The sequence below is a fragment of the Bos mutus genome, chromosome 10 (genome assembly GCF_027580195.1).
Source record: "Bos mutus isolate GX-2022 chromosome 10, NWIPB_WYAK_1.1, whole genome shotgun sequence".
In the NCBI taxonomy this organism is placed as follows: Eukaryota; Metazoa; Chordata; class Mammalia; order Artiodactyla; family Bovidae; genus Bos; species Bos mutus.
This window is the reverse complement of record NC_091626.1, coordinates 91,742,362-91,886,540: the sequence shown is the minus strand read 5'-3', so window position 1 is coordinate 91,886,540 and position 144,179 is coordinate 91,742,362.

Here is a 144,179-nt window from a genome sequence, read left to right as displayed (position 1 = left end):
TGACAGAGCATAGGAAGAGCCCCTTTTTGAAGACATGAACTTGACTGATGATCAATCCAGCATTGCAGTCATCAGGTCATAAACACAATCTAAACTTCATTGAGATTTTTTTTTTCTTTTTCTTAATTTTCTATCAAAATACAACTCTTACTGATCATAGTCTTAGAAATATCCCCACAATTAATCTGATGCCATTCCCTAAGCACTCAGCATTTCTGGCATGGCTTATTTTTATAAACTTCCTGATATGTTCAACAATGGGTTGTGTTCATCACTCAGTTGTGTCTGACTCTTTGCAGACCCCATGGACTGTAGCCAAACAGGCTCCTCTGTCAATGAGATTCTTGAGGCAAGAATACTGGAGTGGGTTGCCATTCCCTTTTACAGGGAATCTTCCCAACCCACGGATCAAACCCGGGTCTCCTGCATTGTAGGCTGATTTTTTACTGTCTGAGCCACCAGGGAAGCTCATTAGTAACAGTAGTTAGCATTTATTAAGTACCTATTATTTGCCAGACTCTGTGCTAAGTCATGTACATGCATTACATCATTGTAATCCTCAGAGCAACACCATGAGGTAGGTAATATTTTTACCCTCATTTATAAAGGAAGACATGTGAAGGTTCCACAGCCAATTAAGTAGTGGAGCTGACATATGTTCTAGTCTCTTTCCACTCCAGTTCATCTTCACTAAGGATCACAAACTCAGAAGTCTGTGGGAGGAAGCAGGAAACAGAAATGTGTGATGAACGTATATTCTAAACTGTGCTGTGCTGTGGCATAGTTACCGCCGGTTACATTATCCTTTGACATACAGCATTGGCCAAACAACCCCTTAAGGGGGAACAGCCATTAGTTATCAAATTCTCATCTTTTTCCTCTGTACAATAATAGTGTAGCATTATTAAAAACCAATTTAGCCATGTACTTCTTCTGAAATCTTCACTAGGCTCTGTATCATATTTAAGGTTAAATATTTGGGCAATTGCCCTGTACAAATTCCCTTCGCAGTGTGCTCTTAAATCATGTCATTCTCCTACCTACGTGGTCAGACATCCTATGGTCCAACCACAATAAGCATTTGACTTTCCCTAAGTAATTCTTTCTTTTGATGTTCTGTGTCTCTCCAGTTTCTGTTCCTTCTACCTAAAATACTCTTTCCTTATTCCCACCCAGATAATGCTTATTCGTCCTTTGCCATGCAAGTTGCACATAGCTAGAACCTTATAACTATTTCCAAATCATAAGAAAACACTCTGTGCTATTAATGCTAAACCAGCATGATGAGTCTTACTTCTAGCAGTGTAGACAATATTGTGAAGCAAATATACACCCTCTGAGTCTGTCCTTAAGAGGGAGCATTGTTTGAAGCAGTTTTATCTGAGGAGTTTTATCCAGATAAGTGTTTGAAGAATAAATAATTATGTTTTCAATCAATCTCATGTGTCATCTCACTATCTATTTGAAAGGAAAAAAAAGAAGCTTTTGATCCTTGTAATTTCCAGAGGGCAGTAATAAATCATTAGAGCAATGAGAATCTTCACTTATTCACCTACATTGCTTTTTGTGGTTCTGAGTACCACTGTGTGTATTTCTTCTTGATTTCTATGTGCAAGTTAGATTGAAAATGAAATTGTAAATATCTAAAAATGTGAAAAACAACATGATTCTTGTTTGGTCCTTTGTTTTCCTATGAGTTTGTTGAACAAAATATCATTACCTGTTTCCTTTCACAGAGTTCAAGTAAATTACTAACCTTTGTACATGGTTTTGAAGAATCCTGCTGTACGAATATAGTGCTTGCTCTAACATAAATCATAGTATATAGCATACATTAGAAAATCAATTGTTTATGAAAAATTAGGAAACTTGATTGTATTAAGACATACCAGCTTAGAAAAAATTCATCTACTGATCATGTATACATGTTGAAATGGGTTTAATAATGATAGATGGTGTGATCACTCACCTAGAGCCAGACATCCTGGAATGTGAAGTCAAATGGGCCTTAGGAAGCATCACTAGGAACAAAGCTAGTGGAGGTGATGGAATTCCAGTCGAGCTATTTCAAATCCTAAAAGATGATGCTGTTAAAGTGCTGCACTCAATATGTCAGCAAATTTGGAAAATTCAGCAGTGGCCACAGGACTGGAAAAGGTCAGTTTTATTCCAATCCCAAAGAAAGGCAATGCCAAAGAATGCTTAAACTACCACACAATTACACTCATCTCACATGCTAGTAAAGTAATGCTCAAAATTCTCCAAGTAAGGCTTCAGCAATATGTGAACCGTGAGCTTCCAGATGTTCAAGCTTGTTTTAGAAAAGGCAGAGGAACCAGAGATCAAATTGCCAACATGCACTGGGTCATCAGAAAAGCAAGTGAGTTCCAGAAACTTTAGTGTTCACTTTTTGTATTCCCCTCCTCTGAAAGATCACATTCTTTGGCTCTGTGTTGTCCATTGTGGAAAATAGTCACTACATATATAATATTTTTCCAGATTTTTGGTTAGTTATGGTGGGACCACAAGCTATCTCAATGGTTTCAAATTCCAGTTAGGATGAAGTCTCTAAGAATTCTAATAATTTAAAGATGTAATAATCCTGCGTCTAATAATCCTATTCTGATCTTCAACTTCTGACCTTTATGTGCTTTTGATGAGACTGAGAAGTTAAGAGACACATAACTGGGCATGAAACATCTCCTTTGTATATTTACTGTCATGGTGTCTTACCTCACTTTGGAATGTTGACCTATGTCTTAGAACCTCCGATAAAACTTTTGTTTTAGTATCCTGTAACATACACACACACATGCAAACACACTGCTCACAGTTTTTCTTATACATATGAAAATAACATATATGACTTGTTTTATATCCTATATTTGAATGGTTTTCACAGTGATTGCATATTGCTTTATTATATTAAATTTAATATAAAGTAAATATAATTTAAAAGTATGGTAATGTTTAATTTATGATGAAGTAAAGGAAAATAGGGCTTCTCTTGTGGCTCAGGTGGCAAAGAATCCACCTGCAATGCGGGAGACCTGGGTTCAGTCCCTGGTTTGGGAAGATTCCCTAGAGAAGGGAAAAGTTACCCATTCCAGTGTTCTGAGCTGGAGAATTCCATGGACTGTATAGTCCATGGGATTGCAAAGAGTCAGACATGACTGAGAGAATTTCACTTCATTTCAAAGGAAAAAAGATTACAACTTTGAAAAATGTTTTGTTGAAACACCTAATGATAAGACTACAGTTCAGTTCAGTCGTTCAGTTGTGTCTGACTCTTTGTGACCCCATGAATCGTAGCACACCACGCCTCCCTGTCCATCACCAACTCCCGGAGTTCACTCAGACTCACGTCCAACGAATCAGTGATGCCATCTAGCCATCTCATCCTCTGTCGTCCCCTTCTCCTCCTGCCCCCAATCCCTCCCAGCATCAGAGTCTTTTCCAGTGAGTCAACTCTTCGCATGAGGTGACCTAAGTACTGGAGTTTCAGCTTTAGCATCATTCCTTCCAAAGAAATCCCAGGGCTGATCTCCTTCAGAATGGACTGGTTGGATCTCCTTGCAGTCCAAGAGACTCTCAAGAGTCTTCTCCAACACCACAGTTCAAAAGCATCAATTCTTCGGCGCTCAGCCTTCTTCACAGTCCAACTCTCACATCCATACATGACCACAGGAAACACCATAGCCTTGACTAGACGAAACATTGTTGGCAAAGTAATGTCTCTGCTTTTGAATATGCTATCTAGGTTGGTCATAACTTTCCTTCCAAGGAGTAAGCGTCTTTTAATTTCATGGCTGCAGTCACCATCTGCAGTGATTTTGGAGCCCTGAAAAATAAAGTCTGACACTGTTTCCACTGTTTCCCCATCTATTTCCTATGAAGTGATGGGACCGGATGCCATGATTTTTGTTTTCTGAATGTTGAGCTTTAAGCCAACTTTTTGACTTACAGAGCATATAACACAGAAATGTATGTATAACTTCTAAATGTTTCAAATAATTAAGTATTAATGGTGGGTTAGTGGCTTAGTTTTATTTTCCTTATATTTATTTTGCTTTGTAATTTTAAAATTATTATATATTATTTTATAATCAGAAAATAGCAAAAGAACTAGTGGCATGATATAGACCTAGTTTAATCTCAAAATAACTAAAAATCTACTAGAATTATAGCTATGTATGACTGACAGCTCTGCTTTGCTTTATTGAAATTAACATTCAACACATACAACTCTTCTAAGGGATAAATCTTACAGTCACTTCTCCACAAGTTTGCATAGAAAAAGATTATGAAAAAGTCTCAGTCTTAGAACAATCTATATTTGGGAGTTCATGTTACTTAGTTTCTTTTTCCTTTCCCAGAGTTAGTGCTTTTAATACAAAAGTTCATGTTCTTTTCATTTTATCTCTACACGTTTACTTTTTCACAAATAAAATCTACACATCCTGCTACTGAATTGGGGAAACCTTACTGTGGGCAATGTAGTTAACTGCTTTAATGACTCTGTATTCATGACAGACTAATAATCCTACTCTGATCTTCAACTTCTGACCTTTATGTGCTTTTGATGAGACTGAGAAGTTACGAGACAGATTAAAATGAGTTAAAATTGGTAAAGAGAAAAACCATTGGCTTGTCATCATTTCATGCACACAAAATAGCCTCATTATACCCTGTAAAATAAGTGCTTCTATTCTACCTAGTCAAAGAAGATAAAAGAATATCCAGTAATTTCCTCTAAAAATGAAACATATTAACTATTGATAATAAAACATTGATCCAAGTGGTGGACATAGAAAGTAAGATTAAAGAAAATAAATTTTCCACATTATAAATTATCATCAATCCTATTACCAAAGATGGTGAAATGACCCTGGAAGTTAATTTTTTTATATAACCATGTTCTGAAATCTAGAAAAGATTATTAGAGTTTTATTTAAAATCTAACTGTTGAATCTTCTAGGATTTTCAGTTTGGTGTTTTTCATATACAAATATGTTAAATTATCTCACTTGAACTCAATCTCCTTCTCATCAGTCATTCAGTGGGCAATATAATTAACTGCTTTTTGAAGAAAATTACAGTGATTGCTTTCCATAACCCAGATAAGATAATCTTGAACACATAATACAGTGGTCTCTGCATCTTAGGTAGAATTTAGAACAATCCCTTACTATCATGAAAATGTATGGCTTTAATCAATGGTTTGAGCATTCTTTGGCATTGCCTTTCTTTGGGATTGGAATGAAAACTGACATTTTCCAGTCCTGTGGCCACTGCTGAGTTTTCCAAATTTGCTGGCATATTGAGTGCAGCACTTTCACAGCATCATCTTTCAGGATTTGGAACAGCTCAACTGGAATTCCATCACCTCCACTAGCTTTGTTCATAGTGATGCTTTCTAAGGCCCACTTGACTTCACATTGCAGGATGTCTGGCTCTAGGTCAGTGATCACACCATCGTGATTATCTGGGTCATGAAGATCTTTTTTTGTATAGTTCTTCTGTGTATTCTTGCCACCTCTTCTTAATATCTTCTGCTTCTGTTAGGTCCATACCATTTCTGTCCTTTATTGAGCCCATCTATGCATGAAATGTTCCTTGGTATCTCTGATTCTCTTGAAGAGATCTCTAGTCTTTCCCATTCTGTTGTTTTCCTCTATTTCTTTGCATTGATCGCTGAGGAAGCCTTTCTTATCTCTTGCTATTCTTTGGAACTCTGCATTTAGAATGTTATATCTTTCCTTTCCTCCTTTGCTTTTCACTTCTCTTCTTTTCACAGCTATTTGTAATGCTTCCCCAGACAGCCATTTTGCTTTTTTGCATTTCTTTTCCATGGGGATGGTCTTGATCCCTGTCTCCTGTACAATGTCACGAACCTCATTCCATAGTTCATCAGGCACTCTATCTATCAGATCTAGGACCTTAAATCTATTTCTCACTACCACTTTATAGTCATAAGGGATTTGATTCAGGTCATACCTGAATGGTCTAGTGGTTTTCCCTACTTTCTTCAATTTAAGTCTGAATTTGGCAATAAGGAGTTCATGATCTGAGCCACAGTCAACTCCTGGTCTTGTTTTTGTTGACTGTATGGAGCTCTCCATCTTTGGCTGCAAAGAATATAATCAATCTGATTTTGGTGTTAACCATCAGGTGATGTCCATGTGTAGAGTTTTCTCTTTTGTTGTTGGAAGAGGGTGTTTGTTATGACCAGTGCATTTTCTTGGCAAAACTCTATTAGTCTTTGCCTTGCTTCATTCCATATTCCAAGGCCAAATTGCCTGTTACTCCAGGTGTTTCTTGACTTCCTACTTTTGCATTCCAGTCCCTATAATGAAAAGGACATCTTTTTTGGGTGTTAGTTCTAAAAGGTCTTGCAGGTCTTCATAGAACCGTTCAACTTCAGCTTCTTCAGCGTTACTGGTTGGGGCATAGACTTGGATTACTGTGATATTGAATGGTTTGCCTTGGAAACGAACAGAGATCATTCTGTCATTTTTGAGATTGCATCCAAGTACTGCATTTTGGACTCTTTTGTTGACCATGATGGCCACTCCATTTCTTCTGAGGGATTCCTGCCCACACTAGTAGATATAATTGTCATCTGAGTTAAATTCACCCATTCCAGACCGTTTTAGTTCGCTGATTCCTAGAATGTCGACATTCACTCTTGCCATCTCTTGTTAGATCACTTCCAGTTTGCCTTGATTCATGGACCTGACATTCCAGGTTCCTATGAAATATTGCTCTTCACAGCATCGGACCTTGCTTCTATCACCAGTCACATCCACAGCTGGGTATTGTTTTTGCTTTGGCTCCATCCCTTCATTCTTTCTGGAGTTATTTCGCCACTGATCTCCAGTAGCATATTGGGCACCTACTGACCTGGGGAGTTCCTCTTTCAGTATCCTATCATTTTGCCTTTTCATACTGTTCATGGGGTTCTCAAGGCAAGAATACTGAAGTGGTTTGCCATTCTTTTCTCCAGTGGACCACATTCTGTTTTAGAAAAGGCAAAAGAACCAGAGATCAAATTGCGAACATCCACTGGATCATGGAAAAAGAAAAAGTGTTCCAGAAAAGCATCTATTTCTGCTTTATTGTTTATGCCAAAGCCTTTGACTGTGTGGATCACAATAAACTGTGGAAAATTCTGAAAAACATGGGAATACCAGACCACCTGACCTGCCTCTTGAGAAATCTGTATGCAGGTCAGGAAGCAACGGTTAGAACTGGACATGGAACAACAGACTGGTTCCAAATAGGAAAAGGAGTACATCAAGGCTGCATATTGTCACCATGTTTATTTAACTTATGTGCAGAGTACATCATGAGAAACGCTGGACTGGAAGAAACACAAGCTGGAATCAAGATTGCCGGGAGAAATATCAATAACCTCAGATATGCAGGTGACACCACCCTTATGGCAAAAAGTGAAGAGGAACTCAAAATCCTCTTGATGAAAGTGAAAGTGGAGAGTGAAAAAGTGGGCTTAAAGCTCAACATTCAGAAAACGAAGATCATGGCATCCGGTCCCATCAGTTCATGGGAAATAGATGGGGAAACAGTGTCAGACTTTATTTTTCTGGGCTCCAAAATCACTACAGATGGTGACTGCAGCCATGAAATTAAAAGACGCTTACTCCTTGGAAGGAAAGTTATGACCAACCTAGGTAACATATTCAAAAGCAGAGACATTACTTTGCCAACAAAGTTCTGTCTAGTCAAGGCTATGGTGTTTCCTGTGGCCATGTATGGATGTGAGAGTTGGACTGTGAAGAAGGCTGAGCACCGAAGAATTGATGCTTTTGAACTGTGGTGTTGGAGAAGACTCTTGAGAGTCCCTTGGACTGCAAGGAGATCCAACCAGTCCATTCTGAAGGAGATCAGCCCTGGGATTTCTTTGGAAGGAATGATGCTAAAGCTGAAGCTCCAGTACTTTGGCCACTTCATACAAAGAGTTGACTCATTGGAAAAGACTCTGATGCTGGGAGGGATTGGGGGCAGGAGGAGAAGGGGACGACAGAGGATGAGATGGCTGGATGGCATCACTGACTCGATGGAAGTGAGTCTGAGTGAACTCTGGGAGATGGTGATGGACAGGGAGGCGTGGTGTGCTGCGATTCATGGGGTTGCAAAGAGTCGGACACGACTGAGCAACTGAACTGAACTGAATCAATGGTTTCAAAGGCAGGAGTAAGGGTAATATCTTCTGTATTTTTCATTTCATTTTTAAAAAAGAAACTAGTAGGTATAAGAAGTGCCCTAGTCAGAAGGAGCTGGAAGCTGTGAGGCCTGGCTTTTTACTCACCACCTGGGCCAGTTCCTTTACCATCTGGGCTTCAGTTGTTTATGGTTTTTCTCTAAGACAGAGAAAATGGAAATATCCACCTGTTCCTACTGACTTTCAAATCTAAAAATGTAACAAAAAGATTTCAGTAAAGTATATAAGACTAAATAATCCATCGAGGCCTCCCAGGTGGCTCATTGGTAAAGAATCTGCCTGCAATGCAGGAGACATGGGTTTGAACTCTGGGTTGGGAAGATCCTCTGGAGAAGGGGTTGGCAACCCACTCCAGTATTCTGGCCTGGAGAATCCCATGGACAGAGGAGCCTGGCAGGCCACAGTACGTGGGGTCGCAAAAGAGTCAGACACGACTAAACAACAACAAATAAACCATTGTCTCTGTATTTTTTTCCTTCCAGAAAAAGAGCCCTGACATTTCATGGTCACATACAGTAGGAAAAATCACACAAGTTTTCTTCAATAACTGAAACTATTTACTCAATATAATTTGAAGAGTCATTAAAAATACCTTCTCACAAGCAGAATAATTTTTCTGAAGGTGTTCTGTTATTGTCATTTAGTTGCTAAGTTATATGCGACTCTTTTCTACCCCATGGACTGCAGCTAGCCAGGCTTCCCTGTCCTCCACTATCTCCTGGAGTTTCCTCAAATTTATGTCCATCGAGTCGGTGATGCTGTCTAATCATCTTAACCGCTTCTCCTTTGGCTTCAGTCTTTCCCAGCATCACCGTCTTTTCCAATGAGTTGGCTCTTCACATCAAGTGGCCAAAGTATTGGAGCTTCAGCATCAGTCCCTCCAATGAATATTCAGGGTTGATTTCCTTTAGGACTGACTGATTTGAACTCCTTGAAGTACAAGGGACTCTCAAGAATTTTCTCCAGCACAATTCGGTTCAGTTCAGTTCAGTTCATTTCAGTCGCTCAGTGGTGTCCTACTCTTTGCGACCCCATGGACTGCAGCACACCAGGCCTCCATGTCGGTCACCAACTCTCAGAGCTTACTCAAACTCATGCCCATTGAGTCAGTTATGCCATCCAAACATCTTATCCTCTGTCATCCCCTTCTCCTCCTGCCTTCAATCTTTCCCAGCATCAGGGTCTTTTCCAGTGAGTCAGCTCTTCACATCAGGTGGCCACAGTACTGGAGTTTCAGCATCAACATCAGTCCTTCCAATGAACACCCAGGACTGATTTTCTTTAAGATGGACTGATTGGATCTCCTTGCAGTCCAAGGGATTGTCAAGGGTCTTCTCCAACACCACAGTTCAAAAGCATCAATTCTTCGGCGCTCAGCCTTCCTTGTGGTCCAGCTCTCACAACCCTACATGACTACTGGAAAAACCATAGTTTTGACCATATGGACCTTTGTTGGCAAAGTGATGTCTCTGCTTTTTAGTATGCTCTGTATGATGTCTGAAAAGAACATTGATTTGATATCACTGAGTAGATGTCTGAAGTTAAGCAAGTCATTGAGTATCTCTGAATTTTTAATTTCTCCTTTTAAACAGGGATATGAGCATATATTTCCCTAGAAAGTTTTACTTTTAATTGAAATATAGGGTCTAAAGTAAAAATATTTTCTATAACCTGAGACATAGCATATCATGTTTTGATTCCATTTTTCCCAATAAAAATTACGGATTTCTTTACTCAAAATTAACTCCTGTAGATGATTTTACTTGGAGCTCATCCAAAGTTTTTTAATTATGTGAAAGTCACCTTATTTTGCCATGATTTTCATAGGTGAAGTTTCCTGAACTAAGTTTCACATACTTTAATCTTTTATTACTGTGTGTGATAAATTATTTGACACCACATGGATGTTATTTGGAAGATAGCATTTGCAACATTCTTGAAGATTAGAGTTGACATTTTATGGATTCTGAAAGGAATTGTATCATGTAAGTCCAAAATAATATTTATCATCTCTTACATGTAAAATGATATCCTATAGAAAATAATTAATTTGTAGAATGAGAAAAATACAGATTCCTTGTGTCTCATGGAAGATAAAAGATTTCCCTCACTTTACTAGATATTGCTGTTACAGGTCATATATACTTGTCATATGAGACATGTGATTTGGACCATAAAAAAGCTGAGTGCCAAAGAATTTATACTTTTGAACTGTGGTGCTGGAAAAGACTCTTGAGAGTCCATTGGACTGCAAGGAGATCCATCCAGTCCATCCTAAAGGAAATCAATTCTGAATATTCATTGGAAGGACCGATGCTGAAGCTGAAACTCCAATACTTTGGCCATCTGATGTGAACAACTGACTCATTTGAAAAGACCCTGATGCTGGGAAAGATTGAAGGTGGGAGGAGAAGGGGACAACAGAGGATGAGATGGCTGGATGTCATCACCGACTCAATGGACATGGAATTGAGTAAGCTCTGGGAGTTGGTGATGGGCAGGGAAGCCTGGCATGCTACAGTCCATGGGGTTACAAAGAATTGGACAAGACTGAGAGGCTGGACTGAACTGAACTGAACTGATCCTTGTCAACTGTTGAAAAGTTCAGGTAATTATCAGTGGCTCTTAACAGGTGCCATTTATTTGTCTCCATTTTATTCTAAGTGGAGATCATTTCATTAATTTCTCACTGACTCTGCTAGCTCCACTGCGCATATTTTTCATTGTATATTTGGAGTAAAATAATTTCTGAAGGAAAGTGGTTGAATTAAGGCTGCCCAATATTCTCAAAGCTCAGAGGTTAAAGCGTCTGCCTGGAATGTGGGAGACCTGGGTTCGATCCCTGGGTCGGGAAGATCCCCTGGAGAAGGAAATGGCAACCGACTCCAGTACTCTTGCCTGGAGAATCCCATGGAGGGAGGAGCCTGGTGGGCTACAGTCCATGGGGTCGCAAAGAGTCAGACACGACTGAGTGACTTCACTTCACTTCAGTATTCTCATTTGATGGAACTTCAAACTTTTAGATTTTTTTATACTTATTTGTTTAAAATGCAAACTTTATTTGCCAAAAAGATATTTGATAATTCATTTTCCACAACTAAACATATCATACATATATGCTCACTGCATGAGAGAGAATTTGTAATAACGGTAAAATAATATAAAGTGGGGCTTCCAGCTTTATGTTGCCAATTATGAGAATGAATCCTAGATGCCTTTCCATATTAAGCAATTGGGTAAGGACATACTGTGAATATCTTATATTTTCCTGAGCGTTAAAGAGAGATCTGAATAATTCAACCTAAAATTAAAAAAAAAAAAAAAAAACTTATTTTGAAATTTTATTTACATTGTTGTTCAGTCACTAAGTCATGTCCGACTCTGGGACTTTTTATTTATATATCTATTTTTTTATATGTCTACATCTATATGTATTATCTATATCTCTATGCACATGCACACACAGGAAAAAAAAAAAAACATAAAACTTCAATAACTTAGAACACGCACAGATTTACAGCTTCTGGGTTTTAAGGCCTTTTTTCCATGTAACCCCAGCTAGAAGGGAACTTCTAGTGATTGCACTCCATTGTTCTCCTAACAGCAATTGCATCCTGCCTGGGGCCAATTGGGCTTCCCAAATGGTGCAGTGTTGAAGAATCTGTCTGCCTATGCAAAGAAGAAAGAGATGTGGGTTCAATCCCTGGGTTGGGAAGATCCCTTGGAGGAGGAGGAAATGGCAACCTGGACCAGTATTCTTGGCTGGGAAATCCCATGGACAGAGGAGCCTAGTGGGCTACAGTCCATGGAATCACAGAGTCAGACATGACTTAGTGACTAAACAACAACAGGGCCAAATTTGCTTGCTTATTGCTCTTCAGCTGTGAGGGATAAATAAGATAATGCCTAGGTAATGTGTTTTCAAACCAATAACACATGACATAGCTTACAAGATGATGATGGTGATGATTTTTTGCCTATATTTTATGATTTCCTCTACCATTCATTCATATTCAGTTTTGTCATTTGACCTAATGTTCTTTATGCCCTTCCCTATTTCATTTTTTGGTCCTTCAGTATAGCATATAGTTTAAAATCATGTGTTGCATTTAATTTTCAGTTGTCTTTTGTCTATTTTTATCTATTTGCTCAGCCTTTGATATTTTCAAATAATGCAGATCCCAATGCCCCTTCTGAATATAATGCTTAATATTTTGTTTTTCTGATGTCTCTTACTTTAGACTCAGGTTATTCATCAGTAGCTTCCTGGATGGGGAAGATCCGCCGGACAAGGGATAGGCTACACACTCCAGTATTCTTGGGCTTCCCTGGTGGCTCAGCTGGTAAAGAATTGGCCTGCAGTGCAGGACAGCTGGGTTCGATCTCTGGGTTGGGAGGATTCCTTGGAGAAGGGAATGGCTACCCGCTCCAGTATTCTGGCCTGGAGAATTCCACGGACTGTGTAAGTCCATGGGGTTGCAAAGAGTTGGACATGACTGAGTGACTTTCACTTTCACTTTTATGATCTAGGTCGACTCTGAAACTTCTTCACAAAGCTTTTCCTCACCAACTTAGGTCACAGCAATCAATCTTTTTTCTGACATTCCATTGGAGATAGGGTAATTTTTATTCACATCGTATGATTCCTGGTCCAAAAAAGAGTTCAGGTTCAGCAAGAAGAGATGCCAAATGTCATTTCTCTTTGAATCTCCCACAGTGCCTGGCACAAGTCAAGTGCCTGGCATAGAGAAAGATGAATGCTTATCTACTGATAACTCTATGTAATACCTAGAGGCCAATTACAAGCTTTCAATAAACAGATTGTTTAAATAGTTTATATGTTCCACCCTTTCAGTCTTTTCTTTTTTAAACTTTCAGAAAGTTTCTAATGGAAAACCAATGTACAGATATCAAAAATAAAACACACCTTCTGTTTGGGTGATATACTAGACACGAATGTGATGTTAAGGTTTTCTTGTACCCTTGCCTCAGTGTCTATTTTGTTCTTGCTACAAATTCTACTCAGTATCACACTGTTCATAACCACATGTTTTTCTGCTCCAACCCATGTTTTCCGATGCCTGGGTGTGGATTAAATTGATCAAGTAACAAACTGGCTCACATGAAAAGATTTTCTTGGTATCATTTTATTTCAAAATTTTCCATCTTTTATGAGTAAGCACTCTTTCTGAAAAATAATCAATCTGGGTCATTTTATTCTTGCTGTTATGTTTTTCTTTTAATGAGGAACGTACAAAACCAGAAATTGTATTTCATATTCAAGAATCCCAGAGGCCTTCTACGCTGTATTGTATCTGGTCTCCTGTCGACTTTCTGATCCATTTCATGCTGTCACCCCCCCTCCCATTGCTAAACCAATAAATAATCCTTTTAAAATGCAAATATGGATATTTAAAATAATGGGATATCTTTCGTGAATAGAATTGCAAAATTTACAGGCAAATAAAAATTAAGGTTTGGAAATTGCATCAATAACTCTCTGTGATATTTTTTTAAACCAGAGTTGCAGGAATGAAGGACATGGTCCTATTGTTACGTAAGCACAGTTGGTGGTTTTTCTCAATTATCTGTAAAGATGAAATTTAGCCCTAGTGTGGACTGGTACAGACTATATCTAAGACTATATTGTCATGAGAGTGTAACCAGATGAAAAACAATTGAAACAATCTTTAAAATTTGCCGAGTAATTTGAGATCTTTTGTTATGGATAATTTTTAAAATACCATAAGTTTATCACAATTTTTAAAATAACAAATACTTAAACTAATTCATATTTCTCTAAAGCTTCAGGAGTTATTTTAATCAGTAATTCACTATAAACTATCTTTCATGTTCTTTGTCTGTCTTTACAGTAGACAAAGCTATCAGAAAAGTGGAGATCAATATATCACTGTTTTCTGGTATTTGCCTATCTTTAAGACAAGAAATTGCTATAGGAGACCAAACAAAAACCCCAATACAACCACAAATGTGCCAGACTAGTTTCTGTACAGAAAACAGTTTTGCTTTGCTATCAATGGATTTCTTGAGGTTAATCTTCTTTTCATAATGTTGTTACCAGAAGTAGCACCAGGATTACAAATTTTACTTGACATTATTATGATGGATGGATTACGAAGACATTGTAAATGATGTCAACATCTCAATAGCATTAAGAAGCCAAATTCAAATGTTTACTGCAGAAGATGTGTGGTATGTCTAGACATAACAAAGCAATAAAGAGTTGCAGAGAATAAAAATTAACTCAAACTCTAATTGCAAAAATTATGTATTAAATTAGAATAAATAACTATACTTAAAACTGAATTAAAGTGACAATGGAAATCTTGAAGCTATTTGGTTCTGATACATTTGAAATTGTTAATATAGAGGTAAAGGGTGAATAAGAATACTAAAAAGTTAGGTATTTAAATGTGTGCTCAGTCTTCAGTCCTGTCTGACTCTTTGTAACCCTTTGGACTGTAGCCCTCCAGGCTCCCTCTGCCCATGGAATTTTACAGGCAAGAATACTGGAGTGGGTGGCCATTTTCTGAGAAAATAAGATTAACCTTGATATCCAAAACCTTTACCCTGCGCCAATGTGCGAATGCTCAGTTGCTTCTGTCTTGTCTGACTCTCTGCGATGTTATGTAATATAACCTGCCAGGCTCCTCTATCCATGGAATTCTCCAGGCAAGAATACTGCAGTGGGTTGCCATTCCCTTCTCCAGTGGATATTACTGCAGTGGGTTGCCATTCCCTTCTCCAGTGGATATTCCTGACCCAGGGATCAAACCTGTATCTCTTGTGCCTCCTACATTGCAGGCAGATTCTTTACTCACTGAGCCATCAGAGAAGCCCAGCTATTTAAATACTACCCTGAAATGTATTACAATATTATTCATATTACCAAAAATTTATCTTGTTTGTAGTCTGTTCTAGAATACCCATTGAATAACAATAGTGATTTTATTTATATTTTTTTGGTTTTGGTGAAGGAGAATTGTCCTTAATCAATTTCAATGGGGCTTGGTTTTTAATTTCTTAGAAATTATCCTTTGCTTTAAGTATTAGATTCCTTTTTATAAATACTCTTGGTGGTTTGTTCTAATTGAAACCAAAGGGGTTTCCTGTGCCATCACACCAATTTAGAATAAAGTAATATCATTCACCAATTATACTATTTAAAGCAAAAATTAAATCTCCTGTTATTTAAGCTCAATTGAAATTTAAATAAATGTAGTAATAAACTACCATTATAGTAAAATCCCTTACCCATACTCTAACACTGAGAAGATGCAGTCTTTGAAAAAGAAAAAGGCAACTCAAAACCCCAACCAGATTTTGGCTTACTTTAAAGTCATATTTAATAGAATTAAGGATGAACCAAATCAAATAATTTAGACAGATGCTTGGAAACTGTTGAAATGGTACTGTATTCTCAGAATATTCCAGAAGTAGTAGTCTTATCTTATTTTGAAAATATAATCAACATGACAGAACTTTTAGTTCAGAGTTAAACATAAATTGCTTGGTAAATATAGTCTTGATCAAATGCAACCTCAGACGATTACATCAGACCAATCAGTCTTCTGGGATTTGGGATATGCTCAGGTATCAATACTATGATGGTTATGAGCCAAGCTTACTTACTTTAAAGCCTGGCTCTGCCATTTGCTAGTTTCTTTTCCTTGAAGAAGCAGTTTCATCTCTTTGGGGCTTCCCTAGTGGCTCACATGGTAAAGAATCTGCCTGCAGTGCCGGAGACATGGGTTCAATCTCTGAGTGGGGAAGATCCCCGGGGTAAGGGAATGGCAACCTACTCCAGTATTCTTGCCTGGAGAATTCAATGGACAGTGAAGCCTGGCAGACTACAGTCCCTGGGGTTGCAAAGAGTCAGACATGACTGAGTGACTAACACTTTCTTTTTCATCTCTTTGTGCCTCTCCTCAGTTTCCTCATGTGAAAACCTGTAGTGATATTAAGGTTCTTGTGTTTAAGTAGTTAATATACGTAGAGCACTTAGAAGTGTGACTGCCATGGTGTTTTTCCACAACTATTCATCTTATAAGTGTGAGTTTTTGCTGTAACATCCATAACACTTTTATTCACCCCAAAGTCTTGGGCTCAAGCCAGAGTTTCTCATCTGAACCACTGAACACAGAAAATGATATTTTTATCCATCACCACATAGTTATATATACTTTTTCTTATAATAAAAACTTTTAGGATTCACTCTCTTAGCAACTTTTAATTAAAACAATACAGTATGTTTTAAAAATTAATTTATTTATCTTAATTGGAGGCTAATTACTTTACAATATTGTGGTGGTTTTGCCATACATTGACATGTATCAGCCATGGGTGTACATGTGTCCCCATCCTGACCCTCCCCCCCCACCTTCCTCCCCATTTTATCCCTCAGGGTCGTCCCAGTGCACCAGCCCTGAGCACCGTGTCTCATGCATCGAACCTGGACCAGCGATCTGTTTCACATATTGTAATATACATGTTTCAATGCTATTCTCTCAAATCTTCCCACCTCGCCTTCTCCCATAGAGTCCAAAAGTCTGTTCTTTACATCCATACCTCTTTTGCTGCCTTAAGCATAACCCTCACAAGGTATGTTATAGCCCAGCACTTATTTTATGACTAGAGGTTTGTACCTTTTGACCACCTTCACCCATTATTTGAATGCCTATTTTCTTGACCCACCCAAAGAGGATACAAAACTCCTGCTTTTCTAGAGGCAAAGCAGAGTGGTTAGTTCATTGCATTCAGTGTGCATTATGGTAAGGCTAAAAAAATCCCCCAGACCCCAAAACATATCTATATCCTTATAAGGGGTTTAAATGCATACCCCCAAAATTCACATGTCAAAGTCCTAACCTCTAGTACCTCAGAATGTGATTGTATTTGGACAGTGTCTTTAAAGAGATAATTAACTTAAGATAATTAAGGTGGGCCTCCATCCAATATGGCTGATGTCTTTTTAAGAAGAGATGAGAATACACACGGGCAGAAGGAAGACCGTGTGAAAATACAGGGAGATGACTGCCATCTGTAAGAGAGACCTTGGAAAAAAATAACTCTGCTATCTTCCATATTGTGAGAAAATAAATTTTTGTTGTTTAAACCATCTGGCCCATGATAGTTTGTTCTGTCAGTCCTAGAAAACTGCTGTACAGATTTAATTTAATACATTACAAATTTTCATTCATTCTGCTCTTGAGAAATATCTGACTTCTTTCAAAAGTTGCTACTATTAGCCTTTTATAAATCACCACAAAAAAAAAAAAGTACTTTTTTGTGGTGTATCTACCCAGACAGGGATATATGGGGGCATGGAATAGGTGTATGTTCAGTTTAAACAAGTACTATGAAAGATTTGCAAAGTATCAATTTCTATTACTACTTGCAGTACTTGAGAGTCCTAGTTTTTACAAACTCAGCATTTCTGAAGGGTTGGTAGTGATAACCTATTTTGAATTTAACTTAAAGTATCAGTAACCCCATTTTCCATTACTACAGATGAGCTGTCTTGATTAAAATTGATATAAAATAAAATTATGTAATATATAATCTTTTATTTGTCTTCTTCCATTTAGCAAATTTCTGATATCCATCCTTCTTGTTGGATGTGTCAGCAGTTCATTTATTTTCATTCCTGAGTAGTAAGGAGTTCATTGTAAGAATATACTACAATGTGCTTATTTCCTCAGTCGTTGAACATTTGAGTTGTTTACAGTTTGGGACTATTGTGAATAAAGTTTCTATGAACATTCTTTTACAAACTTTTGTGTTACCTATTTGTACTTTTCAAGGGTGGAATATTTGAGTTATATGGTAAATATTTATGCAACCTTCTAACACAATGCCAAACTCTTTTCCAAAGTAGTCGCACCATTTCACATTACCAAAAAAAAAAAAAAAAAGTATTAGAATTATAGTTGTCTCCTACATTGCCAGCACCTGGTGTGGTATTTTACATTTATCTATCAAATCGATTTGGTATCTCATTTTTATTTAATTGGGTTAAAGCTTTATATCCTCATCACAGTCACTGGTGACTAATAATTATTGAGCATCTCACTATATACTTATTGACATTTGTGCATTTTATTTTATAAAGTGGTTTTTCAGTTGTTTTGCTGATTTTTTTTATTGGACTCATTTCTAAATATTGAGTTGTAAGAGTTCTTTATACTTTCTAGACATATGTCCTAGGTCAGATAAGTAAATAGAAAATACTTTTTTTCCAGTCTATGCCTTGACTTTCCACTACCCTACCAGTATTTTTCAAAGCAACTTTAAAATGTTGGTGAATTTTATAATTTTCTCTGATTAAATATGTATTTTGTGTTTCCTTAAGAAATTGCCAACTATATCCAAATTGTGAGGATGTTTCTTCCATATTTTTTCATAGAAATTTTAGTTTTAAATCCATGATATATTTTATTTTCTATTGTATATAATGTAAGGTAGGGTTTGGGTTTTTGCTTTTTTATGTAGATACTCAACTCTTTCAGCACCACTTGTGGAAATGTCATTTCTTTTCCTAATTAGCTGCTTGATAAAAGATAAATGAACATATGGTTGTTTGGGAATCTACTTCTGGGCTCCCTTTTCCTTGTACTGATATATACATCTTTGTATTCCCTCCATATTGCATTAGTAAGTACAACGATCAGATATTAGAAGTCCAGCAATTTTCGTTTAAATTTTGCAGTAAAGTCCTTTGCAATACCATATAAAATTAAGACTCAGCTTAATAGTAAACAAAACAAAAGCAAAAAACACCTGTGGTTATTTGAATTGGCATTATGTGGAATAAATTAAAGAATTTGGGGAAAATTGGCATCTTAAAAAACTGAGTTTTTCTACTTTATACACTTTATAATATAGATTTATTATGTTATTCCATTTATTCTTTCAAAATTTATTTTTAAATCTGTGCTTTTGTGGTACAGACCTTGTCTAAATGTTAAATTTTGCCCTATTTTATATTTCCAATACTATCATAAATGTAATTTTTACACATTTTAAATTCATGAAACTTGTTGGCATATAGAAATAAATTCTCTATATTAAATACTATATTAAATACTTAAATACTTAATTCTAGTAAGTTTCATCTGGATGTATTAGGTTCTGCTTGACCACTTTGCTTACAAACATAGTTGTTTGTATATCTTCCTTTCCAACCCATTTTTGCTTTAACTTCTTTTCCTTGTTCCACTGAACCAGAATAACACTGGATAGAATAGTGAGAGTGGACAGTCTTGCCGTATTCCCAATATTGTTTAGTAAATATTATTTTTTTTAGCTACTAAGTTAGCTGTAGGGTCTTCTACATATTTCTTTATCCAGTCATATACTTTATTATAAATGGCTATTGAATTTTGTAAAATGCTCTCTGTATTTTTCAAAATACTCATATTTTTTCTCCTCTTTTGATCTGGTGAACTACATTGCCTTCTTGTGATAAATCTCATTTGGCTCTTATGTATTACCTTCTTATAGATTAAAGCATTTGCTTTGTCACTTTATTTAAAAATATTGCTGCCTGTATGTACATGAGGAAATTTGGTTAGGGCTCTTCTGCTAATGTGCCTAATCGGCTTACTCTCACACGTTTCTCCCAACTGTTTTATGAAAGCACTTGTGGCTGGTTTTTATTTTTTTCCGTGCATGTTCAATAGAACGCTCCAAAAGAGTGATCTGGGCCTGGTGTTTTCTTGGTGATAAGTTTTTATTTAATAGATGTACTCTTTTCAGCTTTTTAATTTCTTCTTGATTCAGTTTTGCTCTATTGTATCCGCCACGGATTTTTCTATTTGTCTTAGTTGTTGAATTTATTTTAAAATCATTTCTGTTTCCCTTTTATCTTTTTAGTTTCTGTTGAATGTTTAATCATGTTCCTCTTTCATGCCTGACATTGTTAATTAATTACTATCTCTTTTTTCCTTTCTCTCTCTCATTGGCATAGATAGAAATTCATCAATTTATCATCTGTTCAAAAAATCCCCTTTGGTTTCATTAACTCATTCCATTTTTTAATCTGTTTTCTATTTCATTGGTTTCAAGTTTTCCCTTCCTAGCTATTTTAGATGGAAAATTAGGTATGATGTGAAAATTTTTTTCTTTTTTAATATGATCATTTGCAGCTATCAATTTATCTCTAAGCACTGCCTTAGCTGAGCCCCATAAATAATAGTTGGTTTAATTTTGTGTCAAAATTTTTCTCATATACCTTATAACGTGACCTTTAGAAATGTGTTATTTAATTTCCCTGTGAAAGTTAAAGTGAAGTCACTCAGTCATGTCTGACTCTTTGGGACCCCATGGACTGTAGCCCTGCCAGGCTCCTCTGTCTATGGGATTCTCCAGGCAAGAATACTGGAGTGGGTTGCCATTTCCTTCCCCAGGGGATCTTCCCAACCCAGGGATCAAACCCTGGTTTCCCGCATTGCAGTTACTGATTTAATATGATTCCACTGTGCTTCAAAATAATTACATCAAAGGACATAATGTGTATTCTGTATATTTTTGATACTTTGTTGATAGTTATTTTCTCTGAACTAGCATATGGACTTTATTGATAAATTGGCTATGTGTTTTAAGTGTTGAGAAATATATTTCTGAGGAGTTTGGAGTTGAATATTTTTAAGATGCCAATTAAGTCAATTTTTGACAGTTTTTGCAGGTCTTGTATATCTCAGTGATTTTTTTTTTTTAATTTCTCCTCTGTCAGTTACTGAGGTTGTTTGAAATTTCTGACTATAACTGAGAATTTGTCCATTTCTCCTTCCAGTTTTGTCAGTGTTTGATTCATGCAGTTAAAAGCTCTTTTAATAAGCAAAATGCAAAATTACAAATACTATATGATTCCACTTACATGAGATGCCTGGAGTAGTCAAATGCACAAGCAGAAAGCATAACAGTTGCTATTATATGCTGAGAGGATAGTGGAATTGGAAGTTATAGTTTATGGGCACAGAGTTGCAGTTTGGAAAGATGACAAATCCTGGAGATAGATTATGGTAATGACTATATAACAAGGTAAATGTGCTAATGGTACTGAAGCAGACATTTAAAACCATCATTCAGTTGCTAAGTCATGTCCGACTCTTTGCGACCCCATGGACTGCAGCATGCCAAGCTTCCCTGTCCTTTACTGTCTCCTAGAGTTTGCTCAAACTCATGTCCATAGATTTGGTAATGCCATCTAACCATGTCATTCTCTGTCACCACCTTCTCCTCCTGCCCTCAGTCTTTCCCAGCATCAGGGTCTTTTCCATTGAGCTGGCTATTCATATTAGGTGGCCAAAGTATTGGAGCTATGCTAAATTGTATATCATACACAGCTTATTGCAATTTTTAAAGGCTTTACACTTGATTTTTTTATGGCTGTGGTTTCTTGCTCTGTTTCTATTGACTCCTTTGTCCTCTGGCGATTGGTCAAAATGTCCTGTTTCTTCACTTTTTAAAATAAATTTTGGTAAAATGCTAGACCCTATGAATGTTACATTGTTGCTTGAGGTGTGTTACTAACTCTCTTCACTTTTAATTTTGTTTTAATGGCAGGCAGTTCAGTTTCTCCAGGATGAGCTCGATCTCTTTGAGGCATGGTTTAAAGTTTTATTTTTTAGGGCTTAGGGTAAACTTTAAGACAATGGTTCTCAACCAGGGGTGATTTTTGTCCTGTAAGATGCGTTGGACAGGATCTGGAGACATGCTGACTGTAATAACTGAGGAGTGTTACTGGTGTCTAGTGGCAGAGGACAGGGTTGTGCTAAACTCCCCACAATACACTGGATGGGCCCCAATGACGAGAAATTAGCTGGGCCTCTATGGCAATAGTGGCAAGCCTGAGAAATGCTCCAGGGATAGGTGTGCCCTCTTACTAAGCTGGGACATTTCTGGGATCTGAATGAAATGCCCTGATTTTCAAGGGGGTCTCTCCCATTTGGCCAGTTAGTATCTCTCCCAAGCTTAGGTCTTGGAATTGGTCAGCCTTCCGTTCAGTATTAAGCAGTGTCAGCTGAAACACGGAAAATTTAGTAATCAGCTCCGGAGTAAAGGGAACATTACAAGCACTTCTGGAGCTCTTTCACCACATACTTTCTTCCTTTCTGCTCACAAACCTAAGACACCACATTATCTCTTAGGTTTCTTTACATTGTATCTTGTTTGGGCACCCCCTGGCCTATGCTGTAGTCTGGAAATTGCCTTCCAACGGAAAGCTGAGGAGACTTTAGTGTTCACTTTTCATATTCCCCTCCTCCGAAAGATCACGTTCTTTGGCTATATGTTGTCAATTGTTGAAAATAAGTCGCTACATATATAATATTTTTCCAGATTTCTAGTTAGTTTTAGTGGGACCACAGGCTATCTCAATGACTTCATCCTGGCTGGAATCTGAGGTACTTTATTTTGGTTTGACTTTCCATTTTCAAAATGATTATGTTGAAAACCTCTATTTTTTAATGTGTCCATTGGAGATTTATATATCCTATTTATGAATTCCCTGTTAAGATTTCCCCCATTTATCTATTGGTTAGCCTTCCTTTTAAATATCATTGCTTAGCATTTATTTTTATAGTCTAAATGCAAGTTCTCTCTCAACTATATGTTGTACAAAAAGATTCTCCCAATATGAGACTTACTTTCTAATTTTTTAATGTTTCTGTTTGATGAAAAAAAAATGTGCTTAGTTTTATTATGCTTCCATTGATCATTTACTTTCTTTTCTCTGTTAACATTTCATGTTCTTTGCAAATACTCTTTGACAACCTGAGGTCATAAAAATATTTTCTCATGTTTTAGTCTAAAAGCTTTATTGTTTTACCTTGCACATTTATGTTTTTAATCCTTCTAAAGTAGACTTTTATGTAAGATGTAAAGTAAGGGTAGAAATTCAATTTTCCAAGCACCATTTTATAAAAAGGACTATTCATTCTCCATAGCACATCAGTTTATCATATATGTATAGAACAGTGTCTATAGTGTCTGCTCCATTACATTATTCATTTTGCGTGTCTCTGCTGCTTTAGTTGACATCATTTAAAATAAAGATTAGAAAAAAAAACAAATAATAAAGATTTAGGGTTGCCCTGGTGGCTCAGTGGTAAAGAACCTGCCTGCCAGTGCAGGAGACTTGGATTTGATCCCTGGGTTAGGAAGTTCGCTTGGTGTAGGAAACGGTAACCCACTCCACTACTCTTGCCTTGGAAATCCCACGGATGGAGGAGCCTAGAGGGCTACAGTCCATGTGGTTGCAAAAGAGTCCGACACGATTTAGCGACTAAATAACAACAGCAACAAAATAAAGATTGTGTCTTGTATGTAAGTCTTCAAGCTTTATTCTTCTTCAAGATTGTTTTGGGTGTCTGGACCTTGCAGATTTCCATATAAATTTACAATTGGCTGATTTTCATTAAAAAGGCAGTAATTTTTTAAATTTATTTTATTTTATTTTTTAACTTTACAATATTGTATTGGTTTTGCCATATATCAACAGGAATCCGCCATAGGTATACACATTTTCCGCATCCGGAACCCTCCTCCATCTTCCCTCCCCGTACCATCCCTCTGGGTCATCCCAGTGTACCAGCCCCAAGCATCCAGTATAAAAGGCAGTAATTTTTTAAGGAGAGTGAATTAACTCTAGTTCAATGAGAAGAGATTTGACTTCTTCACAACACAGTGTTTTGTTACCTAAACTTAGGGTTTCCCTGGTGGCTCAAACAGTGAAGACTCTGCCTGTAATGCAGGGGACCCAGGTTTGATCCCTGGGTCAGGAAGATCCCATGAAGGAGGAAATGGCAACCCACTCTAGTATTCTTGCCTGGAAAAATCCCTTGGACAGAGGAGCCTGGAGGGCTATAGTCCATGGGGTTGTAAAGAGTTGGACACAACTGAGTGACTAACACTTTCCAAACTTTACCTGAACATGCTATATTTCTCCCAATATTTAGATATTTTAATGTTTTAATAGTGATATGGATTATTCAGAGTAGAAGTTTTACAATCTTAGATTCACTAGCAAATATTTGAGATTTATGGGTGATGTTGTAAATTATGTGCTCCTTAAATTTTCTTTTCTGTTTGTGAGTGGTAAATAGAAATAAGATTGAATTATCCATTTTACACGGTAGCTTTAAATCTTCCTAGATAACTTACTAAATGCCATAGTTTCTTTAGATTTCATATGTATACATATGTTAAATAGAAATTGTGACAGATTTATTTCCACTTTTCCAGTAATTAAGCTTTTCCTTTCTCTTACTGATTATATTAATAATAGGTCACAATTAAGTCAGATGCTTATTAAAACTTTGTGTAGTCTTTATTAGACTAAAGAAGTTCTTTTCTAATTATAATATGTTAGAATTTTAAAAAATCTTTCATAGATGCTAAATTTTGTGAAATGTCTTTATTGCATTTGTTAAGATTGCCACCTTTTTCTACAAATGTGATAAAATACATTGGTTTATTTGGTTTTATAAATTAAGACATAATTTGTATACTGTAGATTCTATTCTAGTCATGAAAACTTTTGGAAATTCTGACAAATCCAGTAGTTATACAAACAGCACCACAATCAAGATATAGTACATTTATATAATGTCAAGAAAATTCTTCCTGCCTCATCGGAATCAGCTGTCTCCATATTGTCTGGCAAATGATGATCTTTTCACTGAATCATTTTGCCTTTACAGATGCCATGTACAGAGTCATAGAGTCCACAGACTTTGGCATCTAAACTCTTCCACTCAGCTTGAGGCGTGTGAGGCCCATCAATGACATTGCGTGTGTTAGTAACTGCAATCCAGTAGTACTTCATAGTGTGGCCGTGTATCAGGTTGCTTTTTCTAATATTAAGGAATATGTGGGTTCTCACCCATTTCTGTTAATAATGAATAAATTCTCTATGAACATTTCCATCATGGTTTTGTGTGAACATGCATCTCACTTCACCGGAGTAAAAAGCACAATGGCTGTCTGAGGAGGCCTTACAAATAGCTGTGAAAAGAAGAGAAGCTAAAAGCAAAGGAGAAAAGGAAAGATATACCCATTTGAATGCGGAGTTCCAAAGAATAGCAGGGAGAGATAAGAAAGCCTTCTTCAATGATCAATGCAAAGAAATAGAGGAAAACAACAGGATGGGAAAGACTAGAGATCTCTTCAAGAAAATTAGAGATGCCAAGGGAATATTTCATGCAAAGATGGGCTCAATAAAGGACAGAACTGGTATGGACCTGACAGAAGAAGAAGATATTAAGAAGAGTTGGCAAGAATACACAGAAGAACTGTACAAAAAAGATCTTCATGACCAAGATAATCACGATGGTGTGATCACTGACCTAGAGCCAGACATCCTGGGATGTGAAGTCAAGTGGGCCTTAGGGAGCATCACTACGAACAAAGCTAGTGGAGGTGATGGAATTCCAGTGAAGCTATTTCAAATCCTAAAGGATGATGCTGTGAGAGTGCTGCACTCAATTTGCCAGCAAATTTGGAAAACTCAGCAGTGGCCACAGGACTGGAAAAGGTCAGTTGTCATTCCAATCCCAAAGAAAGGCAATACCAAAGAATGCTCTAACTACTGCACGATTGCACTCATCTCATATGCTAGCAAAGTAATGCTCAAAGTTCTCCAAGACAGACTTCAGCAATACGTGAACCATGAACTTCCAGATATTTAAGCTGGTTTTAGAAAAGGCAGAGGAACCAGAGATCAAATTGCCAACATCTGCTGGATCATGGAAAAAGCAAGAGAGTTCCAGAAAAACATCTATTTCTGCTTTATTGACTATGCCAAAGCCTTTGACTGTGTGGATCACAATAAACTATGGAAAATTCTGAAAGAGATGGGAATACCACACGATCTGACCTGCCTCTTGAGAAAACTATATGCAGGTCAGGAAGCAACAGTTAGAACTGGACAGGGAACAACAGACTGGTTCCAAACAGGAAAAGAAGTACGTTAAGGCTGTATATTGTCACCCTGATTATTTAACTTATATGCAGAGTACATCATGAGAAATGCTGGGCTGGAAGAAGCACAAGCTGGAATCAAGATTGCCGGGAGAAATATCAATAACCTCAGATATGCGGATGACACCATCCTTATGGCAGAAAGTGAAGAACTAAAGAGCCTCTTGATGAAAGTGAAAGAGGAGAGTGAAAAAGTTGACTTAAACCTCAGCATTCAGAAAACTAAGATTATGGCATCCAGTTCCATCACTTTATGGCAAATAGATGGGGAAACAGTGGAAACAGTGGCTAACATTATTTTTGGGGGCTCCAAAATCACTGCAGATGGTGACTGCAGCCATGAAATTAAAAGACGCTTACTCCTTGGAAGAAAAGTTGTGACCAACCTAGATAGCATATTCAAAAGCAGAGACATTACTTTGTCAACAAAGCCTTGTATGTTGTCAAGGCTATGGTTTTTCCAGTGGTCATATATGGATGTGAGAGTTGGACTGTGAAGAAAGCTGAGCACTGAAGAATTGATGCTTTTGAACTGTGTTGTTGGAGAAGAGTCTTGAGAGTCCCTTGGACTGCAAGGAGATCCAACCAGTCCATCCTAAAGGAGATCAGTCCTGTGTGTTCGTTGGAAGGACTGATGCTGAAGCTGAAACTCTAATACTTTGGCCACCTGATGTGAAGAGCTGACTTATTTGAAAAGACCCTGATGCTGGGAAAGATTGAGGGCGGGAGGAGAAGGGGACTACAGAGGATGAGATGGTTGGATGGCATCACCGACTCATTAGACATGGGTTTGCGTGGACTCCAGGAGTTGGCGTGCTGCAGTTCATGGTGTCGCAAAAGTCAGACACGACTGAGCGACTGCACTGAACTGAATATCTTAATAATGAGTCTTGAGTCTCTCAATCCAGAAAGAAGATATATCTCTCCATTTACTTAAATCTTCTTTCATAACTTTCATAAGCATTTTGTAGTTTTATCACACAAATCATGCATGCATAATTTTAGATTTCATTTAAGTATTTCATAATGTTTTTAGAAATATTGCAAATGATACTTTAAAAAATTCAATACCAATAGTTCATTGTTAATACATCGATATACAATTGATTTTTAAATAATTGATATCCTTTGACCATGAATAATCATTTATTAGTTCTAGCATCATTTTGTGCAAATTCTTTACAAAAATTTATAAAAGCATGGCATCATGAGAATGCAGAAACTTTTGTCATTTTTCTAGTCTGTCTGTATTTTATTTCTCTTTCATGGCTTACTGCACTGCATTGTATAAGACTCCCAGTATAATGTTCACAGGAGTGTTAAGAAGAGCCATAATCACCTTGGTAGTCTTACAAATTACATTAGTTTTAAGTTTTTATAGATTTTCCTGATCAGATTCAGTTTGCTGAAAATTTTGATCAATAGATACTGAAAAATGCCAAATGCTTTTATGCATCTTTTGAGCTTATCATTGTTTATTCTTTTTATTCTGTTGATTTGTTTAATTACAGAGATTAATTTTAAGATATTGAAACATACTTCCATTCTAGAATTTCCCTTTGATTATAGAAGGTTATAATAATTTGGTTAAATTGTCCATATTTCAACTTTGTCTTCATTTTTTCATATTTTTAAGCATCTTTATCATAATGATAGTGTCCTTTATGATTAAATATTGTATATAGAACATTTGTGGATTGAGCTTTGTTGTCTCTCTCTCTTTTTTTTTTTTTTTTTTGGATTTTAGACATGTTGTCTTCGTTATGACATGTGGAGTAATTTCTGATTAAATTTGAAATGATATGTAAAACGTGCCTGGCGAGGCTACCAGAGAAGTGTTTGCTTCTAATTCACCATACTTAAAGACTGGAGGCTGCTTATTTTAACAAAACACTGTTTTGAATAGTAGCTAACTTGTTCTCTTGGTAAGCCTCAATCTTTAGGTTTTCAATAAAGAACTTATTTTCTTTAAGCCTCTAACCCTGGATAAGTATGAGGCACTAACCTTTGTCTCAGGAAACTGTTGACACTTCAGTTCTTTTTATACCCTTTTAAAATTTTAAATCTATGCCTTTCCATCTATTCTGCTCTAAAATATGGCCAATGTATCAATAAGGCAACTAGCTATGTTCTTGAGTCCACCTTCAAAGTCTGTCCAAAGTTTTACTATTTTATTCTGAACACCAGCAGAAATAGTCGATAAATTTTCAGCTTTCTACCCCTATTCATAACCAGAAATTGCTGTAAAGGCAAAAGTGACTGTATACAATCAGATCACTTTTTTGAAGTTCTTCCTTTTTTTGGAATCTTGGCCCATCCGGTTCTCATTGTATCTAACTTTCCGCTGTCCCCCAGCATATGTTTTTGTATTCTATGAAGGAGTTTGTTTTATTTTGTTTTACTGTATCTTTATTGTGATCACTCTCAATAGCAACATCGGTCTGTCGCTGGCCACTGTGCATCATCCACAAGATGTTTTCCCTCAATTTCAGTACAATTTTTTCACCATGAGATCAGAGATTTTATCTGTTGCTTTAACACTTTCTCTAATTCCTAGATCATAAACAGTGCCTCAAACATAGTAGACTCTCATTGACTATCTCTAAGTGAGATAATAACCAACATATTTCCAGCAAAGGATACAAGTCCATGTCATCTTAAGTGGGTCCATTTAACTCCAGATAACTGTATTTTATGTCACTAATGTGCCGTAACATTTTTTTTCTGTAATTACGGGTTTAGTTTCTTTACCATTTTGAGTTTTCTTTTGGTTACTATAGTAAAGAGATATTCTGTCACTATCCTATCTTACCTTACTATTGATATTAAAAGTTATTTAGCAAGAGAGAATACAAAAGAATAATAAAGCTTTCTGTCAACGTAGGTGCACTTACTGGATATTTTCTGAAGTTTATGCAGAATGATTGGTGATATCTCTTGCAAATATTTCAGTAAATATAGGTGAGAAGTTAAAATCACAATGCCAGTGAATATTATCCCTCAGATAATATATGATAATATACAAAGAGTTAGGTGTTTCTGATTTCTATTAAAATATATTGATAGATTTTCTCTACATAAACTACTGCAGCAGGAAACAAGAGAAATTTACCTCCTAAAATGCTTTTATTTGAAGCAGTATCAGTTAAATTGAGTCCCCTGGAGGTGACAAACCAAGAGCAGAGACTGACTAGGAATATTATTCACTAAAAGAATAAAAAGACCTTCATATGCAATGTTTATTAGCAGTCTGACACAAATCCAAAGAATTTGAGCTTCATTTTAAGTCCCTGGGGTAAGCAAGCGCTTTAGAATTGGTTTTATTACCTTTTATCTGACTAAGATTACAGCTAAAGAATGAATAATTATCATGAAACAATGAATTTCTGCTATCAGAGAATACCTTAGTGGGCACAGGAGTCATAGCACAATGAGTCTTAAACTTATCCTTTAGTATTAGGATTTGATCATTTCATGTATGCTGAGCTTGGAGATATTTATTCGCATGGACATGTATGATATCTATTTTCTTACATAATTTTTAATATACTTCCAGGGAGACATCTTCAGTCATTGCTTTTATTTTCCTTTCATGTGTTTATTCTCACCTTACTCTCATCATTCACATCATTGCTTTATTACTAAATTTAGAAGAAAATAAAGTAAGATACCTTTTTCCAGGTTTAACAAGTCCCCAAAATTAATCAGAAATGGGCTTTCAAAACTATACTGGAATTTTTGTATTACATTTCCCAGCATAAGAGTTTTAATCTCTCAATCTGAAATACCCAAATGACCCTGGGCTGTTCATTTTAAATTAAAGCCCTAATGGTATTATCGCCTGTTCTGGAACAATTTTATTTTTCACTTTTGTGAGGCACCCGCCTTAAAGGAGCCACCACTATTATTTAAGGGCATTTCAGAAGGAAAGCTGACACTACCAAATAAACACATTTAATGAAGTGAGATTACTAGTCACTAAGGCGCTAATGAAGTGTAAGATTAGCTGCAGCAAACAAAATTTCTCCCATGTCCCCTCCTGCCAATATTCAGGACTCCAGCTGTAGAGATAAGACGTAGGGTTCATCTGGCATTCAATACTCAGACAGCTGAGACAGTGTTCTTCCTCTATGACTCTACACTGTTCAAAGAGCAGCTGAATTCTGGGTCAAAATGAGATGAGGAGAGAGATGGAAACTTGATTTTTTTTTGTTTGTTTGTTTCATTTTCACAAAGGAGAATTTTTCTTTATAATCTTTGAAATATATAATTTATAGTTATATATTAGTTAAATTTTTATTTTGTCAAATGCCTTTACTATCAATATTCTCTTAAACATATAACATTGATCGAGCATGAGAGAAGTATTGCAAATTGTCTATGACTATATTTGGCAAAGTATCATACATTTTTAAAAATCCAGGACTAACTTGGGGATAATGCCAAAGAAACCGCACAGACTACATCTTAAAACTATACCACCACCTCAACCTTCCCACCCTTCTCACCCCACCTCCCCCAACACAAACACTGCTCCTCTCAAGACTAGCTCAAGGAATACTCGTCTCTCTTTTCGTGCACTTGAGGCAAATAATTAGTTTTGTTTAAGTGTTGTTTGTCAACTGCTCCTTGCAGATCATGTCACTGAGCTAACAAATACAATGCATAGATGCACTAAATGTGAACATCACATTTGCACAGGTGAATGTGGGGAGTGAAGAAAGAGGGAAAACCTAAGGAGACTTGTACAAGGAGGGAGGGAGGGTGACAGGTCATACCAACTCCCAAACTCCTCTCATATCCTTTCTTCCCAAACATGCCAACACCCAAGGCACATCCTGCTTCTATTGGGCACCAAGAAAGTCACTCGGAAGCAGCTGGTACAAAACTGTCACTTAAAATATACGTTTGATCATTCAGATGACCCAGCCAAGAAATATATAGTTGGTTTTCCTCAATGATTCCTGGCTTGCAGCACCTAGAGCCCTCGGAGTGCCCTGAGTGATGGGAGCCATGGGAACAAGTTTTGTTATTATATTTTGTGGAGAAGGAAATGGCAACCCATTCCAATACTCTTGCCTGGAAAATCTCATAGATGGAGGAGGCTGGTAGGCTACAGTCCATGGGGTCACAAAGAGTCGGACATGACTAAGTGATTCACTTTGACTTTGTCTCTTGTTCCCAGTTCTTGAAGATGTTTCAGGGCCATGGGGGTGAAGTGGATGTCTTGCTATTCATAACAAGCCACTGATTTTCTGTTATAAAGTGAATTTTGGAAAGCATCTAAGGGTGGGGATTGGTTGCAAGGGGAACCAACCTTGAATAGATGGGTGGAACATTCAGTCTCACCCCACAATTTCCAGGGAAGGCAGAGGGGATAGAGGTTGAATCGATTACTAATGGCCAGGTAATTTATGAATCATGCCTATGCAATGAAACCTCCATAAAAACCCAGAAACAGAGGCTTTGGTGAGCTTCCAAGCTGACAAGTCAAACACTTCCACTGGCCTCCATTTGTTGTTGCTGTTTTATCATTAAGTTGTGTCTGACTCTTTGCAACCCCGTGGCCTACAGCTCACCCGGCTCCTCTCTTCATGGGATTTCCCAGACACCAATACTGGAGAGAGTTGCCATTTTCCTCTCCAAGGAATCTTCCTGACCCAGGGATCAAATCAGAGTCTCTTGCATTGGAAAGTAGATTCTTTACCACTCAGCCACCAGAGAAGCCCATTAGCCACCAAGCCAGGTCCCAAACTCCATGTGGACAGAAGCTCCTTCCTATGAAACCTCATCCTTTGTATTTCTCTCTTCATCTGGTTGTTGATTTTTATCCTTCAGTATCCTTTTCAATAAATTGGTAATCTCTGGAAAATTCTTAAAGAGATGGGTATACCAGACAGCCTTAACTGTCTCCTAAGAAACTTGTGTGCTGGTTAGGAAGCAACAGTTAGAATCAGAAATGGAACAACAGACTGGTTCAAAATTGGGAAAGGAGTATTCAAGGCTGTATATTGTCACCGTTTTTATTTAACTTATATGCAGATTACATCATGCAAAATATTGGGCTGGATGATTTATAAGCTGAAATCAAGATGGCCACAAAAAATATCAACAACCTCAGATATGAAGATGGTACCACTCTAATGGCAGAAAGGGAACAAGAACTAAAGAGCCTCTTGATGAAGGTGAAAGAGGAGACTGAAGAAGCTGGTTTAAAACTCAGCATTCAGAAAACAAAGATCATGGCATCCAGTCCCATCACTTCATGGCAAATAGATGGGGAAAAATGGAAACAGTGACAGATTTTATTTTTGGCTACAAAATCACTGCAGATGGTGATTGCACCTGTGAAATTAATAAGCACTTGCTCCTTGGAAGAAAAGCTATGACCATCCTAGACAATATTAAAAAGCAGAGACATCATCTCGCTGACAAAGGTCCATAGAGTCAAAGCTGTGATTTTTCCAGGAGTTATATATGGATGTGACAGTTGGGCCATAAAGAAGGCTGAGCACTAAAGAACTGATGCTTTCAGTGTGGGGCTGGAGAAGACTCTTGAGAGTCCCTTGGACTATAAGGAGATCAAACCAGTCAATCTTAAGGGAAGTCAACCTGGATATTCTTTGGAAGGACTGATGCTGAAGCTGAAGTTCCAATACTTTGCTTACCTGATGCAAAGAGCCAACTCATTGGAAAAGACCCTGATGCTGGGAAGGATTGAAGGCAGGAGAAGAAGGGGTTGACAGAGGATAAGATGGTTGGATGGTATTACTGACTCAATGGACATGAGTTTGAGCAAACTCTGGGAGATAGTGAAGGACAGGGAGCCTGGTGTGCTGCAGTCCATCGAGTCTCAAAGAGTCGGACAAAACGTAGGGACTGAATAATGAGTTGAAAAAAAGGAGGAAGCGTGAGAGAGAGGAGGGGAGGAAGGAGGAAGACATGACCCAAGGGTTTCCAGTAAGCTATTAATCAAAGAGGCATTGTCTGTGTATCGATTGAACACAATAAGTGGTAGTTATGCATATATTTGAAAAAAAATGTACCTTGTAGTCTGTTAATTTTGGTTGTTTAAAGAACTGCTGCGTAATCAATTTGGTTGTAGCAGTCAGTATCGATCAGGAAACAGACAGATTGACTGTACAGGGTCCGATTTATTTGCTTACCTACTGTGCATAAGCTGGCCTGTTTAAAACAGAGATGATTCAATCTATTAAAATGAAAATGAAAAGCCTTCTATATGACAAGTAAGTTGCTAATGCAATTTCACAGTCTAGTTAGTATTGGATTTATATTATCATCATGCTCACGTAGTGTACATGCTATGGAGTGGTACAGGTTACTCACCAACATTACAGAAGTGGTGCATGCCATCTCCTCCCTTCCTCTTTTCCTTTATTATAATTTTATTTACTTATTTATTTATTTATTATTACTTTTGGCTGTGTGGGGTCTTCGTTACTGCACGGGCTTTTTTCTCATTGTGGCAAGCGGGGACCCCTTTCCAGCTGTGATGCTGGGGCTTCTCACTGGGGTGGCTTCTCTTGCTGCAGAGCACAGGCTGCAGAGCTTTCAGTAGCTGTGGCTCCTGGGCTCTGGAGCACAGACTCAGCGATTGTGGCGCACGGGCCCAGTTGCTTTGCTACACGTGGGATCTTCCCAGATCAGGGAGGGAACCCGTGTCTCCTGCATCAGCAGGTGGTTTTTTCACCCCTGAACAATCAGGGAAGCCCTCCTTGGTTCCTCTTCACCTCCCTATTTAATCTTGCTCCACTTGATTTGTGCTAGAGGAGCATTGTCACAAGGCTGCTTGAAACCCTAGGGCACATTCTGCATAGAAAGGTAGAGAGATAACAAGATTAACATACTCTCCCTGTGGGATCACATGGGCTTCGCAAGATTTCAACAGTTATTTCCAACCTCCTGGAGGAATTTCATCAAAAACACATTTTTTGTAGGGGTTGGGGGATACAGTTTACTTGCCTCTCATCTTTTGTTCTGCAAGCTTCTTGTCTTTATACTTTCTGGATCTGCTTTTATTACATCTCCAGCTAGTTGTGAATTCCAGCTTCTTATCCAAAGAAAAATCTTGCCTCTGTGAATCACCGCCCTACAGCAGATCTAGAGGGAACACCAAATCAAGCTCGTCTGAAGTTGGAACTAAGGAACAGATAATAGGCAGCAGGGGAGTGCTACAGCTGTACCTAATGTCAAGGGAGGCTTGTGTCTTTTCTTGACAACATAAGCAATGATGACAAGTCTGCTTTTCTTCCGCTTACTTTTTTCTGGTACTAAAAGTGTTTTATAACCAATATTACCAACACCAAGGCTCCCCAAGTGGCACAGTGGTAAAGAATCCGCCTGTTGAGGCAGAAGATGCAAGAGATGCAGGTTTGATCCCTGGGTAGGGACGACTGCCTAGAGTAGGAAGTGGCACCCCACTCCAGTATTCTTGCCTGGAAAATTCCATGGACAGGGAACCTTGTGGGCTACAGTCCATGGGGTCACCAGGAGTTGCACAGTACTGCGCATAAGTGCACACATGCATGCACACACACCACCAAGCCTTTCTGGAATCAGGCAGAGGATAAATATGCAAGTAAATTTTGGCAGCTTTGGAATTTACAAAGACCTTTATTTTTAATCTTGTGGATGATCTCCAAGTAAAAGCAAACTTTGTGAAATTCAGAGAGACTACACAACTTGTCCTGTCTCATCTTTGGCAGTTGAGAAACCAAAGTTTTCTAGAAATTGAAGTCTTTTTGATGAACTTTCATAATTTCAACAGTTCAGCTTCTTTCAGGAGTGGTGGGAAAGCCCGGCAGTTTTTGGAGTGACATGCAAGGATTTTCCATCGTCCCTGCACTTCTCCTCTGCTCGCTCTATTTTCCATCAGCCCTCACTGGCCACTGTTAAAGATACCCGCTCTTGGACAGTCCGTTACTTGTGTCTTTTAGACCCTTTTCTGATCTAATACTATCCCCCTCTCTGCCTGGACAGCTCCTGTTTTCTGTCAGTGATCATGAGCACAGAACCTGGGATCGCTGGTCAAGGTAAAAAAAATCTCATTCTGCTATTCCTAGCTAACTTTTAGGTAAACTGCTTAAGTGTTCTGTGCCTCCGTGCCCTCCTTCACAATGTGAGGCTAGTGACAGTACCGTCTTCATAGAGCGGCTTGCAGGTTAAAAGATTTAATCTATGGAAAATTTTAATCTATGAAATCTAAGGAATATTTAATCTATGGAAAGACAGGTGTTGATTAACAGAGTCTAAAAAGCAACCTAGTTTTATACTTAACACATATCATACCATAAGCTCCTAGCTCTTGATATATTTTTTCCACATTGTGGATTTCACAGCTATTTCCTCTCCTAAATCTCCTCTGCCAGTAGTATAACCCAGACCTTAGTCACTTACTGGTTGAATTTCTTTTGTTTTCTGTAATGTGCTCTTCCTGTGCTTCACAGTCTTGTCAGTACTTGCAACAATTCACTCACTAGCTTAAAACTCTTCAATAGCACCCTATAGCTTTTGGCTTACATAAGTGTCTACAGACTTACACCTCTACTCCTCCTGCCTAATGCCATATGAGCAAGAATACCTACACCTTCTAACTTGCAGAAAGTGCTAAACAGTAGTGAATGAATGGATGAACAAATATTTCATTGCGTAATGAGTCCTGGTATATGTCTAGCCACTATACCATGAAGTCTTTTCTGATCTGGTGTCTAGGACAAAAACCCAATCTATGTCTTAGGAATAGAGGAGGAAGTTGTGTTACTGAAATGTGTTGGCAGCAGGATAATCAAATGTTTTTATTATGCTTTAAAAACTAATGATCCTGAGAATCACTAAAAGGGGAAACTACAGAATCTAAAAGCGGTGTCCTTCCTCTTCACATGGTTTCCCTTCCTTTGCTTCCAGTGCCTTGGGAAGTTATAGACCTATATGGCATTCCTTCTTAATATGCCCCTCCTGATATTTTTCCTACTTAAAAATTGAAGTACAAATATCTGCAAAAAAGTATTAAAACTGAGCTCAAATCTACAGTTTGTAGATGTTTTGTATTTGTGTACACCCACTCAATTACCATCCAGAGTAAGATAAACATATTAAGCACTCAAAAATAGTCCTTGTCCTCCTACTTCTCAGCCAACAGCCAGCCACACTCTGGAGGTAACCTTGCTATCCTGACTTCTTCCAACATTAATCAATCTTGACTGTTTCCAATAGATACTCTTTGTGTAGGGCTTCTTGTATGCCACAACATATCTATGAGAGGTATCCAAGATGTTTTTGTGTCAATAGTTTATTCTTTTTTATTGCTGCATAATATCCTATTGTATAAATAAATCATGATTTGTATTGTCCAGTCTCCTGTTTCTGGACGTCATGGGGTGTTCCAGGTCTGAGGCCACGATGAATAAACATTCTTGTATGTGTCTTTTGATGGATATATGTGCTAATTCTCTTGATATATGTATATATCTAGGGTTGAAATTACTGGGTCATAAGATCCTATGGCTTTTGATGTTTTGATTTTCCTCTTTCCTACCTTCCTACTTCCTTTAAACTTTGTAAGGCCCTTCTTGACTTTCACATCTATATTCCCACATTATATTTTTTTCCATGATTGTTCTTTTGCACAATCTCAGTTTCTCTTTAACTAGACACCTGATCTTGAACAATTAGGAAATCTAATAATACAAAGAGAGATATACATTTTCTTTGTTCAACAGTTGACATATTTTTCTTCTACTTTATAAGAGTATTTTGAATTATTACATATCACTGACATATGGCCCTCAAAGTTCAGTATTTGCAGATTTTTTTTTTTTATTTTGCAATTTTATGTGTGCTCATCCTTTTGATTTTTGACCCTTTTACTAAATTACCTGGCTATGATTGTACCTTATTTGAGTTTTGTAAATTACCTAGCTTGGCTCTTTCATAGGTAAATGCTTCCAATGCTTACTGTGTGCATGACTGTCTTTCCAAGCACTTATTTCTTTTTCTGTGCTTATTTTTGGGGAGGGGGAGACACCAGAAAGAATACTGGCAGTTTCATCTCAAAACACATTTCTTGGGTGTCTAACTTAATCCTTTGAGCCTAATTCCAAATGGCTAGGCAGAATATTCAGACTTTTCAGTGACCTTCACTTCCTTCATGGTTTTGAAATAGCAGGATTTATGTCTTTGTGATTCCCTGATTTGCTGTTAGAAACCGCTTTAACGATTTCTGCAATGAAGTCTCATGTTTCACTTTAGCTGTAACACTTTTGAAAGAAAAACATGAGAATTGAAGACTGCTTCAGCAGAATTTGAAATAAAAGGAAAAAACTGGGCTTTTAGTGTTACGATGCCAGATAATGGTGTTTCTTTGTTCTTTCTGGGAAATGCAAGTGATAAATATCAGAGGCAGAATGAAGCATATGATAAACAAGGGCAAAATCTGAAGTAGGAAAGTAATCTTTGATACTGCTGATAGTGGCAATAAAACCCCACCCACACTTATATATAAAATATGAACTCCTTACTCGACTATACGGGTATTAGAAATCACTCAGAATTTTAGCTTTATTCAGATGTAATGAAACTTTTCACATAGAAGTAGAGATTATCTCATAAAAATAATTCACTCCCTCTGATTTCCTGGGAACAAAATAAGATCATTCTTTCCTGGTTATCAGTCTAGCAAGAACTTTATCCATTCTGACTTCTACAAGGGTCAAACCAGTAGTTAGGGCCAATATTTATGATGCTAAGTTTCTCAGAATAGGTTCTATATGTCCTTTTCTTCTTCTTCTTCTTTTTTTTTTTTCCTTTTCTGTTTCCAACTCATTATAACTTCATCACTAAGAAATGACAGAGTATCTTTGAGAAAGAATTCTGAGATACATGGTAACTCAGATACCACAGAATGTTTCTCATTTCAGTGCATCCTAGAGTTTAACACAGATCTGACAACTTCCTACTTTAATAAGGTAGTACTTACCTTTTCTGCATAGCAGCAATTTATCTCAGACAGCACAAATACCATTAGAGGTATAACGAAGAGGTAGAGTGTCATCATTCCTATGTACACTGCAGGTTTCTTGCTTCTTGTGAAGACTGTGCTAACATAGAAGTTAAGCACACTGACAAACCTTTTTTTTCAATATTTAAGTCTTCAAAATTTGACCTGGAAATGTTGGACATGTTAAAAATAATTCCACATAAACTCCCTAGAGTAGGAGAAACAATCTTCAGTCAGATAATTGTGATGGGGGCAAAAGAACAAATTAAATGGATCACATCATCATCTAAAAACACAAAATAATTTATCTCAGCAAAAGTAATTTCAGCAAAATAAGTGGAAATCCCTCAAACTGGGTGGCATTTATCTGTGTTGTATAGAAAATGGAGTTAAGAAAAGCCTAAGCTTTTCTTAAGCTGGCCCAACAGCTACTGCTCGGTATGTGACCCTTTGTTAGATGTTACACACTCTGTGACCCTTGGTTTCCCTTGTCCATGACACAGAAATAATTATGCCCTCTTCTTATAGAATTGTAATAGCGAGAATTTAACGATGAATATAATGGCTTCCCAGAGAAGGCAATGGCATCCCACTCCAGTACTCTTGCCTGGAAAATCCCATGGATGGAGGAGCCTGGTAGGCTGCAGTCCATGGAGTCACTGAGGAGTCGGACACGACTGAGAGACTTCACTTTCACTTTTCACTTTCATGCATTGGAGAAGGAAATGGCAACCCACTCCAGTGTTCTTCCTTGGAGAATCCCAGGGACAGGGGAGCCTGGTGGGCTGCCGTCTATGGGGTCGCACAGAGTCGGACACGACTGAAGTGACTTAGCAGCAGCATAATGGCTTCCCAGGTGGTACTAATGGTAAAGAATCTGCCTTCCAATGCAGGAGATGCAAGAGATCTGGGTTTGATCCCTGGGAAATGGCAACCCACTCCAGTATTCTTGCTTGGGAAATTCCATGGGCAGAGGAGCCTGGTGGGCTACAGTCCATGGGATCACAAAGAGTTGGACACAGCTGAGCAACTGAGCACACACATGGCACCCGTGCATACATGCACACACACACACACACACACACGCAATGATAAATATAGATGCATCAAAAGATGCATCATAATACTAGATCTTTTACCAAAGTACTTTTCCATTTTAACCTGATTTCATGTGTTTAAAAGCTCTGGTAGATGCAGGGAACATAATGAAACTTTTATGTTACATTAGGAAGATAGCATGCAATAGACCAAAAAAAAAAAAAGGGCAGAGTCATAGGAGCTCATGTTGCAATGGTGACGCCACCACTGACTTGAAATTTGACCAACCTCTTTGAACCTTAGTTTCTTCAACTATAAAACAGAAATAATAACTACCTAACAGGAACCACTTGAAACCACTGACAAGCTGGTTTCAAGGGTGAAAGTGTGTTTCTAGAATAATAAACACAAGTGTGCTTCTAGTATAATGCATCTTTTGAGCTTCCCTGGTGACTTAGATGGTAAAGAATCTTCCTGTTAATGCAGGAGGTTCTGTTCAGTCCCTGGGTCAGGAAGATACCCTGGAGAGAAGGAATGTCTACCCACTCCAAAATTCTTGCTTGGGAAATCCCATGGACAGAGGAGTCTGGCAGAGTACAATCCATGGGGTTGCAGAGAGTCGGACACGACTGAGTGACTAACACTTTCACTTTTCATTGGATTAAAAATAGTATAGATCTCATCTACTGTAGGATTTACACACTGGATATACCATAAAGTTTTCCCATCACACTTATAATAACGTTAAACGCCTCTTCTTGGACTGGTCGCGTTTACTTCTTAAACCTCATCTCCCAACGTCACCTATATTTGCTGTAGTCATCACGGCCTCCTTGCTGATTTTCAAACAAGACAAGCTCCTCTCCACCTTGGGACTGCTCCAGGTATTCTTCCTTTGCTGAAGTGTTTTCCTTCCAGAGATTGTCAAGGCTCATTTTGGCATTTCATACTTGCCTCTCCCAAATATCTACTCCAACTCCGCCTTTTAAAAACAGGACCATACTTGCCACAAAACTCTATTATTTTACCACATCATATATGTTTTGATATGAAATTTGATATTAAAATATGTATCCATTTGTTTACATATTAATTCTCTATCTTAGACAAGAGCCAATGCTTATTATTATTTTCCCCTGTATCACAAGCTATAGAAAAGTGCTTACTGTAATAATCAGTTAATACACATAAGTGGAATAAGGAATTAATCAATCAAGTCACACTCAATACCTAGGAACATGCAGTGTTTTCTTCTGCCCATTTTGCCAATATTTTGTCTCCAAAGCGTGCATACAAAGAAACAATATATTCAAAAAATATTAATAATATTATGGTAGCTGCTCGTAAGGAAGATATCTGTAATGGTCACATCAGAGTTAGAGTTAAGTTATATTTCTTGGGCAGTGTTAGCAGTGAATTAGGGAGAGATAAATGCTCTGGCAAATAAATTTTGACAATATAAATAAAATTTCCATTTTATTTAAATACTACCAAGTTCTTCTAATATGGGCAATATTGTTGCCTTCTGATAGTACCTGTGAATTTCCGTAGTATTTTCTATTTTTCACAAGCTAGAAAAATGATTCTTTCCTTTTTTTAACACAATGTGTCCTTTTCTTTTTGGTTTCTTCTGGTGCACCCAGAAAAATATGTGTGACATTGATATTTATTCAGTGTAAATGATGTCTGTTCTAGTCAAATGTCTAAGCTCTTTCACCATTTAGTGATTCAAGAAGTACTTTGTCATCTTCTCTGTTCCTCTGCCATAAATGCTAAACATTGATTAACAGTTTGGCAATTCCTTAGGCCATTCCCAGGGTTTCTACTCAAATATTCTATTATTTATTCCAGTGGATGAATGAACATTATCCCACCTAATTTGGGAAATTGGCCAAAAAAGAAAAACTTCTGTAGAACAAGGACAGCAAAAAGCAAATAGTCAAGTATGAATTGAAGGCCTGTAATAAACAGCATTTTACCAGGTTATTCGTGTATATGTTAAAAAGTAGCAGACATGTCACTGCTTTCAGGAGAAACTTCCTAAGCATACTGTATTTGTGCAAGAACACACTTATGAATGAAAAGGTAAGCAATAAAGACATCAACATTTGTATAAGAAGGCAATGAGTGAATGTGGGGTGATTTCATGGAAGAAGTTAACTGAGGTCAGGTCTTGAAGGATGGGTTAAATTTACTTAATGATCCAGGTCTGGTAGCTCAGTCAGTAAAGAATCTGCCTGCAGTGCAGAAAACTTGGGTTCAATCCCTAGGTTGGGGAGATATCCTGGAGAAGGAAATGGCAACCCACTCCAATATTCTTGCCTGGAAAAGGACAGAGGAGCCTGGCGGGCTACGGTCCATGGGACTGTGAGAGTTGGACACGACTCAGTGACTAAATCAGTCATCCAGGTAACATCTCCTATATGCTTACTCTGTAATGTGCACTTTGCAACCATTTTTATCTATTACTAATTTAATCCTTATGGAAATAACCCTCTATAATGAATACAACTATTTTCTCCATTTTACACTTGAGGAAATTAGACACAGTTAAACAATTTACTCTACTCCTGACAAACTGCTGCTGCTGCTGCTAAGTCGCTTCAGTCGTGTCCGACTCTGTGTGACCCCATAGACGGCAGCCCACCAGGCTCCCCTGTCCCTGGGATTCTCCAGGCAAGAGCACTGGAGTGGGTTGCCATTTCCTTCTCCAATGCATCAAAGTGAAAAGTGAAAATGAAGTCACTCAGTCGTGTCCAACTCTTCACGACCCCATGGACTGCAGCTTACCAGGCTCCTCCTTCCATGGGATTTTTCAGGCAAAAGTACTGGAGTGGGGTGCCATTGCAAACATAAAGCTCAGGCTTAATCCTCAGTTTGCATAATTTATTTCTAATTGCCCATAGTTGGACATGACTGAGCGACTTCACTTTTACTTTTCACTTTCATGCACTGGAGAAGGAAACGGCAACCCACTCTAGTGTTCTTGCCTAGAGAATCCCAGGGACGGGGGAGCCTTGTGGGCTGCCGTCTATGGGGTTGCACAGAGTCAGACACGACTGAAGCGACTTAGCAGCAGCCTTAACGTTGGATTTCAGAATATTTAAAATTATGTATAAACCAGCTAGAAATGCCTTTTAAATCTATAGGGCCAAGAAAGTCCAGGACATTATCAGAATTTCTGCTTTGAATATTTGACTAGAACATTGATTCATTCCACAAATAAGTACTAAGTAGATTATATATGCTAGGTTCTCTGATAAGAGAAACTTTGCTGTGTATTGTTTTATAAATTTGGTCAATTTGCCCTTAATATCATTATTTTCACTTAGTGCTTACTTATGGATTGATCTCGGGCTTTTTTTTTTTTTTCTTTTCTTTTAAAATGTCCTTCTTCTTTTCTTTTTCCTTGACACTGTATGGAAAAACAAAGAATTATGACTGAAATGCATTAATCTTGGGGAAAGCTGTGAAGTCTCTTTTTTTATGATTATTTTAATGGTATGACTTCCATTAGGAAGAAGACATTTCTATTGGCCCTAACGCTTTCAGAAAATCATTGACACAATAAAATGAAATCTTGCTCAGCTTTACACTCATGGTGGAATTCTTATTTATGGGATACTGTTTGGTATTCACCACCAGTTCAATAGAGAATGGGCATTATTGAGACAAAACATGGATCAACCCATGGTCTGGGCATACAGTAGATAAAATATTTGCAATATAGCAGATATGGTAGAATCATACAAATAGGACCCCAAATTTTTAACACATTTGTACTTTAACAAATTCGCCATCACTTGATAACTCTTACTTGAACTTGATGCTAGATGAATGACATGCAAATAGTAAGTGCATTATGGGTTTTCCAGAAACTTCTAACTTATCAGGAAAGCAGGAAAACAAACTATGACCCCATGGACAGTCCATGGTTCTCCAGGCCAGAATACTGGAGTGGGGAGCCTCTCCCTTCTCCAGGCGATCGTTCCAACCCAGGGCTCAAAACTGGGTCTCCTGCATTGCAGGCAGATTCTTTACCAGCTGAACCACAAGGGAAGCCCCACACCAGTTTATGAATAAACAAAAGACAGAAAGAAACAAGCAAATGAACTGCTCAGTTACCTGAGCAGAACTGTCCAATAGAAATACAATGTAAGCCAGATAAATTACTTTAAATTTTCTAGTACCGCATTATAAAGTAAAACAAAGAAAATAAAATTAATATCAGTAGCATTTCAATTAACACAAATTTTTCAACATATTATTTTAACATATAGTCAACATTAAATTATTGAGATATTTTACATATTTTTATTCTAAGACTCTGGGATTTGATGTATACTTTAAAATTAAAGCACCTCACAGTTCAGACTCTGAGTTTTTATTGACAACACTTCACCTGTATTTAGATTTTTAGAACTATAGTCTGAAAATTAGATTCACCTACGTAAGTGTTCTAATGCACTTCTAAAAGTGTGTCAGTGCTCTGTATCCACAGGTACTGCATCCATAGATTCAATTAACCATGGATTAAAAATATTCAGAAAAATATTTCCAAAAAGCAACTTTTGAATTTGCCACCTGCTGGCAAATATTTATATAGAGTTTCATCTAAGTTAACCAGTTTGTTGGCAAATGATTATTCACAGTACTCTTTTCTAATCTATCTTATTCTACAGAATTAGCAATGATATACCCATTTTCATCTCTGATTTTAGTAACTGGATGTCTTTTAGTTCACCTAGCTAAAACTCTGCCAATTCGTTGGTTTCGAATGACTTTTAATTTCATTGATCTTTTCCATAGTTCTTTTTTTTTCTTTCTATTCTTTATTTTGTTTACCTCTCTCTAATATTTATGATTTTCTTACTACTGCCAGTTTTAAATTTATTCTTGTTTCTCTAGCACCTTAAATTGTAATAGGTTGTTAACTGGGGATCTTTTTTACTTTTTAATGTAAGCATTTATAGCTAAAAATTTTCCCTTTAGCACTGTTGTTACAGTGTTCCATAAGTTTCTGTATGTTTTTGTTTTCATTCAACTCTAAGTATTTTCTAATTTCTCTTGTGATTTCTTCTTTAATCCATTGGTTAAGAGTGTGCTGTTTAATTTCCATGATTTCATAATTTTTCTACTTTTCCTTCTGTCATTGATTTCTTACTTAATCTCATTGTGATCAGATAAGATAATTCATATGATATCTATTTTTTAAAAAAATCTATCAGGACTGAATTTGTGGCCTAATATATAACCTGTCCTGGAAAATGCCCCATGCACACTGGAGAAGAATGTATGTTCTGCTGTCACTGGGCAGAGTGTTCTCCCTCCGTCAGCCAGATCGAGTTGGTTTACTGTGTTGTTCAAGTCTTCTATTTTTTTGTTTACCGTCAGTCTGGCTCATCTATTCATTATTGAGGATGGAGTATTACAGTCTCCATTATGTTTGTAGAGTTGTCTATTTCTCCCTTCAATTATGTCAATTTTTGCTTCACTCATTTTGATGGTCTATTATTAGAAGCACTCTGTAATTATAATTTAAATTAGAAAAATTATTTAATTATGATTAAAAACTAGTATTTTAATTTAAATACCAATTACAACCTACATAAATATAATTATAATTCAGGCTGTCTGCAAAAATATACAAATAAAACATTTGAGAACATTATATCAATGTGTAATAAAACTCATTTAGTTAAATTAATCCATTAACACTGACTAGATCAGTAAAGTGTTTGTGTGCAAGACTATATATGACATAAGGGCCCTAACTCACCCATAACCACCTGATGCCCTGTGTGATACAATGGTTAAAGTGAAATGTAGGCTTACCAAATACAGCTGTATCTAACATAACACATATTTTGCAATTTTCATTTTTAAGTAACATTTAAATGAAATTTAAAAATTAAAAATTTGGTTTCTTGATTATATAAGTCATAGTTTTGGTGCTCAACAGACACATGTCTAGTGGCTAACATACTGACCATGTGGCTTTAGATCATTTAAAGTTAATGATTTTTAGGTGATGAAGTTGAGGAAACTTCTCCATTGAAATTTCAGCCATTAGTATGACTGTAAATCTGAAGCTTTCCATATCACAGGGCAGGGATTACACATATCTGTTGTTTGGCAAGCTCTCAGTAAAGGACAGACATTGTTACCAGGATTTTTATTGTCAGTACTATATGTGATATCCATGAGATCATTTTAATGCAAATTTTAATGTCAGATTAAAAGTGACATCATTTAGAGTTTTGTCTCTAGTCATGGAGTTTCACCACGAGTCTATCTGGCTTGAATAACTCTTATTTTTCTGTTAATTTTATATTTTTCTGATGTTGTTATTAAACAAAAACTTTTTTAAGGTACCTAATGAAACTAAATATTCATTCTGATTTCTTTTGAATAACTGTTTTTGAACTATTTAAACTGTGAAGGCTAGCCAAGTGAAACTTTGGATGGATAAACATGAATAGGAGGAGGCAGGTGGAGTTTTTTTTTTTTTTTTAAGGTTCTAAGTTGCTCTTTGGGAGCATTTTTACTGGAAAAGACAAATCCTGGAACTTGCATGATTAATAGATATAATTAGTTTACAAAGGCTGAAAATCAAGGTTATCTAATGGCCAGTTCACTCAATAGTGCTGCCCTGGCCAGAATCAATAGTGTAATGATCATTCTCTCCTCTGCTGAGAGAGGCTCAAAGTGCAGTGAATGTGTGATGTGTATGGTGGGGAGGGTAGGGGTAGGTTGGGGTGGGTCCACAGCAGAAAAAGGCAGGCATCACGCCTAGGCCACCACCTATTAGGTTTCCAAGGATTTCAATAGAAGACAGAAGACATTGGGCTTATCTTCTTTGAGTCTAATTGCTGCAGAAGATGGTGAAAGATTAACAAATAAAATATAATGAAAGCACATACACCTTGGAAAACAGGCGAGAAAATCAATGTTGACTTTTCCAATGTTAGGAAAAGACAGATAGGTAACTGCTGTAAAATGAAGAAGGGGGTGTCTGTTAACTAAAATAATTCACCTTTACTATCTCTAGCAAAGCTTCAAACCAAAATGTAACATTAAACACAATTATTACAGATGGTTACATAAATATGCTTTTATGAAATATTAAATATTTCTAGAACTAAGAAATATATATGTAGGATCCTTTTTTCCTTCCTGGTGACTTTGGCCAAATGACTTAAGTATCCTTATATATTTAATATACTTCATGAGATTTATTATATGTACTGTACAAGTCATATAGCAAAGAAGCTGGCAGAGAATAAAGCATTAAAATATTTTGTACCATATTATTATAATAATTTTTAGATAACATGGTTAATTCAAATATAGAATGAGAGTGAATCATTGTAGGATGCTATTTATATACATATGTAGAGAGAGATGATAGACAAATGGATAGAAAGAGTATTAAACTATATTTATTATTAAATAGATGGCTAACAGTGGAAACAGGGTCAGACTTTATTTTTTGGGGCTCCAAAATCACTGCAGATGGCAATTGCAGCCATGGAATTAAAAGACACTTACTCCTTGGAAGGAAAGTTATGACCAACCTAGATGGTCATGTATGGATGTGTGTTGGACTGTAAAAGCTGAGTGCCGAAGAAATGATGCTTTTGAACTGTGATGTTGAAGAAGACTCTTGAGAGTTCCTTGGACAGAAAGGAGATCCAACCAGTCGATTCTAAAGGAGATCAGTCCTGGGTGTTTACTGGAAGGACTGATGCTAAAGCTGAAACTCCAGTACTTTGGCCACCTCATGAGAAGAGTTGACTCATTGGAAAAGACTCTGATGCTGGGAGGGATTGGGGACAGGAGGAGAAGGGGGCAACAGAGAATGGGATGGCTGGATGACATCACCGACTCGATGGACATGAGTTTGAGCGAACTCTGGGAGTTGGTGATGGACAGGGAGGCCTGGCGTGCTGCGATTCATGGGGTTGCAAAGAGTCAGACACGACTGAGTGACTGAACTGAACTGATTATTAAATATAGTTAAGAAAACAATTTCATTAGGATATAGTTAAGAAGGTTGAAGGTTGAAGGTCAGGAAGGGCGGCGGTGAGGAGATACCCTCGTCCAAGGTAAGGAGCAATGGCTGTGCTTTGCTGGAGTAGCCGTGAAGAGATACCCCACACCCAAGGTAAGAGAAACCCAAGTAAGATGGTAGGTGTTGCAAGAGGGCATCAGAGGGCAGACACACTGAAACCATACTCACAGAAAACTAGTCAATCTAATCACACTAGGACCACAGCCTTGTCTAACTCAATGAAACTAAGCCATGCCCATAGGGCAACCCAAGATGGACAGGTCATGGTGGAGAGATCTGACAGAATGTGGTCCACTGGAGAAGGGAATGGCACACCACTTCAGTATTCTTGCCTTGAGAACCCCATGAACAATATGAAAGGCAAAATGATAGGATACTGAAAGAGAAACTCCCCAGGTCAGTAGGTGCCCAATATGCTACTGGAGATCAATGGGGAAATAACTCCAGAAAGAATGAAGGGATGGAGCCAAAGCAAAAACAATACCCAGCTGTGGATGTGACTGGTGATAGAAGCAAGGTCCGATGCTGTAAAGAGCAGTATTGCATAGGAACCTGGAATGTCAGGTCCATGAATCAAGGCAAATTGGAAGTGGTCAAACAAGAGATGGCAAGAGTGAATGTCGACATTCTAAGAATCAGCCAACTAAAATGGACTGGAATGGGTGAATTTAACTCAGATGACCAGTATATCTACTAGCGCGCGCAGGAATCCCTCAGAAGAAATGGAGTAGCCATCATAGTCAACAAAAGAGTCCGAAATGCAGTACTTGGATGCAATCTCAAAAATGACAGAATGATCTCTGTTCATTTCCAAGGCAAACCATTCAATATCACAGTAATCCAAGTCTATGCCCCAACCAGTAACGCTGAAGAAGCTGAAGTTGAACAGTTCTATGAAGACCTACAGGACCTTTTAGAACTAACACCCAAAAAAGATGTCCTTTTCATTATAGGGAACTGGAATGCAAAAGTAGGAAGTCAAGAAACACCTGGAATAACAGGCAAATTTGCCCTTGGAATACAGAATGAAGCAGGGCAAAGACTAATAGAGTTCTGCCAAGAAAATGCATTGGTCATAACAAACACCCTCTGCCAACAACATAAGAGAAGACTCTATACATGGACATCACCAGATGGTCAACACCAAAATCAGATTGATTATATTCATTGCAGCCAAAGATGGAGAAGCTCTATACAGTCAGCAAAAACAAGACCAGAGCTGACTGTGGCTCAGACCATGAACTCCTTATTGCCAAATTCAGACTTAAATTGAAGAAAGTAGGGAAAACCACTAGACCATTCAGGTATGACCTAAATCAAATCCCTTATGATTATACAGTGGAAGTCAGAAATAGATTAAGGGCCTAGATCTGATAGATAGAGTGCCTGATGAACTATGGACTGAGGTTCGTGACATTGTACAGGAGACAGGGATCAAGACCATCCCCATGGAAAAGAAATGCAAAAAAGCAAAATGGCTGTCTGGGGAGGCCTTAAAAAAAGCTGTGAAAAGAAGAGAAGCTAAAAGCAAAGGAGAAAAGGAAAGATATAAACATCTGAATGCAGAGTTCCAAAGAATAGCAAGAAGAGATAAGAAAGCCTTCTTCAGTGATCAATGCAAAGAAATAGAGGAAAACAACAGAATGGGAAAGACTAGAGATCTCTTCAAGAAAATCAGAGATACCAAAGGAACATTTCATACAAAGATGGGCTCGATAAAGAACAGAAATGGTATGGACCTAACAGAAGCAGAAGATATTAAGAAGAGGTGGCAAGAATACACAGAAGAACTGTACAAAAAAGATCTTCATGACCCAGATAATCATGATGGTGTGATCACTGACCTAGAGCCAGACATCCTGGAATGTGAAGTCAAGTGGGCTTTAGAAAGCATCACTACAAACAAAGCTAGTGGAGGTGATAGAATTCCAGTTGAGCTATTCCAAATCCTGAAAGATGATGCTGTGTAAGTGGTGCACTAAATATGCCAGCAAATTTGGAAAACTCAGCAGTGGCCACAGGACTGGAAAAGGTCAATTTTCATTCCATTCCCAAAGAAAGGCAATGCCAAAGAATGCTCAAACTACGACACAATTGCACTCATCTCACACGCTAGTAAAGCAATGCTCAAAATTCTTCAAGCCAGGCTTCAGCAATATGCCAGCCATGAACTTCCTGATGTTCAAGTTGGTTTTAGAAAAGGAAGAGGAACCAGAGATCAAATTGCCAACATCCACTGGATCATGGAAAAAGCAAGAGAGTTCCAGAAAAACATCTATTTCTGCTTTATTGACTATGCCAAAGCCTTTGACTGTGTGGATCACAATAAACTGTGGAAAATTCTGAAAGACATGGAAATACCAGATCGCCTGATCTGCCTCTTGAGAAATGTGTACGCAGGTCAGGAAGCAACAGTTAGAACTTGACATGGAACAATAGACTGGTACCAAATAGGAAAAGGAGTACATCAAGGCTGTATATTGTCACCCTGATTATTTAACTTATATGCTGAGTACATCATGAGAAACGCTGGACTGGAAGAAACACAAGCTGAAATCAAGATTGCTGGGAGAAATATCGATAACCTTAGATATGCAGATGACACCACCCTTATGGCAGAAAGTGAAAAGAAACTAAAAAGCCTCTTGATGAAAGTGAAAGTGGAGAGTGAAAAAGTTGGCTTAAAGTTCAACATTCAGAAAACGAAGATCATGGCATCCAGCCCCATCACTTCATAGGAAATAGATGGAGAAACAGTGGAAACAGTGTCAGACTTTATTTTTCTGGGCTCCAAAATCACTGCAGATGGTGACTGCAGCCATGAAATTAAAAGACACTCCTTGGAAGGAAAGTTACGACCAACCTAGATAGCATATTCAAAAGCAGAGACATTACTTTGCTAACAAAGTTTCATCTAGTCAAGGCTATGCTGTGGTCATGTATGGATGTGAGAGTTGGACTGTGAAGAAGGCTGAGTGCCAAAGAATTGATGCTTTTGAACTGTGGTGTTGGAGAAAACTCTTGAGAGTCTGTTGGACTGCAAGGGATCCAACCATTCCATTCTGAAGGAGATCAGCCCTGGGATTTCTTTGGAAGGAATGATGCTAAAGCTGAAACTCCAGTACTTTGGCCACCTGATGTGAAGAGTTGACTCATTGGAAAAGACTGATGCTGGGAGGGATTGGGGGCAGGAGGAGAAGGGGACGACGGAGGATGAGATGGCTGGATGGCATCACTGACTTGATGGACGTGAGTCTGAGTGAACTCCGGGTGTTGGTGATGGACAGGGAGGCCTGGCGTGCTGTGATTCATGGGGTTGCAAAGAGTCGGACACGACTGAGCGAACGATCTGATCTGATCTTATCTGATAGTTAAGAAAATGATGATTTCTCTAGGAAGTGGAATATGGTGGCAGGATTATTAATCATTCATTCTAAATCTTGCTTTCTACATTATCTTTGCTATTTGTTCCTTTTTTTTTTTTTTCAGTTCTATCAGTTTATTGCTAGCAACCCATCTCCCCCACCCTCATGCACACCTGCTCAGTAATGTAACCCCATGGACTGTAGCCCGCCAGGCTCCTCTTTCCATGGGCTTTTCCAGGCAAGAATACTGGAGTGGGTTGCCATTTCCATCTCCGTATTTACTCATTTTTTAATGTAGGTATATAATTTGCTTGGTAAGTGTGAGTTTCTTCTCTAGAAAAGATAGAAGAATTAATAATACTCTTTCTGGTCTTTCAAAAATAATTATTTGTAGATTCAAATAGAAAAGATAGTGGAAAATATTTTGTTGTTGTGCAGTCACCCAGTGGTGTCTGACTCTTTGTGACCCCATGGACTGCAGTAGGCCAGGCCTCCCTGTCCCTTACCCTCTCCTGAAGTTTGCCCAAGTTCATGTCCATTGCATCAGTAATGCCATCCAGCTGTCTCTTGCTCTGAAGCCCTCTTTTCCTCTGCCCTCAATTTTTCACAGCATCAGGGACTTTTCCAATGAGTCATCTGTTCGCATCAGATGACCAAAATACTGGAGCTTCAGCTTCAGCTTCAGCATCAGTGCTTCCAGTGAATGTTCAGGGTTGATCTCCCTTAAGAATGACTGGTTTGATCTCCTTGCTGTCCAAAGGACTCTCAAGAATCTTCTCCAGCACGTTGGTTTGAAGGCATCAGTTTTTTTGCACTTTGCCTTCTTTACTGTCCAGCTCTCACAACCGTACATGACCACTGGGAAGACAGTAGCCTTGATTACATAGGCCTTTATTGGCAGAGTAATGTCTCTGCTTTTTAACACACTGCCTAGGTTTGTCAGTTTTCCTGCCAAGAAGCAATCGTCTTCTGATTTCATGACTGCAGTCACCATCCACAGTCATCTTCGAGCCTAGGAAGAGGAAGAAAATCTGTCACTACTTCCACCTTTATCCCCTCTATTTGCCATGAAATAAAGGGGCCAGATCCATGATCTTAGTTTAATATTTATCTTTAAGTCAGCTCTTTCATTCTCCTCCTTCACCCTCATCATGAAGCTCTTTAGCTCCTCTTTGCTTTCTGCTATTAGAGTGGTATCCTCTACATATCTGAGGTTGTTGATGTTTCTACCGCCTATCTAATTCCAGCTTGTAACTCATCCAGCCTGGCTTTTCTCATGATTTGCTCAGAGTATAGGTTAAACAAGTTGACAGAAGACAGTGCTATCTTCCTCCTTTCTCAATCTTGAACCAATCAGTTGTTCAATATAGATTTCTAACTATTGCTTCTTGATCCGCATACAGGTTTCTCAGGAGACAGGTAAGGTGGTCTGATATTCCCATCTCTTTGAGAGGTTTCCACAGTTTGATATGATCCACACAGTCAAAGGCTTTAGCATAGTCATGAAACAGAGGTAGGTGTTTTTCTGGTATTCTTTTGCTTTTTTTACAATCCAGCAAATACTGAAAATTTGATCTCTGGTTCCTCTGGCTTTTACAAACCCAGGTTGAATATCTGGAAGTTCTTGGTTCACATATGCTGAAGCCTAGCATGCAAGATTTTAAGCATGACCTTACTAGCACAGGAGATGAGTGCAATTGCTTGATGGTTAGAACATTCTTTTGTACTGCCCTTCTTGGGAAGTGGGATGAGGATCGAGCTTTTCCAGTCCTGTGGCCACTGCTGAGTCTTCCAGATTTGCTGACATATTGAATGCAGCACCTTGATCGGGTCATCCTTTAGGGTTTTGAATAGCTCTACTAGAATCCTATCTCATCCACCAGCTTCACTGACAGCAGTGCTTCCTAGGGCCCACTTGACTTCACACTCCAGAATGTCTGGCTCTGGGTGACTGACCATGCCCTCATAGTAATCAGGTTCATTAAGATCTTTGGTACAGTTCTTTGGTGTTTTCTTTTCATCTAAATCTCTTAAGCACATACTAGGTCTCTCCATTTCCGTCCTTTATTGTACCTACCTTTGGGCAAAATGTTCCCTTGATATTTCCAATTTTCCTGAGGAGATCTCTAGTTCTTCCCCTTCTATAGCCTTCTGCAGTTTTTCATTGAAGAAGGCCTTCTTGCCTCTCCTTGCTATTCTCTGAAGCTCTGCATTTGGTTGAATGTACTTATCCCTTTCTCCCTTGCTTTTTGCTTCTGTTCTTTCTTCAGCTATTTGTAAAGACTACTCAGATAACCACTATGCCTTCCTGCTTTTCTTTTTCCTTGGGATAGTTTAGTTCATTGACTCTTTTATAGTATTATGGGCCTCTATCCATAGTTCCTCAGGCACACGGTTTATTAGATCTGATCCCTTGAATCTATTCACTACCTCCACTGCATATTCATAGAGGATTTGATTTAAGTTGTACCTCACTGGCCTAGTGGTTTTCCCCACTTTCTTTAGATTAAGCCTGAATTTTACTCTGAGAAGCTGATGATCTTAACCACAGTCAGATTCAGTTCTTGTTTTTTCTAACTGTAAACAACTTCTCCATCTTCAGCAACAAAGAAATGTAATCAATTTGATTTGGGCATTGATCATTTGGTGATATCCATATATAAAGTCAACTTTTGTATTGTTGAAAAAGGGTGTTTGCTATGACCAGTGCATTCTTTTGGCAGAATTCACTTAGACAAGAGAAAATATTTTAGAAAAATATTTTACATCTGTTTAAAACTTTTTAATTTTCAAATATTTTTATCAATAGAATTATCTTATTAGATGTGAGACAGAGCAAAGTAGGTTTCTAAGATAATTAATGTAGAAATAAAACAAGTTTAAAATAAATTTACTATCTTGCTTGCAAGAGTGGAAGCGTTATGATTTTAATCTCCTTAACCCTTACCTGGTATAGCTCATGACAAAGAAAATCAAAAGTCCCAGGCTTAAATTCCTGTATTGCCACTAACAGTCCACTGGGTATAATACTTAGCTTACAGGGCTGTTTTAATAGTAAAAGAAAAGTGTTTTTAAAGCATTTAACATAGCAGCTGATACATAGCTCTCAATAATTGTAACTAATAAAATTAATTGTAGAGTAATCCTTCATGCATATTTCAAAAAAAAAATAATAATCCAGGGATTTAACCCTGCTCTAGTCTATAAAAAGATGGAGTTTCAGAGATATGTGGATCATATGGCAATATCTGTCCTAGTGATTCAGTATGGCTATACAGTCAATGCAACCATAATAAATTAAAACCATATTCATCACACCTATAAAAGTAAATACAGCAACCAGCAATAATGACAAATATGAATCACACTTTTAGAGTCTACCTCTGAATTGAAATTGCTTCACCAGGTATCATCTCATTAATTCTCTTACCCTCAAGATAAATGAACCAATTTTATAATCTTAACAACACTGAATTATATCTATGAGACTAATCAGAATTACTGATAGAAAAGAACATACTCGAAATCTCCCTGATTTCATAAGCATTTATGTTTCAATGCAAAGCCAAGGTCCTTTTAGAGGCTGAGTTCTATTTATGACTAGATTTTTTAAAAATTTCTCAATTAAAGGGAAAAAGATTGAAATCTCTCATTAAAGGGCACCAGGACATCAAATGGCCCTCACTTGGCTGTATTTTGATGACTTTGGTATGAATTAATCATACACGCAGAGGTAAAAAATCCCTTGAAAGACATATTCAGTTTTTTAATTAATAAGATAATGTGCTTAGAACAGATTGCCTTTGGAGAAAGCAACTATTTAATACAAAGTATTTTCAACCAGTGTCTTGCACCAAATCTAACGAAAAGCAACACATATTCTCCAGAGGCAAACTCCAGTACGATTGATATTTATCTCTTACTAGTGTTCTTTAGGATTGGTTCCTGGAATTAATGACTGAAATTGACCTGTGGAAGAAGAAGTACCAAGGTTATATGAAACCTGGGTTAAATTTGAAGATGCAAAAGTTTTAGACACGGTTCTAGGAAGACTGTAGTTTTCTGAGGTGATAAGGAGTTGGAGAGCTGGGACAGCTGGAAAAAAGTGAGGAGACTCCCTTCTATCCATGTGACACGACAGTATCACATATTACTTCCCTACAAGCATTGAGTGTTCATGGAAGACTGCATTTTAAAATGGGGGTAAAACAGCAATAGCAACAACAAAATAACTGTTTACCAAATAAACATGAAACCCACCAGATTTGGAGATGAAACTTTTAAAGGAACATGTCTATAAAACTAGTCCAAGGTTCTGGACTGAATTCAGATTGAATATGGAGAACTAGAGAAGTCTTGTGAAGTTCCTTATTAAAATCATTCTACATGTCTTTTCTTTGGATATTTTTTTCTATGAGTTTCCAGGCAATGATGATGATGAGAATGGGGAGGGAGGCAGGGGTGAAGATGGGTAGTGATGATGATAATAAGAATATAGCCCTGTTCTCACATGTATCTTGGCTGGAGGGGGCTGCCATTCCAGCAGTGGCTATGGCATTTGGTGGGGAAGGGCACAAGTTGATATCCTTTCAGGGTCAGAATTGAGAGGAAAGCTGATTTATACAGATCTGGATTGGATTCCTGCCCCAGAACTTGATATTCATGTAATGGAGGAGGTTATCTCACTCAGTGCCTCAGTAAGACTTGCTGTAATGAATTCACTCTGCAACTGAAATGTGTAGCCATGCCCTGAAAGATGGTATGTGCTCAGAGAATAGAGTGTTCAGCTTATCCCAAGACATTGTACCTGCCAGGCACTTCCAAGGACCTGCCTACTGCTCAGTTAAGTAGCCAGAATGACCTCAAACATTTCTTTTTACTTCCACAGATGAGTAATATATTGGTTGGAAAAAGCCTATAAGTAGATCCTTTTGCTATAAATAATGTGTAGATATAAATTCTGTTTTCTTGTTTTTAACACAGTAATCTAATTTACTTCATCACTGTAGACAAATTGTTCTTTCTGTTTGAGAGTGTTTCTCTTTATCCTTAGAATTAAAAATTTTCCAGGACTCTGGCACTTTATGGTCTTTTGAATTTGGACACCCAGGACTTTTTTTTTTTTTTTTTCAGTTCAGGGAACATGTTTTACTATGTTTGTTTATTTATCTCTTCCTTATGCTTCCCTTCTCCTTCTGAATGCCTATTCAGGGTATCAGGTTTCCTAGATATCCAAGATAAATCACCTTTTTTATGATTTTTCTCTCTTTAGATTGACCACATTTTCCTCTCTCCACAATTTAACTACTTTAATGGCAAATCATGTTTTAATCTATAGAAAGAGGTATTTTAGAGGGACAAGAGAAAGATATATTTGCATTTATAATATAAAATCTATAATCATCTTATTAGTTTTCCTTCTTAACTTATCATTGGAGTATAGCATATAGGGAAGCAAAAAGGTAATTTTTCCTATATCAAAATTTTAAGTAATATAAAATATTAATTAACATGCAAAATCCTCATCCCAGGAGCCTCCTTTATACCCTCACACAATCTACACCTTCCCTCCGAAATTACCGTTCTGACGTTAACCATAATTGAATGGTTTTGCTTGTCTATGGAACTGTATAGAAGGTATATGTCTGACTTACAGCATTCTGTTTGCAAGATTCATCCGTATTGTTCCATATAGTAATTTACCACCACTGCATATCATTCCATTGTATATGTAAACCATACATTAGTAAAACATCTACTTATTCTAATGTTGATGAACGTCTATATTGCTTCAAGCTTTTGGCTATTATAAAGCTGTTATGAACATTTTTTACATGTTTCATGGAACACATGTATGCTCATTACCATTGGAGTTCTGAAGTGAAATTGCTGGATCACTGAGGATGGATATTTTCACCTTCAGAAGGTATTGCTAAATCATTTTCTAAAGTTATTAACCAATTTCATTTTTACCAGCAGTGTATAAAAGTGACAACTTAACTGCTAAATATTCTTATTATTTGTAATTTCATTTTAATTTCTGTCTTTTCCTAAAGTTCTGGTTAATTCAATGTAGTTTCTGCCATTTCTGACTAACCATTTCTTCTTGTTGAGTCTCTTTAATGGATTCTTATTATTAATTGTCCCTATAGTAGGACTTGGGGCTTTAATTTACATTTCCTGAGTGGCAGCAATCCAAGAGGAAGTGGGAGAGGAAGTGGTCCCTTAAACAGGTCACACGATTCAGCAAAAATATTTTAAAGGTTCATGTTACTTACTCCCATGCCTATCCATATTCCTCACTCTTGAGGACACAGAAAACAGTCTATATTAAGTTCATTTTTGATCCAGGCAGACTAAGGATTCTTATGTAAGGACAACGTCAACCTGCCCAGGGGGATCAACAGACAAAGGGCTAAAGTCTTCCTGTCATGGGTGATGTTTTCAAGTCCCCTTCATGAGGCTCTAATTCTGTAAGAAGCTATCACCCTATAATGCAAGCACCACCCATGTCCACAGACGATAGAGCCACACACTGCTCAGTCCACTTAACACTTGTGAGACGTTCACAGATTAGAATTTCAGCAAAAGCCAGTTACCCTGGCAAACTTGCTTCCTCTTTCTAACACTCCTTCTGCTCTATATTTCTTTCAAATGGCCTGAAGATGTCATTGTTCTTCTCTCACTCTATACTAAGGGGAAAAGTAACATTTCTTTTGTTTATTAAGTTCCCATTAAAATAAGTTGCTCTTTTCAGAGAAAAGTGAGGAATTGGTGTGTTATTGAGAGAAGAGATATTCCAAACTATACCCTGTACCTATTTAACTTCCCATACAGTGGCAAGCAGAAACATTTATAAGACCAAGTATATTTGAATAGAAATATGTCAGTTTTTCGGAGAAGGCAATGGCACCCCACTCTAGTACTCTTGCCTGGAAAATCCCATGAACGGAGGAGGCTGGTAGGCTGCAGTCCATGGGGTCACTAAAGGTCGGACACGACTGAGCGACTTCACTTTCACTTTTCACTTTTCACTTTCATGCTTTGGAGAAGGAAACGGCAACCCACTCCAGTGTTCTTGCCTTGAGAATCCCAGGGACAGGGGAGCCTGGTGGGCTGCTGTCTGTGGGGTTGCACAGAGTCGGACACGACTGAAGCGACTTAGCAGCAGCAGCAGATGTCAGTTTTTAAGTACAAATGGTAATATTTACTTCATATCAGTCTAGGCTGTCTTGCTAGTAGTTGACTTTTTAATACTGTATTGTAAACAAAATATAGTCAAATATTGATTTCTGAAGCCATTCGAGATTTTTACAGCTCTCTGAAACCTATCATAAAACGTCAACTTCATATTTCCTTTGATGTATATTTTGTAGCTCGGTTTATGGATGGTTTACAAATCATCCTGTATATATCTGTGGAAGTGTGGATGAATTATAAGCACACATATTCCTTTTTCCACTATATAGTTCTAGAAATTATTTAACCTAAACTCTTTACATGAGTTTGAGATTATTTTTGCTTCCAGTCATTTTTGGTCTACAAAATTAATTCAAGATGTTCTCTGTCCTAGTCTTCTGCCAAGAGTATGACATTTTAAATCATAAGCACATAAACCTGAAACTATCCCAAACAATAATTTATCGACCCATGCTCAAAAAAGTCTCTCTTATTTCAGAGCTTTGGAGGTAGAAAATACATATGTAGAACAATAGATCCTCAAGATAGAATACAATTCTAGATGTCGCCCAAACTAAGGCACCACCCATTGCTTGAATGTCCTCTCTGATCTCAGTTAAAAATTGAACACTTTCCGAGGGCTCCGAAAAAGCTCTCTAAGTTAAAGTAAACAACTCTCTCTGCATTGAAGTAAACCCTTTAGTCAATGGTTGTCCTGATCCTAGTCGTCCCTTCAGGATCAAACGGCACAGATTTTAACTTTCTTTCAGTGACACCTCTGAAATATTAAAGGGTCACTCTCCAGTCTTCCCTGCAACTACCATTCTTAATTAAACCCTTGGTTCCTTTACCTGTTCCATACATGCTGGGCTTTGATTCCCCTCACAGTTGCCATCCCTATTTTCTCTACACGTTCTAGTTTGTGGCAAAGATAAATATTGCCAGTATAGTTTTGATCCATTCATGAGAACAGAATACCTCCATTCTTTCTGTTGTTGTTGAGCTGCATAGCTTGTGGGATCTTAGTTCTCCAACCAGGGACTGAACCCATACCTCCTGCAGTGGAGGCACTGGAAGCATGGGCTGTTAACCACTAGGCCACCAGAAAAGTCCCAGAATGCCATCATTCTTGACATTAGACATTCTTTGAAGAAGCAGTCTACAATTTGCCTTAAGATTTTTAGCAAATATATATATATATATAAATTTTCACTCACATGAAACATTATTCAAAATTCTAAGGCTATTTTACATATTCTTGTAAAGCCATGTTTCTATCATTTTAAGTTGCGAAGTTTGATTGTGGCAGCACTGGTGAAGGGTGATAAAAAATGGATTGAAATGGGCTAAAAGCAACTGTTATGTTTGATATTATTTATCTTTTAATTTCAACCATCTTTTTCTTTGTTAAGATGTTTTTGAATTCTGATAAGTCCTTCCAGTTTTGTAGTATTAAAAAAGTTGATCAATATTTTAGCAATACTCTTATCTAAATCTTAAATTTAAAAAAAAAATCAAGAGAATACAGTTCTAAATAGAATCCTATACAGTTGATCTATATTCTTTTCAGATATATATGCTAATGCTTGGGTTTCTCTTACCTTGGGCATGGGGTATCTCTTCATGGCTGCTTCAGCAAAGCGCAGCCATTGCTCCTTACCTTGGACGAGGGGTATCTCCTCACTGCCACCCTTCCTGACCTTCATTGCGGGATAGCTCCTCTAGGCCCTCCTGTGCCCCCGAAGCCATGGCTACCCCACGCCCAAGGTAACAGAAACCCAAGTAAGACGGTAGGTGTTGCAAGAGGGCATCAGAGGGCAAACACGCTGAAACCATACTCACAGAAAACTAGTCAATCTAATCACACTAGGACCACAGCCTTGTCTAACTCAATGAAACTAAGCCATGCCCATGGGGCAACCCAAGATGGTGGAGAGATTTGACAGAATGTGGTCCACTGGAGAAGGGAATGGCAAACCACTTCAGTATTCTTGCCTTGAGAACCCCATGAACAGTATGAAAGGCAAAATGATAAGATACTGAAAGAGAAACTCCCCAGGTCAGTAGGTGCCCAATATGCTACTGGAGATCAGTGGAGAAATAACTCCAGGAAAAATGAAGGGATGGAGCCAAAGCAAAAACAATACCCAGCTGTGGATGTGACTGGTGATAGAAGCAAGGTCCGATGCTGTAAAGAGCAATATTACATAGGAACCAGGAATGTCAGGTCCATGAATCAAGGCAAATTGGAAGTGATCAAACAAGAAATGGCAAGAGTGAATATCGACATCTACGAATCAGCGAACTGAAATGGACTGGAATGTGTGAATTTAACTCAGATGACGATTATATCTACTTCTGCGGGCAGGAATCCCTCAGAAGAAATGGAGTGGCCATCATGGTCAACAAAAGAGCCCAAAATGCAGTACTTGGATGAAATCTCAAAAACGACAGAATGATCTCTGTTCGTTTCCAAGGCAAACCATTCAAGATCACAGTCATCCAAGTCTATGCCCCAATCAGTAACGCTGAAGAAGCCGAAGTTGAACAGTTCTGTGAAGATCTACAAGACCTTTTACAACTAACACCCTAAAAAGATATCCTTTTCATTATAGGGGACTGGAATGCAAAAGTAGGAAGTCAAGAAACACCTGGAGTAACAGGCAAATTTGGCCTCGGAATACGGAATGAAGCAGGGCAAAGACTAATAGAGTTTTGCCAAGAAAATGCACTGGTCATAACAAACACCCTTTCCGACAACACAAGAGAAGACTCTATACATGGACATCACCAGATGGTCAACACCGAAATCAGACTGATTATATTCTTTGCAGCCAAAGATGGAGAAGCTCTATACAGTCAGCAAAAACAAGACCAGGAGCTGACTGTGGCTCAGACCATGAACTCCTTATTGCCAAATTCAGACTTAAATTGAAGAAAGTAGGGAAAACCACTAGACCATTCAGGTATGACCTAAATCAAATCCCTTATGATTATACAGTGGAAGTGAGACATAGATTTAAGGGCCTAGATCTGATAGATAGAGTGCCTGATGAACTACAGAATGAGGTTCATGACATTGTACAGGAGACAGGGATCAAGACCATCCCCATGGAAAAGAAATGCAAAAAAGCAAAATGGCTGTCTGGGGAGGCCTTAAAAAAAGCTGTGAAAAGAAGAGAAGTGAAAAGCAAAGGAGAAAAGGAAAGATATAAACATCTGAATGCAGAGTTCCAAAGAATAGCAAGAAGAAATAAGAAAACCTTCTTCAGCGATCAATGCAAAGAAATAGAGGAAAACAACAGAATGGGAAAGACTAGAGATTTCTTCAAGAAAATCAGAGATACCAAAGGAACACTTCATGCAAAGATGGGCTTGATAAAGGACAGAAATGGTATGGACCTAACAGAAGCAGAAGATATGAAGAAGAGATGGCAAGAATACACAGAAGAACTGTACAAAAACCATCTTCATAACCCAGATAATCACGATGGTGTGATCACTGACCTAGAGCCAGACATCCTGGAATGTGAAGTCAAGTGGGCCTTAGAAAGCATCACTACGAACAAAGCTAGTGGAGGTGATGAAATTCCAGTTGAGCTATTCCAAATCCTGAAAGATGATGCTGTGAAAGGGCTGCACTCAATATGCCAGCAAATTTGGAAAACTCAGCAGTGGCCACAGGACTGGAAAATGTCAGTTTTCATTCCAATCCCAAAGAAAGGCAATGCCAAAGAATGCTCAAACTACTGCACAATTGCACTCATCTCACATGCTAGTAAAGTAATGCTCAAAATTCTCCAAGCCAGACTTCAGCAATATGTGAACTGTGAACTTCCTGATGTTCATCTGGTTTTAGAAAAGGGAGAGGAACCAGAGATCAAATTGCCAACATCCACTGGATCATAGAAAAAGCAAGAGAGTTCCAGAAAAACATCTATTTCTGCTTTATTGACTATGCCAAAGCCTTTGACTGTGTGGATCACAATAAACTGTGGAAAATTCTTCAAGAGATGGGAATACCAGACCACCTGATCTGCCTCTTGAGAAACCTGTATGCAGGTCAGGAAGCAACAGTTAGAACTGGACATGGAACAACAGACTGGTTCCAAATAGGAAAAGGAGTTTGTCAAGGCTGTATATTGCCGCCTGGTTTATTTAACTTCTATGCAGAGTACATCATGAGAAACGCTGGATTGGAAGAAACACAAGCTGGAATCAAGATTGCTGGGAAAAATATCAATAACCTCAGATATGCAGATGACACCGCCCTTATGGCAGAAAGTGAAGAGGAACTAAAAAGCCTCTTGATGAAGGTGAAAGTGGAGAGTGAAAAAGTTGGCTTAAAGCTCAACATTCAGAAAACGAAGATCATGGCAACTGGTCCCACCACTTCATGGGAAATAGATGGAGAAACAGTGGAAACAGTGTCAGACTTTGTTTTTCTGTGCTCCAAAATCACTGCAGATGGTGACTGCAGCCATGAAATTAAAAGACGCTGACTCCTTGGAAGGAAAGTTATGACCAACCTAGACAGCATATTCAAAAGCAGAGACATTACTTTGCCAACCAAGGTTCGTGTAGTCAAGGCTATGGTTTTTCCTGTTGTCTTGTATGGATCTGAGAGTTGGACTGTGAAGAAGGCTGAGCGCCAAAGAATGGATGCTTTTGAACTGTGGTGTTGGAGAAGACTCTTGAGAGTCCCTTGGACTGCAAGGAGATCCAATCAGTACATTCTGAAGGAGATCAGCCCTGGGATTTCTTTGGAAGGAATGATGCTAAAGCTGAAACTCCAATACTTTGGCCACCTCATGCGAAGAGTTGACTTATTGGAAAAGACTCTGATGCTGGGAGGGATTACGGGCAGGAGAAGAAGGGGACGACAGAGGATGAGATGGCTAGATGGCATCACTGACTCGATGGACATGAGTCTCAGTGAACTCCGGGGGTTGGTGATGGACAGGGAGGCCTGGCGTGCTGCAATTCATGGGGTCGCAAAGAGTCGGACACCACTGAGTGACTGATGTGATCTGATGCTAATGCTAAGTCACTTCAGTCGTGTCCGACTCTGTGGGACCCCATAGATGGCAGCCCACCAGGCTTCCCCGTCCCTGGGATTCTCCAGGCAAGAAGACTGGAGTGGGTTGCCATTTCCTTCTCCAGTGCATGAAAGTGAAAAGTGAAAGTGAAGTCGCTCAGTCGTGTCCGACCCTTAGCGACCCCATGGATTGCAGCCCACCAGTCTCCTCCGTCCATGGGATTTTCCAAGCAAGAGTACTGGAGCAGGTGCCATTGCCTTCTCTGAGATATATATATATATATATATATATATATATATATATATATATATACACATACACATACATACATATATGTATCGGATCAGATCAGTCGCTCAGTCATTTTTTTTTTTTTTTGAAGGGCTTCCCTTGTAGCTCAGTCAGTAAAGAATCTGCCTGCAGTGGAGGAGACCTGGATTCAATCCCTGGGTTGGGAAGATCCTCTGGGGAAGGAAATGGCAACCACTCCAGTATTCTTGACTGGGAAATCCCATGGAAGGAGGACCCTGGTGGGCCGAAGTCCATGGGGTCACAAAGAGTAGGGCATGACTGAGAGACTAACACTTAAGTTCAGTTCAGTTCAGTTCAGTCGCTCAGTCGTGTCCGACTCTTCCTCACCCCATGAATCGCAGCACGCCAGGCCTCCCTGTCCATCACCAACTCCCAGAGTTCACTCAGACTCATGTCCATCGAGTCAGTGATGCCATCCAGCCATCTCATCCTCTGTCATCCCGTTGTCATCCTGCCCCCAATCCCTCCCAGCATCAGAGTCTTTTCCAATGACTCAATTCTTCACATGAGGTGGCCAAAGTACTGGAGTTTCAGCTTTAATTTCATTCCTTCCAAAGAACACCCAGGGCTGATCTCCTTTAGAATGGACTGGTTGGATGTCCTTGCAGTCCAAGGGACTCTCAAGAGTCTTTTCCAACATCACAGTTCAAAAACATCAATTCTTCAGCGGTCAGCTTTCCTCACAGTCCAGCTCTCACATCCATACATGACCACTGGAAAAACCATAGTCTTGACTAGACAGACCTTTGTTGGCAAAGTAATGTCTCTGCTTTTCAATATGCTATCTAGGTTGGTCATAACTTTTCTTCCAAGGAGTAAGCATCTTTTAATTTCATGGCTGCAGTCACCATCTGCAGTGATTTTGGAGCCCCGAAAAATAGTCTGACAGTGTTTCCACTCTTTCCCCATCTATTTCCCATGAAGTGATGGGACTAACACTTACTTACTTATATATATTTGATATATATCAAAATCTATACTCATTTGATATAATCCTTTAGTCAGCTGGGAATCCATACAGATAGCGCTAGTTTTCCCTCTTATCTCCATTGATAACAGAATTTCTTAAAGTGTTACAAAGCTCTGAGGAGGTCTTTCAGCAATACAACATGTCACTGATCACTGATGCAGCCCTGGTGAAATTGTTTACTGAAAAGACGGTTTCTTCCCTCATCACAGCTCTCTATGACTTCTTTGTGGTGCTTTACATTTTTCTGAATAAAACAAACTTCCCACATAGAAATCAACCACCAGTGACATATTTTTATATTAAATATTTAAATAATTGCAAAATCTAATTCACTAACATTGATGTTGTATACCAAGTTATCAGAAACAAAACAAAACAAACAAAAAAATAGGTGAAATTAACCTGATATGAACTGTTCTTATTTCCAAGTTTTCTCAACTCCTAGAATATAAGTCCCAGGCTAAGCAGAAATTTGGATTATTATTCATTCCTAGTAGGTAATTATTTCATTACCTAATCTATGAGGTAGTTAGGAGCAGATGATTTTAAAACACAGGATGAGACCCCTGTCCTCAAGAAATTTCCCCTCTTGAGTAAGAAATTAAAAGCCAAAAATGACTGTTTAAACACACTATTTTGGAAGGCACGGTGAAACTTAGTAGGCTCTGATTAAGGAATTTTTGCAGAGTAAGTTGATTTTAAAAGTGAACATCATGTAGATAAAACTTCAATGAATGTGTAAAAGTGTAGAGCTTGGGGAAGAGAAAAAAAAAGTTATCCAAAGTGGCATTTAAAAGTCCTCTTTAAACAAACAAACAAGCAAAAACAATGTTTTAATCCAACTGTTCTAATTCTTTTACTTGTTCAATAAAGAATAAGATTACCTCTAAATGATTTTGTTTGCCCATTTTGGTACTGACTTTTTTGATGTCTTGGTAAACTGAAGCTACTCTCAATGTGAGTGGCCTGGTGCACTTAAATGGAAATCTAATTTAGGTGATATTTCAGAAGAAATTCTCTTTGACGTTGAGATATCCAGAGTATCCATCCAGTCCCATAACTTCATGGCAAATAGGTGGGAAAACAATGGAAACAGAGAGAGAGTTTATTTTGGGGGGATCCAAAATCATGGTAGATGGTGACTGCAGCCATGAAATTAAAAGGCACTTCCTTCTTGGAAGAAAATCTATGACCAACCTAGACAGCATATTAAAAAGCAGAGACATTACTTTGCCAATGGTCAAAGCTTTGGTTTTACCGGTAGTCATGTATAGATGTGAGAGTTGGACTATAAAGAAAGCTGAATGCTAAAAAATTGATGCTTTTGAACTGTGGTGCTGGAGAAGACTCTTGAGAGTCCCTTGGACTGCAGGGAGATCCAGTTTGTCCATCCTAAAGGAGATCAGTGGTGAATATTCATTGGAAGGACTGATGTTGAAGCTAAAGCTCCAATACTTTGGCTGCCTGATGCAAAGAACTGACTCATTTGGTAAGACCCTGATGCTGGGAAAAATTGAAGGCAGGAGGAGAAATGGACGACAGAGGATGAGATGGTTGGAAGGCATCACTGATGTGTGGTACATGGATCGACATGAATTTGAGCTGACCCATCCATATCTTTATATATCTTCCCAAATACCAATAATCCAATGAAGGAAGTATGTTACTTCAGCTTCCCAATCTAGACTTCATAGTTCCTAAAGACAACTCATCGGTCCTGGAATAGTCAACATGAAGCTCAACAGAGGCAAGTCTACAGCATTTTTTATAAGTTTAGGCAGAGTTTGTGACATTCTGGGTAAGTGTTCTAAGAAAGCATTGTCTTTTAAATTGGCCAGGTCAGGTCTATCCACATAAGTTTCTTCAGTGTTCCAACTACTAATGTGATCCATTTCTTCTTTTTAGGTTTGGAGCAATCTAATAATTAAAGATACTCTTAATTAATGTTTTTTAACATTGAGAAGACTACAAGGGAGAAGAGAGGTCACCAATAATTCAGAACTTCATACTTGTACAGAATTATATATATATATATATATATATATAAACTATTTATTGAGTCTTTTGAAACTAAAGTATTTCAGCACTTTCAACATTTTCAATACCCCAGACATTTTTGAGACATTTTTTTTATTTCTGTATTTATTTAACTCTCACAATATCTCTCTAATTTAGCTATTATTGTCCCTATCTTATAGAAAAACTGAGGTTCATGAAGTTTATTAAAGATGTCTTGATTCAAGTCTTACAGCTATTGACTATTATAGTCAGAATTCCTTTAGTTCATTCTTAACCTCTAGATCTCTACTCTTTATACGGGACCTACACAGACCATTTTCTGAAACCATTTTCTGAAAGGTCTGGTTTATCCATGAATAAACTATCTTAATTCATGGCTCAATGGACATGAGTTTGAGCAAGCTCCAGCAGTTGGTGATGGACAGGGAAGCCTGGCGTGCTGCAGTCCATGGGATCGCAAAGAGTCAGATATGACTGAGTGACTGAATTGAACTGAACCTATCTTATATACTTCATAACCTCATCACTTCAGTTTGTGTTTCTTTTAGACGAAAACAAACAAAAACAACTGAAAACTCTATCGACACCCTAGCATCAAGTTTTGGTTTTATGAATTCAATATGAAATATGGAATTTCAGAACAAATGGAGTAGCTGAAGTTATCAAAAAATGTAAGCTATTTGCTTCTCTTCACTGATTCTTTCATTCTTTCATGTCTGAGTGAATACTGTAAAAACACAGAAACAATAGAAGGGGATTCATGATTCAGTCCAGGACCACAAATCCAAACCTCATTAAATAACTCTTCAAGTAGGTGGAAAATTTCACAAGGCCCCACAAGAACATGTAGAAACCTCTATAATATTAAAATGCTGAAAAAATGTAACATAAAATGAGATAACAAATTTTAAGCCTTGGCACTATTTCAGATGCAAGAACAATGACTGGTAGTAGGAACACAGTTTCAAAGGTCTACCAGTCCTACAAGATGTATGAAGAAAAACCGCAGTCTCCTTTACTTCTTTTATTTCCTCCATCCTTCTATTTCAACATCATATACCTAAATAAATAGCTTATGATTATGCTTCTTAAAGCTTTTTCAAATTTATACATGATCAATCAGGTAACTATTAATACTACATCAAATGAGGATTTAGCTTTTTTAACACTTCCATCATAACATTCTTGTACCCAGTAGTTCATATACATATGAATATATAAAATATGTATTTTGGCTTATATCAATGTTAAGTATATTACCATGGTGAAGTAACTAGCATATATAATTAAGACATACATTACCCTTTAATTACTTGTGTTTTTCTCAAATGTTTATTTTGCTTAGATTTTGCTTTTACCATGAGTTTATTACTATACTATTTCCCACTTTTCTTAGATTTCTGTCAGTACAGTAAAACATCTCAAATAATTTCTCAGTTTTATTCTTTTCTGGATCTTTTTTTGAGATCTTTCTAACCTGCTGTGGGATGAACTGGTTGCTGTCTGAGCAACTCACATGCTGGACTCTTCCTTCAAGCTCATCTTCAGGAGTTCTTTCTACACACTTTTTTTTTTTAACATTTAAGTCAAAAATAGTTTTCATTTCATCTTTTTTTTCTTTTTTTAAAATTCATTTACTTTTTAATTGAAGGATTATTGCTTTACTGAATTATGTTGTCATTTTCTGGATTCTCTGTTGATTAGTTCTAGTGTCTATCACTGTGTAATTTGTTTTTCTTGGGTGGAACAGATTCTCAAGTAGACTCCTGGAAAAGGGTGCTCTTACAAGAGTGAATTGGACTGCAAGGAGATCCAACCAGTCCATTCTGAAGGAGATCAGCCCTGGGATTTCTTTGGAAGGACTGATGCTAAAGCTGAAACTCCAGTACTTTGGCCACCTCATGTGAAGAGTTGACTCATTGGAAAAGACTCTGATGCTGGGAGGGATTGGGTGCAAGAAGAGAAGGGGATGACAGAGGATGAGATGGTTGGATGGCATCACTGACTCGATGGGTGTGAGTCTGGGTGAACTCCGGGAGTTGGTGTTGGACAGGGAGGCCTGGCGTGCTGCGATTCATGGGGTCGCAAAGAGTCGGACACAGCTGAGTGACTGATCTGATCTGACGTGAATATGTCTTTTGGCCACCATTGCAATCAGTTGAGAGCTTTCCTGCATAGAAACTTCTACATCGTAGCCAGAGAATCCCCCTTGTCTCTTTCATCTGCTTATTTTTCTGTTTGTTTGCCTTTGTCTTGGCTAGGGTTTGGAGTGAAATACAAGGACATGATACAGGAGCTACAGGATGTATTCATTTTACTCTCAGAGAGAAAGTAGACAGCCAGAAAATGTGGGTGGCTGGTGTATTCTTCAGAGATTGCTTCTCTTATGTAAAGACCTGGTGATGCCTACACTTACTTTGGAGAGTACTGTTATTATTTTTAATGACATTAGTTATGCCAATTTTAAAGTAAGTCATCACACTTTAGTCAGATGCTGACATAAAGCAGAAACCTCATAGATTGCTTTTTCCTCTCTCCCTTACAGAAGAACCATATGTAAAAAGATTTAGAAAATGTGAAGATGAATCACTTTTACCAATTCTACTCACTTTCTCCATTTTAATGGCAGCAGGAACAGAAATTAGTTGCATGCATATAATAATTCCTCAAAATTGACAATTATCTCTAGTGACTTGTAGGTACAAAATCGATTCTTTTTTACACAATTTTATTTATTTTTATGTTTAGCTGTGCTGGGTCTTCACTGCTGCACAGACTTTTCTCTAGGTGCCACAAGCAAGCGCTATGCTCCTGTTGGTGCATGGGCTTCTCACTGCGGTGGCTCCTCTTGTGTAGCTCAGGCTCCAGGGTGTTTGAGCCCCAGCAGGTGCTGCACGTGGGCTCGGGAGTTGTGGTTCCCAGACTCTGGAGCTCCATGGTTGTGTGGCTTGGGCTTAGTTGCTCTGGGGCTTGTGCGATCGTCCTGAATCAGGGATCAAACTCGTGTCTCCTGCATTGGCAGGCAGATTCTTTACCACTGAGCCACTGAAAAAAATCGATTCTTGATGGAGTTTCTCCTTTGCCATTTAATTCTGTAACACAGATTTCATGCTTACCAGCAATATTAGACTATTTTCTCCAGAAAGCAGGGTCTGAGATAATATCTCATATGCTACTGTTATTTTTTTCTTTTTTTAACTGGGGAGTGCAATCTTCACGCGGACTATACAAGAGATGTGGGTTTGATCCCTAGGTCAGGGAGATTCCCTGGAGAAGGACATGGCAACCCATTCCAGCATTCTTGTCTGGAAGATTCTACGGACAGAGGAGCCTGGTGGGCCATAGCTCATGGACTTGCAAAGAGTTGGACATGACTGAGCATAAGCACACACAATCTTATTACATATTCGATTGCTATATGTTAGATTGATATTGCTATGGTTATCATAACAAAATTTCACAGACTGGGAGCTTTACATGACAAAAATGTATTTTCTCACATTTCTAGAGGCTGGAATTTCAAAATCAAGGTGTTGCCAGGTCCGTTTTCTTCTGATGCTTCCGTCCTTAAATGACAGATGGCTGCCTTCTTACTGGATGCTCAGGTGGTCTTCTCTCTGTCTTGCGCATCTCTGTTTTCACTCTGTGCGTCCAGATTTCCTCATCTTGTAACTGTGCTGTGCTAAGTTGTGTCTGACTCTTTGAGACCCCCTGGACTGTAGCTCACCAGGCTCCTCTGTTCGTGGGATTTCCCAGGCAAGAATTCTGGAGTGGGTTGCCATTTCCCTCTCAAGGGAATCTTCTCAATCCAGGTGTGGAACCTGTGTCTCTTGTGTCTCCTACACTGGCAGGTGGAGTCTATCACTGCTGATTGGGAAGCCGTCTTGTAAAGACATCAATCAGATTGGATTAGGGCCCACTCTCATGGCCTCACTTAACTTAATTCTCTCTTTAAAGTCTTATCTCCAAGAACAGTCACATTCTGATACACTGAAATAGAGCTTCAGCATAATAATTTTTTTGGGGGGGATGCATTGAGCCCACAAGATGGAGGTAAGGTAAGGAAGGAAGAATAACCAATAAAAAGGACTAAGCTGCACTTATGATTAAAAACAAAGTATTGCTTTATTTTTCAGGGCACTTTCTGAAAGGGTATTTTTAAAAAATTGCTTTTCAGGACATCCCAGGAGAAGAAGGAAGAGAAAATGATACACTCACCAGCTTTGGTCTCCCATTGGTCAGTGTTTTACTCCATGAGCTGTTAATTACCCCATGGTCACTCTTGGGTCATGACTGCTTAGTGCAAGGCAAATCTAGGGAGTATCATGAAGTGCAGAAGCCCAGAATGAGGGAATAGAGATGAGGCACTGTCCAGTTATATTTACATTAGGTTGTTTGAAGGCCCTCAGAGCTGGGCAAGCTCCCAGAGCAAAAGACAATAAGCTAACAAAGTACAAGAGGCAGGTGAAGTCAAGAGAATCTGATTGTGGCACTTTAGGAATCCCAAGTGGAGATGGCAATGACATCCCACTCTAGTACTCTTGCCTGGAAAATCCCATGGATAGAGGAGCCTGGTAGGCTGCAGTCCATGGGGTCGCTAAGAGTCAGACATGACTGAGCGACTTCACTTTCACTTTTCATTTTCATTCATTGGAGAAGGACATGGCAACCCACTCCAGTGCTCTTGCCTGGAGAATCCCAGGGACGGGGGAGCCTGGTGGGCTGCCGTCTATGGGGTCACACAGAGTCAGACACAACTGAAGCAACTTAGCAGCAGCAAAGCAGGAATCCTGAGAGAGTTTCTTTGTGACTTACTCTGACTCTCAATTTTTATTTCTGTAAAATAGGATTTTTGTAATGTTCACAGCAGAAAATGCATCTCAAGGGCTTAGCCTGAAGCCTGATACTTAGAATGTATTGAATAAATATAAACTAATATTATTGCTAAAATCCCTAATCCTTGAAATGAGAATAGTTATGGGTTAGATATAATTATATGCAAAGCACCAACTGTTTGGAGCATAGTTGATGGTAGGTAGCCTGTTGCTGTTTTTGTCATTACTGTCATTGTTATTGCTATTAAGCCATATACAGGTTAACACTCATATTCTGTTAGGGAATTTTGAAGGTTCACAGAATTAAAGTACATTTATCAAATTTCAGAAGATGACAATTAGAAAAGGGAGACATTACTTTTACATTTTTTGCTATTTGGGGGGGAAATTAATCAATATGGTGTCAACATTTACGATATTGATAATCTGATGTTTTCTGTGGAGGTTAAGCCAAAACAGAAAAGTAAAATGCACCATACGTGTGGAGTACCTGGCAAAGTGTAAGTTCTCGCTAACATCTAATAAGCACCCTGGCTTCCAAAGGATTTTTGAGTGTTATTATAAACACTATGGTGATATGCACATGTTATTCAAGGTCTGGCCTAAAACGAGCATTAAAAAAAAAAAAAAAGAAAACTAGGCAGACTCCTTATCATGGACTCCCAGACATTGGTAAATGTCTTGTAGGAAGATCATGCGTAAAAAGAAATTGTGGGACTTAGCCTCCTATAAATCATTATGTTGCTTACTAAGAAAAGATTGTTTCAATACACCATTTGCCTATTAAACAGTTTTTATCTTCTGGGAACTGCTTAAAGAGTATTTTATTAACATAAAACAATCTAGAAAATATTGAGAAGTACTTTCTGTACTATTTATTTGATATAGCTATTAAAAATAGAACTTAAAAAAAAACCACACATATGTGTGTGTACATGTGTGTGTGTGTGTGTGTGTGTGTGTGTGTGTGTGTGTGTATACTATAAAAAGATGCAACAAAAATACCTGGTGAAAAATGGAAGAAATGAAATGCCACTGAACAACTGGGAAAAGAAGGACAATATAACTCAAAAAATGCTTTCTAAACAAACTCCATAAAAGCAAATTTTCCTGGATTTGTATATATTTTTATTAGACATTTTTATCGTTCTTAAGAAATGGAATCTGGAGACAAAGTGCTTCTTGGATAGACAAAAGAAAGAAGTGGAGGCATTTCACAACCCTTAAAATAGTTGTTTTGAATAAATTTTCATTAGGGTAGAGAAAATTCATGACAATTATTTAGAGTGGGTGTTATCTTGAAATGACTTGGTTGTCAAAGCAACAATTATTCTAGAGATGAACACTGTGGAAAGATTTTAAAATCTCTTTTATGACATGCCTATCATTTCCCATGGGAGATGCTTAGACTTTTTGAATAGGAACACCGATTAAAAACTGGGGCTCCAAAAACAATTTCTATTTCATCTTACTTAATTTTGTCCTATTTTTAAAAACCATATATGACATTAAATTACTTTTTTTTCATTGTTAAAGGTAGAGCTTTGATGGCAAAGGTACTTTAATGTTCTCCAAACTGTCCTTTGAGTTATGATCATTTTTGTAATTCTATGCTGTTCTTTATGTACCACAGAAATGGATGTATTTATGTAAAGACTAGCCTCACTCCTATGGCCATTCTTAAAGCCCAGATTTACATCTTAACCACCTTACATCAAAACCCCCTTACTAACAACTGTTGACAGAATAAGATTCTTGCTGCTGTTCAGTCACTAAATCGTGTCTGACTGTGACCCCCATGGACTGCAGCACACCACACTCTCCCATCCTTCACTATCTCCAGAAGTTTGCTCTAACTCGTGTCCATTGAGTCGATGAAGCCACCCAATCAGGTCATCCTTTGTCACCCATCTCTCCTTCTGCCTTCAATCCTTCCCAGCATGAAGATCTTTTCCAATGAATCGGCTCTGTATGGTTGTCCCAAAGCCTAGTAGTAAATGTAGAATTTCAAGGTGCGTATTGGCCAAGGCAATGTTCCTCATTTAGTACTTATATCTCTTAAATTTGTGTATTTAGATCTAATTTAAAGAACATACCCCAAGAGATTAAAAAATGACAAAAGAGAATGGGTATATTTTAAGCATCAAACTCTACCCTCAGAAATAAACAACAGAAACACACTTACAGTCCTATGAGAAGAATCAATGATGCCATAGATTCGGCTTTTCACAAAATGCTTATTCGTTAATTGACACAATAAACTCTTACCAGGAGCTTTGCCAAGAAGCCTGTGCATAGCTCAGCAGGGTAAAGTTGAGGAGTGAATGAAAGAAAATTCAAGGGTAAGATAATTTTTTCTTTTCAAAAACTCTTTACAAATCTTTGAACATCCCCTGAGCTCCTATTTACCAGTCCCACTTGATCAGATCACCTGAAATTCCTTAGTTGTTCAGCATGGTTAGCTTCAGATTTAAAAGCAAGTGTTAAAAAAAAATCAAGTGTTTGCCAAACTAGGTTCTTCAGCCTCATTCTCCACTGTACATGACTTTGGGTAACTGGATAAATTCAGAAAATAAAATTAATTTTTAGCTTGCATGATGAACTATTTGCTTTACAGATGAAGGAAGAGAGAAGAAATGATGGAGTGAGTGAAAGTATTATTCAATGCAAAGAAATGAATTCATAGTGTCCAGAATTTGAAATCAAAGGATATAGAATTTCAAAACTTGTGAAGTCATTATATTTTATGTTTTAGATCACAGACAATGGAGATTGCACTTCTCTTAAATAGAATTAACAGCTCTATCTGTTACATAGTCTCTCATTAAACCTTCGTGAATGCCTGGTTTTATCACAGTGGTTATAGAAACTTTAGGGCAGGTTGAAATTTGCTCTTAATTCCAAAATTCTTTATCCAACTGTTAGATTTTTTAAGGTAAAGGTTGCACTGTTTTCATTTCAGAACTACCATGCTTTCAGTGAGTGGTACCTTCCTTAAAGCGGACCACAGCAAATGGCTTTTAAAAGTTCAGTTTAGCTTTGCATAATTTAAAGGCTCAGTACATAAAGCAGAGAATGAATTTTTAATTGACTTTATTTTTTAAGATTGTTAGTTTCATAGAAAAAGGGGAAGGTGCAGCGATTCCCCATTGTCCCCCTGCCCCTGCTCATACATAACCTCTCCCATTATCAGCATCTCCTACCACGGTGGTACATTTGTTACAATTAATAAACCTGCATTGACACATGCTAATCACTCAAAGTCCATGGTTTACCTTAGGGTTCACTCCTGGAGTTGTACATTCTGTGGGTTAAGACAAAGGTAAGATGGTATATTACATACCCATTAGTATAACATCACACAGAGTGTTGTCACTGCCCTAAAAATTCCTCTGTGCTTCACCAATTCATCCCTCAGCCTTCTCCTGCCAACCCCTGACAACCACTTATTTTCATCCTGTCTCAGAAATAAACAACCAAAACACATTTACAGCCCCATGAGAAAAATCAGTGACTCCACAGACTCCAGCTTTCCACCAAATGCTGGAAGTGTTGGCTTTTCCAAAGATGTCAGGGAGCTGGAATTGTACAGTATGTACCTTCTTCAGCTTGGTTCCTTTCACTTAGTAAAATGCATGTGAGGTTCTTTCATGGCTTGATAGCTCATTTTTTTTTTTTTTTTTTCTGGTGCTCAGTAATATTCCCTTGTCTGGGTGTAGTATAGTTTATCGATACATTCACCTACTGAAGAACATCTTGGTTGCTTCCAGGTTTTGGCCATTTTGAATAAAGATGATATAAACACACATGTGTCAAGTTTTTTCTTTGTGGACATTGGTTTTCAGCTTCTTTGGGTAAATACGAAAGAGTATGGTTGTTGTGGGCTTCCCTGATGGCTCAGTGAGTAAAGAATCCCCCTGCAATGCAGGAGTGGGTTTGGTCCCTGGGTTGGGAAGATCCCCTAGAGGAGAGCATGGCAACCCACTCTAGTTTTCTTGCCTAGAGAATCCCATGGACAGAGGAGCTGGGCAGGCTACAGCCCAAGGGGTTGCAAAGAGTTCGACACAACTGAGCAGCTAAGCATGCATGCATGTGGTTGTTGTATTGTAAGAGCATTGTTTACTTTTGTAAGAAACCACCTAACTATCTTCCAAAATGGTATCCCATTATTTTCTTAACTTGCATTTCTCTGATAATGTGGATTATATTTTCATATTATTTTTTATCTATATACATTCCTTGGTGAGGTGTCAAAGTCTTTGGCCCACTTCTTAAACAGATTATCAAACAATGTAACTTTTACAACACCTCCATTAAATAAGTATAATTTCTATGTAAAAGAACCAAAGCCTTAGTAAAATTAAGTATCTTGCTTGAGGTCACATATCACCAACTTGAAGAAAGTAACACAAGTCAATTCTGTATGATCCCAAAACCCATGCTAAAATCACTATGCTTAAATGACTCCTATTCAAGAGACTGGAAATGATACATGGGTCTAAATCTGACTTAAACTAACATATGAAAGAATATTTAAAACTCAGATATAAACATTCCTCCAGAGAGAGGAGAAGGGCTGTGACTGGAGTTAATCACTAATCATGCCTCCACAAGGAATCATGCCTACACATTACTTTGCCAACAAAGGTCCCTCTAGTTAACTCTGTGGTTTTTCCAGTAGTCATTACTCCAGTAGTCACTCCCAGACATTGCTCTCCATATTTCCTCATCCGGCTCTTCATATGTATCTTTGATCATCTGATTTAATACACTGGTAAGAGTACGGTATTTCCCCAAGTTCTTTGAGCGACTTCAGCAAGTTTATGAAATCTGGGAAGGTGTTGGTGTTCTAGGAACTTCTGATTTGTGGCCAGATCAATCAGAAATTGTGGGTAATCTGGGGACCTACTACTTTCACCTGGTATCTGAAGTAGAAAGGAAGCAGTCTTTAGGGACTAAGCCTTTAACCTGTGGGATCTACACTATCTCCAGGTGGATAGGACTAGAATTGAGTTAACGCATAGGACAATCAGGCTTCCCTGGTAGCTCAGTTGGTAAAGAATCTGCCTGCAATGCAGGAGACCCTGGTTCAATCTCTGGGTCAGGAAGATCCCCTGGAGAAGGGAAAGGCTACACACTCCAGTATTCTGGCCTAAAGAATTCCAGGGACTGTGTAGTCCATGGGGTTGCAAAGAGTTGAACACGACCAAGTGACTCTCATAGGAAAATCAGCTGATGTCACAGAAGATTGCTTGGTGTGGTGTACACCAAGCACACATTCTGTGTCCAGAAGTGTTAGAAATGAAGTGTGCTATGCAAGTAGAAAAGAAAACATGCAGTGGGGAAAACTGGGTAGTTTTTCTAACAATCAGTAATTCATGCCTTTTCAGGGATGGAGCCAAAGACAAACATTAGAACAAGAGAGTCTCCTAGTGCTTTTTTTTTTTTTTTTTAAGGAAATTACAAGGGTTTTAGGAGCTCTCTCTGTGCCAGGAACTGAGGGCAGAAACCAATTATCTCATACTGATATATACAACAACATGGATGAATTTCAAAGGCAGTATATGATTAAAAGAAGCTAGAGTTATACACGCTGTAGGATTCTGTTTATATGATACAGGCAAAAATTAAGGACAGAAAATAGGCCACTGATTGACAGTGCTGGGTGATAGCTGGAGAGAATGACTGCAGAGGGGCATAATAAAATAACCTTGGATGATGAAACTGTCCTGCATCTTGCTTGTGCTGGTGATTACATAACTGTAGGGCAAAACTCATAGAAATGTATTCTTAAAAGGGCAACTTGCTGTTTGTAAATTATACCTCAATTAAACATGCACATATTCCTTGAAGACCTGAGATATAAAGCTAAAGAAAAAGAAGGCAGCGTATTTATTAGTTACTCTATCTCTTTTTGTATTAGTTTACAAGGGCTGCCATAACAAATTACCACAAACTGGGGAACATAAGGAATATAAATTTATTTGTAGTACTGGAGGCTAGAAATCTGGAATCAGGAGAGGTGTCAGCTGGGCCGTGATCTCTCTCTGAATGCTCTAGCGAGCCTGAAGACATTAGGTATTACCTCATCTTAAATGAACTAATTGTATCTATAAAGATTATATTTGTTATTGAACTCAGGTTCTGCTGCTCACCATTCAAACGTCAATACTCATGACAAGTGTTGGTAAAAAGGGAAGTTGTTTTAACCAGAAAATCTGGCAATCTGGGGAAAAGGTTGGACTCATGTCCCTAAACCAAGTCTAAATATTCTGTTCAGCCATGAAAGGTATTAAAGGAAAAAAGGGGAAATAATCTGAGGTAGCCATGAAAATAGGAGGTCAGATTCATCATGAGATGGCCGATTTCTTCTGATCTTCGTGTGCATGCTATTTTGCCCACGTGGTCTGCTGGCAGATTTGCTAAGGGGGAGGTTGGGGGTAGAGAGTCAGTTCATTCTTCAACTGCTAAATTCATTTGTTGTTGTTGTTCAATCACTAAGTGGTGTCCAACTCTTTGTGATTCTATGAACTGCAGCATGCCAGGCTTCGCTGTCCTTCACTCTCTCCCGAAGTTGCTCAAACTCATGTTCCTTGAGTCAATGATGCCATCCAACCATGTCATCCTCTGTTGCCCCCTTCTCCTCATGCACTCAACGTGTCCCAGTATCAGGGTCTTTTCCAGTGAGTCAGCTGTTCACATCAGGTGGCCAAAGTATTGGAGCTTCAGCTTTAGCACCAGCCCTTCCAATGGATATTCAGGGTTGATTTCCTTTAAGATGGACTGGTTTGACCTCCTTGCTGTCCAAGGGACTCCCCAAAATCTTCTCTAGCCCCACAGTTTGAAGGCATCAATTCTTTGCCATTCAGCTTGTTTGTGGTCCAGTTCTCACATTTGTTCATTGTACATGACTACTCAAAAAATCATAGCTTGGACTCTACAGACCTTTGTCGGCAAAGTGATGTCTCTGCTTTTGAATACACTGTCTAGGATTGTCACAGCTTTCCTTCCAAGGAGCAAGCAACATTTAATTTTATGGCTGCAGTCATCATCCACATTGACTTTGGATACCAAGAAAATGAAATAAATATAAATATAAATTTTCTTTTATACTCCTTTTAATCTAGGAAAGGAATCAATAGATAAGGCAAGGCATGGTGTACATTCAGTAGAGCAGAAGTCAAGAGTTAGGTTAAATGTTACCTAGTGATCTCATTTTTATGCTTAACATTTAAGAGGAACAGATTAGGCAAGCAGGAAAGGGAAAAAAGAACTGCTTATATATTTTCAAATAAGGTTACATTATAAGATTCCAGGTGAATATGAAATTAGGGCAGGGCACTATATAACCTATGAAACTTCTACTGGAAACTATATACATTAAGTTATAGTTTCGATATGGTGATTTTATGTAGATATTTCCAGATATTTTTCTGTGCAATCAATTATCTTGAGAAATACCTGAACTGAGATTCTCATATCATAATGGTGTACAACAAATTTTAAATTGAGTAAGGATGTGAACAAGAAGGTTAGATACAGCATCCAAATGGAGCAGCTGGGGCACATTTGGCAAAGATTAAAACCTTCTAAAGAGATATTGCAAGAATATTTCAAATAATGCTCACTCATTTATGAAAGTGTCAGAGGACCATTTTATAATTGGTCAGAATTTCTGTGTAGCTTTTAAAAAGAAGCAGTAATTCCAGCAGTGCTGATTCAAATGGCTTCATTTGCCAGTTACCACAAATCCCATCTGGTTCTAGTAATCTGGCCAAGTCCATATAGGACAAATAATTATGGTGACATAATGCCTCCCTAAGAGGACATAAGCCTACTTTTTAATAATGTATCGATATTTCCTTATATTCACCAAACACTTATTTACAAATTCATGTTGCTTATATAAAAATTCAGTCTTAACTCTTCACCTCTGGGCACTAGCTTAAAGCAGATGTGATATTTTGGCCATTCCAAGCCTATGTCTCAAATGGTTACATGTTTCTACTATTTTTGTCTACTGGAGCCAAGCCTAAACAAATTAGGGCTAAAATACAGTACAATGAGAAACATACTGCCTATTCACCCAATCATTTTTATTGACAGTAACTTCCCAGATACGTTAGTAAGGCTCTTTTTGCCCAGGTGGTGCCAGCCAAGCTGACCCTCAAACATATGAAGACATCTGGTCAAGAAGAGCCAAGCCTGACTCAGATCGGCACACCTGCCTTGTTTATCCAAAGACATGTGAGCAAAAACAAATGATAATTGTTTTAAGCACAAATTTTAAAAATGGTTTGTCAATAGCAATACATAATATATTAATAAAATAGGGTTAAGAAATACCAATAAACACCATACAAGAGTATTTGATGAGTACCTGTTAGGTCAACATAGCTGTGTTTCCATGTTTATTTTAGTAGAAGAGACACATTGGGAGGGGGTGATTATTAGCACTTCATTAATCAAAATCAAAATATCCATAATCAATTATTTTTTAAACCCAATAGTCAATCATTTGCTTTCCATTGTGTGTTCACCCTTATATTTTTATTAAATTTAGATTCTGGAAAATGTTTCAGCTAAAAACAGAACTCATTATTTTTTCTCTTTGCTTTATCAATCGTACATCTCTTTTTTTGTTGTTTAAAATATGACTGAAAGGTTCTTGCTGATCCACCCAAAGACACCAGGATTCTTGGCCTCCAGAGTAGAAGAAGTCAATCCAGGGCCAGAGACGAGGCTTGATCGTTCAGAGCTTTTGTGTAATAACGTTTTATTAAAGTATAAAGGAGATAGAGAAAGCTTCTGACATAAGCATCACAAGGGGGTAGAAAGAGTACCCCCTTGCTAGAGTTAGCAATGGAGTTATATCCTCTCCAATGAATCCAAAGAATGTCTGGAGGTTGTAAAGACCTCAACAGACATACTCCCATAATTTACATTTTAAGATAACATCATTAGCCAGAAGGTTTAATCAAGAGACTGTCCTTAGGCAGGAAACATTATTGTTATATAATCCTTGTTTTGACTGTGTGGATCACAATAAACTGGAAAATTCTGAAAGAGATGGGAATATCAGACCACCAGATCTGCCTCTTGAGAAACCTATATACAGGTCAGGAAGCAATGGTTAGAACTGGGCATGGAAAAACAGACTGGTTCCAAACAGGAAAAGGAGTACGTCAAGGCTGTATATTGTCACCCTGCTTATTTAACTTATATGCAGAGTATATCATGAGAAGCGCTGGGCTAGAAGAAGCACAAGCTGGAATCAAGATTTCCCAGAGAAATATAAATAATCTCAGATATGCAGATGACACCACCCTTATGGCAGAAAGTGAAGAGGAACTCAAAAGCCTCTTGATGAAAGTGAAAGTGGAGAGTGAAAAAGTTGGCTTAAAGCCCAACACTCAGAAAACGAAGATCATGGCATCTGGTCCCATCACTACATGGGAAATAGATGGGGAAACAGTGTCAGACTTTATTTTTTTGGGCTCCAAAATCACTGCAGATGGTGACTGCAGCCATGAATTTAAAAGACGCTTACTCCTTGGAAGAAAAGTTATGACCAACCTAGATAGCATATTCGAAAGCAGAGACATTACTCTGTCAACAAAGGTCCGTCTAGTCAAGGCTATGGTTTTTCCAGTAGTCATGTGTGGATGTGAGAGTTGGACTGTGAAGAAGGCTGAGCACTGAAGAACTGATGCCTTTGAAATGTGGTATTGGAGAAGACTCTTGAGAGTCCCTTGGACTGCAAGGAGATCCAACCAGTCCATTCTAGAGGATATCACCCCTGGGTGTTCTTTGGAAGGAATGATGCCAAAGCTGAAACTCCAGTACTTTGGTCACTTCATTTGAAGAGTAGACTCATTGGAAAAGACTCTGATGCTGAGAGGGATTGGGGGCCAGAGGAGAAGGGGATGGAAGAGGAAGAGATGGCTGGATGGCATCACCAACTCGATGGATGTGAGTTTGAGTGAACTCCAGGAGATGGTGATGGACAGGGAGGCCTGGCATGCTATGATTCATGGAGTCGCAGAGAGTTGGACACGACTGAGTGACAGAACTGAACCGAAGTGAATCCTTGTAATCAGATTGATTATATTCTTTGCAGCCAAAGATGGAGAAGCTCTATACAGTCACCAAAAACAAGACCTGGAGCTGACTGTGGCTCAGATAATGAACTCCTTATTGCAAAATTCAGACTTAAATTGAAGAAAGTAAGGAAAACCACTAGACCATTTAGGTATGACCTAAAACAAATCCCTTATGATTATACAGTGGAAGTGAGAAATAGATTTAAGGGATTAGATCTGATAGAGTGCCTGATGAACTATCGACAGAGGTTCATGACATTGTACAGGAGACAGGGATCAAGACCATTCCCATGGAAAAGAAATGCAAAAAAAGCAAAATGGCTGCCTGAGGAGGCCTTACAAATAGCTGTGAAAAGAAGAGAAGCGAAAAGCAAAGAAGAAAAGGAAAGATATAAGCATCTGAATGCAGAGTTCCAAAGAATAGCAAGAAGAGATAAGATAGCCTTCCTCACCAATCAATGCAAAGAAATAGAGGGAAAACAATAGAATGGGAAAGACTAGAGATCTCTTCGAGAAAAATAGAGATACCAAGGGAACATTTCATGCAAAGATAGACTCGATAAAGGACAGAAATGGTATGGACCTAACAGAAGCAGAAGATATTAAGAAGAGGTGGCAAGAATACACAGAACTGTACAAAAAATATCTTCACGACCCAGATAATCACGATGGTGTGATCATTCACCTAGAGCCAGACATCCTGGAATGTGAAGTCAAGTGGGCCTTAGAAAGCATCACTATGAACAAAGCTAGTGGAGGTGATGGAATTCCAGTTGAGCTATTTCAAATCCTAAAAGATGATGCTGTGAAAGTGCTGCACTCAATATGCCAGCAAATTTTGAAAACTCAACAGTGGCCACAGGACTGGAAAAAGTTTTTATTCCAATCCCAAAGAAAGGCAATGCCAAAGAGTGCTCAAAGTAATGCACAATTACACTCATCTCACATGCTAGTAAAGTAATGCTCAAAATTCTCCAAGCCAGGCTTCAGCAATATGTGAACCGTGAACTTCCTGGTGTTCAAGCTGGTTTTAGAAAAGGCAGAGGAACCAGAGATCAAATTGCCAACATCTGCTGGATCATGGAAAAAGCAAGAGAGTTCCAGAAAAACATCTATCTCTGCTTTATTGACTATGCCAAAGCCTTTGACTGTGTGGATCCCAATAAACTGTGGAAAATTCTGAAAGAGATGGGCATACCAGACCACCTGACCTGCCTCTTGAGAAACCTGTATGCAGGTCAGGAAGCAACAGTTTGAACTAGACATGAACAACAGACTGGTTCCAAACAGGAAAAGGAGTACATCAAGGCTGCATATTGTCACCCTGCTTATTTAACTTATATGCAGAGTACATCATGAGAAACACTGAGTTGGAAGAAGCACAAGCTGGAATCAAGATTGCCGGTAGAAATATCAATAACCTCAGATATGCAGATGACACCACTCTTAATGGCAGAAAGTGAAGAGGAACTAAAAAGCCTCTTGATGAAAGTGAAATAGGAGAGTGAAAATGTTGGCTTAAAGCTCAACATTCAGAAAACGAAGATCATGGCATCTAGTCCCATTACTTCAAGGGAAATATTTGGGGAAACAGTGGAAACAGTGTCAGACTTTATTTTTCTGGGCTCCAAAATCACTACAGATGGTGATTGCATTCATGAAATTAAAAAAAAAAAACAAACACTTACTCCTTGGAAGGGAAGTTATGACCAACCTAGATAGCATATTCAAAAGCAGAGACATTACTCTGTCAACAAAGGTCCGTAGTCAAGGCTATGGTTTTTCCAGTGGTCATGTATGGATGTGAGAGTTGGACTGTGAAGAAAGCTGAGTGTGGAAGAATTGATGCTTTTGAACTGTGGTGTTGGAGAAGACTCTTGATAGTCCCTTGGACTGCAAGGAGATCCAACCAGTCCATTCTGAAGGAGATTAGCCCTGGGATTTCTTTGGAAGGAATGATGCTAAAGCTGACAGTCCAGTACTTTGGCCACCTCATGCGAAGAGTTGACTCATTGGAAAAGACTCTGATGCTGGGAGGGATTGGGGGCAGGAGGAGAAGGGGACAACAGATGATGAGATGGTTGGATGGCATCACTGACTCGATGGACATGAATTTCGGTGAACTCAGGGAGTTGGTGATGGACAGGGAGGCCTGGCATTCTGTGATTCATGGGGTTGCAAAAGTCAGACAGGACTGAGCCACTGAAATGAACTGAACTGAACTGAATCCTTTAAAGACCAGAGTACTACCATAATTTACATTTTAAGATAACAGGAGTAGCCAGAAGGTTTAATCCAGAGACTGTCCTCAGGCAGGATACATTATTGTTATATAATCTTAAGGATTGTAGAGGAAAAAAAAAGTTTGTCCTTTCTTCCTCCTTGAGAATTCCAGACCCCTCTCTCCTTGGGGACTCCTAGACTTCTTATCAACCTGCCTAGGAAATGATTCTCTCATGACCAGAGCAAAAGTACTAAGTGTTCATTGTAGCAGTATACACCTGAAACATGCAAGGGAAGCCACCAGAGCATATCATTCAGATTATGAGATGAAAAAATAATCAAGAGAGATAGAACTATCTTTCATTAAGTCAGGTGCACCTCTTTGTGTGCGCGTGTGTGTGTGTTTCTCTAGCCATCTATTGTAAAATGTTTCGTTAATTATCTTTCCTTTTTACTCTTCACCTAAAATTAGTTCCAGGAATCGCATTGCAGTTGTATTCATTTTACAGCAATTCATTTGCACATTTCAGTTCATGAAAAAATTGTAACAGCTAAATTGTTTTCTGTCTTCCTTGATTGTAAAGGATTTTCAACCACAGATTATGCCTTCTATGCACCTTCTTGAACAAAAGAACACAAAACTCATCAGATATTTTGAAGACAAATCATAATGCTAGGAATGAAACATAACCACCTCCTGGCCAGCATGTAAAATTATTTCCTCTAGAGAACTGATCTTCTTTGTAGAATGGCATTTCATAATTATTATTTATTAGCAAGGTCTTTTCACATATAAAATGAAGATGCACGACAGTGCAAGATTGCTAACAGAGACACTATGGGATCATACTAGGTTTCTAAAAAAAAATTTAATGCAGGAAATATAGAGGTCTCTGAGAAAATAGGATTAACATTGATATCAAAAGCCCCTACCCAGTGTCCATAGTTCAAATCAAAGCTCCATGTTTAAAGGTCAGTTGCTGTTTGGTGATTGCAGTTTGACAAATAGACTGACATGGTCCGATTGCAAAAATCCTCATGTCTCCCTCACATTTGTGACATTAATTGACTCTTCTGTGGCTTCACAGAGGCCAAAGTTTGAATAAACCTTGGAATATGGGCTTCTTCTTTACCATAGATATATTCACCATGGATATTGTCATTGCTTTATTAGTAGAACAACTTAAAAACGTTCTGCTTTACTTCTACATGCAAACTATAGCAATAATGAAAATAACATTCTGAGCTGAAGAAATGAAAATAACAACCATAACAACAAAACCACATATTCAGTCATGGTCCCCCAAAGGTTCTATTTCCATTGTCCTTAAAATTTATGGGAATATTTTCAGACTGCTACTCATTGTTTTCAAGAATAAGGTCTTCTATTACAGAATCTGTGTAAATTTCAACATCTTTCTTCCAATTATTTTTCTGAAAATAAAATAATCTAAATATATCCTCCAGTCATTTTATTGCTTGGTTTGTCTTTCTGTAAAACTATCATCTCTTGTCATGCCCAACTCTTTTCCATTTGCCATAAAGTGAAGAGACCAGATGCCATGATCTTAGTTTTTCAAATATCTCTAGCAGTTTTAATTCTGCCATTGTTGTCCAGAATATGGCTCTAGCAGTGCAGATTAATCTTAGAAACTAAACACAGATGTGCCAGGCAAAATTAACCCTCAACTAGGAGCATTTCTATAAAGAAAAATTGAAATATCCTCAAAAGTTGGTCTCAGTTGGTCTCAGTTTTCCAACTTATGAAGTGTCATAACCTTTTCTTCATCCAAGATGCTTCTTGTTAAAGTATACCAGGGTGCATTTATGAGACTGTGCATGCATGCTTGTGTGCTAAGTTGCTTCAGTCGTGTCTGACTCTTTGCCATCCCATGGACTGTAGCCATTATATTCAGCATTATGCTTTAAAAAGTACTGCTTTTTAAAGCTTTGTATATTAAATGATTTTTCTTCACAGTATTTTCTTTCTTTTAGTTGAGAGTGTTTCTCTACCTTATTTAACATTCTATAAACATTCAAGAAAAAGCAAATAAAAAAAGGATTGATATTTTAGAATGTCACTGTGGGGTGAGTTATTCTATTTGAAAAAGAGTGTGAAATTTAAAATTTTTGAGAAAGTTACAGGATAAATCCAATGCTTAACAAAATTTAAAAAGTATTATATGTTGTGGACTGATGAAAAACTAATGATAAAAGTTAAGTCCCGATGAAATGAAGACACTTAGACTGACATGAAAAGAGTACATAAAGTTCAGAACATAACTTCTGAGAGCTACCCAACAAACAAGCAAAAAGGCAAATGCAGAATTTAGTGAAGAGATTTATGCTGAGAATTAGGAAAAAAGTATAAAAGCTAAGGCTTTTGCTAATGTCTAATTCATGATGATCTGTATTAAGAAGGAGACATAATATAGAAACCTAGACATGACTAATTTTTGGCAGAAAACTAGGAGTAAAGTGTTAATAATGTTAAAATTCCAGATCAATCACTTATTTTTCCACTGGAGAAACACTTTCTTATAAAGAGATGCTGTGGATGGATGCCATCAGTCTCTGTTGAATATTATTGTAATGTTTGAATGAAAGTTTTATAGAATTTGAACATATCAACCAAGGAAGTCAGACCCATCATGCATAAATTTTCACATACATATAATACATATAAAATACATATCTTTGTCTAGAGGGTGCAGAGAAGGGAAGAAGGGAGTATAATGTAATACTCAAATCTCTATTGCATTTTTTCAGTAGATAAATATGTTCAATTTGTAAGCACTTGTGAAATGTTTTCTACCAATTAAAGATCTGTCACTTGAAGGAGGATAATATATTTATCATGTGCTTTAGCATGTATTTTGGGAATATTTATATAAATGTTTCAGCTATATTGCACATATATTACCAAAAAAATGAGAAGGCAATTCACTTAAAAGTAGAATCTTGGCTTTCTTGAATCTACTTGCTACTCTTGAAAAAGCTTAAGTATAGACTTAAGAAGCTCCAAGAAGTGGAATTCTATGTCTTAGTTGAAAAATTCTGTTCTTATCTGTGTAACTCAATTAACTAGTTAGAGCCAAATCTACAAATAATTATGGTAAATATTCTACAAACTCATTTCATGGAGCTGGGTCACAATGTCCAAATTTAATACAATTCCTGTTTGTACTGCAATTGGTAGTTAGGTACAGAATATATTAGATCAGTCTTTCAGCTCAAATGAGTTACTATCCTTAATCTGGTATCTTTCACCTACAATCTGATAGTACTTTGCAGAGAGGTAGTTTATAGGTCGTTCAATACAATAAAAGAAAGTCATAATTTGATGCATGATTAAAATACATCTAACTTCACATAAGCTGATGATCTTCAGCTCTTCAAAATTTATCAAATTACCTAATATATCAGGTGTGGATGTAAGAGTTGGACTATAAAGAAAGCTGAGCATGGAAGAATTGCTGCTTTTGAATTGTGGTGTTGGAGAAGACTCTGAGAGTTCCTTGGACTGCAAGGAGATCCAACCAGTCCACCCTAAAGGAGATCAGTCTTAGTGTTCATTGGAAGGACTGATGTTTAAGCTGAAACTCCAATACTTTGGCCACCTGATGTGAAGAGCTGACTCATTTGAAAAGACCCTGATGCTGGGAAAGATTGAAGGCAGGAGGAGAAGGGAACACCAGATGATGAGATGGTTGGATGGCATCACTGACTCAATGGAGATGAGTCTGAGTAAACTCTAGGAGTTGGTGATGGACAGGGAGGCCTGGTGTGCTGTGGTCCATGGGGTTGCGAAGAGTCTGACATGACTGAGTGACTGAAATGAACAGAATATATCAGGTAATTTAGTTTTTACTTTTACTTTTAATTATTTTAGCATAGAAAATTCTTGAAAAGGAAGCTGATTTTTTTCAGCTGTTGATGCTGTTCTATATAGCACTACACCCAAAGGATAATACTCCCTTAATACTTAAGAATCCACAATGATTTTCAAATATTTACTTGGGTAAATATGAAAATACTCCTACTTGTTGCTATTTTTGACATATTAAGAGAAGAATGGAAATATTTCAATACATTGGTAGAATGCAGAGCCTTTAACCTATTAGGTCTTTATTCATACCTACTAAGATGTTAAGGACTATAGAAAAAGTATATGAAAAAACACAAAAGCGGATTCTGTAGGGGGATTTAGAAAGTATGAAGACACATTTTTCTTTAATTCTTGCCTCCATAGAGAAAAAAAAAAAAAAAAAAAGAAATCAATACATTAAAAACACTAAATTGCAATATTTGTCAGAGATTTAGGTTCAGTTATGGGCTTCCCTGGTGGCTCAGAGGGTAAAGCGTCTGCCTGCAGTGCTGGAGACCTGGGTTCAATCCCTGGGTCAGGAAGATCCCCTGGAGAAGGAACTGGCAACCCACTCCAATACTCTTGCCTGGAAAATTCCATGGACGGAGGAGCCTTGTAGGCTACAGTCCATGGGGTCCCAAAGAGTTGGACATGACTTCAGTTTCACTTTCACTTTAGGTTCAATTATAAGAAGCCTATGAAAGTGAAAGTGGAGAGTGAAAAAGTTGGCTTAAAGCTCAACATTCAGAAAAGGAAGATCATGGCATCCGGTCCCACCACTTCATGAGAAATAGATGGGGAAACAGTGGAAACAGTGTCAGACTTTATTTTTCTGGGCTCCAAAATCACTACAGATGGTGACTGCAGCCATGAAATTAAAAGACGCTTACTCCTTGGAAGGAAAGTTATGACCAACCTAGATAGCGTATTCAAAAGCAGAGACATTACTTTGCCAACCAAGGTTCGTCTAGTCAAGGCTATGGTTTTTCCTGTGGTCATGTATGGATGTGAGAATTGGACTGTGAAGAAGGCTGAGCGCTGAAGAGTTGATGCTTTTGAACTGTGGTGTTGGAGAAGACTCTTGAGAGTCCCTTGGACTGCAAGGAGATCCAACCAGTCCATTCTGAAGGAGATCAGCCCTGGGATTTCTTTGGAAGGACTGATGCTAAAGCTGAAACTCCAGTACTTTGGCCACCTCATGTGAAGAGTTGTCTCATTGGAAAAGACTCTGATGCTGGGAGGGATTAGGGGCAGGAGGAGAAGGGGACGACAGAGGATGAGATGGCTGGATGGCATCACTGACTCGATGGACGTGAGTCTCAGTGAACTCCGGGAGTTGGTGATGGACAGGGAAGCCTGGTGTGCTGCAATTCACGGGGTCGCAAAGAGTTGGACACGACTGAGCGACTGATCTGATCTAATATTAATCTACTACTAGTTGGCTATACATTTTTGAACTAGAAATTTACCTTCTTGTTTCCTCATTTAAAATTAATTTATTTATAGATATTTGTTCCTTATATATAACAGAATGTAGTCATAAAGTGTCTGAACTCCATGAAATTGTGACACTCTAAGTTATCCTCTGGACTTTAGGGAAAAATAATATATGTATTTACATGAGCTCCTATGAAGGATATAATTAGCCAGAATCCAGTGGTGTTACTCTTGAGTGAATATCCCTCTCTTGTGATTTCCTTCCTGTCTGTCCTGCCCATATGTAATTTAGAGTATGTGTATGTTGCTAAAGTACTATACTGTTACTTTAACACAAACACGTTCAACAATGCATAGGCTTTCTCAAGGGAAGTTGGTAACTATGCATTAAAGTAATGGAAACAATATGAAAATTTAATTGATTTTTTCACATTTTCCTTTCTGAATAAAGCTATCTTTTTATTTTTTAACTCACAAATCATGACATGGATTCAATCATAATGAACATATAAAAGAAATCAGAATTATGAAAAAATAAATGAATTTGAGTAGACTACTTGAATCAAATACAAATTATTAAAGAGTGCCAAAAAAACAAAGGTCTGCCCTCAAAACTCATTGTAAAGATCATATGTCTTTAAAGATCATGTCTTTAAACTGTCCAGGAATAACCCCAGAAGTCAGCCTAATAAAACATACTGAGAGGTACTTAAGTTATTGAAGTTAAATTTCTCCATACTAGAATTTGGGGAGGAATTAATCACTTTAAGCTATGATCTTTTTCACTGTAACAAAAACTTGTAATAGTGAAGTATGAAGAGAAGATTAGTCTCTCATTTTATTGAAGATCAGACCAAATATAGAGTAATCAATAAGCACATGGGCTGTTTGTGTGTGCACATGTGTGTGAACGCATGGAAGTCTGTGTGTGATATGTTTTTTGAATTTTCTCTATAAACTTCTTTAAATCAGTTTAAAATGACCAAGCCAGCCTTCTGATGATTTCTTATCTTAGATGTATTCATTTCATTTCAGTTATCAAAAGCATAGTGCTCTCATAAATTAACTGAGATTTAAGTCCAGTTTCAACAGAATGTAAACCAAAAATAACAGACAACGTTAACATAGATTGTAAGGCCAACATCTTTCTTAGGGTGTGGGGAGCAGTGAGGAGATGAAACAAATCTGGTAATTCTCATCCAAAGATAGAATTACCCAGTGACCTTAGTACTAAAAGAGGGCTTGGGTGGAAGAAAGAGTTAGAACTCAACTTAGCAATTTCACTTGACTAACACATTCGTCAGTGTCTTTTATGATCCAGCTGACCCACTTTGATGGACACCCCAGCTGTATTTCCAGGCTCTAATGAAGGGTTGTTATGTTGCACTACTCAAGTCTGGAGCAATCTTACATTTAATATCATGGGTTAAACAGGACCGAAGCAAGTGTTGGATGAAACTGTTTTTTGTTTTGTCACCAAGACTGATCTTATTACTTGCCTTTGAGCTGTTGAAAGAAAATCTTAGAGATAATTTTAAACTTTTTATAGCTTGCCTGTAACTTTGACCCTACAGGATGAGAAACGACTGTGATATTGTTCAAGATTATTGCCATTTGACAATTTTTGTCAAAATAGTGAAGATTCCAAATGTCGCTGTCTGCACTTGACATGGATAAATCTGCAGGCTTTTATTCCCGTGGGAAACAATTCCAGAGAGAGTTGATCGTATTTAATATTTCAAGACTAATTAATTAGAGTAGGACTTAGGTTGCAGCTAATAGTTACAGTGATTGATAATGAAGTTCATTTTCTACTGAGGACCAAACAGGCTTTTAGCTGTCAAGATTAAGCACAATAATTATGCTGCAGATTTTTATAAACTTTCTCTTGAGCTAGCTGTTGTAATAAATAGATGAAGCTCAAATCATGACCGAACCCTGTGGCTATAGGTCAAACTCCTTTTAGTAGAAATACTATGTGGGCTTTAGTTGGCTCCTTTTTTCTTCATTTTCCATTCCAAATATTGTCCTCCCCTCCCAGAAAACTGTATGTTGTTGTCTTCTCTACTCCAGTGGTTCTCCATCCGAGCTATGGAGAAGTAATTTGATTATATTCTCTTAAAATGGACTTGAAAAATCAACTTAGACTGAAATGGACTTGAAAAATCAGACATAAACTAGTCACCCGGATTAAGAGAAGGGGCAGAAGGGGGCTAGGAGACTTTTCCCTGGGGTCACTACACTAGGAACATTTGAGAAGGACAATTGCATTGAGCCTCCCTACACTTCCCCTGCAGAATCTCTACCCAATACAGTTCTTGCCTCTAAATTGGCTACTGCATTCCCAGGTTATTTCTGCAGGGTATTTATTTCTCCTAATAGGGGTCCTTGAAGGCTCAGGTGTGCTTGGTTAAATTTTCTAATGCCAGAAGCCAACTAATTGAACTTGTTAGTCTTTAGGGTCTGGTTTTCCCTGTGGGAAAAAAAGTGTTCCTTTTAAATAATATAGTACTCAAAGACACACACATTTACTCAACTTACTGAATCTTATGGAAAACAAACAGCTTGAATCTAAGTTTGTTTGAACACTATTTCCCAGAATGAATGTGGAAACTATTTCACGTCCTTCTGAAGTCATGGGAAATAAAAAGGATTCTATTTTTATAATTATGTGTTCAATAAATCACAAGATTGGCCTCTTTGCAAAATAAACGCCATAGGTGACATAAAAGTGTAACTTATCTTGAACAAGTGGAGATCATAAGAAAATAACTTGTTGTTTTATGCCTTTTATAGAGTGGATTCCATTTCATACAATCATAAAGTTAAATAAACATGTTATTTTTATGTTTACTTTGCAATTATTTATGAAACACTGTGCGTACTCACTCAGTCATATCCAACTCTTTGTGACCCATGGACTGTAGCCTGCCAGTCTCCTCTGTCCATGGGATTCTCCAGGCAAGAATACGGGAGTGGGTTGCCTTGCCCTCCTCCAGGGGATCTTCCCAACCCAGGGATCAAACCCAGGTCTCCCACATTGCAGGTGGATTCTTTCCTATCTGAGCCACCAGGGAAGTCCTGGATAGTAATATGAAGCACTAGATAGCAATAATAAAAGCACTACCAAAATTTCATAAGCATGTATTAATTGTCAGGCAGTATATTTAAAAATTGCTACACATTGGTTTGTGGTACCTGTATATTTCATTATGGAGTAAATAATTAATATGCGACCCCATAGACAGCAGCCCACCAGGCTCCCCCCGTCCCTGGGATTCTCCAGGCAAGAACACTGGAGTGGGTTGCCATTTGCTTCTCCAATGCTTGAAAGTGAAAAGTGAAAGTGAAGCCGCTCAGTCGTGCCCGACTCTTAGCGACTGCATGGACTGCAGCCTACCAGGCTCCTCTGTCCGTGGGATTTTCCAGGCAAGAGTCCTGGAGTGGAGTGCCATTGCCTTCTCCGATATTGAGGCTAAGTCATACTAATCTAAATGGTATACTTCACATTCACACAGCAATGACATGGCGGAGATGGGGTTTGAACCTGGGTGTTCGGGACTCCAGGTGCCATGACGCCTCCCTGCGTGCCACACCTGGCGTTAAGTGTGTATATCCAAAACTGAACAATGGAGCATGATGTTTTGTATAAGGTTTTCTGTACTTCAGAAGAGAAAAAAAGATAATAGAACACCTGAACACCTAACTTAGGTGTTCCTTAGGGTTAAGAAGATTGCTAAGGGAAGGAGACATTTACAGCAAGAACCAAAAAAACGACCAGGATTAGACACTGTGGGAGGGCAGGGTGGTTTCATCAGTCAGGGTCCAAAGGAAATGGAGCATATCCACAAAATAGGATTATTTAAGGGTAGTTTAATGAAAAGTTACTTACAAAATGTGGGTATGGTATACAGAAGTCACAGGAATAATATGATATTGCAGGACTGGTAATATGAGTGAGTGCCATGAATGACGAGGTGGGAGTCCTTCATGAAGGGTGCCTTTTTCTGGAGCCAGAGCCCCTCAGTTCATGTGCATAGGTGTGGTATGATGCGATGCAGCAGGGGAGAGGAGGAAGAATCAATCTTTATCCTCTCCTCAATCATCAGTCTCCATCCTCTAATTTTCTGGTGCTGTACTTCACTGACCAAGCCCAGCTGAAATCCAGAGGGCATAACACCCATGAACATCATCAAAACAGAGCCTACCCCGGAGACACTCCACAGTGGGAAGGTTCACTGTACCTAGCATGGGAGTGTAGCAGAATCTTTGCAGACAGAAGAAACAGAATGTGAGAGTCAAAGAATGAGATGTCTCCTGACCCTATTGATCTCACTGACTGTATTCAAGTAGTTACCTATTCAGACCACTCTCTCCACATTCCACCTTCTGGAGGAGGACAAGAAAGCACCGAAGCTAGCATTTGTGAAGCATCTACAATGTGTCGGGCCCTGCTCTTTACCTGAGAGATAGGAAGATGAATTGCATCCGCTGATTCATGCATCTACCTGGTGAAGCAGGAGAGCGAGGATTACTACTGTCCCCTGAAACTTCGAAAGTAAAGAAACACGCACAGCGCTCAGAGAGGTCAAATTACTGATTTAAGGCATGTAAGAGATGAAGCTGAGGGCTTGCTGCCCAGGCGGACCACGATTCCATCGCACACACCTCGTCTACTGCTGAAAGGTACATGTGGCCTTCGGCAAAGGGGACAGAGGAAATATGACCGGGGCCAGAGCCTTAGAGACAGTGGAGCAGAGGGGTTGCTTGTGCAGGGCTTTGGGACGGGCTACCTGGGGCAGAATCCCAGCAGTGCCATGTATTAGCTATAAAACATCGGTCCAAGTTGTCTTCACCTAAAATGGATAAGCATATTATGCTGAGTCATCCCGAGATACCGCCCAGTTCCTCGGTGATGGCCTCCCACCTATTAGCAGATGAGTCCAGAAACTGATGCACAAAAGCGCATGCTAGTAGGGCTTCCCTGGTAGCGCAATGGATAAGAACCCACCTGCCAGTGCGGGAGACACGGGTTTGACCCCTAGCCAGGAAGATTCCACGTGCCTCAGAGCAACTAAGCCCGAGCACCGCAACTGCTGAATGTGTGTGCTGCAACTTCTGAGCCCGCACGCTACAACTGCTGAAGTCCAAACACGGCAAGGAAGCGTAGCCCCCTGCTCGCCACAGCTACAGAAAGCTCATGGAAAGCAGAAAAGATCCAACACAGTCAAATAAATAAAAGTGTTTTTAGAAGTACATGCTACTAAACCCCAGGAACACTTCTGTGCGTACCCAGGTAGTCAAAATCTCGTGTTAAAACCACAAGTTCCAAGGACCTTTCATGATTTGAAGCCACCATGTGGAATATTATAAAATAAATTCACTAAGATATTTAAGTTCTAAATGTCCAGCATTGTATTAATAAATAGCCTTGAGAAACATACAAAAATGGAAAGTGACTTCACTATCAACTAATATTTGATTAAATTACAACTTTATAAATATCTGTTAATTATTCTCTCTCTGAGAGGACTTCAAGTCATATAGATGTTTGACAAATATTAACTCTAAGTTTGCTTCTTGCATAGAATTTGGCTACATCAACACATTCCTTTAAAGAATAAAACCATTTGCTGAGGTTAAAACAATTTATTGAGGCTTCAATAAAACAAAGTTTTATTGTTGCTGTTATTTCTAACTGTCCTAGCATTGTAACGGGATGCTATTTGTTAGGATTTAAAATAAAGTTTCAAATTTTAACTTGATATAAAATTTTAAAATATAAGGAGATATAAAAAGAAATGTTATTTTTTTCAAATAAAGATATCTTTACTCTCCTAATCCTCACATAATAACCAAGACACATGAAGTAAGCAGAGTGGAAGCAAAATCAAAGGAAAAAAATAGAACTGAAGAAGCCATTTAAATAAAAACAATTCAAAAAGATGCAGAATGAAAATATAGCTGGTCTAATGGATGTTGCCCTGCTTCATTCTGTATTCCAAGCAGGGCAAAGGCTAATAGAGTTTTGCCAAGAGCATGCACTGATCATAGCAAACACCCTCTTCCATCAACACAAGAGAAGACTCTACACATGGACATCACCAGATGGTCAGCACCAAAATTAGGTTGATTATATTCTTTGCAGACAAAGATGGAGAAGCTGTATACAGTCAGCAAAAACAAGACTGGGAGCTGACTGTAGCTCAGATCATGAACTCCTTATTGCCAAATTCAGTCTTAAATTGAAGAAAGTAGGGAAAACCACTAGACCATACAGACATGACCTAAATCAAATCTCTTTTGAATATACAGTGAAAGTGAGAAATAGATTTAAGGGCCTAGATCTGATAGATAGAGTGCCTGATGAACTACGGAATGAGGTTTGTGACATTGTACAGGATTCAGGGATCAAGACCATCCCCATGGAAAAGAAATGCAAAAAAGCAAAATGGCTCTCTGGGGAGGCCTTACTAATAGCTGTGAAAAGAAGAGAAGCAAAAAGCAAAGGAGAAAAGGACAGATATAAACATCTGAATTGCAGAGTGCCAAAGAATAGAAAGGAGAGATAAGAAAGCCTTTCTCAGCGATCAATGCAAAGAAATAGAGGAAAACAACAGAATGAGAAAGATGAGAGATTTCTTCAAGAAAATTAGAGATACCAAGGGAACATTTTATGCATAGATGGGCTTGATAAAGGACAGAAATGGTATGGACCTAACAGAAGCAGAAGATATTAAGAAGAGGTGGCAAGAATACACAGAAGAACTGTACAAAAAAGATCTTCATGACCCAGATAATCATGATGGTGTGATCATTCATCTAGAGCCAGACATCCTGGAATGTGAAGTCAAGTGGACCTTAGAAAGCATCATTAAGAACAAAGCTAGTGGAGGTGATGGAATTCCAGGTGAGCTATTCCAAATCCTGAAAGATGATGCTGTGAAAGAGCTGCACTCAATATGCCAGGAAATTTGGAAAACTCAGCAGTGGCCACAGGACTGGAAAAGGTCAATTTTCATTCCAATCCCAAAGAAAAGCAATGCCAAAAAATGCTCAAACTACTGCAAAATTGCACTCATCTCACATAGTAAAGTAACGCTCAAAATTCTCCAAGCCAGGCTTCAGCAATATGTTAACCATGAACTTCCAGATGTTCAAGCTGGTTTTAGAAAAGGCAGAGGAACCAGAGATCAAATTGCCAACATCCACTGGATCATGGAAAAAGCAAGAGAGTTTCAGAAAAACATCTATATCTGCTTTATTGCCTATGCCAAAGCCTTTGACTGTGTGGATCACAATAAACTGTGGAAAATTCTGAAAGAGATGGGAATACCAGACCACCTGACCTGCCTCTTGAGAAACCTATATGCAGGTCAGGATGCAACAGTTAGAACTGGGCATGAAACAACAGACTGTTTCCAAACAGGAAAAGGAGTACATCAAAGCTGTATATTGTCACCCTGTTTATTTAACTTATATGCAGAGTACATCATGAGAAACACTGGACTGGAAGAAACACAAGCTGGAATCAAGATTGCTGGGAGAAATATCAATAACCTCAGATATGCAGATGACACCACCCTTATGGCAGAAAGTGAAGAGGAACTCAAAAGCCTCTTGATGAAAGTGAAAGTGGAGAGTGAAAAAGTTGTCTTAAAGCTCTACATTCAGAAAACTAAGATCATGGCATCTGGTCCCATCACTTCATGGGAAATATTTAGGGAAACAGTGGAAACAGTGTCAGAGTTTATTTTTCTGTGCTCCAAAATCACTGCAGATGGTGACTGTAGCCATGAAATTAAAAGACGCTTACTCCTTGGAAGGTAAGTTATGACCAACCTAGATAGCATATTGAAAAGCAGAGATATTACTTTACCAGCAAAGGTTCCTCTAGTCAATGCTATGGTTTTTCCAGTGGTCATGTATGGATGTGAGAGTTGGACTGTGAAGAAAGCTGAGTGCTGAAGAATTGTTGCTTTTGATCTGTGGTGTTGGAGAAGACTCTTGAGAGTCCCTTGGACTGCAAGGAGATTTAACCAGTCCATTCTAAAGGAGATCACCCCTGGGTGTTCTTTGGAAGGAATGATGCTAAAGCTGAAACTCCAGTACATTGGCCAACTCATGCAAAGATTTGACTCATTGGAAAAGACTCTGATGCTGGGAGGGATTTGGGACAGGAGGAAAAGGGGATGACAGAGAATGAGATGGCTGATTGGCATCACTGACTCGATGGACTGGAGTTTGAGTGAACTCCAGGAGTTGGTGATGGACAGGGAGGCCTGGCGTGCAGTGATTCATGGGATCGCAAAGAATTGGACATGACTGAATGACTGAACTGAACTGAATGGTTGTTGATAACCTTAGAATTATAGATTATAAAACACATCTGCCTTTGGAATCTTCAAAATGATTTTATTTCCTTTTCTGAAATTACACGTACTTTTTTAATTGTTTGCTGGTCTGAAGGAATTTGCTCTTGCTTTTATCAATATTTGACTGTTTTGGAGTGTAGAAACTAGAGAGGGAGGTACTTTTTTATTTTTATTTGTTCCCTGTTAATTTTTGTTCTTAGTTTTTTCTTTTCTGGTGCCAAGATTTGTTTTTAGCCAAGTTTCTTTTTCCTATTAATGACTAATTCAATCAGAAATGAGTGGATCAACTTAAAAAACTAAATATCTTTAGATCTAAATCAAATTTTATTTGCTTTGAACTTGAAGTGAGAGCTTTAGATTAGCTGAAAAAACATTGTCTTTCTTGTATTTATGAAACGCTCTATTTTCACACTCTTTGGTTCCCAGCAAGGATGAGCATTCATGCCTCAAACTACAGTTTTAAGACTTATTATTTTCCACTATAACTCTTGCCCAAGTTTGTCGTATGCTGAGTCTATCATTCAGCAACTAGGGTTTCAACTTTTTATTAATACAAACTGACAAATAAGTGTTTGCATTTGTTCATCTACCCATAAGTATTTGAAATCCTTGTGGATAAGATTTATGCCCTGATCTTCCTTGAATGAGTCTTCCTTGAATCACAATTTCGAGTACACAGTTTCCTAAGATGTTGCATGGAGCAGATTTGACAGTCAGTAAAATTTATTGAACAGATCTACTATCATCATGGATTTTGCACATTATTTTTCTCAAGCATTCCCCAAGAATATGGGGTTAGAAAAATAGTTTTCAAAATATTTTATTTTACAACAGACTTCATATATTGATTTTAATAGTATTTATCTCTTCAGCTTATATTAAAAAAAAGGTAAGAGGTATAAGGTAAAAATATTACCAACCATTCCTTTCTTCAGAGATAAATATAATTTTCTGTAACACATCTATCTCTGAAAAGTGAAGTCGCTCAGTCATGTTTGACTCTTTGCAACCCCATGGACAGTAGCCTATCAGGCTCCTCTGTCTGTGGAATTTTCCAGGTAAGACTATTGGACTGGATTACCATTTCCTTCTCCAGGGGATATTCCCAACCCAGGGATTGAAACTGGGTCTCCTGCATTGCAGGCAGATGCTTTACCATCTGAGCCACCTGTAAAATTATGCCTTACAATCATAATACCTTATAATCTTTTTAGGTGTTAGATACTGGATGTTTAAGGCTTCCCAGGTGGCTCAGTGATAAAGAATCCCCTTGCCAATGCAGGAGACATGGGTTCAATATTTGGGCTGGGAAGACCCCTGGAGAAGGAAACGGCATCCCATTCGAGTATTCTTGCTAGGGAAATGCCATGAACAGAGGAGGTTGACATGCTACAGTCTGTGGGGTTGTAAAAAAGTCAGACACAACTTAGGAACTAAACAACAGCAACAACAATGTTGGGTACCAATACTTCAGTTCAGTTCAGTTCAGTTCAGTCACTCAGTCGTGCCCAAATCTTTGCGCCCCGTGAACCGTAGCACACCAGGCCTCCCTGTCCATCACAAACTCCTGGAGTCCACCCAAACCCATGTCCATTGAATCAGTGATGCCATCCAACCATCTCATCCTCTGTCGTCCCCTTCTCCTCCTGCCCCCAATCTTTCCCAGCATCAGGGTCTTTTCAAATGAGTCAGCTCTTCCCATCAGGTGGCCAAGGTATTGGAATTTCAGCTTCAACATCAGTCCTTCCAATGAACACCCAGAAGTGATCTCCTTTAGGACAGACTGATTGGACCTCCTTGCAGTCCAAGGGATGCCACAGTTGAAAAGCATCAATTCTTTGACACTCAGCTTTCTTTATAGTCCAACTCTCACATCCATACATGACAACTGGAAAAACCATAGCCTTGACTAGACAGACCTTTGTTGACAAAATATTGTCTCTACTTTTTAATTTGCTGTCTAGGTTAGTCTTAACTTTCCTTCCAAGGAGTAAGCGTCTTTTAATTTCATGGCTGCAATCACCATCTTGCAGTGATTTTGGAGCCCCCCCAATAAAGTCAGCCACTGTTTCCACTGTTTCCCCACCTATTTGCCATGAAGTGACGGGACCAGATGCCATGATCTTAAGTTTTCTGAATGTTGAGCTTTAAGCCAACTTTTTCACTCTCCTCTCACTTTCATCAAGAGGCTCTTTAGTTCTTCACTTAGGTTAAATTAAATGTCTATTTTACCTTTCTTTAAGCCACAGACATATACTTAACACCTACTGTCTACAAGATGCCTTGAAACATGTTTTATATATGCAATTGATTTTTATATATTGACCATATATCTTTCGCTCTTGCTAAACTTGCTTGTAAGTTCTAGAAATTCATTGTATATTTTTTTCTTTCAGATTACTCTATGTAAACAGCTACATTGTCTGCAAGTAGAGTCTATTTCATTTCTTCCCTTCACATCTGCATGTTTTATTTATCTTGCCTTGTTGATCTGGGTAGGATTTCCTGCATAACGTGATGAAGAGTGGTGAGTTTGGAGACACTTGCCTTGTGACCAGACTTCAGGGAAAAATACGCTTTCACCATTTCATCTACTGTTATCTAAAGCTCCTTGTAGGTTGTCCTTCAGTTCAGCTCAACCACTCAGTTGTGTCTGACTCTTTGCAACCCCAGGGACTGTGGCACGCCAGGCTTCCCTGTCCATCACCAACTCCCAGAGCTTGTTCAAACTCATGTCCATTGAATCGATGATGCCATCCAACCATCTTATCCTCTGTTGTCTTTACAAGCTTAAGAATGTTTCCTTCCATTCCTAACTGCCAAGTGTTTTTTATCATGAAGGTATTGATTTTGGCAAATGATTTTTTTTTCTCTGTCTATTGAATTGATCTTATTTTCTTCTTCAGTTTGGTGTGAATTACACTGATTGATGGGAGAAGGTAATGGCACCCCACTCCAGCACTCTTGCCTGGAAAATCCCATGGACGGAGGAGCCTGGTGGGCTGCAGTTCATGGGGTCCGAAGAGTCGGACACGGCTGAGCGACTTCCCTTTCACTTTTCACTTTCCTGCACTGGAGAAGGAAATGGCAACCCACTCCAGTATTCTTGCCTGGAGAATCCCAGGGATGGTGGAGCCTGGTGGGCTGCCGTCTATGGGGTCGCACAGAGTTGGACACGACTGAAGCGACTTAGCAGCAGCAGCAGCAGCAACACTGATTGATATTGAATGGTAAATTAGCCTTGACGTTTGGTCAAGATGTATTTTTTAAAAAAGATTGCTGTGTTTAATGAGGGTATTTTCTTTTCTCTTCATAAAGAGTACGCTTTAACTAGCATTTTGTCTTTCTTTGGTTTTGATATTGAGGTAATACTGGCCTCAGAAAATGAGTTGGGAAGAGTACCATGATCTTCTATTTTCTGGAAAAGATTGAGTAGACTTGGCATTATTTTTTAAATGACTCAAAATTGACCAATAAAATTATAGTGACCTTGAGTTTTCTTTGAAGTATGAATTCATTGTATTTAATAAATAAAATAATTCAAATTATCTTTCTTAAGTGAATATTGATAGTGTGTTTTTTTCAATGATTTGATTCATTTTATCTATGTTGTATAATTTGTGAGCAGATAAGTGCTCTTAGTCTTTTCATTATCTTTTTAGTATTTGTAGATTCTATAGTCATTTTCCAATTTCAATCCTGCTATTGGTAAATTGTATCTGGCTAAAGGTTAATCAATTTATTGAACTTTCAGAAAATTAGCTATTGGTCTCAGAGATTTTGCTTGAGAGATCTTTTTTTATTTCCATTTTTATCTCAGTAATTCATTTTTGATTGCTTTGGATATAATGTGTTTTTGTTTTTCAAGTTTCTTATGATATAAGCATAGATTATTGACTTGAAAACCATTTATCTTATTTTCTTGTTTCAATGCTATGAATTTTATTCAAGCCCTTTTTAACTGATTCAAATTTTGATATGTTGCTATTCATGTTATTTGTGTTGTTATTCTTTTTATTCAGTTCAAAATATTTCTAAAATATCTTGAGAGTTTCTTTTGTATCGATGTTTAAAAGTGTTTTATTTATTTTACTCCCCATGTGGTTGGAGATTTCTCTATGATCTTTCTGTTATTAGTTTCTCATGTAATTTTATTATGGTTAAAGAATACACTTTCATGGCTTATATCCCATTATGTTTATAAAGACTTATTTACAAGATTGTTATCTGTCTTATTAAGGACACATGCACACTTTAAATGAGTGTGTATTCTACAGTTGTTTATTGCAGTGTTCAATAAATAAGTCAGGTCAAGTAGGAGAATAGTGTTGCTTAGATCATCTGCTGCTGCTGCTGCTAAGTCACTTCAGTAGTATCCGACTCTGTGCAACCCCAGAGACAGCAGCCCACCCGGCTCCACTGTCCCCGGGACTCTCCAGGCAAGAACACTGGAGTGGGTTGCCATTTCCTTCTCCAATGCATGAAAGCGAAAAAGTGAAAGTGAAGTCGCTCAGCTGTGTCTGACTCCTAGCGACCCCATGGACCACAGCCCACCAGGCTCCTCTGTCCATGGGATTTTCCAGGCAAGAGTACTGGAGTGGGGTACCATTGCCTTCTCTGTTAGATCATCTATATTTTGAAAATTCTATAATTTTATCTTCTATCAGTTACTGAGAAAGGAATATTCAAGGATCCATAAATAACTGTGGATTTGTCCTTTTGTCCTTCAAATTATATAAGTTTGTCTCAAAACTTATAGTTATACACATACTTATATATAGTTAGATTCATTTTCATTTTATGAATTTGCTATGTTTTCCTGGTGAGTTGATCTTTTATCATTACGTAACACCATTCTTTTATCTTGGGCTTTTTCAGTAGTCATGTATGAATGTGAGAGTTGGACTATAAAGAAAGCTGAGCACTGAAGAATTGATTTTTTCAAACTGTGGTGTTGGAGAAGACTCTTGAGAGTCCGCTGGACTGCAAGGAGATCCAACCAGTCCATTCTAAAGGAGATCAGCCCTGGGATTTCTTTGGAAGGAATGATGCTGAAGCTGAAACTCCAATTCTTTGGCCACCTGATGCAAAGAGCTGACTCATTGGAAAAGACCCTGATGCTGGGAAAGATTGAGGGCAGGAGGAGAAGGGGATGACAGAGGATGAGATAGTTGGATGGAATCACCAACTCAATGGACATGGGTTTGGGTAAACTCTGGGAGTTGGTGATGGACAGGGAGGCCTGGTGTGCTGCAATCCATGGGGTCACAAAGAGTCGGACACGATTGAGCTACTGAAATGAACTAGACTGAATATTTTTTCTTCTAAAGTCTACTTTGTCTGATATTATTAACAATACAGCAATTCTAAGTTTTTAAACATTTGTGTTTATATTATATATATTTTTTACCCATTTTCTTAAAATTATTTATGTAATTTTGAGTAAACATGTTTATTTTAGACAGCACATAGTTTTACTTTCTTTTTAAAAATCCAATCTGACAATCCCAATAATTGTCATATTTATCCCATTTACATGTCATGTAATCTTAATATTTTGGGATGTATGTTAATAAGCCAATTTATAATTTGGTCTATTGTTTTCTTTAGTCTGGTTTTTCTTCTTTTTCTTCTAGCCAGCATTCTTTCAGTTAATTTGAATGTATTTTTAGTAATATATTTGTTGATGGACAATCAGTGAACAATCTATAATAGGAATAGAAAAGAGTTTAAGTAGGCCAAACTGAGGACTATAACCCAGGTAACACAGTTTCAAGAAGCACTTGAACTATGGTCCACTGGACTACAAAATGAGGGACGCTTAAAGGCAAAAACAGTGAAATTACAAAAGTTTTCTGCCAAAAATTATAATTGGGGTTGGCAAGAAATAATGGTGTTTATTAACTAAAGTCTGTTGAGGTCTGAAATGGTTAGTAGTTACAAGGGGAGAACTTGAGACCGTAAAGTTGTATCTGGTAGCTAGCAGATGCTGTTTTGAGAGCAATTGATGGTGTCCTTCAATCTGATGTGGTTCAGAAAGTTTAAGTTCTCAGTGATGCAAGAACATGTCTGAAACCATATTCACAATGACTATGTGGCTCCATTTTGGATGCCTATACCATAATTACAGCATTTTGATTTGTAAATGCATTCTTTTCTTTAATGGTTAAAGCAGATGTGCAATGCATGTCTGATTGGCTGCAGACAGCCTGTTTTAGACAGCACAAAATTGGGCTTCCCTGATAGCTCAGTTGATAAAGAATCTTCCTGCGATGCGGGAGACCTGGGTTCAATCCCTGGGTTGGGAAGATCCCCTGGAGAAGGGTAATGTTACCCACTCCAGTACTCTGGCCTGGAGAATTCCATGGACTATATAGTCCATGGGGTCGCAAAGAGTCAGACATGACTGAACAACTTTCACTTTCACGGTTTAAGTTAAATTATGTGTAAGTCAGAATGATTTCCCTGTATCTCAATATGTAAAATTTTCTTCCACCACATTTTATTTCTCTATTAATTTTTTACATTGATTTATTTGTATTATTTTAAAAAGTTGCTATGTGCATTACTATGTAGCTAAAATTACTACGTACATATCTGATCTTTCACAGTTTATTTAGAGTTAAGCTTTGACCATTTCAAGTAAAAAACATTTATGCTACGGTTGCATAGTGCACATTTGTATATTGAAAAGTCATCTAAAATGTGTTGTCTTTAATGATCTTGAGAGGAGAAAAATAATCTGTTATATTTACCTAGATATTTACCACTTATGTTACTATTCCTTTTTTCTTAAGTTCTGTGTTTTTCTCTGATAAAATTTCTCTTCAACCTGAGGAACCACTTTCAATGTATTTTTTAAAAATGTTTGATGATACTGCTTTTTTATTATTTTGTATTTTATTTTTTAAATTTATATTTATTTATTTTAATTGGAGGTTAATTACTTTACAATATTGTATTGGTTTTGCCATACATCAACATGAATCTGCCACAGGTGTACACGTGTTTCCCCATCCTGAACCCCCCTCTCTCCTCCCTCCCTGTACCATCCCTCTGGGTCATCCCAGTGTACCAGCCCCAAGCATCCTGTATCCTGCATCGAACCTGGACTGGCGATTCATTTCATATATGGTATTATACATGTTTCAATGCCGTTCTCCCAAATCATCCCACCCTCTCCCTCTCCCACAGAGTCCAAAATACTGTTCTATACATCTGTGTCTCTTTTGCTGTCTCGCATACAGGGTTTTCATTATCATCTTTCTAAATTCCATATATATGCATTAGTATACTTACTGTATTGGTGCTTTTCTTTCTGGCTTACTTCACTCTGTATAATAGGCTCCAGTTTTTCTTATTTTTTAGATTTTCTTCACTTGAGAATGCCTGTTTTTTGTTGTCACTCCTGACAGATATTTTCACTGAATGTACACTTTGGAGTGGACTCCAGTTTTATCTTTTTAAGCACTTCAGAAGATGTTCTTCCACTGTCTTCTGGCCTCCAGGTTTTCTGACAAGAAATCTGCAGCCATTTAAATTGTTTTATATATATATATATATAGATAGATAAATAGATATAGATATAGATATAACACTATCTTTTTGGCTCTATAAAGATTTTATCTTTTATTTTTTTTGGCATAAAGATCATGGTATAAGTGAATGAATTCTCTTGAACTCCTTAACTATGTGGCTTTATGTCCTCCCCCACACCCCACCCCACACACATCCTGCTACAAGGTCATTATTCTGTCCAATTTTTTTTTCTGAACTATTTTTTTTTTCTTTCTCTTAGACTTCATGATATAAATAGTACAGCATTTGGTAGTGTCCCATAAGTCTTTTAGAATCCATTCTTTTTTTTTAAAAATCTTATTTTTTTTCTCTTTTCTCTGTCTTCTGTATTCTGCTATTGAGACCATTCTTGTGGGGGTGTTGCAATTGTGGTTTTAGTTCAAATATTTAATTCTTTCTAACACATCTAACTGATTTTTTCCAATGGTTTTAGTTCTTTCTTTGCCAAGAAATTTTGTCTTTTCACTTATTTCAAGGATGTTCATCTTTACTTCATGGATCATGGTTATAACAGCCATGATTAAGCATTTGACTAATAATTTCAATATCTGGGTAATCTCTGAGTTTGCTTCAGTTCAGTTCAGTCGCTCAGTCGTGTCCAACTCTTTGTGACCCCATGAATTGCAGCACGCCAGGCCTCCCTGTCCATCATCAACTCCCGGAGTTCACTGAGACTCACGTCCATTGAGTCAGTGATGCCATCCAACCATCTCATCCTCTGTCGTCCCCTTCTCCTCCTGCCCCTAATCCCTCCCAGCAGCAGAGTCTTTTCCAATGAGTCAACTCTTCGCATGAGGTGGCCAAAGTACTGGAGTTTCAGCTTTAGCATCATTCCTTCCAAAGAAATCCCAGGGCTGATCTCCTTTAGAATGGACTGGTTGGATCTCCTTGCAGTCCAAGGGACTCTCAAGAGTCTTCTCCAACACCACGGTTCAAAAGCATCAATTCTTCGGCGCTCAGCTTTCTTCACAGTCCAACTCTCACATCCATACATGACCACAGGAAAAACCATAGCCTTGACTAGACGAACTTTTGTTGGCAATGTCTCTGCTTTTGAATATGCTATCTAGGTTGGTCATAACTTTCCTTCCAAGGAGTAAGTGTCTTAATTTCATGGCTGCAGTCACCATCTGCAGTGATTTTGGAGCCCCCCAAAATAAAGTCTGACACTGTTTTCACCGTTTCCCCATCTATTTCCCATGAAGTGATGGGACCGGATGCCATGGTCTTTATCTTCTGAATGTTGGGCTTTAAGCCAACTTTTTCACTCTCCACTTTCACTTTTGAGTTGGCTCAGTATCTGTTAATTATTTATCTCTTTGAGACTTTGTCACATTTTTCTTTCTCTTTGTATATTTAACAATTTAGTTTGTACCCTAGATATGTTTAATTTTCCATTTAGGTCTTTTCTCAATCTTCTATAGAGTGTTTATTTATTTTTATTTTAGTAGCCTATCAACCAAGTCAGATTTTGATCAAAATTTCCATTTTGTTTTTGTAGGTGGTGATTTCAATGTTACTTCAATTTCCAAAGCCATTGCCCTGCCTCTTTTTGTTTTTCTCATGTATGTATATCTCAGGCATAGGCCCAAGGCTAACGTTGCCTCATATACATCAAGGAATACCTTTTCCAGGACTTTGTTTAGGATTTGTTCCATAGTCTCTATCATCCTGGTTTAAGTCTTCCAAGTTCTATAATGGCAAGGCTTTATTTATTTATTTTTGTCAGGTTTTATTCCTAAGCAATGTTTCAAAGTCCTTATGTCTGGAACAGTTATCTAGACAATGCAGTGGGAAGAGAAAGAAAAAAATAATGAGATCTCCTTACACTCTTTGGTCTACTGGGGATTTTTTTTTTTCTTTCAAATTCTCTGTATAGCAAAATATTTGTTTTGTTTTCTGGCCTTATTATGTGCACACCACATTTGTTGGCCCTGCAAATGCAGTTATGCAACTGAGGATACCCGTAGGATAGGACCAGAAGAGAAAGCAGATTTAACATAAAATATTATAACAAAATAAAATCAGATAGAACTGAAAGGAAAGAGAAAGAAAAAAGGAAAAGGAAAGAGAAAGAAAAATGGAAAAGGAAAGAGAAAAGAAGGACAGAAAATGAAAAAGAAGAGGTTTGCATCCCTGGTCTTCTAGTCAGAAATAGATGGGTACCATTGCTGTCCAAGGCCATTGCTCAGTACTATAGAAGAGCTTGTTGCTCAGTAGCTAAGTCATGTCTGACTCTTTGTGACCCCCATGGACTGAAGCATGCCAGGCTCCTCTGTCCTTCAGTATCTCCTGGAATTTGCTCAAACTCATGCGCATTGAGTCGGTGATACTAACCATCTCATCCTCTGCCACCTTTTTCCTTCAATCCTTCCCAGCTTCAGGGTCTTTTCCAGTGAGTTGGCTCTTGGCATCCAGTAGCCAAACTATTGGAGCTTCTGCATACAAGCTTCTCAGGAGACAGGTTAAGTGGTCTGATATTCCCATATCTTCAAGAATGTTCCACAGCTGTGATCCACACAGTCAAAAGCATGCGTCCTTCCAATGAAGGTTCAAGGTGCTCAGCCTTCTTTATGGTACAACTCTCACATCCATACATGACTAATGGAGAAAATATAGCTTTGACTATGTGGACCTTTGTTGGTAAAGAAATGTCTCTGCTTTTTGAGTATATATGTATAGTTTGTATATTGCCCTATAATTAGACATTCACATTTGTACATTTTTTCATTTTTCCTTGTCATAAAAATGCTGTTATGAATATTGTTATATACATATATGTGATAGGCAATCTCTGTATTCAATCACCACCTTGTTTATTGGCTTAAATATTTTTTTTCCAAAGTGAAGCAACTGTGACAAAGTTTTGGTAATTTTTTTTTTAAATAGTGATGTTTTTTGCTGTACTTCCCACTAAAATAACAGCCTGCCACAAGTATGGAGAGTTCCCCCTTCACCTGCTCTCAAAAAACACTAGGCAAAATTGCTAGCAGATTTATCTGCTAACTGGAGAAAAATATTGTATTTTTAATTTTTGCTTCCATCACAATAAACTGTGGAAAATTCTGAGAGAGATGGGACTACCAGACCACCTGACCTACCTCTTGAGAAACCTATATGCAGGTCAGGAAGCAACAGTTAGCACTGGACGTGGAACAACAGACTGGGTCCAAATAGGAAAAGGAGTACATCAAGGCTGTATATTGTCACCCTGCTTATTTAACTTATGTGCAGAGTACATCATGAGAAATGCTGGGCTGGAAGAAGCACAAGCTGGAATCAAGATTGCCAGGAGAAATATCAATAACCTAAGATATGCAGATGACACCACCCTTATGGCAGAAAGTGAAGAGGAACTCAAAAGCCTCTTGATGAAAGTGAAAGTAGAGAGTGAAAAAGTTGGCTTAAAGCCCAACATTCAGAAGACAAAGATCATGGCCCCATTACTTCATGGGAAAGAGATGGGGAAACAGTGGAAACAGAGTCAGAGTTTATTGTTTTGGGCTCCAAAATCACTGCAGATAGTGACTGCAGCCAGTGACTGCAGCCGTGAAATTAAAAGACGCTTACTCCTTGAAAGGAAAGTTATGACCAACCTAGATAGCATATTCAAAAGCAGAGACATTACTTTGCCAACAAAGGTCCGTCTAGTCAAGGCTATGGTTTTTCCAGTGGTCATATATGGATGTGAGAGTTGGACTGTGAAGAAAGCTGAGCACCAAAGAACTCATGCTTTTGAACTGTGGTGTTGGAGAAGAGTCTTGAGAGTCCCTTGGACTGCAAGGAGATCCAGCCAGTCCATTCTGAAGGAGATCAGCCCTGGGATTTCTTTGGAAGGAATGATGCTAAAGCTGAAAGTCCAGTACTTTGGCCACCTCATGCAAAGAGTTGACTCATTGGAAAAGACTCTGATGCCGGGAGGGATTGAGAGCAGGAGAAGAAGGGGACGACAGAGGATGAAATGGATGGATGGCATCACGGACTCAATGGACATGAGTTTGAGTGAACTCCGGGAGTTGGTGATGGACAGGGAAGCCCGGTGTGCCGCGATTCATGGGGTTGCAAAGAGTCGGACACAACTGAGCGACTGAACTGAACTGAACTGATACTAAGTTACATTTTTAAACATTGCCTAATATATTTTGACCTTTTTTTGTGAGTTTCCTGGATACCATCTTTTTTTATTCATAAAAATAATTCATGTTGTATTATCTTAGCTTTTTATCATTTTTATTCACTTGTGACTGCCTTTTAACTTTATTCACAGAATTATCTTGTCAAATAATTTTTAAATGTAGTCAATCTAGTGATGATTTTTGTATTGTATCTATTTTGTTGTCACACATAGAAAGCATTTTATATCTCATCATGAGATTCACATACAGCTTCTTCTAGCCTTTATAGTATCTAAATTGATTTTGGTATAGTATTTGAGACAAAGATACATTTTTTTGTTGTTGTTGTTTATTTTATTCAGATGTTTTGGAAAGCTTTAGGCATTTAGGCACCCACTCCAGTACTCCTGCCTGGAAAATCCCATGGATGGAGGAGCCTGATAGGCTGCAGTCCATGGGGTCGCTACGAGTTGGATATGACCGAGAGACTTCACTTTTACTTTTCACTTTCATGCATTGGAGAAGGAAATGGCAACCCACTCCAGTGTTCTTGCCTGGAGAATCCCAGGGACGGGGGAGCCTGGTGGGCTGCCGTCTATGGGGTCACACAGAGTCGGATACAACTGAAGTGACTTAGCAGCAGCAGCAGGCATTTAGGAAAGCAGTAGGCATTTATTAGTATAGCCACATATTAGTCAAAGCATATATAAAATACTTATTAGACAGCAACTGTTTTTAATTGACAATAATGTAGTCCAAAGTTAAGATTTTTTTTCTAGTCAATTTTATATTGGGTTAAATTTTTATTTTTTTTGTAATACTTTGAAATATTGAAAGTATTACTCACAGTACTCTGGTGACTTGAGTTCTTAAGAGACGTACTCTTCAGGTCATGAGTTACACAAATTTGAGAAATGGCAATAAACTACTATCCTTTGTTTTTTTTTTTAAATAATATGCTTCCTTAAGAGGGAAATTAAAAGGCAGAGGATATTTTGTTTTGGAAGAGGAATAGATCCAAATGACTAATGACTGGAGTATTATAAAATATGATGACCACATTCATCCCCAAGGCTCACTTAAAAGGAAAAAAAAAAAACTCAAACCATAAATGATACAAGCCAGTAAAAAATTTATGAGGATTTAATAGAGGAAACAATTTAAACCATTGAATCAGACCAGTTTTCAAGCTTAAATTAGAAAACTATTTATGAAAATCAGTGAACTTACTTCCTCCTAAATAATAAACAATTGTGCTAGAGCATCCTTCCACCTGCCTCCTGACTGGTCAGAGCAACAGGAGTGTGACACCTGCCTCCTGACTGGTCAGAGCAACAGGCGTGTGACACCATGACTCCAAACTTCACTTCAAGGTAGAGTCAGACAACCACTTTGCCATCTTACATTTCTTTTTCTTTGGGAAGATTTTGGTCACTAAGTCCTCTACAAAGTTATGAACCTCTATCTGTAGTTTTTCAGGCACACTGTCTACCAGATCTAATCCCTTGAATCTATTTGTCATCTCCACATAAGACTGGAAAAAGTCAGATTTTATTCCAATCCCAAAGAAAGGCATTGCCTAATAATGTTCAAACTACTGTACAATTGCACTCATTTCACATGCTAGCAAAGTATTGCTCAAAATCCTTCAAGCTAAGCTTCAGCAGTACATGGACTGGGAACTTCCAGACGTACAAACTGAATTTTAAAAAAGCTGAAGAACCATAGATCAAATTGCCAACATATGCCAGATCATAGAAAAAGCAAGAGAATTCCAGAAAAACATCTGCCTTATTGAATACGCTAGAGTTTTTGACTGTGTAGATCACAGCAAACTGTGGAAAGTTCTTAAAGAGATGGAAATACCAAGAAACCTGTATGCAGGACAAGAAGCAACAGTTAGAACTGGACAGGGAATAACGGAGGAGTTCAAGTTGGGAAAGGAGCACATCACAGCTGTGCATGGTCACCCTGCTTATTTAACTTCTATGCAGAGTACATCATGTGAAAGGCAGGGATGGATGAAGCACAAGCTGGAATCAAGATTGCCGGGAGAAATACAAATAACCTCAGAAATGCAGATGATGCCGCTCTAATGGCAGAAAGTGAAAAGGAACTAAAGAAAGAGTCTTTTAATGAGAGTAAAAGAGGAGAGTGAAAAAGCCAGCCTAAAACTCAACATTCAAAAAACGAAGATTATGGCATCCAGTCCTATCACTTCATGGCAAATAGATGGGGAAAAAAATGGAACAGTGATAGATTTTATATTATTTTAGGCTCCAAAACTACCATGGAGTGTGACGGCAGCCATGAGATTAAAAGACATTTGCTCCTTGGAAGAAAAGCTATGACAAACCTAGACAGCATATTAAAAAGAAGAGACATCACTTTGCTGACAGAAGTCCATTTAGTCAAAGCTATGGTTTTTCTAGTAGTACTGTGAGGATGCAAGAGTTGGACCATAAGGAAGGCTGAGCACTGAAGAATGGATGCTTTTAAATGGTGGTGCTGGAGAAGACTCTTGAGAATCCCTTGGACTACACAAAAATCCAGTCAATCTTAAAGGAAATCAACCTTGAATACTCATTGGAAGGACTGTTGCTGAAGCCGAAGCTCTAATACTTTGGCCACTTGATGTGAAGAACTGAGTCATTGGAAAAGACGCTGATGCTGGGAAAGATCGAGGGCAGTAGGAGAAGGGGGCAGCAGAGGATGAGATGGTTGAATGGCACCACCAACTTAATGGACATGAGTTTGAGCCAGCTCTGAGAGATAGTGAAGGGCAGGGAAGTCTGGTGTGCTCTAGTCCATTGAGGTCTCAGAGTCAGACACTACTTAGCGACTGAACAACAGCAGCGAGAGTCAGACAGTAAGCAAGGACTCTGTGAGGAACTTAAAGACATAAACTGCCCTTAGTATTGACACTATGAGCTTCAGTATTGCCTTGTGTTTTCCAGTGCAATTTGGATTTCCATCAGCTCTGGGTGCTTGGTTAGGCTGTGGCAGATCAAAGTAACAAGGCAAAAGGGAAAAGTGAATTGAATCATAGGTGGAAAATAGCACTGGGTTCTGGCCGTCGTTGTGCAGTGGAGGTTTTAGCTGCTGAGTGCTGAAACGTCCCCATTAAAAGTTGCACTTTGGATGATCTCATCCCATTATTGTAATGGGTTAGATTATTAGATGGAGGTTTTCTTTTTATTGATGGGCTGGTCTTACATGATGCTCAGGATTTTAATATTGTTTTCACATTGCAGTTGATTCAGAGCAGAAGGAAAATGAGGAAATAACGAGTTCTGAGGGTCACTGACCTAATCTGGGGTTATATTCATACATAACCTTACCTGGAATTCCACTGAGCGTTGTGCCAAGAATGACTTATACAGGGGAAGGAGAACAATTGAACAAATGCTGCAGTGCAGCCTCAGGCTTAAATTAAATCTGGACAGAAGCAAGATTGACGGAGGCAATTGAAGCTGCAGAAAGTGCCTATCTGCAGTGGGTCAGGAGAGCTGGGAGTTAGAGAATTCTAAAGTGGTCTATGAATGACAAGTAGAGGTGTAGGAAGCCCAAAGCAGAACAATCAAGTCTCTGTCCCAGCTTGGCATGGAAATATCCAAAAGCTAGCTTTAGGGCTGTCAGGTTTAGCAAATAAAAATTCAGGACACCCTATATTTGAATTTCAGCTAAACAATAGATCATGTTTTATTATGCGTGTGTGTGCTCAGTCAGATCCAACTTTTTGTAACCCCACAGACTGTAGCCCTCCAGGCTTCTCTGTCCATGGGATTTCCCAGGCAAGCATACTGGAGTGGATTGCCATTTCCTCCTCCAGGGGATCTTCCCGATTCAGGGATCAAACTCTCATCACTCTCTCTCTCTCTCTTTTTTTTTTTTAATTTAATTTTATTTTTTAAGTTTACAATATTGTATTGGTTTTGCCATATATCAAAATGAATCCACCACAGGTATACATGTGTTCCCCATCCTGAACCCTCCTCCCTCCTCCCTCCCCATACCATCCCTCTGGGTCATCCCAGTGCACCAGCCCCAAGCATCCAGTATTGTGCATCAAACCTGGACTGGCGACTCGTTTCATATATGATATTATACATATTTCAATGCCATTCTCCCAAATCATCCCACCTTCTCCCTCTCCCACAGAGTCCAAAAGACTGTTCTATATATCAGTGTCTCTTCTGCTGTTTCGTATACAGGGTTATTGTTACCATCTTTCTAAATTCCATATATATGCGTTAGTATACTGTATTGGTGGGACCGGATGCCATGGTCTTCGTTTTCTGAATGTTGAGCTTTAAGCCAACTTTTTCACTCTCCTCTTTCATTTTCATCAAGAGGCTTTTTAGTTCCTCTTCACTTTCTACCATAAAGGTGGTGTCATCTGCATATCTGAGGTTATTGATATTTCTCCCAGCAATCTTGATTCCAGCTTGTGTTTCTTCCAGTCCAGCGTTTTTCATGATGTACTCTGCATAGAAGTTAAATAAACAGTGTGACAATATACAGTCCTGACGAACTTCTTTTCCTATTTGGAACCAGTCTGTTGTTCCATGTCCAGTTCTAATTGTTCCTTCCTGACCTCCATACAAATTTCTCAAGAGGCAGATAAGGTGGTCTGGTATTCCCATCTCTTTCAGAATTTTCCACAGTTTACTGTGATCCACACAGTCAAAGGCTTTGGCATAGTCAATAAAGCAGAAATCGATGTTTTTCTGGAACTCTCTTGCTTTTTCTATGATCCAGCGGATGTTGGCAATTTGATCTCTGGTTCCTCTGCCTTTTCTAAAACCAGCTTGAACATGAGGAAGTTCACGGTTCACATGTTGCTGAAGCCTGGCTTGGAGAATTTTGAGCACTACTTTACTAGCGTGTGAGATGAGTGCAATTGTGCGGTAGTTTGAGCATTCTTTGGTATTGCCTTTCTTTGGGATTGGAATGACAACTGACCTTTTCCAGTCCTGTGGCCACTGCTGAGTTTTCCAAATTTGCTGGCATATTGAGTGCAGCACTTTCACAGCATTATCTTTCAGGATTTGGAATAGCTCACCTGGAATTCCATTACCTCCACTAGCTTTGTTCGTAGTGATGCTTTCTAAGGCCCACTTGACTTCACATACCAGGATGTCTGGCTCTAGGTCAGTGATCACACCATCGTGATTATCTGGGTTATGAAGATGGTTTTTGTACAGTTCTTCTGTGTATTCTTGCCATCTCTTCTTAATATCTTCTGCCTCTGTTAGGTCCGGGAAATAGATGGGGAAACAGTGGAAACAGTGTCAGACTTTATTTTTCTGGGCTCCAAAATCACTACAGATGGTGACTGCAGCCATGAAATTAAAAGACGCTTACTCCTTGGAAGGAAAGTTATGACCAACCTAGATAGCATATTCAAAAGCAGAGACATTACTTTGCCAACAAAGGTTCATCTAGTCAAGGCTATGGTTTTTCCTGTCATCATGTATGGATGTGAGAGTTGGACTGTGAAGAAGGCTGAGCACCGAAGAATTGATGCTTTTGAACTGTGGTGTTGGAGAAGACTTTTGAGAGTCCCTTGAACTGCAAGGAGAGCCAACCATTCCATTCTGAAGGAGATCAGCCCTGGGATTTCTTTGGAAGGAATGATGCTAAAGCTGAAACTCCAGTACTTTGGCCACCTCATGCAAAGAGTTGACTTATTGGGAAAGACTCTGATGCTGGGAGGGATTAGGGGCAGGAGGAGAAGGGGACGACAGAGGATGAGATGGCTGAATGGCATCACTGACTCGATGGACATGAGTCTGAGTGAACTCCGGGATTGGTGATGGACAGGGAGGCCTGGCGTGCTGTGATTCATGGGGTTGCAAAGAGTCAGATATGACTGAGCGACTGATCTGATCTGATCTGATACTGTATTGGTGTTTTTCTTTCTGGCTTACTTCACTCTGTATAATAGGCTCCAGTTTCATCCACCTCATTAGAACTGATTCAAATGTATTCTTCTTAATGGCTGAGTAATACTCCATTGTGTATATGTACCACAGCTTTCTTATCCATTCATCTGCTGATGGACACCTAGGTTGCTTCCAACCTAGATTATAAACAGCGGTGCGATGAACATTGGGGTACCCATGTCTCTTTCAATTCTGGTTTCCTCAGTGTGTATGCCCAGCAGTGGGATTGCTGGATCATAAGGCAGTTCTATTTCCGTTTTTTAAGGAATCTCCACACTGTTCTCCATAGTGGCTGTACTAGTTTGCATTCCCACCAACAGTGTAAGAGGGTTCCCTTTTCTCCACACCCTCTCCAGCATCTATTGCTTGTAGACTTTTGGATCGCAGCCATTCTTACTGGTGTGAAATGGTACCTTATTGTGGTTTTGATTTGCATTTCTCTGATAATGAGTGATGTTGAGCATCTTTTCATGTGTTTGTTAGCCATTTGTATGTCTTCTTTGGAGAAATGTCTATTTAGTTCTTCTGCACAACAAAGGAAACTATAAGCAAGGTGAAAAGACAGCCTTCAGAATAGGAGATAATAATAGCAAATGAAGCAACTGACAAACAACTAATCTCAAAAATATACAAGCAACTCCTACAGCTCAATTCCAGAAAAATAAATGACCCCATCAAAAAATGGGCCAAACCCTCGTCTCTTATGTCTCCTATTGGGCAGGTGGATTCTTTACCACTGTGCCACCTGAAAAGCTCAATGTTTTAGTGTGTGTCCTAAATATTATGTGCATGCATATTAAGTCACTTCAGTCGTGTCCAACTCTTAGTGACCCTATGAACCATAGCCTGCCAGGCTCCTGTCCTTGGGATTCTCTAGGCAAGAATACTGGCGTGGGTTGCCATATGCTTCTCCAGGGGATCTTCCCCACCCAGGGATCAAACCCGCATCTCTTAAGTCTCCTGCATTGGCAGGAAGGTTCTTTACTACTAGCACCACCTGGGAAGCCCCTAAACATTATGTGGGGCATACTTAAATTGCGAAGTTATTTGTTGTTAATGTGAAATTCCAAATGAACTATGAGTCCTGTATTTTATCTTGCAACTCTATGCCTGATCAAACCCTACTTTCTTATTAATTGATGATTAAAAAGGTTAGTGATCTTGGGATGAGAGGTATTGAATCTCCTGAGGCTTTTATATTTCCCTTATGATGGGTGAGTAAAATAAGCTGAGGAAGACTCTGTGGAGTTGCAGGACTTACAACAAACTTCTCTAAATAAAGCAAAGGAAAAAAAAAAGCATATTTATCTGAATCTTCTAACTTTAGAATGAATGGCTTATCAATATATCAATAAATATGAGTTAGTTACCTCTTTTATAAATGAAAAATTTAATCATAATGGTATAAAATATGATGTTAACATGTGTTTCCTTCCTAGATTATCTCCACAGTATATTCAGCCATATAATAAACAGAAAGGCCTTATTTCAAAATAAATATACATTTTTGGAAAAATGAGTTGGTTGAAAATATTTGAAATTGTATCCTTTTGACATGTAGATTAGAACTGTTTGAGATCTCAAATAAATAACATGCCACATGATAGTCATCTCGACTTTCCACAGCCTACATGAAACTTTTCCCAATTATTTCTGATTTTACTTTATTCTATAGGACACAGAAAGGCATTCATATACAATCATGTGTGACATAATTTCGCACATGTTGACAATGAGGAATCATTAAATATTTATTGATAGACTAATGCTTTCTGACAAGTACATGTAAGTTATAATAGAACTGCAGGATAACTGCATTTTAACCCAGTTTGGGCTCTTTGGTAAAAAATTTTTTTGAATTAAATAATCTTCAAAAGTGCAATAGCATTGCCATGATGACAAGCTAGAGAGAGTGACAGGTCGTGAAGTTACAGCTGCCACTGACACACCTCCCTCCCAAGCCTGCCTTGCATCACAGAGTTGAGAAATCGTTGGTCCAGGTGTCCCTCCTCTATCACTCATCTCTGAACCACAGTCGTTGTAGAGAGTGGAAAATAAGCATATGCCGTTCCCAGGGTAAGGCACAGAGCTGTGTCTGCTACCCAGACTGACTCGCCTGATTGAAGGGACATGAATTCTCCCAGGTGGCTCAGTCTCCACTTATTGACAATCATATCACTTATCAGCTTTGGCTGTAATAAGCTGCCTTATTGACTTCTGCCTTGTCATTCTTCCAGCCAGTTCCTTGTCACAGGCACCGCTGCTTTGCATCAGTCTGCCTTCACGTTATTGGCTTATTGATAGTTCCATCCATCTTCTTCAGGGAGGTTGACAGGCTGGCATTTGACTCTTCTGTCTTTCTGCGGTTTTACAGCCTGAAGGATGGCTGCCTGAAGTCCCTGGTGTTTTGCCCAAAGAGCCAGTATGCAAACCACTGCTCCTCACTATACCTAGGGGTGCAACAAATTCTTTTTTTTTTTCTTTTCTGGCAAGTTATGGAGTCATTGACAAATCTTCATCTGCACATGCTGAGGTGCAAGAGGGAACTACTATTTGACCTAGTATCAGCTGAGACTGTTTCCCCAGGTTTTGCCTGTGAGAGCTCTCTGATTGTTGTACCAACACAGCACTGTTTTCCCCCAGGTATCCAAGCAGAGACAAACAGCTGCAGGGGTGTGAACCGATTCCCCTTGGCTTTGTACAATATCAAAGTCATGTCAGAGGAGCTTTGACAAGGGTCTTTGGCACTGAGGGAAAGAAAAAAACTAATTCCTAATACTAAACACATTGATTTTCAAAGACGGAATAATAACAACTTGATTTTTTTTTTTTTTAATTTAAAGCCAATGTTTATGCCTCTGGCATGTGGGGAAATCATTTGACTTGTAAACTGAGTGTGTTTGATTTGAAACTATCCAAAGAGTGATACAGCATGATGTAATGAGGGCTTTCATGCGAAAAGAAAAGAGGGATTATATGGTGAGAAAGCTTTCAGGGGTCCACACTGTTAGATATCATTAAAAACGCAGTTTCATCTTATCAACAGTCGATCTTATTCATGAAAGTTGTCCAGGCAGCATCTGTTAAAGATGAATTAAGGAGTTACATTAGATGCAATCAAAAGTCTAGTAAAAAAGTTTTTCTTTAATCTAATTGATCTCTTTAGGAATGTAGAGTATCCCCTGGATGAGCTTCACACCAAAGCTTTGAAAACATGCTCTTTTCTTTTGAAGAACAACAGATGACTTTTAAGGGGGGAAAAAAAGGAAATTAACAAAAAATTAGAACAAGAGCTTCCACCTATTACACCATATGATGATTATTACAGGATTACTATATGATTTACTTCTTATTAAAATTCTTGTTAAAATACATATAAAGTAAATATTAATTTACCATTACAGATGATAAAACTGAGGCATGTAGCTACCCCCTTTGTCTCCAAGGCGTAGTGTGGTGACTACCACGTGGCTTCGTCTGCACCCTGCACAGGTTTCTGGTTTTTATTATGAATGTTGTGAAAAAACTAACATCCAGATATCCAGGGAGAACACTTTATGCCTGGGAAGAAAAATAAACACAAACTTTAAATTAATTTGATCTCTGATTATGATAAGGAAACAAGGCCAAAGAAAGTAATTAGGAGAAAACCATAAAATTTCAATAGATAAATCTTTAATTTTTTAATCTAAAAAATGGCAAGATTAATTCACTTTCAGATCATTGCTCCTTATTCCAAAAAGAAGCAAATAAAGTTTCTCTACATCCACCCACCACCTGTCCATTACAGGTTTCTTCCACACTGCTAATATTTTTGGAATATGATCTTTAATGTTCCATATTCACTCTTCATTGGAGAAGGAAGTGGCAACCCACCCCAGTGTTCTTGCCTGGAGAATCCCAGGGACGGGGGAGCCTGGTGGGCTGCCATCTATGGGGTCGCACAGAGTCAGACACGACTGAAGCGACTTAGCATATTCACTCTTCTCTCTTTATGAAACAAACATGGATAGCTTATTTGACAATTTGTTTTAACGTTTTCTTCTAAAGTGATAGAACAGAAAAATTTTAATGACTTGCACAGACTGACACATTATTATCTGTGAGGCGCTTAATGTCCACAGCAACACAAACTCAACATTATATATTCAACCAGCCTCTTGAAGTCAAGAATAGTTCCTGATATCAGAAACCAAATATAATAATATGATAATACAAATGTTTCCACAAAGTCTTGATAAATTACAATAAGGTAAAAAATAATCTTTGCTCCACAAAGCTGGTCATAGAGACCATTGAAAAACAGAACTGAAGTGCTATGTGTCAAGGGCAAGAATGATGTGTGTAGGTATTTGTGAAAATGGTGCTTCAGCTTTGACAACCTGTCGACACTCATCTGTCTATATATCTCACCTACTATCATTGTATAGAGACAGCACTAAATTAGAACACAGCATTCCATTTAGGTTTGGTAGGGTGGAGATGGACAGGGAGGCCTGGTGTGCTGCGATTCATGGGGTCGCAAACAGTCGGACACGACTGAGCGACCGAACTGAACTGAACTGAAGTGCTGAATTGCTCAGGTGTGTCCAACTCTTCCCGACTCCATGAGGCTTCTCTGTCCATGGAATTTTCCAGACAGGAATAGGTTGCCATTCCCTTCCTTGGGGTATCTTCCTGACCCAGGGATCAAACCCATGTCTCCTGCATTGGCAGGCAGGTTCTTTACCACTGCGCCACCTGGGAAGCACAGTTTGGTAGGGATGCCATCATAAATTACCATTAATTGAGTTTAAAACAACAGAAATTTATCTCCTCACAGTTCTGTAGGCTAGAAATCCAAGAACATGGAGGTCAGAAAGTTCCATAGAATTCTCCTCTTCCTCTTTCTAGCTTCTGGTGGTGGCCATCAGTCCTTGCCATTCCTTGGCTAAAAGCTGCATTATTCTAATCCCTGACTTTGTCATCACATGGTCTTCCCTCTGTATGTGTCTGTCTCTGGGTCCAAATTGCTGTTTTTCATAAGGCCACCAGCTATTTTGCACTAGGGCCCACTTTAATGACCTCATTTAACTTGATTGCTTCTGTAAAGACCCTTTTCCACCCCCCTTCAAAAATCACATTCTGTGATACTGGGGGTTTGACTTCCAACATATCTTTTGTGGGGACACATCTCAACCCAAGTAATCTATGATAAAAGGCAGAGCATGTTTATGCCACAGTAAGAGGGCTGAATGTAGAAGGAAATGACAACCCATTCCAGTACTCTTGCCTGGAAAATTCCATGGACAGAGGAGCCTGGAGGGCTGCAGTCCCTGGGGTCACAAAGAGTTGGACATAACTGAGAAACTACCACCACAACAACAAGAGGGCTAAAAGGACACTTTGGCTGAAAGAGGAGGAGGTGGGGGAGGCGGAGGGCAGGACAGGCCTACTCTTTGTATTTCTGCTTGGATTAGGAACTCCTTGTCAATAAGTTACCATGCCTTCTTTCTGCATGTTCTCCACCATCTCTCAGCAGGTCAGGTGATGTCCCTCACTGTATACCTGGGAAAAGAGTCCCTGATGTCTTCCATGCAGTGCCTGCTGCATCAACCTCCTCCTTTGTAAGGAAATCAGCATTCATTTCAGCCTGGTCACAGAAGGTTTAGGGATGGAGAGTTGAGTGACACTTTAGAGAGCCACTCAACACCAGTGTCCAATTGCTTCAGAGTTAAGGCAACACACTTCTCATTTATATTGCTGAGAAATAATTGATCCTTGAAGTTAGATGATGTCTGGGTCATTTAACATGAAGAAATAGTGGAAAAAGAAGTTACTCTTCTTAATCTGAAACATGCTGAAAAGGACTTAGTTTGACCTCCAAAAAATGAAGGACTGGTGATGCCCCAGTGCATTTTTAAACTGTGGACATGATCAGCATTTCTATAGCAGGAATGGTAGAGAGCCCAGGGGCCTGCAAAACCTTCATCTGCCTTTCACATCAGGACAGAACAGACAAGGATCAAATTAAGAATAGGTTGGAGACATTCTGTTGCCAGGAGAACATTCTCAGTGACTAAAATTGATTAAAGCAGAAAACCATTCATTAATAATATTGAATTATAATAGTATTTGGGAAAATGGCATCATTTAAAAGTGAATTAAGTAATTTACTTCTTTTTCTTCCTAGTTGGTTTATACATTCTTTTTTATTTTTAGAAATCATGTGTACATTCAGTGTCTCAAGTAATATTTGTTATAAATCAAGCTAACACATATTTATTAAGTGCCTACTGTGTTCAAATTAATACACTTGGCTCTGGAATACTAAGGTTGAAAGTCCTCTGCTCAAGGTTGCTTTATTTCATGTTTTATCTTTTTTATACTGTGCAATATTGGTATTAAGCAGTTCATCATAACCAATATAGACAACAACTGCTTTATAGGAAGGAGAAACAAATTTGGCCAAATGCTGCATTTATTAAATTAAGGACAGACCATGTGGGTAGATAGTTCTTCCTGTTAACTGGCATTCTATAAATAAAATTAAACCACGCTACAGAAATGCTGGGGTGTTGCAAGTGAAGGGAAAATTTTCCTTTAGATGTCATTCTTCTTCCCCAAATTACCTATCAATTTGAAAGCATTTTCAGACTCTGAGAGCTGAGTATTTAAATTGATTTTTAAAGCATTTTTTTCTGACTCTTGGCAAAAATTTATCAATTAATTAAATAACACCTTTACTGTGTTATTTTTTTAATACCTCTGCTGTTGGGTGATAAAAGCATTTTAATTCAAATCGCTCTTCTTAAGGTTAATTGGGGATATAAAATATGAACAAATGGCCATAATATTGTGTGCTGTAGTCTATGTTAGAGTGACGTAGGATCCAGGAATTCAGAGGAGAAATAGTATTATGTCAGTGACCTACTCAGGGTGAAGAATGTCCTCATTGAGGTGAAGAAAGCCTGATATGTGTGGCTCTGTATTATCTTCTCTCATTTCCTTCCTACCCACACTCCCCCAGGGTTGCTGAGTCATTAGGAAGAAAACAAAGATCTTTGTAAGCTCAGTTTTCTTTATATACATCATTCTTCCTTCTCAGTGGATTTGAACACTTCACTTTGAAAAAATCTTAGGTTGTTATAGGAAGGATTCTTTTTCACTTCTGTTATCAAGTCTTATCCACACACATTTCTCTTAAAATATACCTAAAATTTTCACTGTGCTGTGGTTTTGACTCTACCAAACCAAAACTTCCCCAGCAGCTGATTGTTTCCATTTCTCTCTTGTGTATTCCATACCAATAGCAGAGAAGCAATAAACACACTTAATGATGGAGTGTTCAGGGATCAGTTTCTTGTCTCACCTTTCCGTTGTGCAGTTGATATAAAGGTCTTTTGGTAAATGGACACCAGATTTGGTCAAGTATTTAATCTTTTAATAAAGCTAAATAATGTAAGTGCTAGTAAGACATCCACCTGAGGATCTGGCCAATGTGTTTCTCTAGTTCTGCTAAAGACATGATCCTGGCCTCCTTTGAGATGTTTGAAGATGAGAAAATGTCTTAACTAGAAGCCTTTCCTTTGCAATGACTGCCTTTCTGGTGCCTTTGCTGTTATTTCCTCTGTTATTCTCGTTCCAAGACTATGACAACCACATAAAAAGCCTTGCTTGTCTGTGATCTTGTCTGTTAGTTCATCTTCCTACTGTGACTATTTTCTATATTGTCCTCTTCTCTTAGATTTTTTTTTCATCAGCCACAATGTTGCTAACTTTCTCCTTTACAGGTTCCTATTATTGCCAGTCTTCCAAGGATTCTCTTCTCAAGGGTATGTACTAGTTAGGGTTTTTGGCTGCAAATAGCAGAAGTTACTTCTAGTAGGCTAAGAAAAAAAAGGAATTTAGAAGAGAATAGCAAAAGTCTTAAAGGCACTAAGGGAAGCCTGGAGAATTAGGTTGTGAAGATAAGATAAGGGGTGAGCACCACAGCCCTTTCACTCACAGGGAGAATCAGGTCAGGATACCCTTGTTACTGCTGCAGGACGCCAGTGACCCTCATCGTCACACTGCGGACTCTGGACCCTGTCTGCCTCGGTCACCCTGTTGCCCGCCCTGAAATGAATTTTCTATTCTTCTTTGGTTCACTTACTCCAGGGTCAAAATCATGAATATTGTTCAGTCGCTAAGTTAAGTCTCTAAGTCGCTAAGTGTCTGACTCTTTGCTACCCTTGGACTGCAGCATGCCAGGCTTCCCTGTCTTTCACTATCTCTCAAAGTTTGCTCAAACTCACGTCCATGAGCCGGTAATATCAGTAACTCTAAAGCACAGGTTCTTGAACACACTTTGTTTCTTTCTTGGCCCTTATATCTTTTATACCAGAACCTGTTAATATGCTGTGTGGTTCAGAACCATCAGTAGACCATGACAATTGTCTCAGATTTCTGAAGTTGGAACCAACTCTTTGGAGGCATACATTATTCCCCAAAGTTACACTGTGAGCAAATATAGATGTATTTCAAACATACAAACATGCACACACATACACATACAAAGAAGGTCACCATAAAAAGGATACTGCTTTGGTTAACTATCTTATTGTTCGCTGTAGCTGGTTATCTATAGCTGTAAGACAAAGAATCTCAAAACTTGCGATCATCTGTTTAGCTTTGGATTCTTCAATTTGGGCAGAGCTTACTGGGGGAACGCTTCACTCTGTTCCATGTGGTTAGGCAATCCACTTTCAATAAAGCTCACTCCTGTGGTTTGCAAAGTGGTGCTTCTTTTTGCTGGAAGCTTGGCAGTACCTAAGGGTCAAGGACCCCAGTTCAACTTCACTCGATTCTCTCTATGGGTTCCCTGGCTTACTCTAGGCATGGTTGCTGGTGAAATCATGTTCATCCCCTTGCTTCCAGAAGTAGATGACTGAGTGGTGGGAATTTATTGCATTTATTGTTTTTAAAATGAGAAGTGGGTTTCTCCCTCCCACCAATATTTATACAGTGGTTGATTTCCCAGGGGCAGAAGAGTATCACATCCCAGGCAGCCAAAAAAAAAAAAAAAAAGGCAGCCATCAATTACTGGAATATTCTATAACATGAGCACATTATGCAGAGAGAGTTAAGTTATGACTCTGTCCTTGAGAAATTCACAGTTCATTTGAATAGACACTTATACCAACAGATGAAAACATGATGTTCTTTTAGATATCATGAGGCATTTCACAGATTACTTTGGGATCACAGAGTTAGAGGGAAAGATCCTGCATGTAGGAACACGTGAAGACTTCACAGAAGAGATACTGTTTGTTCAAAAACTAGTACTTGTGCCCATTTAATAACTGCCGTGTTCTTAAGTTGTTAGTTCCTCGCATATATTAATATTTTCAAACCTCCTACATGTAATCAAAGACAGGTGTTAGTGTGGCCATTCTGCAGACAATGATCAAAGAAATTTCCCACAATAGATCAAAGAAATTTCCCACAATAGTAAATGGTTAAATCAGAATGTGAATTCTGGCTTTCATAGGTATTCTTGTCATCTAAACACTACGCAGTCCATGGGGTCCCTGAGGGTCAGACACGACTGAGCGACTTCACTTTCACTTTTCACTTTCATGCATTGGAAAAGGAAATGGCAACCCACTCCAGTGTTCTTGCCTGGAGAATCCCAGGGACAGGGGAGCCTGTTGGGCTTCTGTCTATGGGGTCGCACAGAGTTGGACATGACTGAAGCGACTTAGCAGCAGCAGCAGCAAACACTACACAGAACAAGAGAATGAAGATAAGACCAAGCCAACCAAGTGCTATCAAATGGGCTGGAAATTTTGGGAGAACTATTAAAACCCAATAAAGGAATAATAACAAATATTTTATGAAGATTATTATGCACTAAATGTGAATCCAAGAGCTTTTCATGTCTTGCTTATTTAATACTCACACCAACCCAATGAACTGTTCTTATTAGAATCCCAATTTTAAAATGAGATAATGAATAAGATCCAGTGACTTCCAAGCTTTCACAGTTAATGAGTTTCAATAATCTATTGCTATCAAACCAAACTGAGACTCAGTAGCTTCAAATTTAAGCAACAGCATTTTGTTTGTTTGTTTTCTTCATGATTCTGTAGCATGCCTGGGCTCAACTGGAGCATTCTTTGGGCTCGAGTAGGCTGGAGCGTTCCAGATGATCTGGCATGTCTTGTGCCTATATGGGGATAGAGGGAAAGTTGGGATTCCCTCTCTGTGGAGCCTAAGGGTCTCTTCACTGCCATGCGGTGTGTATCCCTACATGTTCTCTTGAGCAGGATAACCAGGTCTTTTGCCTGGCACCTCAGGGATCCCAAAAGCACACGAGCAGAAGCTACCAGACTTTCTTAAAGGCTTAGGCCTGGAACTGGAATAACTTCACTTCTGCTGTATTCTGTTGCCCAAAGTGAGTTGCAGGCCCAGTCCAGATTCAGTGTGCAAGGGGACTCTACAAGAATATGAATTTGGGGAAGAAATGTGCACAGAGGTCACCTTTGGAGAACTAATTACATTGTGTAGCTTGGCTTTGACAACTAGGTGCCCTGATCTGGGGCCCTACCTTTTAGCATAAATTCTATGGAAGTCAGGAATAGGGGCAGGAGGGGAGGCTGGAGGGGTGTGATGGAAAACAGGTCCTCACACTCTGAGGACAGAAGACAAAGGCTCTTTCTGTCAGGCTAAAGGACGCTTTATCTTTCTGTTTACTTGCCCAGCAGTGATTCACACTAAATGTGTTCTTCATAGCTGTATTATATATTGGAAAATTCTTCAGCTGCTTGAAATGGTCATTTTTCTTTCTTTAATTAGAAGGACTGCATCTTTCTATGTGTGCATGCTGTCGCTTCAGTCATGTCTTACTCTTTGCAACTCTATGGGCTGTAGCCCTCCAGGCTCCTCTGTCCTGGGATTCTCCAGGCAAGAATCCTGGAGTGGGTTGCCATTTTCTCCTTCAGGGGATCTTCCTGACCTAGGGATCAAAACTGCCTCTCTTATGTCTCTTGCATATGAGAACTACACATGAGTAACAGATATCTGTTGTCTTCATATTATTTTTTAAAAAATCCCCAATAGGTCTTTTCAAGCCTCCAAAAGAATTCACAAGTTACATGTGAGATTTATGAGGATTTACTTGTTTGAGCTAAGTTACAATCGATTTGAAACTTAGACTAAAATAATTTTTGTTTTGATTTAACATCTTGGTTAGCAATAATTGTATGGGCTGTACTATAATTTGGGGGGATATAAATTTTATATAGTTAAGAGCTCACATAAAATTACAGAAATGAACTCCTGAACTCTCCATCTCTAAATTTCTTTTTGTGACTATAACATTCACACACTGAGCTTATCTAATGTAGCTGTACTTAGTAGTCCTCGTCCAAGTTTTCCTCCAAGGACCACTTTTGTCTTTTTAAAAAAATTCTTCTAAAGCTATTATAGAGTATCTTATCTTCTATAATTTTCTATGCGTATTTGTTCCTTTTATCTTATATAATTTTTGCACAGCTACATTCGTTTTTATTCTTATCCTTTAAACAAATGGTAGCATGTCCTAAAGTGTGCAGTTCGAATTTTAGTTCCTTTAAATACATAAGCAGCATACTACTCAGAGGCTATGTAATAGTCCGTGGATGGTTTTACCACAGATTTTTAAAGTTTCCCTCTATTCACCACAACCTCAATGTCTAGATTCTTTTATTATAACACCCACTGACTCAGTGGGGATCATTCCAGCCCCCCATGTGCTCAGTAGTATCTGACTCTTTGGGACCCTTTGGGCACACCAGGCTTCTCTGACCCTGGGTTTTTCCAGGCAAGAATACTGTAGTGAATCGCAATTTTCTTACCCAGGGGATCTTCCCAACTCAGGGATCAAACCCATGTCTCCTGCATTGGCAGGCAGATTCTTTACCCACTGAACCATTGGGGAGCCCCAGAGGGGGTCATTACCCATGTCATTTCTTAACTAACTAAACTATAGAAGACATATTGAATGTGAAATATTTTATTTTATTTTTAAACTTTACATAATTGTATTAGTTTCGTCAAATATCAAAATGAATCCACCACAGGTATACATGTGTTCCCCATCCTGAACCCTCCTCCCTCCTCCCTCCCCATACCATCCCTCTGGGTCGTCCCAGTGCACCAGCCCCAAGCATCCAGTATTGTGCATCGAACCTGGACTGGCATCTCGTTTCATACATGATATTTTACATGTTTCAATGCCATTCTCCCAAACCTTCCCACCCTCTCCCTCTTCCACAGAGTCCATAAGACTGTTCTATACATCAGTGTCTCTTTTGCTGTCTCGTACACAGGGTTTTTGTTACCCTCTTTCTAAATTCCATATATATGCGTTAGTATACTGTATTGTTGTTTTTCCTTCTGGCTTACTTCACTCTGTATAATAGGCTCCAGTTTCATTCACCTCATTAGAACGGAATATTTAAAGAAATAACTTTTAAATTTTTTTCCTTAAAGTTTTATTGAGCTATAATTGACATAAGCACTATGTAAGTTAAAGGTGTACAGTGTAATGATTTGATGTATATATTCTATGAAATGATTACCACAGTAAGTTTAGTAAACTTATCCATCATTTCATATAGGTATAAAGAAAAGAAAAAGAAAAAAAAAATTTCTTTGTGATGAAAATTCTTAGAATTTACTCAAGAATTATGGGCATTTTATTTCTTTTCTAGTTCTTCTTTGGTAATGATTGATTGCTTTAGAATTTTTACCTCCCATAGGATAAATTTTAGTAATTCCTATTTCCATGAAAATCATATATTTCACCCAGATTTATATAAAGCTAAGAAAATTGTCCCTAAAGGCATTTAATTTCTGCTGCATCTTTGGTAATTCCATATTAGAATTTCTTATTTTGTACATTTAAGCTTTCTTTCCTTGTTTCCTTTATTATTTACTAAGGATTCATCTGTTTTTCCCACCCATGAACCAGACCTTGGGTATTTGTGAGTTTTAAATATTTCTGTTTGTTTTCTATTCAGTTTCATTTCTTTTTTTAAAATTTGCATTCATTTCTCTTTTGTGCCTTTAATGTCTTTTTATTGTTTTGTGAAGCTTGAAGTCTCATATTTATTTACATTCTTTCAAGCTTATTCATATATGCCTTAAAGATTGAATTTTCTTTTTTTCTTTGTTTATTCTTCCCCTATGATCTGGTTTTAAAAGTCTTAATTATTATCATTTTTTTTCATATCAGGCAATTATGGTTTTAATTTTTATTTGAACCCAGTTACCCTGATGCTTTACATACTATTTTTAAATTACCACTTGATAAAATTTTGGACTCTTTCTTTTTCTTTTGTTTCCAGTTCTGTTTGTTTTGAATTCCAGTTCTAATTTTATTGCATTATGAATAGAAAATACTAACCATGCAATCACTTCTTTTTTTGAAATTTATTAAATATTTATTTCTAATTGTAATACTATCCCTTTCAAGCCTTCTCTTTAAAGAAAAAAATTAAATGAAGCATATCAGTCTAAAATAATGATCTGACTGCCTAAAGAAGAGAAGACTTCTGAAACACCTCTAAGGAAGGCATTCTTGAGTATACTCCCATTGGGTACTTCTGTCAAGCCAGCTTCAGCCAATTGTGCACAAGGAGAAAGTGAGAGTGGTTAAACTCTCACTAAGCAGTTGTTACAAGTTGCCACTTAAAAACATTAAATTTACAACCACCCAAGGACCTTCTTGGCAGTGAAGGTCATCTTCTACCTAGAGATGTGACTTGGCTTTGATTTCTAGACTTTTCCTACCACTTTTAAAGGCACAAATCACTTGTTAAGCATGGCACTGCAGGATAGAGCTTGATTACTGAAGATCAGAAAATATTTAGCATCCACCTGACATTCTGCCAACTGCAGCTCATTCCTTTCTTAGTTTGAAGAGAAGGAAATAAATTTAAAATAAAAAAAAAGAAGAAGCAGCATGTAATGATAACTAAAGGTGTGATAATTTTTTTCCTATCATCAGTCTAGCTGTGATGATCTATAATACAGTTTTCATCACATATTTAATCTTAATTAAAACTCTGGCATTGTGCTTTCCTGTGTCTCCATTCTACAACAAAATGCAGTTTCCAACCCAAGGGTGATAACAATAAATATGGGGAAAGGTTCAAGGCAAATTTGACATAGTGTTTCTTATATGCATTATTTAAAATTGCACCCACACAAGCATTCCATACAAACTTTCACTTGGAATTACTCCCAGAACACTCCAGAATTATCATGGTTACAAGTAATCCTAAAAAGAACTGGAAAAATCAAGTTGAATCTTACTTCCTAAGATAGGCCCAAGCATTAATGGTCTCTACTGAGAAATAAGGTTAAATTCTTCAAAATCTGATTTGATGGCATTCTCTTTAGTTGATATCCTTTTCATCTTCAGGGCTTCCCTGGTGGCTCAACAGTAAAGAAGCCACCTGCAAGGGGGAGACCCAGGTTCAATCCCCGGGTTGGGAAGATCCCCTGGAGTAGGGAATGGCTTATTTACCCCAGTACTCTTGCCTGGAGAATCCCATGGACAGAGTAGCCTAGCTGGCTATAGTCAGTGGGGTCACAAAGAGTTGGACACCATTGAGCAACTAACACTTTCACTTTTAATCTTCACGTTAAATTGGAACAACCGTTCATGGCTAAAATTCATTCTAATAAAGACAGAAAAAAAATCAGCAATATTTAATCTGGAAAAAAGTTCAAAGGCTAAAGACTATTTGTTTTTTCAAATTTAAGACCAGTTTATATCCAAGTGCATCCTTCTTCAGCTTTACTTCCTAGTTAAATGAATCCATTTCCCTCTTTGGACAGACTGATCCACCCTTGACTCCCTGTGTGAACTGACTATATTTTTTTGTGACCTTAAAGACCAAAATCCACTGACTTCTTCTGATTCAAGCATAAGGTTCCCATGACGTATATAAATGTGGTAAACATTTATTGGGAAGAGTTCCATCCTTGAGTTCAAAATTTCTCATGTAAGATTTTATGAGTCTCATCATTCACATATCACAATGAAGCAAGATGTCTTTTCTAGGAAATGTGTTCCCAGTGAGAACACAATTATTAAATACCATCATCACTGATAATAATTAAACTTTATTACCATAGTTCCAACCTTGTCAGATCCAGCTCCCCAGAGGGATGACTGTAAGTGAGAGGCTTTAGAAAAGAGTGTACTATGAAAACTAACGGGACACCTGACCAGGAACAGCACCTGAGAGACTAAATTTGTGCTAAAGCCCTTTTTGGGTAGGGTGGCAGCATGACTCTGCTCTGTTCTTGATGCCTTTATTTTTTAAATTTCATTGTATATTTGAAAGTGCTGTGTCTTTGTGGCTGCATGGGCTTTTCTCTAGTTGTGGCGAGAAGATGGTACTCTCTAGTTGTCATGTGTGTGGGCTTCTCAGTGCCGTGGCTTCTTTGTCACAAAGCAAAGGCTCCAGACAAGTGGGATTCAGTGGTTGCAGCTCCTGGGCTCCAGAGCGCAGGCTTGGTAGAGGGGTGCAGGGGCTCAGTTGCTCCGCGGCATGTGGAATCTTCCCAGATTAAGGATCAAACCCATGTCTCCTGTGATGGCAGGCAGATGATTCTTTACCGCTGAGTTACCAAGGAAGCCCCTTCTTAATGTCTTTAACCAACGTTTGAGAAAGGAAATCCCTTCCTAATAAGGAATAAGGATGCTACAAATTAAAGCAGATTGAAAGGAAGGTGACAAAGGAGAGACACCATTAGGAGAGAATGAATTAGAATCAATTACAGTCACTATTTTTAAGCATCAACTTAGTACTGGGCACTTTTTCTCTTATCTTTAAAACACTTCTCAGGGGCTATTATATAAATAATATATATAATATCAGGAGCTAATATTATAAATAATATTAAATAGGTGGTTTATCAGTATATATATATATAATAAATATGTTATCAGGAGCTAATATTATAGATAATATTAAATAGGTGGTTTATCGGAAATCCATTTAGTGAATAATTGTAAAAAGGATATTCAAAACCAGCGCACCCTGCTTCAAGACAGTTCTTTTTCAGCTACACTGTGCTTCCTTTTATTGGTGAGAGGAAAAAATGTATATATGTGAGGGGGATAAATGAGCAAGATTCTGTTTACCCAATGTTGGTAAATATTTGGCTGCAGTTAATTTTAACTCAGCCACTTAAAGTGCACAGTAATTAGCTTGGCTGCCTTGAGAATAATCTTAAATGAGGAGCCTGGACTAAGATCGCAATGATGCACAGAGGTAGTCAAGCTCGTGTAGTTAGTAAGGATGACGCTAGGTGAATAGGGAAAAGCAAAGTACAGTTTTGCATGTTGAAGACACAAAGACAAAACTTACCCACCTCGCGGTCAGTGGAAAGTAAATCCAAACCTGGTGAGGCCGTGAGTGCTACTTCTGTCTTTGTATGCGTAGGACCTCACATGATCATGTACTGAATCTGACACACACACTGTCAGACATTTACAATTCTGTGGATAGAATTGAAAAGGCCTCGTTTCCTTTTGGGTATTGTGCTGTATTGCCGATCCTGCGCATAGTGCCAATTGTCTTGGTGTGTCTGACTGTGCGCACTGTTGCCTGAACACATGGTAGGTCAGGCGCAAGCTAAGAGGCTGGAGGAAAATGCAAGGAGCCCTAGGAACCGCAGACACATGTCTTCTCTCCTGGCTGGCACAGCAGCCGTAGCAGCAGACATAACACCACACAACATAACTGCACACAACCCTTCCGGGCTTTTCCAGGTGAAGCTTGTATTTACTTACAGAACAAACATAGCCAGTGGCCAAGTACCCTGTGACACGCATGTGCATTGCCGTAGCGATCTCAGCTGTTACACAGCCTTGCAAAGTCACTGTTTATGGCACGTGGGGCGAGAGGGCGTGAGAGTATGGGGCACCATCTTGCTAATTTCCCCACGTGTTATTAGCCCACATTGTTTTCCTTTATCTGGTTTGAACTCTCCAGATTCCTGTTTTCTTAGTTTTTACAAAGTTTGAGAAATTTTTGCATCAAAATTTCGCCCAGACCCTGATTTTGGTACCATTTCTGGAAAAACCAGCCACAAGCCAAGAATGAGAAATCTTAGGCAGATGGAAATATTTTTCATGACCATGAATCTCAACTTTTTTACTGTCAGTCTAGCTAGTTAAAACAGAAAAAATAGGGAGATAAAAATAGCTTCCTGGGCGTAGGGGAAATTTCAAAATAATAATAGTGGAAGGAAAAGAAAAAGAGAATGTAAAAGAAAGAGGCAGTCCAGAAAGCAAAGGGTGTAATAGTAAAAAAAAAAAAATCAAGATTTATGATTCACAATATGATGATTTAAACATATTAAATAACTGAAATAGGACTGACTTTGAAATGGAGCAGGACCATATGGTCTTTGCCCCTCTCCCCACCCCACGTCCTCTACCTGCCTTTTGCCTGTGGAAAGCTTTAGTCAAAGAAAAGTGAAGGGAGAAGTGAGAGATACTGAAACAAAGAAAAACAATCAGAGAAGACTAAATAACAACAATAGAGTCAGTAAGCACAGTCAAGGACCCTTCCTCTTTCTCAAGGGCTATAGATAATTTTCTGAGCCATATCCTGTGAGCTGTCTTAGAGATACCAAAACAGGTGAAGAAGTTAACTACATCATGACTAGACTATACCCAGAACTTGAGCTGCCATAATTCGGAGAATTGACCGCAAAGAAATGGGAACAAGTGCACCCCAGAACTCAAGATTAGCTGTACCAAAACCAACCAAAAACAAGACCAGGGGCAGACTGTGGCTCAGACCGTGAACTCCTTTTTGCCAAATTCAGACTGAAATTGAAGAAAGTGGGGAAAACCATTAGACCATTCAGGTATGACCTAAATCAAATCCTTTATGATTATACGGTGGAAGTGAGAAATAGATTTAAGGGACTAGATCTGATAGACAGAGTGCCTGATGAACTATGAATGGAGGTTCACGACATTGTACAGGGGAAAGGGATCAAGACCATCCCCAACAAAAAGAAATGCAAAAAAGCAAAATGCCTGTCTGAGGAGTCCTTATAAATAGCTATGAAAAGAAGAGGAGCAAAAAGCAAAGGAGCACAGGAAAGATATACCCATTTGAATACAGAGTTCCAAAGAATAGTAGGGAGAGATAAGAAAGCCTTCCTCAGTGATCAATGCAAAGAAATAGAGGAAATCAATAGAATGGGAAAGACTAGAGATCTCTTCAAGAAAATCAGAGATACCAAGGGAACATTTCATCAAAGATGGACTCAATAAAGGACAGAAATGGTATGGACCTAACAGAAGCAGGAGATATTAAGAAGAGGTGGCAAGAATAAAGAGAAGAACTGTACAAAAAAGGGCTTCATGACCCAGATAATCACGATGGTGTGATCACTCACCTAGAGCCAGACATCCTGGAATGTGAAGTGAAGTGCATCTTAGGAAGCATCACTACAAACAAAGCAAGTGAAGGTGATGGAATTCCAGTGGAGCTATTTCAAATCCTGGAAGATGATGCTGTGAAAGTGCTGCACTGAATATGCTAGCAAATTGGGAAAACTCAGCAGTGGCCACAGGACTGGAAAAGGTCAGTTTTCATTCCAATCCCAAAGAAAGGCAATGCCAGAGAATGCCCAAACTACCGCACAATTGCACTCACCTCACTCATGTAAAGTAATGCTTAAAATTCTCCAAGCCAGGCTTCAGCAATACATGAACCATGAACTTCCAGATGTTCAAGCTGGTTTTAGAAAAGGCAGAGGAACCAGAGATCAAATTGCCAACATCCAATGGATCATCAAAAAAGCAAGAGAGTTCCAGAAAAACATCTATTTCTGCTTTATTGACTACGCCAAGTCCTTTGACTCTGTGGATCACAATAAACTGTGGAAAATTCTGAAAGAGATGGGAATACCAGACCACCCGACCTGCCTCTTGAGAAACCTGTATGCAGGTCAGGAAGCAACAGTTAGAACTGGACATGGAACAACAGACTGGTTCCAAATAGGAAAAGGAGTACATCAAGGCTGTATATTGTCACCCTGCTTATTTAACTTATATGCAGAGTGCTGCGGTTCATGTGGTCGCAAAGAATCGGACGTGACTGAGCGACTGAAGTGAACTGAAAACAACCAAGATGATGCTAGTTATACCACCGAAGACCAATTGAAGATCACCGTTAGGGATGACTGTGCTGTTTCTTCATGTAACCACCTCCCCCCTCCTCACCCCACCAGCAGCCACACTCTGTCTATAAAAGCTCTCACCTGATGCTTGTCAGGGTTGGCGGGTGGGGGTTTGCCATTGGACAAATATCTGCCACCCTCCCCACAACATATATGTCTTTTCAGTAACAGCTTCTAAACCACTCCTCATTTATGGTTTCTGTGAACCAATCTGACATTCCATATAGAAAGAAAGCATTTTTAACTGATGATTTATGTTTTTAATGCTAAGGCTTCAGTTCATCCCCTCAAAGACAACTGTAAAAAGACTCAGGAGGAGAAAAGGATGGAGAATGAAGGGAAAGAATGCATCGGAAGGACATACAAAGTTTTACTCTATAACATGAACTTCAAATTTCAAATACTTAGTCGCTTGTGAACTCAAAATAGGGATCCATGAGAACAGGTTCACACCTAAGATGGGGACATGCTTACCTCTGTCCTTCCTTTCTTTTGAGCTCTAGTAGTTTCCCAGATTTGAAGCAGTTCTTAAACACACACACACACACACATGCACAGAGTAATCTTCCATTGTCCAAGCAATCTTGATTCACACATCAGGTATAACATAGGTTCCTTGGCAAGTCTCCCAGCTGTAAACTGTGTAGTAGTCAGAGAAGGAAGATGTGATACTAGAGAGAAATTGGCCCAAAGAGGAGGGCACAATGCCAAGAGGAGGAGGAGACCCCCCAAGTCTTTAGAAGCTGGCCGGGAAGGCATCTTCCTTGTTCTCCAGGGTTTGTGTCATAGGCAAGCGTTCCTCTGTTCCTGAGTCTTGCTTCCCATCCTCTGCTACTGTTACCTCTCTCGGGAGGCAGTGTGGGCTGCTGTTTCTAGGAAGATGGAGGTTTCACCTTCAACAATGAGTCTTTCGTAAGGCTAATTTTTGTTTCTGTATCTCTTTATAGAATATTTCTTTTGAAATTCTCTACCAACTTTTTGTTGCTAGTTACCAGTATTTGAAAACTTGTTTTGTGCCAGTGAGATCACAGTTCAGCCCTATTCTCTAGAGACTAATTGACCTTTAAGGAGGCTTGCTTGTCCTCCTAATAGTATGGCACATAGTTTCCCTTAATGTACTGGAGTTAAGTGATCTTCAAGAGATAATAGACCCCATGGTGAGAGCAGCTGAACTTAATTTACTATGTGTCAAAACAAAGGCTCCTAAAGAGTTGATGTGCTGAGGCTCCTTAGAAATTTTTATCAATGGCAGCAGGAAGGAGTGGTGAAATTGCTGTGATATGTATTCTGCAAACTCCATCTGGATTAGAGAAAGGCAATGTTTTCCTGTAGAGAGGCAGATATTCCATGAAGCTAATTAAGCTTAAGTTTTGATATCCTCATTTGCATGGGTCATTCCTGGGCTGTATAAAAATGTTTTGATTTGTAATTTCACATTCATTATAAAGTGGGTCTCTGCTAGGATCTGGATGTTTGGGTCCTTGCCAAAATTCATGTGATGAAATCTTAACCCTCAATGATAATAGTAGTAGAAGGTGGGATCTTTGAGAGATGCTTAAGTCATGAGGGTAGAGTCTCTTGAAGGCAGAACCTCGTAAATGGGATTAGTGCCTTTATAAAAGAGGCTCCAGAGAGATTCCCCAGCATCTTTCACCACGTGAGAACACAGAGAGAGGGGATTGGTAAGGAAGTAGCCCTTCACCAGAGACAATGATGCTGGAAACTTGATTTTAGACTTGCAGTATCCAGAACTGTGGGAAATAAATTTCTCTTGTGCTGAAGTTACTCAATCAATATTCATTCATTGATTATATTAACTAACAACCCAAAGGGACTAAGATGGTCTCCAAAGTTCTGTAAGTTATATGTAGGGGTAACAGATTTGCCAAAAACAACAATAAAATAATCAATCAGACTAAAAAAAAATCAGGCTGCTTAAATTTGAATTTCAAACAATGAGTATTTTTTATAACATAATAATATCCCATTAAATATTTATCTTGCACTATTTAGGGATGTTCTTATACTAAAATATTATCCATTGTTGAGCAGATAATATTCAAGTCTCTAGGGGATCAGTACTGAGCAAAACATACAAATCCTCTTTTCCAAAGGAATTTATAGACAAGAAGTCAATAAGTAAAACATATAGTGTTTCTGAAATTGATTTTATTTTTATTGATTGACATAAGCCAAGTGTTTCCCTGTAGCTGTAAGATAAAAGGAGGAGAAAAAGGAGAGGAATAAATTTGGAAGAAATATGGAGGCAATATGAAAAGCAGAATTTTTCTTTAATTAGTTTTACCTTTTTAAGTTTTTGAGCTACAAAAAAAAAATGAAAAGATAATACAGAGGATTTCTTCCCATTTGATATTGATATTTCTAAATGTAACCACATGCATCTACATTAAGTTAAACTTCATAAGTTTACAACTCTGATCTCTTATTGCATAGATGATGCTAGACCCTCCTTCTTTTACTTATCTGCAAATTCCTGTTCCCTTGAGGGGATAGCTGTTTCTCACCACCTGCCATTTATTTACCTATATTTTTCAATAGGTAAATATGCATATATATACATATATAAAAGTTTTAGAATTGTTAACCAGTGCCACTCCCTCAGATATAACTTATAAATTAGAGTACAGTGGTTATGTGCAGTTCCCTTTGACTTTAGGCCTCAGTCTAACAGACTTTACCCATTTATAGCTTCTGGCAGCAGACTCTAGTGCACAAGCGTCAGCAGCTGCAGCACCCAGGCTCAGCAGCGGCACACCCGCTTAGCTGCCAGTGAAGTTTCCTGGGTCAGCGCCTCCCCCACGCTGCCCCTGGTGAGGTTGTCTCATACATCTGAAATACAGCTAGGCTTTTTGGCCATGTTCATGTCCCTTCCTGGGCTCCCCTGACTTCCTCAATTTGCACATATTAACATCTTGCTCTTAGTGCTTTAAAATTCTGAGGGTTTTGATAAATTCACAATGTCATGTGTCCAACAACCTGTTTTCATGGTTTTACTGCCCCCCAAATCCCCTGTGTTTCACCTACTCCTGTCTACCCTTCCCCAACCCCTGGCAACCGAAAATCATTTTACTTTCTTAATAGTTTTGCATTTCTGGAATGTCAAATAATTAAAATCACACAGTATGCAGCTTTTTTTGTTCCCTTAGAAATAGGCATTTAAGTTTCCTTCTTGCCTATTTGTGGCTTGATAAATCATGTCCCTTCAACACTGATATTATTTCAGTGCATGGATTTACCATAGACTATTCACTTATTGACTGAAAGATACTTTGATTGTTTCCAGTTTTCTGTGATTATAACTAAAGTTCCTGTAAACATTCAACAGCTGATTTTTGTGTAAATGTAATTTTCAACTGAATTGAATAAATACCCAGGAGCACAGTTACTGGATCATATGATAAGATTATGCTTAGGTGTGTAAAACTCTAGCAAACACTTCCAAAAGGGCTGTGTTATTTTGAATTCCTACCAGCAATGAATGAGAGTTCCTATTGCCCCTCTAATTTTCTTTTTCTTTTTTTTTTTTTTAATTTTAGCTATTCTTATAGGTACACTGTGGAATCTCATTGTTGCTTTAATTTGTAATCCCTTCACAACAAATGATATTGTGCAATTTTCACTATGCTTACAAAATCAGAGTTTTAATAGATGTTTTAAGAGATGATTTTTAAAAACAGAGGGAAACCAAAGCACAATAAACTCCAGCCTCCAGTATTTTCCTCTAACATCTGTGAAGGTACAGAGGTAAGTGACAGGTATCAACCCAACAAAAAATTCCGTACATTTTAACCTGTGCTGAGGCCAAGTCCTCATAGAGGCAGAAAAGGGAAATTCCATTTGTACAGTGATGGGTGCCTTAAGTTAAAGTGATTTGATACATTAAGAATGGCTACCTAGAGTTTTATTTGAATGCTTAGAAAAAACATTCTCTAAAGAGTGCTCCATGAACTTCTCTAGCGGTCCAGTGGTTGAGAATTTGCCTGCAGTGCAGGAGACATGGGTTCCATTCCTGGTCTGGGAAGACTCCAACATGCCAAGGGGCAACTAAGCGTGTGTGCCACGACGACTGAGCCTGTGTGCTGCAGGCTGGAGCTTGTGCACCTGGAGCCCGTGCTCGGCAACGAGGGAAGCCACTGCACTGAGAAGCCCGCGCGCCACGATGAAGAGCACCCCCTGCTTGCCATGACCGGAGAAAGCCCGCGCGCAGCAGTGAAGACCCAGTGCAGCCATGAATAACTTAGGGGGAAACAAGCCTTTAACAAATAAAGTAGAAAATAAAAAAGCAAAGGAGGATTCCATGCCGTTGGTCCTTAAACCAACATTAGTATCTATGAAACACTTACTATGTGGCAAGTGGTATGTATTGATACAAGCAAAGTGCTTCTACCCTAGAAGGTAGACTCTATGATTATCTTCATTTCTGTTGACAAAAATCCAGAAACAAATGAGTATCTCATCTAAAGTCCATGCCAATGTAAGGGAAAGCCTGGATGTGCAATAACAATTTGACTGCAGAATCTGATTTCTTAATCAGTTCAGCATAGCATCTATCTCACAGAGCTTATCCTGTCAGAAATCAAGAGGAAAAAATGAGAAAAATAATGAAAAGGAAAACCTTTCTTGTCAGTGGAATCATCTTCATCTCTTGAAAGAAGACATCTTTTGCACACTAAGTTAAATGTGTATGACAAAAACCCATGTCTTTGTGATTATAAGAATCTAGAACTTTAGGTGTGGAAGAAATCTTAGAGGTCACCTTGAAGTTTTTCATTTTACAAACGAGGACCTTTAAGCCAGAAGTATTTCTTGCCTGAGCCCCAGCCTGACAGTACTGGGCGACAGCCATAATCGGTCTTCAGACCCGGTACCACTTTCACAGTATCAATATTTTTCCATATGATCGTTACAAAAAATTATTCAATAAATATATTTTCTTTTTCTATTTTTCTGGTCAACCTGCCATTTTCTGACAAAGCCTCAAAGTGCATAATGGGAGGGTAGAGTCCAGGACTCTACTTGCGTTTTTTCATCTCTGTTACATCAGGTAAATACATGCAAGGAAGCCATCTGTGTGCCTAGCTGCTATCATAATCCCTTAGGCTAATGCTCACTTCATTTAAAAAGAAATGATTCTCTTCCTTCTAAAGGAAGTCATGGAAATCTGACTAGCACAGGGTATTTCTGTTTTTTTCCCCCAAGCGACACAAACAGCAATGCTACAGTAATTTGGTCTTGATTACTACAATATCAAAAGAAAACTCTTTTGAACAGGGTTGCATTTTTTTCTAAGAGATCTGAGGGAAGGTGATAGCTAACTCCACACTCTTAATTCCTTGTGTGCATACTGGTCTCAGTATGAAACTAGAAAATGAAAGAGAGATAACTGGAAATAATGTGTGCAATTATTTTGTTATTAAGATTTTATTGGTGGTGTAAGGACAGGGGAAAGTAACTAAGGAAACGAAGCTCAAGTTAATTCCAATTCATAGCTTTTATAGCATTTGATAAATCTTCCTGGGAAGTAAAAGATAGCTAGGGAATCCTTTCAGTTTGTTTTGTAAATGAGAAAGTATATTGGAGCCTAATTAAAAGCATTGATAATATAATTAATGCAATTTTGAATGTATCTATCACTAGATATTAATTATCTTGTAGTCACTAGAAGAGATAACAATTATATTGTTCTCTGAGATTAGCATGGTATACATCTCCTGAATATGAATGCTGTTGAACTAAAATAAATTGGTTACCAAACTAAATATATATAAAAAAAGATGTTTTCATTAATACTAGCTTATAGTGGTAGAAATATGGAATCTGCCAATGAACATGTTTTCTTCCTGGCCAAAATTCTAATTCCTGAAGAATCTAAGGAAAAAAAAAATAGCTAAACTCAAGAGGAAAATAATGTGATATGAATAAAATTAATGCCACAGGAGGAAAAAATATGTCCTTTAAAGGTAAAGGAAAAGGATATACTTGTTGATTAAATGAGTTAGACTGAGGTGGTTCTCATGCATTGACATCCATAAAACAAATCAAAATTAAGCCTATAAGTGCCTCAAGGTTAAGAAATTGAAACCTAAGGACAACTAATCACAGCAAATTAAGCTTTTTCAAATAAGGCAGCCACTTCAACCAATCAAATAATTTCTTACTTGCTTCCTTGTCTTCTCTGTAGGAGTCCTTCCCTGTTGGTAGAGTGTTCCTGACCTCTTCTAGTTTGGTGCTGCCCAAATGGCTATGGTTTTTCCAGTGGTCATGTACGGATGTGAGAGTTGGACTGTGAAGAAGGCTGAGTGCTGAAGAATTGATGCTTTTGAACTGTGGTGTTGGAGAAGACTCTTGAGAGTCCCTTGGACTGCAAGGAGATCCAACCGGTCCATTCTAAAGGAGATCAGTCCTGGGATTTCTTTGGAAGGAATGATGCTAAAGCGGAAACTCCAGTACTCTGGCCACCTCGTGGGAAGAGTTGACTCATTGGAAAGGACTCTGATGCTGGGAGGGATTGGGGGCAGGAGGAGAAGGGAATGACAGAGGATGAGATGGCTGGATGGCATCACTGACTCAATGGACGTGAGTCTGTGTGAACTCTGGTAGTTGGTGATGGACAGGGAGGCCTGGTGTACTGCGATTCATGGGGTCGCAAAGAGTCGGACACGACTGAGTGACTGAACTGAACTGAACTGAAATAGAATAAATTTTTGCTCAAATTCAACATTTTTAATGTGCCTGGATTTATCTTTTAAAATACTATATTAAGAGAACTTTTTTTTCCCAATTATTAATACAATTGCTTATTCCTACCATCTTAAGCTTTTATAACTCATGATTTCATTTTGACAAGAAACTTAATAATCTATAAAGGGTAAAACATAAATTCTCATATGTTTATAAGTCTCTTCTTTTAAGCCCATCTTTGATTTTAAGTAAAGTATTTATTCTAGAAGATTAATTATTTTAACTTAAGAAAATTCTAGAAGTAGTGTGATACAATATCCTAAAGAAAAAAAGCAGAAAGTGAAAGTCGATCAGTCATGTCTGACCCTTTGGGCCCCATGGATTGTAGTCCACCAGACTCCTCTGTCCATGGAATTCTTCAGGCCAGAATACTGCAGCGGGTAGCCACACCCTTCTCCAGGGGAACTTCCTAACTCAGGAATTGAACTGGGGTTTCCTGCATTGCAGGTGGATTCTTTACCAGCTGATCTACCAGGGAAGCCCAATGTCCTAAGTTCTTTCTAAATCCTTCATACATATCCTACAATTCTGTGAGGTAGATGGCATCAGAAAAAATTTTACAGTTGATAAAGCTAATAAGTAATAGACCCAGAGTACTCAATACATAAAATTACAGATCTGGGGTTTGAATTGTAGCCTCTCTAATGCCAAATATCATGATACTTCCTTATATCTATTAGATGTCAACCAAATATTTTGCCAATTAATAAAAGAAAGTGCCTCAAATCTAGATTACAGTTTATCATGTGACACTTTTATAGGCCTAGAGTAACAACACTGTGTGCATGTGTGTGTGCTCAGTTGCTCAATCGTGTCTGATTCTTTGTGATCTCATGGACTGTAGCCCACCAGGCTCCTCTGTCCTTGGAATTTTCCTAGCAAGAATACTGGAGCTGGTTGCCATTTCCTACCCAAGGGGATCTTCCCAACCCAGGGGTCCAACCTGTGTCTCTTATGTCTCCTGCATAGGCATGTGGTCTTTATCACAGCGTCACCTGGGAATCCCAGAATCAATACAGTCTAATAACATTGTAAAGAGCACAAATCCTTTCAAGTTGTTAGACTTTTTACACAGTACAATTCTTGATTTTAAAATCCTGAAAAAAAAATGTGACTCCCACCTGGCCCCCATTGTCAGAAAACAAAATTATCTACTAGTCATGGTTCTCATGGCTCATGTCATAAATGGTTTAACAGTCCTCTCATGTTTGTTAACTATGTTCCCTCATTCCTGGACCCCTGGTCAACATACCTTCAGCTTCTGGGTGGGATGGATGTGGTTGGTGCCAAACAGGCCATATTCATCACTTCTGGAGTCCGATTCTGCTACAGTAGAACACCATCTGATCCCATTTCAGAAAGTAGTAGGGCCTGCGGCTGGTAATCAGATACATGGTTAATATTTGTCAGGAAGGACCAACTGCTCTCTGCCTTCTTTTCTTTATGGCTGATCCATCAAAAAACAGGACCTTAACTCTCATTTGTTTATTTCCCATGACTCTAAGACAGCAGTCCCCAAGCTGTTTGGCACCAGAGATCCGTTTTATGGAATACAATTTTTCCACGGACTGCACGGGTGACGGGGGTGGGGGGTTCGGGGGCAGTGGTGGTTAAGTGCAGGGGTGATTCAGGCGGTGATGAGAGCAGCAGTAGTTAAAGAAGCTTCACTTGCTTTGCTTGCTAACCCCTTGGCACACCTCCTGCTGTGTGGCCCGGTTCCTAACCAGCCCTTGACACTATCAGTCTCAGGCCAAGGAACTGGGGACCTTGCTCTAAGAGATCCAGAAGACCCTATATTCAACAGCTTTCTTACTTAAAGCATTACTATTAAAAAGTAAACATTTACAGCTGAGTTCAGTGATAGGACTGAAGCCCAATGGATCATAACTTCCTGGAAGAATAATGGAAATAAAACAAGGAATAGAAAGAAGTGTCTCATAGAAAGTCTCATGCGTATGGTCCTTCACAATTAAGCTCACCCAGATATAGTGTGTGTTTGCTTGGCCACCTGGAAACCCAATGCACTAGAGCATGACTGATGTAACTCAATGTGTCTGAGCCACTGCTGCTACTGCTACTGCTAAGTCACTTCAGTTGTATCCGACTCTGTGCGATCCCATAGACAGCAACCCACCAGGCTCCCCCATCCCTGGGATTCTCCAGGCAAGAACACTGGAGTGGGTTGCCATTTCCTTCTCCAATGCATGAAAGTGAAAAGTGAAAGTGAAGTCGCTCAGTTGTGTCCAACTTAGCAACCCCATGAACTACAGCCTACTAGGCTCCCCTGTCCATGGGATTTTCCAGGCAAGAGTACTGGAGTGGGGTGCCATTGCCTTCTCCGGTCTGAGCCACAGAGTACGGCAAGTCATGAAAATTAAAAATGCTCACAGTTCAGTTCACTTCAGTCGCTCAGACGAGTCCGACTCTTTGCGACCCCAGGAATTGCAGCATGCCAGGCCTCCCTGTCCATCACCAACTCCCGGAGTTCACTCAGACTCACGTCCATCGAGTCAGTGACGCCATCCAGCCATCTCATCCTCTGTGGTTCCCTTCTCCTCCTGCCTGCAATCCCTCCCAGCATCAGGGTCTTTTCTAATGAGTCAACTCTTCGCACAAGGTGGCCAGAGTACTGGAGTTTCAGCTTTGGCATCAGTCCTTCCAAAGAACACCCAGGACTAGTTGGATCTCCTTGAAGTCCAAGGGACTCTCAAGAGTCTTCTCCAACACCACAGTTCAAAAGCATCAATTCTTCGGCGCTCAGCTTTCTTCACAGTCCAACTCTCACATCCGTACATGACCACAGGAAAAACCATAGCCTTGACTAGACACACCTTTGTTGGCAAAGTAATGTCTCTGCTTTTGAATATGCTATCTAGGTTGGTCATAACTTTCCTTCCAAGGAGTAAACGTCTTTTAATTTCATGGCTGCAGTCACCATCTGCAGTGATTTTGGAGCCCAAAACAATAAAGTCTGACACTGTTTCTACTGTTTCCCCGTCTATATCTCAAGAAGTGATGGGACCAGATGCCATGATCTTCGTTTTCTGAATGTTGAGCTTTAAGACAACTTTTTCACTCTCCACTTTCACTTTCATCAAGAAGCTTTTTAGTTCCTCCTCACTTTCTGCCATAAGGGTCGTGTCATCTGCATATCTGAGGTTACTGATATTTTTCCTGGCAATCTTGATTCCAGCTTGTGTTTCTTCCAGCCCAACGTTTCTCATGATGTATTCTGCATATAAGTTAAATAAGCAGGGTGACAATATACAGCCTTGACGTACTCCTTTTCCTATTTGGAACCAGTCTGTTGTTCCATGTCCCGTTCTAACTGTTGCTTCCTGACCTGCATACAGGTTTCTCAAGAGGCAAGTCAGGTGGTCTGGTATTCCCTTCTCTGTCAGAATTTTCCGCAGTTTATTGTGATCCACACAGTTAAAGGCTTTGGCATAGT